The sequence below is a fragment of the Emys orbicularis genome, chromosome 9 (genome assembly GCF_028017835.1).
Source record: "Emys orbicularis isolate rEmyOrb1 chromosome 9, rEmyOrb1.hap1, whole genome shotgun sequence".
In the NCBI taxonomy this organism is placed as follows: domain Eukaryota; kingdom Metazoa; phylum Chordata; order Testudines; family Emydidae; genus Emys; species Emys orbicularis.
Window position 1 is genome coordinate 100361894 of NC_088691.1, and position 101967 is coordinate 100463860.

Consider the following 101967-nt stretch of genomic DNA (forward strand, 5'->3'; position numbering starts at 1 on the left):
TTATATAAATCCATGGTTCGCCCACATCTCGAATACTGTGTACAGATGTGGTCTCCTCACCTCAAAAAAGATATTCTAGCACTAGAAAAGGTTCAGAAAAGAGCAACTAAAATGACTAAGGGTTTAGAGAGGGTCCCATATGAGGAAAGATTAAAGAGGCTAGGACTCTTCAGTTTGGAAAAGAGAAGACTAAGGGGGGACATGATAGAGGTATATAAAATCATGAGTGATGTTGAGAAAGTGGATAAGGAAAAGTTATTTACTTATTCCCATAATACAAGAACTAGGGGTCACCAAATGAAATTAATAGGCAGCAGGTTTAAAACAAATAAAAGGAAGTTCTTCTTCACGCAGCGCACAGTCAACTTGTGGAACTCCTTACCTGAGGAGGTTGTGAAGGCTAGGACTATAACAATGTTTAAAAGGGGACTGGATAAATTCATGGTGGCTAAGTCCATAAATGGCTATTAGCCAGGATGGGTAAGAATGGTGTCCCTAGCCTCTGTTCGTCAGAGGATGGAGATGGATGGCAGGAGAGAGATCACTTGATCATTGCCTGTTAGGTTCACTCCCTCTGGGGCACCTGGCATTGGCCACTGTCGGTAGACAGATACTGGGCTAGATGGACCTTTGGTCTGACCCAGTACGGCTGTTCTTATGTTCTTATGTTCTTAGTTTAGCAGGATTAAAATAGGGACTGGACCTATAGCTAATAGAGACATCCAGGGTTAAAACAGCAAACTCTAAACAAGAGTTTGGGAAGGGGCATAAACCGTCCTGCTTCGGGGCATGAGCTAGCCTCTAACTTGGGGGTTTGGAGGACATTTCCGGGCAGGTTAACCCATGCCATCAGCAGGATTTCTTATGCCTTCCTCTGGAGCACCTGCTACTGACCACTGTCTCTGACCACTAGATGGACCATTGTTCTGATCTGATCTAGTCTGGCAATTCCTGTGTTGCTATGTGGAGGCCTGACATTGTCTCACAGTGTTTCTGACTGATCACAAGGGGCAATGATGGGTATTGAAGGAAGTTGTGATCTCCTTTGTCAAACTGTTGTGTCTGGGTCATGGGCCTGGGCGATCCTCAAGCTCCACCAGAGATATGAAAATCTTAATCCCCCTACTCCTCACGCCGCTCTTCACTATCCTGTCATCTGAGAAAACTGAAGGGACCATGATATCTCTCCATGGAGCAGCAGGTCTGGGATAAGGAGCAGCCACAGCAGGTGGCAAAGGGGTCTCCTAAGTGCTCTCACATACGTACACGAGTGGCTGGCATAACCTAGTGAAGGACCCACACTTATCCTTTGCTCGTCACCAGAGCTGGTTTGGCACCCAGTCTGACGCGAGCCCCAGGTAGGAAGCGTCCTAACCTCGGAAGGGGAGAGGGAGATGCCCAGCAAGAGGGCTTTGGCCTTATTGGAAATCCTTTGCTCTGTTGGATCCCATTGTCTCTTCGGTCACTCTGGACATCCTGTAGCCTTCTGGGCCTTTAACAGGCAGGAGGTGTTGGCACAGACCAATGTGAGGACTTCTGGGTCCTGTGCCAGCAGGTGGTTCAGGGCCTTGAGGGATATCACTGGGTCGGGACTTCGCTGGGCAAGTTCTCAATGGAATTAGCAGCATATTTTTACAGCTATGAAGCAAGTAGCAGCATTCAGTCAGGTTTTGCTTTGCTGGTGAGAGAAGCTTCATACAACAACAAGGTGCTGGAGCGTATGAGAAGCACATCAGGCTCAGAGCCCTGATGCCAGTAGCCCACGGCGGCTGATGGCCTTACCTCACCTGCATTAGCTGAAACTCCTCTGGGCTCAGATCAATACCATCTCACGGGCATTGGGAGTGAGGGCTTTGTGATGAAACCAAAGTGCTGAAGCACCCACCCCTGAAGAGTAGAGACCCAAAACATACACTTCAGCCACCACTGTTGAACAGCCATTTCTGGGGTGAAACACAGCAGCTGTTTAATAGCTCACAGTAACACTACACAACAGTTGAGGGCAAGAAGTAAAGACGAGTGTTCTATCCAGTTTGGGGCGGAAGGGATAGCTCAGTGGTTTGAGCATTGGCCTGCTAAACCCAGGGTTGTGAGTTCAATCCTTGAGGGGGCCACTTGGGGATCTGGGGCAAAATCAGTACTTGGTCCTGCTAGTGAAGGCAGGGGGCTGGACTCAATGACCTTTCAAGGTCCCTTCCAGTTCTAGGAGATGGGATATCTCCATTAGTTTTAGTTTTTTTAGTTGAATTTGCAGGAGGAATTTAGGGAAGCAGAATACAATAATCAGAGTTGAAATTTGGCCGTGACCCTGTGGTTAATATCACAACCCTTAGGAAAGTGTGATGGGAATTTTGATGGCTATGGATGGACCAGAGACTTGGGTTTATGTCCTATCTGCCAGACTCCACAGCATCACAGTATCCCCTGACACCATTGTGGAGAGCACTCCCTTCCGAGTCCTCAGCAGTACTTCCTGCAGCACTGGGCGTTCCTTGGATTTCCAGTACTGGTTAACATTTACAACTAGAGCAATAATTAGAAAGATCATTTATTTGTTGCCATCCATCTTTGTTAACCCTTTCAGGATTGCAGCCCAATGCTCCACTGTACAGCCTTGGGCAAGTTGCTTGACCTCAGGGTCTGTCTACACTGTAATTAAAAACCTACGGCTGGCCCATGCCAGGTGGCTGGTTTGCAGGGCTTGGGCTAAGAGGCTGTTTAATTGTGGTGTAGACATTCGGGCTTGGGCTGCAGCCCAAGCTTTGGGACCCTCCCACCTCGCAGGGTCCTAGAGCCCGGGCTCCAGCCTGAGCCCGAACATCTACATGGCAGTTAAACAACCCCTTAGCGTGAGCCCGAGACAGCTGGCCTGGGCTAGCCCTAGGTTTTTAATTGCAGCGTAGATATACTCTTAGTGCTTCAAGTAAGGATGCTGGCAGGTAGAAATAAAGCAGTGAGGAATGACGTAGCTGAGAAATGAACTGCTCTGGAGAAATAAATCACCCCCATCCTGCTAAAAATAGAGGGCAGGCAACACAACGTCAGCAAACAAACTCCGGATGGAACAAAGGGTCCAGGCTAATGTTAGTACCAAGGTTACAGCCTCAGGGAGTGATCTAGAAAGGAAAAGGCAGATTTATTGTGACAGCCTTAGGGCAGAGACATTTGCTTCCTTTTTGTGTGTACACTACCAAGTATACAGACAGCGGAAGAAATCAGGTCTATCCCAGCTCCCATTGATATGAGGATTGGGCCCATACAGATCCACAACCAAATCATGGCCCATTTGATTATTGATTTATTTATCATGGAACCCCAGCCACGGACCAGGACACCATGGTGTTAGGCGCTGGACAACCCTGGAACAGAGAGACTCCGCCTGCCCCAAAGAGAATTCCATCCTATTTTCCTCAAATGCAGCCAGCACCTCAGTCTCCAGGATGGCACCCTGGAAAACTGGCAAGGGCAGGAACAAGCCACTTGCGAACTAGGGGAAGTTACAAGTAACGTTTTCAGATCGGGGCAATTAACTGTAACGCAAAAACGGCTTGACACATCCTCCTCAGCCTTGGCCAAACCGTTTTCCTGAGGTGTCAGAGTAAATTTGTAGGCCACGCATATTTTCCCAAACAAAATTCTTGGGGGGAGGGGAACAGTGTTCAGAGAGTGCTTGTTAATGGAAGCTGGCTGCGGCCTTAACTATGGAGCTCCCAAAAGCTCTTCGGAATAGCAAAGGCTTAAACTGCTGTCGGGGTACAGAGTGTCAGCTGCCAGCCAGTTCTGCCCATGTATCCACTGAGTCACTTCTGCTCTTGGGTTGCCGCCCAGTGGAGGGATAACCTCTGCTCCCGCTCCTTTGTGCTGCTATGGCAGAGTACAGTGGCCACAAAAGCTGTAGGCTGTCCCATGCAGGCTCCCTCCCCCGCCCTGGCTAAGGGGGTGCGCCACAGACAGGCTGGGGGGGTGTCAGGGGCTGAAGTCCATGCTGCTGTGGGGATTCTGGGGAGCTCTAGGTTGTGGAGCTGCCCGTAGTCAGCCCTCGGTAGGCTGGTGTAACTTAGAGTTGCTCCCTGGACTACCTAAATCACACCACGGGCTATTTAGGTCCCCAGCCATCCCAGACTCTACCTTTGTACCCCACCCCTGGGTTTCACTTCATTTGGCCCCACAAAGGTGGACTGGGATCTATCCACCTTATGCATCAGCTACAGAACTGGCAGCTCCATGCGACATCCAGGATCGTGGTGGCTGGGGCTGAGGAACGTGAATCTAGCTGGATTGTCAGGTCCCAGGCTGAACCTGCCATCCTGCACCTTAGAGAAGTGCCACTCTCCTGCCTGGAAATGGGGGAGTAACATACTCTTGGGAATAATTGCCGCTGCAGAGGGGTCAGGGACCAGTGTGAAATGGACTCCCCTAAGCAGGACTAGCGAGGCACAACATTCCCTGACCAGAACTGCTGTTCTGCTCGCCGCGAGCCAGCGGAGTTTAGCGGTGCGACTCCCAATAAGGTCGGTGGGGATCACATAGTTCAAAACCCTGCTGGGCACTTTGAAATAGGGTCAAACTTTTCCCAAAGCCCTTGGGTTCCATATTTGTTGTTAGAGGCCCAGGGCTAGGTGGTTGGGGGTTTCTGGGGTGGCTGCTAGGAATGGGAGTAGTTTGTGGGAGCATGGGGGGCATTGCCCCCCAAATTACAAGCCTTGGGCAGGCATGGAATTTGTCCCCCACGCATGGCCCCATTGGCTGGCTAGAGGTGCCCCCCCCCCAAAAAATAAAATATAGAAATCAAACTACACCTATGCTGCTAGGGGGACCTGTACCAGGCTGTCCACAGGGTACCAATGGTCAATCTGGAGATGATCCTAAAGAGCAAGTAGATCCAGAAGAGCAGCATGTCCAGCACTAGGCTGATCTTAGTCCATTCAGTCTTGGCCTTCACTTGCTGCTCTGGATGATTCCCGGTGGCTGGCAGACCTCACAGAGCCCCCTCACGTGCATCTCCACAGGGCTGGCTCCTGCACCTCCGGCACAGCTGTCTGCTTTGTGCCGTCTCTTACACCTGTGTTTCCTGTACAAGAAACGGGATGAGGCAGCCACCTGTAGCTCTCCAGAGCAGAAACCGGCTGAGGGTAAACTAACCCCTGCCTGGAATTCGGGGCCTGCAGTGTGGGGAGGAGCAGAGGAAACTGCCAGCATACACCACTGCAGAGCCATGCTGACTCCTGGGACTCCCCCACCATTTAGAAATGGAGTGTTGCAGTTAACAAGCTTTCCCCAGATCTGCATGGAACAATCTCTCCTCCACCAAGCCCTCTCCCCTTCCTTCCTTCCTCAGCCCTCCCCCTGGGCGGCTCACTCTCCTCACCCCTGTTGTCTCCACACGCTGGGTGGCTGAACTCTGTCCTGTCCTGTCAGGTCTGTGTTCCTTTATGAGCTCGGCAGGGAAAGGACCTTGGGTTGGATTCTCTGGTCTAAGTCCATGTGCATAAGCAGCCCAATGTGGATTTAAAGTGGACAGAGATGGCCAGTGGCGACTTCCCCTTGTGCAGGGGAACTCTGCCAGCATAGCCACTTCCTGGACCAGACGCCCCCAGAACCTCTGGCGTAGAGGTGAAAAGCCTGTTGGGGGTATTCCAGGTGGGCGGCAAGGGTGAGGTGAAGCAGAAATCTGCTATGGCCAATCCTCCACTGGCATAAGGTCCCTGATTCTTCACCTGCTTAGCTGACAGTGTAATTGCTCAGTTCTCTACTCACTTAGCCCTTGCTCCACTTGCAGTAGCTTCCTGGCAACTCTAACTTCCAGGTCTAACTGGGACCAAGACAGGTGGGGATCAAGAAGCCGCAGCCTGCTTTCTGATAACCCCCATCTCCATTGTACCAGAGCAGAGCTCGGGCAGCAGGGTGGATCATCTGCCCCGTAAACCACCACGTGCACTTACGAGTCATGTCAATATACATCAGCTGGAGAGATGACCCCAGAAGTACTGCCTGTTGGGTGCTCTCTATTTGTATGGCAGTAGCACCTAGATGCCCCACCCAAGCTCAGGGCCTTGTTACGCTAGGTAATGTATGAACAATTGGGAGGGACAGTGTGCCCCCAAGAACTTACACTCCAAACAAGTCAAAGAATAGGCGTGGAAAGAGGCACACAAAGAAGAGGTGACTTGCCCAAGGTCACACAGCCAGTCAATAGCAGAGCCAGGACTAGAACCTAAGACTCTTGACTCCTATCCCAGTGTCCTCGCTAACTAGCCCATACCACCTAGCCACAACAAACTCTGAAATCCCCCCACCCCAACTTTACCTTGTACAGAAGGCCAACCCGGAGGCAAAGGAAAAGCTCACAGGTTTGGAATCCCCCTCCTCCCATTCTCTTATTAATCCAGCTGTTCTTCATCCTCATCCTCTCCCTTCCTTGCCGCCCTCCCCTTCTGAACCCTGGAAATCCTGGGCTAATGGTTTGCCAGCTCCTGCCAACCCCAGTGCCCTGGCTTTGATATTGAAGGTGTCAGCTGCCTTGATCTGCCTCCCTCTAGTGCAGGGAAAGTCAGCGCCCTGCGGGAGGAAATCACACATCCTGCTTGGAGCCAGATATTCTGTTGAGTCTGGCTGCCCTGCAAATCTGCCCAGGGCTCCAGCCAGGATCTGCCTGCAGACCATGGTCTCGACACCCGTGAAAGCAACTTGGTGCAATGGAAAGGGTGATTTCACTGTTACTCCCTATAGACTTTATTTCACAGCTCTGCTGATTCTTCACCTGCTTAACTGAGAGTTTATTGCTGAAGCATCATTTACTGAGACCATGTCTCCACTCAGAATGGCAGCCCTGCTTCAGCAATCAACATAGCTGCTCTTGCGTGCTGACCCACACAAGGGCAAGTGTGGTCAAGGGCACTTCCCTCTTCCATTGACCCGCTTGCTGATCCTCTCCACTATGCTCACATGGATTCAGCTACCCATCGACTCGCCTCTCCGCTCCTGACCTATGTCTCCAGACCTGCATCTCACCACAGAGCTAGCTGCCCTTGCAGCATTCCCAGGAAAAGGGAACCCAGAGTGGTGTGAAGGGCGCCCTGCCCCAGGGCCCTCTCATGCTGTGTCTGGCCTTCACAGCCTATGCACTTGGCTCTGCACTGAACCTCGGCAAACCAGGCTTCAGCCTGAGAGCCGATTTGTTTGCTTTGTTAGAACAATGCTGAATTAGCTGAAAGCCTCTGTCTGTCTCTGACCCCTGAGAATTACAGATCCTGGATGTGTCTCCCAGTCCCACGAAGAGCGAGGGGGAAAGAAGGGGGCAAACGTCCCACTATAACATCAGCTCAGCCTCCTTTGTCTTAACTAGATAGGCTCTGGGAGCATGGGCGGTGGGTATCATAGGCCAGGGCAGGCTAAGCCTCCCTTGACCCAGGCTGTGTGCCCACCTATGTTGGGTCCCGAGGCCCCGCCCTTCCTCTCTACCTGAAGCCGGCGCCACTGGGGCGGGGTGGGGGGGGGAGGAGGGGAGTTGGGCCAGCAGCTCAGCCTGGCTCTGGAGCCGGCCCGGCACTCCGGGGGTGGGGTTGGCCGGGGCTCCTCCGGCCGCGGAGTGTGGGGGCGCTTGTGGCTCGTCACCCATATCTGGGATAGATTGTGCCAGCAGGGATTCTCAGAGTGGGGAAAAGGCCTCACTGGTGTGCTTGGAAGAGTGCTCTCTAAGCAGGTGTGAAGAAAGCCCTGGGGAAGTTTGGATTTCACTAATACACAATGGAGGGGATCTGAGGTCTGGGCAAGGGGGAGAGGAGACCTCATTAGGAGAGCCTGAAAAGACGCAGCGTCTGAGATTCCAGAGGTGGGAGCAGCGGAGGACAGGGTGCTGGTGCCCACAGTTGTTACATCCTGGGAGAGGACCAGGGAGGCCAATGCTAGATGAGCTGCATGCGTTCAGCTGCCACAGGTCTGCAGAGGGTTAGAGAAACAGGGCAAGTCTGGGCTGTCTTTCCCATTCAGCGTCACCAGAGCCAGCCAAGCGGGGAGCCAGAGGAGTTGTTTGAAGACAGGCTTGTCTGGGATAATGACAGAACAGTTCCCTTGTTCCCTAGAGTCTGGGAAACAGCGGTAGCTCTCTCCCAGGAGAGCCCACTCAGTGCAGCTGCTCTCCAGCCCTAGCGCCCCTCTCGTAATCAGCTTGGACTTGGGGACTTGCCTCTTACTGCCTTTTGTCAAAACCTGACTATCCCTCATGGCACATCTTTATCTCACCCGACCGCAGCACTCACCCTTCGCCTGTCAGCCACTAGCTGGAGCTATTGTTCTGTCTCAAAGGCAGGGCTGTTTCACTTCCCCTACAGGAGGAAGCGGCCCTACTAGTTTTCTTGTTTGGGGGAGCAGAGGTCCTCCCTGGCTCTGCCTGCCCTTTAGCCCAAGGAGCGAGGCCCTGGAAACAGACCCCAGGTCTCTGAGCTGTCTCGGGGATGCTGAGGACGAGAGCAATACTTCCCCATTTACTCTGTTTTAACAGCTGCTGGCACCTGATTTGTCAGTTCAGGATGCAGGCAGCACTGCTGCTATCCTGCCGGCTTTTGTCACCTGCGGAGCAGAAACCGGGTGGCAGGGCGTGGTCAAGCCAAAGCTGTCTGTGCGTTTCTGAGCCCTGCAAAGTCCTGGATGCCGCCTCCGCTGCAGGGCACCTTGTTCAAAGGAGAGGGCGACTTGGCACCAATATCAACACACACACACACACCAGTAATCCCCAGCATTGTGCGTACAGGGCTCAGAGATCTCATTCCAAGGGGCCCAGAACTTAACTTCAGAGGACGGCCTGAAATCACATGATTTTTCAGTAGCCAGGTTGAGCAGACACTTTTATTGTTTTGGGACCCATTGAGTTGTGCCCGTTATTCGCCTGTGTAACCGCTGACCCTGTCACAGTTACCCTTGGCCTCTCTGCCACACCCCACCTATTGTTCATCACACTCACTCATGCCTCATTTCAAAAGAGATTGTTGCCCCATGGGGCAGGGACTGTGTGTTCCTGTGCGTTTGTGCAGCACCCGGGACCCGGGGAGCCTCGTCCTGAACAGGGCCTCTAGGTGCTACGGTAATACAAGTACAATAAATAATAATAACAATTAACTTTGATCCTTCAGGCTTGCAAATAGCCATGGCTGGAAACCTACCGAGCCTGAGTCTCCCTGCAGCAGGTATTGCTATTGGCACCTGCACCTGTGCACAGTGGATGTAACGACCCCCCCATCCGCAGGAGGGAGTGGGGAATTCTGAGTCGGTGGCATCTGACACCCACTTTGCACAGGTGTCAGTGACAACATGAGGTGCAAGGAAGGGCAGAATCTGGCCCACAGGATGTGTAAACAGGATGGTACCTTCACTCTGGGGTAGCTGGTGTGGCTAGGGGGTGGGTTAGAGCCAGGGTTCTGCTTGCACTCTGGTAATGCACCCATGTGGCAGCGCGTACACAGGCTAAACTATCTGCGTGCTCTGGTCCTCTCATGCCATAGCATCTTAGGTGACATCCAGAATAGAACTCAGGGCCTGCAGCTGTAAAAAAAATGCAGGCAGCTCCAGTAGCCTCCTTTGTAAAGAGAACTTCCTCCCACACAGGCATGGGCTAAATCTCCTCCATCCTGTAGGCAGAAGTGGTGCACACACAGGGTATGTCTACACTACAGGATTAATTCGAATTTATATAATTCGAATTTAGGAAACCGATTTTGTAAATTCGAATGTATTCGGCCACACTAGGCACCATTAATTCGGTGGTTTGCGTCCAAGCTACCATAGTAGCATCGATTTCCAGAGCGTTGCATTGTGGGTAGCTTTTACATAGCTATCCCATAGTTCCCGCAGTCTCCACCCCCCTTGGAATTCTGGGTTGAGACCCCAGTGCATGATGGGGCAAAAAACATTGTCGCAGGTAGTTCTGGGTACAGCCTCCCCCTCCCTCCCTGAAAGCAACGGCAGACAACCATTTCGCGCCTTTTTTCCTGAGTGAACTCTGCAGACTCCATTCTGCATCAAGCATGGATCCCGTTGTGCTCCAGAACGCAGTCTTGAACATTATAAACACCTCGCGCTTTCTCGTGGAGTTTATGCTTACACAGGACCAGAAACAAGAGGCGAGGAGGAGGAGGAGGCGGCGATTGCAGCGCAGCGACCAGCGTGATGAGGACATGGACACGGACACAGAATTCTCTGAGACCGCGGGCCCCGGTGCTTTGGAGATTATGATGTTAATGGGCCAGGTTATAGGCTTTGAACGCCGATTCTGGGCCCGGGAAACAAGCACAGACTGGTGGGACCGCATAGTGTTGCAGGTGTGGGACGATTCCCAGTGGCTGAGAAACTTTCGCATGCGTAAGGGCACTTTCATGGAACTTTGTGACTTGCTTTCCCCTGCCCTGAAGCGCCAGAATACCAAGATGAGAGCAGCCCTCACAGTTGAGAAGCGAGTGGCGATAGCCCTGTGGAAGCTTGCAACGCCAGACAGCTACCGGTCAGTCGGGAATCAATTTGGAGTGGGCAAATCTACTGTGGGGGCTGCTGTGATGCAAGTAGCCAAAGCAATCACGGAGGTGCTGCTACGAAAGGTAGTGACTCTGGGAAATGTGCAGGTCATAGTGGATGGCTTTGCTGCAATGGGATTCCCTAACTGTGGTGGGGCAATAGATGGAACCCATATTCCTATCTTGGCACCGGAGCACCAGGGTACCCAGTACATAAACCGCAAGGGGTACTTCTCAATGGTGCTGCAAGCACTTGTGGATCACAAGGGACGTTTCACCAACATCCATGTGGGCTGGCCGGGAAGGGTTCATGACGCTCGCGTCTTCAGGAACACCAATCTGTTTAAACGGCTGCAGCAAGGGACTTACTTTCCGGACCAGAAAATAACCGTGGGGGATGTTGAAATGCCAATTGTTATTCTTGGGGACCCAGCCTACCCCTTAATGCCATGGCTCATGAAGCCATACACAGGCAGCCTGGACAGGAGTCAGGAGTTGTTCAACTACAGGCTGAGCAAGTGCAGAATGGTGGTAGAATGTGCATTTGGCCGTTTAAAAGGTCGCTGGCGATCCTTATTGACTCGCTCAGACCTCAGCCAAACCAATATCCCCATTGTTATTACTGCTTGCTGTGTGCTTCACAATCTCTGTGAGAGCAAGGGGGAGACCTTTATGGCAGGGTGGGAGGCTGAGGCAAATCGCCTGGCTGCTGATTACTCGCAGCCAGACACCAGGGCGATTAGAAGAGCACACGATGAAGCGCTGCGCATTAGGGAAGCTTTGAAAACCAGTTTCATGACTGGCCAGGCTACAGTGTGAAATTTATGTTTGTTTATCCTTCCTGAAAACCCGCCCCCTTTATTGACTCATTCTCTGTAAGGAACCCACCCTCCCCCTTCCCCCAGCTTGCTTTCAAAGGAAATAAAGTCACCATTGTTTAAAAATCATTTATTCTTTATGAATTGATTATAAAAAGAGGGAGAGAACCTGAGTGGGGTTTGGGAGGAGGATCAGCGGGAAGGAAAAGCCCAGTAAAAAAAGGTTAAGAAAATGGCAGCCTTTTGCTTGGGCTGTCCACTGGGGTGGAATGGGAGGGTGTACGGAGCCTCCCCCCCCCCGTGTTCTTACACATCTGGGTGTGGAGGCTATGGAAAATGGTGAGGAGGTAGGGGGGTTATACAGGGGCTGTAGCGGCACAGAACCTGAGTGGGGTTTGGGAGGAGGATCTGCGGGAAGGAAAAGCCCAGTAAAAAAAGGTTAAAAAAATGGCAGCCTTTTGCTTGGGCTGTCCACTGGGGTGGAATGGGAGGGTGTACGGAGCCTCCCCCCCCGTGTTCTTACACGTCTGGGTGTGGAGGCTATGGAACATGGTGAGGAGGTAGGGGGGTTATACAGGGGCTGTAGCGGCACTCGGTTCTCCAGCAGCCGTTCCTGAAGCTCCACCAGACGCCGGAGCATGTCTGTTTGCTCACGCAGCAGCCCCAGCGTTGCTTCCCGACTCCTCTGATCTTCCTGCCGCCACCTCTCATCTCGAGCGTCTCTCCTCTCCTCACGTTGGTCCCTCCTGTCCTCACGTTGGTCCCTCATGTCCTCACGTTGGTCCCTCCTGTCCTCACGGTCACTGGCTTCTTTCCTATACTTGCAAACCGTCTCCTTCCACTCATTCAGATGAGCTCTTTCATTCCTGGTGGATTGCATGATTTCGGAAAACATCTCTTCTCTCGTTTTTTTTTTACGACGCCTTATCTGGGATAGCCTTCGGGAAGGAGGAGGGAGGCTTGAAACATTTGCACCTGCTGGAGGGAGTGAAAAAAGGAGAGAATTTTTTTAAAAGATACATTTTTCAGAACAATGCTTATACTCTTTCACGGTGTATACTATTCACATTACATAGCACATGTGATTTCTGTGCAAGGTCGCATTTTGCCTCTTAATATTGAGTGCCTGTGGCTTTGCTGCTAGAGATCACAGACGCAGGTCGGGGAAACAGAATTCACCTTGCATGCTGCCATGGTAAGCCACTGTCTTTAGGCTTCTGCGCCCTGCTTTCCCACATACCAAGCAAAGCCCGTTGTGCTGCAGTTTTCCTGTTAGCTTGTTTTCTGCTGCTGAAGGTTAACACCCCCCCCCCATCCAATTCTCTGGGATGAGTGCTTTATCCCTCCCCCCACCGCGTGGCTGGTATCAGGGAAGATCCCTGCAGGAACCAAACTAACACCCCCCCCCCACCCGCCATGAATTCTCTGGGATGAGTGCTTTATCCCTCCCCCCACCGCGTGGCTGGTATCAGGGAAGATCCCTGCAGGAACCAAACTAACACCCCCCCCCCACCCGCCATGAATTCTCTGGGATGAGTGCTTTATCCCTCCCCCCACCGCGTGGCTGGTATCAGGGAAGATCCCTGCAGGAACCAAACTAACACCACCACCCCACCCGCCATGAATTCTCTGGGATGAGTGCTTTATCCCTCCCCCCACCGCGTGGCTGGTATCAGGGAAGATCCCTGCAGGAACCAAACTAACACCCCCCCCCCCCACCCGCCATGAATTCTCTGGGATGAGTGCTTTATCCCTCCCCCCACCGCCTGGCTGGTATCAGGGAAGATCCCTGCTAGCAAAACGCGAAAAGCTCTGGGCCAATCCTCCCCCCCCCCTTGCACTTGGCTAAATGCAGGGAAGGATTTCTTTTCAGCCACAGGCAAACAGCCCAGTAGGAACGGCCACCTCAGTCCCCTTAATTAAATTCCCTTATTTCAACCAGGTTACCCTAAGCGATATCACTCTCCTGAGGATTACACAGCAAGATAAAGAACGGATGTTGCTTGAATGCCAGCAAACACCGGGACCATACGCTGCCAGGCTCTGTCAGGCAATGATACCAGATTACTTGCTACTAGCATGGCGTGGTCAAGTGTCCTACCATGGAGGACGGAATAAGGCTGCACTGCCCAGAAACCTTGTGGCAAGGCTTTTGGAGTACCTCCAGGAGAGCTTCATGGAGATGTCCCTGGAGGATTTCCGCTCCATCCCCAGACATGTTAACAGACTTTTCCAGTAGCTGTACTGGCTGCGAATGCATCCCAAGTGCTCAGGGCAAATTAATCATTAAAAATGCTTGCTTTTAAACCATGTTTTATATTTTAAAAGGTAAACTCACCTGAGGTCCCTTCCATGGGGTCATGGTCTTGGGTGCTGGCTTGGGAGGCTTGGGAGGGTACTTCAGTCAGGGTGAGAAACAGTTCCTGGCTGTTGGGGAGAACGGAGAGCTGGGTGCTCTCTGCCAGCTCGTCCTCCTCCTCCTCCTCCTCTTCCCCTTCCGCGGAATCATCAGGTGTCCCTGATGAGATTATCCCCAGCTCGGAATCCACAGTCAGAGGTGGGGTAGTGGTGGCGGCCCCCCCTAGAAATGCATTTAGCTCAGCGTAGAAGCGGCATGTCCGCGGCTCTGACCCGGAGCGACCGTTTGCCTCCTTTGCTTTTTGATAGGCTTGTCTGAGCTCCTTGACTTTCACGCGGCACTGATCTGTGTCCCTATTGTGGCCTCTCTCCATCATGCCCTTGGAAATTTTTTCATAAGTTTTGGCATTTCGTCTTTTCGAACGCAGTTCAGCTAGCACTGAATCCTCTCCCCATATAGAGATCAAATCCAGTACCTCCTGTACGGTCCATGCTGGTGCTCTTTTTCGATTATCAGCCTGCATGGTTACCTGTGCTGATGAGCTCTCTGTGGTCACCTGTGCTCTCCACGCTGTGCAAACAGGAAATGAAATTCAAATGTTCCCGGGGCTTTTCCTGTCCACCTGGCCAGTGCATGCGAGTTCAGATTGCTGGCCAGAGCGGTCACAATGGTGCACTGTGGGATAGCTCCTGGAGGCCAATAACATCGAATTGCGGCCACACTAACGCTAATTCGAATTGACAAATTCGATTTTGGCGCTACTCCGCTCGTCGGGGTGGAGTACAGAAATCGAATTAAAGGGCCCTTTAATTCGAATTAAATGGCTTCGTTGTGTGGACGGTTCCAGAGTTAATTCGAATTAAAGCCACTAAATCCGAATTAAAGGTGTAGTGTAGACCAGGCCACAGAGAGGCCCAGCTAGGAGGATGGTCTAATTTTTTCACCCCTGAAAGAGGCTGTGGGGGTTTTCAAAGCAGAACAGTCTGTGGCTGCAGCGATATAAAGATCACTTGACAGGCAACAGCCCAGATGAAGAACTGGATTCAAACCCAGCACTTTTTGCTGCTCTCCTAGCTCAAGTGCGGATGCCTAGTCTGTGCAAGGCTGAGTCGGTCCTTTGTCTACATGAAGAAGCCTGAGGTGCTGAGGCCCATACTGCTTGCTGTGTTGGAGGGGAGGGGGGATTTATTTGAACAGGTCCTGCAGAGATTTGGGACCCCAAGACACTTTTTGTAGAACAAGATTAGATCCCTTGCCCCTCCCATCCAAGACGTCTCCAAGCATGAATGAACTGGGCTTCTCAACCTCCCTGCATGGCAAAGCAGCATCACTATCTTTACTTTGCAGATGGGGAAACTGAGTCACGGAGAGGAGACCTGACTTGTTCATGATCAGAAAGCAAGGCAGAGCCAGAGCCAGGAACTGAATTAATCTACTGGCTCCCGGTCCTGTACTTTAACCACACAAGATTAGCCTTGTCGTGCCTTTATGATCTTGGTTTTAAAGTCCTCCCTGCCCCCAGTCCATAGGGCTATGGGTGTTGGCTGCCTCCTGCACAGTGCTATGGGGCTGGGTGTAGCTATCCTAGTAATCCTTGGGGAGGAGGTGATGCAGGAAGAGAATCAAACGTTTTGATTTTTTTAACACTATCAACACTGCAGGGGCTATCGCTTAGTTTAATCTGTCTGGATGCTTCTAGGATTCTTCCCCCCTGCTAAGGATGGGGAGCAGGCCTAATCTTTGCTGCTCCCAGTGCAATGACTCTTAGCATGTTATAAGCGAGTTGAGAGGGAGCTGGCGATGAGAACGGGTAACCAGAGAACTTTGCTACTAGCTGACCTGGCTTATCCCAGATTACACATGGGGCTTTTTGTATTAGTGGCTGAGAAATGCCCAGTGGGCTTTTTTCCTAGCAGTAGAGCATGGGACGAACATGTGACAGGACTGCTCTGCTCAGCGACATACAGATCATCCAGACCTATGTTTTTCCCATTAAACTGTTCCTGTAGACTTAACAAACAGTCTCAAGGTCTTGGCCTAATTGGTAATTTATCTTTGGGGTCTCTATTCACTGGAGAGTTACCTGGGGCTCTTATCCAGGTGTTATTCCTAACCCCCCTCCTGTCCACACACAAAACTCTCTTGTGTAAACAGGATGGTACCTTCACTCTGGGGTAGCTGGTGTGGCTAGGGGGTGGGTTAGAGCCAGGGTTCTGCTTGCACTCTGGTAATGCACCCATGTGGCAGCGCGTACACAGGCTAAACTATCTGCGTGCTCTGGTCCTCTCATGCCTTGCCACCGTTCCCTGCCTTGTGCCCAGACAAGCTCCCCTACAAGTCACTGGATGCGCTCCCTTCCCCAGCTCCTCACTAGGTGCAAGTCACTGGGAAAGGGCCATTGAGCGGCTCAGCTCACCGCAGCGTTAAGGACAATGGGTTGCGCCCTCAGAAGTCCTAGCAACACACACTAGCAAGTGCAGCAACAGTCAGGACACAGTAACTCAGGTGTAGCTTTGCAAGGGCAGCTGCTCACACCTGGGCTGAGCTGGCCAACCCTGGTCCCACCCCAGGCTATTGCTGCAGTGAAGTTATATCCTTATCCCCCCCCTCAGCCCCTTGTGAGGCCAGGAGAGCAGAGAACTGGGGACTAAAAAGCTCCCCTATCTCTGACTCAGACAGGACTTTGATCAGGTGTGGAGCTGAGAACAGGTGCTGCCAATTGGCCCTGATCCAGCACCCAGCCACACATGCTTTAAAAGGCCAGTGCACAAAGCAGTTTAGGGCTTAAGGAAAATAGGGGGGTGGCAGCTGTTACAAATCTTTACAAAACAGTATACTTGTTCTCTGGAGCCCAGCAGTTCAGAGGCCTGTAGTGGGGGAAGATAGATACTTCCCTTTGGCAGCCAAACAAAGTAAGTTTCCCACGGACGATCCTGTGATTCCTTGCTGCTCCCTTAAGTGGCTACCCTGTAACTTGTGGAGGCAGCAGGACAGCCCTGGCCACACAGCTGTGTGTGGAGAGCGTTGCATCTCTTAAAGGTCCAGGTGTGACCCCAGAGACAGAGGTGTACTTGGGTTGTACCTGTAATTACAGAAACAGGCATGGGGCTGCTCCTTTATCTCTCTTCCTGCATCCCCCAAGCTATGTGGGGCACTGTTTTCCCCAGGACTATCTTGCTGCCCTTCTGCTTTTTGTCCTGTTTCTCTTTCCCAATCTTAAATTCAAACTGCAGCTATGTCCTGGCCCGAGAGAGACCAGCTGGGACTTAATTGGACTCTTCCATCTCTTGTTCTCCTGGTCCTGTGAGTCACACAAGGCAGTCACCTTATTCTACAGCACCTTTGCTACCTGGCTTTCTGGTCCGTTTGTCTGTGCTAGTCGTACAAGAGGCCCGCATCTGGATTGGGGCGCTGTTGGGCTAGGGGCTGTACGAACTCATAGCAAGGTAGGGTCCCAGCCCCAAAGCGCTTTCAGTGTAACTAGATGGAAAATGAATAGCATTATTCCCACTGAAGGGCCTTATAATGAGAGAATAAAGAGACTTCAACTATTAAATTTATCCCAGAGATCGACTTGATCAGGCAACAAATACCTAGGTGGGGAGAAGATTTCTGATCGCAGACTGCTCTTTAACCTAGCAGAAAAAGGCATTCTGAGATCCAGTGGCTGGAAGCTGTGGCTAGGCAAAGGCTAGCACTAAGGTATGCATTTTTAACAGTGAGGGTAATTCACCGTTGGACCCACTTACCTAGGGAGGTGTTGGATTCTCCAGCATTGGCAGTATTTAAATCAAGACTGACTCTCTCTGAAAGAGATGCAGTAGCTCAGCCAGAAGCTATGGGCTGGATGCAGGCGTTCCTGATGAAACTGTCTGGCCTGTGTTATGCAGGAGGTCAAACTAGCTGATTGTAAAAGTTCTGTAAAATCCTGAATTCTTCCGATGCCCCATTCCTCAGGTGTGGCCTGGTAGGCCAGCCCTTTCCCTGGGCTGGACACTGGGAGTGGGCTCTGGTCCATGCTCAGGGGTGGGGGCTTTGGAAAAGGGAAGAGTTCCTGGCTCCAGTTCAGGAGTGGGGCAGAGCATCTTTCACTCCTGGAGGAACTGCAGTGCCTGCTGTCCATCTTACTTCAACGGCTTTGTCCTTGTTCTTCAGCTTTGGCCACTCCCACGCCAGCCGGGCTCCAGGATAATGGTACCTGCTGGTCTCCCAGGACCACTTCTCCTGTAAATTTTTTTGCTTCATGTAAAATTAATGTTGCTAATGTAGCCCTGGTTTCTCCCTGTCCCTGCCCTGAGCAGAGTTACTGTAATGCTGCTGGAGGTTAGCAGCAGTGGAGGCAGTGCTCTGGGAGCAGCTACTGTGTTGAACAAAGAAACCCACTTGCTCTCTCTGGAGGTACCTTCCAGTTGTCCAGAAGCTTCCTCTAGGGGTCCCACAGTGCCATGCTGAAGCATTATCCCTGTGTCACAGCTGGGGAAACTGCAGAAGAGGGAGACCGTGAGTTGCCCAAGGTCATGTAATCTTGGCCAAGTTGGGACTAGAACTCAGATCTCCTGATTCCCAGCCCTGTGCTCTAGCCACTAGACCATGCAGTAGCAGGATCAGACTTCTGTGCCACCTGCCAGTTTGGGTGTAGAGAGACACTGTTCCTTGCACCACGCTGGGACTACTCCATTCCAAGTCCTTGTGGCCCACCATCTGACCTGCTCCCCTTCTCAAAGAGGGTGGATGGACAGGTCCTCCAGCTGCTACATCTATTTTCCAATCTGTTGCATCCTGTAGCCGTGGTTCTATGTATATTTTCAGGTCACAGTTTCTGACCATCTCTCTGCTTTTCTGCTGCACAGAGAGGATGAGCCAATCAAGACACCCCATCCCCAGAGCCACATCGCTGCTTGCACCATCACAGCTGTTAACTTCACTGCTGTCAAGTGTACCTGCCTGGAGACAGGGTGACCTGTGGCTGGCTGCTGCACAGAGGAACGCGGCTGCCAAGCAGTTAACCAATTGCAATGGGAGGCAGGTTAATTTCCGCTCTACTGTGAGGAGGAGCCCTGTTTATTAAATGGAATGTCACCAGGCCAGAGGGGAAATGTCCCTGTCCAGCCTTGAAGAGGGCGTGCTGGTGAGTAACACACACATGCTGACTTGCTAGCGTCCCCCTGAATCCCAGATGGGTGGCTGGTCTGAAGCCTTCTGGCTGCTCTGGGTAGCTGCACGGGCCAGAGCTTTTAACACTATCCTGATCAAACACAAGGCAACTGCCTAGCTGCAGAAGCCTCTGCTGAGTTGAGTCTTGTCTGAGTCACTTACACCAGTGGTTTTCAGTCAGGGATACGCCTAGGTCTTCCAGGGGGTACGTCAGCTCAACTAAATAGTTTTATGTAGTTTTAAATAGTTTGGCTAGTTTTACAACAGGCTCCATAAAAGGCACTAGTGACGTCAGAACAAACTAAAGTTTCATACAGACAATGACTTGTTTATACTGCCCTGTATACTCTATACTGAAATGGAAGTACAATATTTATATTCCAATTGATTTATTTTATAATTGTATGGTAAAAATTATAAAGTCAGCAGGTTTTTTTTCAGTAATAGTGTGCTGTGACACTTGTATTTTTATATCTGATTTTGTAAGTAAATAGTTCTGAAATTAGGTGAAATTTGGGGGTGTGCAAGACAAATCAGGCTCCTGAAAGGGGCACAGTAGTCTGGATAGGTTGAGAGCCACAGACTTACACAGCTGACGGCTCAAGCAGTGACTTCCAGACTGTGCAGCGATTCAAAAACCCCTCCGATAGCCCCGGATGCTGCAGAACAAACCCACGTTCACCCGATCTGAGCTCTGGGTTACACCTCCCAAGCAGCCATTATTGGGGGCGGGGGAGTGAAGGTGCAAAGTGCAGGGAGCCCTAGCTGGCACATGTGATCTTTCTGTGTAACCGTCTATGAATTCATATATTTCCTCTTAGCCAACGCCACCGACTGACATGCCTGACAATGTTTGTAATCCTCCTATAGAACCCCATCAGGTTCTCCTCCCAGTTACTGGGATTGCTCCATGGGGCACTTCTGTTACACTGCACGGTATGATGGGACTCCTAAGTCTGTCTGTCATGCCAAGCGGGGCTACCTGGGATAACCTGCTCCTGCAGCTGAGTTACCAGACTGGGGAAATGGAAGCCCCTGGATCCCTAGGAGATACAAGAGCACAGTTAAGCTGCTGGGCCAGCCTGGCTCGGCTGTACTAACTTTCATCCTCCGGAGCAGTGGCATCGCTCTCAGGGCTGGTTCTAGGATTTTGAGGTGTCTTTGCAGGCACCCAGCCCGCTCCATTCTGTGATGTTTGTAGTGAGGCAGTGGTGCAAGGAGAGCCCAGACCTGCTCGGGAGTCCCAGTGAGTGGGTCAGCACAAGAGACTAGCAGAACGGGCTGTCTGGTTTCACTGTTGTCCCTGTGAACTGGCAGCCTTGGTAAATTATGAGTAGGGCCCCACCAAATTCACAGTCCATTTTGGTCAATGTCATGGTCATAGGATTTTAAAAATAGTAAATTTCATAGTTTGTGATTTAAATCTGAAATTTAACGGTGTTGTCATTGTAGGGGTCCTGACCCAAAAAGGAGGTGTGTGTGTGTGTGTGTGTGTGTGTGTGTGTGTGCAAGGTTATTGTGTGGGGGGGAGGGGTTGCGGTACTGCTACCCTTACTTCAAAACTGCTGCTGGCGGGGCGCTACCTTCAGAGCTGGGCACCCAGCCAACAGCCGCTGCTCTCTAGCTGCCCATCTCTGAAGGGCAGAGACAAGGGGTGACAATACTGTGACCCCTCCCCGTAAAATAACCTTGTGACCCCATCCATCCACCCCCAAGGCTCTGTGCAGTGGGAGGGTCCCAGAGCTCAAGCTGCAGCCTGAGCCTGAACATCTACACTGCAATTAAACAGCCCCTTAGCCGGCATCAGCTGGCATGGGCCAACTCCAGGTTTTTAATTGCAGTGTAGACATACCAGCTGAACCAGCCACTCAGGGTAACACACCAGTGCTATCTGATAGGGGTTTTGGGGCTCTGCCACTCCTCTACTCAGAACCCAGGTGCTGGTCAGGAGGCGGCCCAGAAAAATGTTCTTGTGGTCTCCAAAGTGAATCGGGCCAGTCTAAAAATCATGCTGCACTTCAGGCATAGCCAGTGAAGAGTGCCAGGCAGGTGTAGGGCTGCTCAGCCTGGGAAGGAGGCAGCTGCTGCTGCATCCTGCACTAGCTAGAGGTTTTTGCTGGTAGTTGCTGTAAAAACAGGCCTGCGTTTTCAGAAGGACTCGGCACCCACAATTGGGATTCGAGTTTCAAAAGAGCCTGTTTTTCTCTCTACCTAAAGAAGGGGCTGGATTTTTTCCTCAGACTCAGCATATTGGGTACATGTGAGGTGCCGAGCGCTCTTGACAAATCTGGCTGTAAGTGTCACAGTGGGAGCTGCCAGGTGCTAAGCACTTGCCCATGAAGCTTGGGCAGGGCTTACTTTGTGCCCGTTCAGAGCCCCGGCACCTCTGGGCTTGGCAGTTCCTAGCCCCGGCACCTCTGGGCCTGCTGCATCAGTTATGAAAGTAAAAAATGCTTGAGCCCTGGCACCTCTTTCATTACAAATGAAGCACTGGGCTCAGGGCCAGATTTTCATGAGGTATGTTGCTGTGCCGGTGAGCACGGAGGCATAAGAATTAATGCAGCAGTTCGACCGGCAGATCGAATGGGCTCACCCTATTGTGTCCACTGAATCTGCCTCCTGCAAGGCTCATAGCCCGGTCCCTGCTGAAGATGGGACAGGGCACATTTTGTGATGTGTGGGGCAGGAAGCCCCTTTCTCCTCTGCCCATGGGGTGGGCTCCGAGCAGGCACACAGTGACATCACAGCCCTGCTGCAACCAAAAGCCTTGGGGGTGGGCATGGTGGAAGGTGCCTGTGGTGAGAGCTGAGAGGAGAAGCTAGTTCGAAGGCCTTAGCCCTCAATGTGCTTCGAGGGGTTGGTGAAGTAGGGTTGCCAACTCCCCCGGATTGGCTGGGAGTCTACCGGAATCGGCATTGATCTCCCAGTGACGACTGAAAGCAATCCGGGAGATTTTAATAGGTTACTAAAAGTCTGGTCGGCAGCACAGCTGGGCTAAGGCAGGCTCCCTATCTGCCCTGGCTCCGTGTGGCTCCCGGAAGCAGCCGCATGTCCGGCTCCTAGCCGCAGGGGTGGCCAGCAGGTCTCCACACTCTGCCCCCACCCCGAGTGCTGGCTCCACAGCTCCCATTGACTGGGAACCACGGCCAGTGGGAGCTGTGGGGGTGGTGCCTGCAGGCAGGAGCAGCACACACAGCCACCTGGCTGCCCTCTGAGCTTAGAAGCCGGAGGGACATGCCAGTCGCTTCCGGGAGCCACCCAAGGTAAGTGCTGCCTGGCCAGAACCCGCAACCCAACTCCCAGCCTGGAGCCCCCTCCTGCACTCTGAACCCCTCAATCCCAGCCCAGGACCCCCTTCTGCACCCCAAACCCCTCATCCTCAGCCCCACCCCAGAGCCCACACCCCCGGACAGAGTCCTCACCCCCTCCCACACTCCAACCTCCTTCCCCAGCCCAGAGCCCACTCCCATACCCTGAACCCCTCATTTCTGGCCTACGCTGGAGTCAGCACCTCAGCCAGAGTCCTCACCCCGTCCCGCATCCCAACCACCTGCCCCAGCCGAGTGAGAGTGGGGGGGAGAGCGATGGAGGGAGGGGGATGGAGTGAGCAGGGGGTGGGGCCTTGAAGAAGGGGTGGGGCAGAGGCATGGCCTCAGGAAAGGGGTGAGACTGGGGGTGGCGCAAGAGTGTTTGGTTTTGTGCTATTAGAAAGTTGACAACCCTAAGGTGAAAAGGGGCTGGAGGGTTCATCTTCCTAGGAAAGTGACAAAGGGTTAAAACGGCGGCAAAGAGGAACAATGAAATAAACTCAGTATGCACGGAAGTATCTAGAGTAACTTTAAAAATAATGCAAAAAAATGGCTGATTTCTTACCAAATCTAGGATATGAGGTTTAGACCCTGATCCTGCAGTTGGCTAATATAGATGGGCCTGGCTTTTTCCTTGCCAACGGTCACTTTAATTCTTGCCTATTTTTATTTGTCCTTTATCTTTCTAAATTTGAAAATAACCCTGCCAGGGAGGGAGAATGGGGGAAGTCCTCTCCCTGCACACACTGTCCCATGGGCTGGTTTGGCTGAATCTGTATTTTATTAGTGTTTTTTCCAGAACATCTATCACAGCAATTCTCAAACTGGGGGTCAGGATCCCAAAGTGGGTTGGGACCCCAGGGCTTCAGCCCTGGGCGGTGGGGCTCGGGCTTTGGCTTCAGCCCTGGGTGGTGGGGCTCAGGTTACAAGCCTGGTGGGGCTCCGGCTTTGGCTTTGCCCTTGCCGCCCTCCCACCCCCACATATCTGGGGCGGCAGGGCTCGGGCGGGCTCAGGATTTGTTCCCCGCTCCTGGGGTGGTGGTGTAATTTTTGTTGTCAGAAGGGGATCGCGGTGCAATGACGTTTGAGAACCCCTGCTCTATCACATTGATGGGGCCCGGAAGTGATTCTGCTGATTTGAGGAAAGCCGCTGTTGGTTACAAAATCACATGCTGACATGACCTAGCTAAGGAAACTAGCTGCTGCTTCAATTGTCCCTGTGCGCCTCCAGAAGCATGAACACCCCTGGCTTGTCTAACCAGGGACTCTTGTCTTTTGGCCCTGCTGGAACAAGAATATGAGGAGCACCCTGGTACAGGCAGCAGGGCTGAGATTGTAGGCACCTCAGGAGTCAGTGGAGTCTTTTGTAGCATTATCTCTGGCCAAGGATTCCAACTGCTCCTCCATCTAGAGACTAGTTCTCAACTAATAGCAGCCAGGGCTTGTATTTGGCAATAGTGAGGGAGTCGCCTAGGCTGGAGTTGTGTTTTGAGCCCTGTCTGGTTCCAGTGCAAATACAACCTGCCAGAATACAGAGTTGAAAACAAATCCAGGTACGTGGTCTCTTGGGACCTGTCCCTTTACATGACCTTTGTCCTTGCAATGTAAATTTGCCAAGTGGAAAAAAAACATAGGCAGATCTGGGGGGGAGGTGCGCCCTATGTTTTCTGAGTGCTAGATATGTGTCCCGAACCAAAACTCCCACTCCGCATCCCAGAACCATGGGGTGTGGGGGGGAAGAAGGGGGTAGGGTTTGAATCTGAAGCGTCCAATCCAATTTCAAGACAAGCATATCTGTCCCTTTTTGCTTTAGCCTTGTTAGGCTGTAATTCTGTCCATTTACTAACCAACAGCTAGAGGTGGCTAAGCCTTAAATCTTGTCTATTCCTTGCCTGCAAGAACGTGCAGACATCAAACTCTAGCTGTGGAACAGACTTCTAATTTAGCAGTCACCCTGGATCTGGCATGAGCAGTATTAAATACAGGGTCAGTTATTGTTAAGAGGCTGTTCCACTGCTGTTGTTTAACATATGTTTTGTCCTTGAAGTTATCAGGTTTTCTAAAGAGATCAAACAGTCCCACACTTCGTACAGATTAACTGCTCTGGGCTTGTTCCATATATTTAATTTTACTCTTGACTTTGCAATCGTTGACCTTCTGATTCCATTAAATCTGATCCCAGTCAAAAATAGTTTCAAACTCGTGGCTGCTGGATTTAACCAGTGCATTATCTCTTCCACAATAAGGAAAGGGCTCTTGAGGCAAGGTAAAGTTGGATGGAATGCTCTGCCGTGTTCCTTACTGCCTGACCTAAATAATAGAACAGGGTGAACTGTAGTAGTGAGGTTCCCTTTCTTTACATATTCACTTTAAACTGGAAATCTCACAATACCAAAGCTTTCTAACACAGACCTGATTGATACAGTGAGAATAGTCTCTTGCAAGACTTCTGCGCTTGGCTAAAACCAAAAGGCACAGAGAAATGAATAAGCACAGAGAAATATCCCAGTAATATGAGGTAAGCAGAGCCTTGTGCGTAATGTGATTGTGACTTACATTGCTGCAAAATTGTGGATTATTTTTAAATTGCCACATAACTGTGCTTCAGATGCTTAGCTTTCATTTAAGCAAAAGTAGTAATCCTTGGCCTTTATGGTTGGGAAGATACTAAACCAATGCTGTGATGTTTGCCTGAGTCTGCAGCTCTGAAGAAGTGTGAGCTGCCCAGTTCATTCCAGTGGGGGTTTAATTCTGAAACATGATGCCAGTTTGAGTGCTAGCATGAACTATTTCACATGGCTGATCACTGTTGCATAAACATCCAGCTACTGTACGTGCGTGTCAATTTTGCATATAGGGGCAGATGTCAGGGGAGGTACGCAGTGAAGCAGCAAGTTGCTGGGGTGGGGAACAAGCAATTCAAACTCCCTCCTTCCAGTTTTAGTTCCTCTGCTGGCTACTGCTTGAAAGAGAGAGAGAAAGAGGGGATCGATCCCATCCCCAGCTCCAAAACCATCAGATCCCTCTTGGACACCAAAATCCGCTTCCATATCTTCAGGAGTGTCAAAAACCCCAACTGCTCCATGTCCAAACAGTTCTTGCTTCCCCCCCCTCCCCACCTTATACAGCATAGATACATTGATCTGCAGCATAAGGAATGTTGAACATCGGGAGAAGCATACAAAAAAATTAATATTGGGATACACCAGTTACACACAGAGCCCTGATTGGATTAGATGGGGGGGGGGGGTGAAGGAGAAAGGGCTTGGTGCACTATTTGGGGTCCCTACTGCATAATTTAGATCTCATGTGTCCTCATAGTACCTAGGGCCTTGGAAATTAATGGAATTACCCCCACATTTTATTTGTTTAAAGAGTTCTGGGTTGGTTTTCAGTTGTGAGCTGAGGGGCAGATTGCTTTGATCTGATCCCATCCCCTTACCTCCTCATGACACTTGGCTTAACAAGGGCTTGGGGCAAATCCCAATTAGTGTAGCCCACCAGCTTGCAAGGTGGCTAACATAGTAGTCGTTAATACTTCCCATCTAAGGGGTGCAAGTTGCAGGGACCATCAGGTCCCTCATGAACAAGCTGAGCTCCTGAAAGATCTTAACCCTAGCATGAAATTGGAAACTAGCTTGCTGTGAAAATTCCACTGTTTGATGGTGTGTGTGTAACTGTTTTTCTGCCTGCCCCACTGGGACTTTGTATCTGTCCTGCACTCATCTCCTTAGTACTGGAGTGGCTTATGTGAAAGTTGATTGTTGTCCCTGCTGGGAAGAGTGGTGCATAATCATGTTTTATGTTTACATATTCTTACTGTGAGAAAGTTATGGGGAAGGGCAGTCTTGCACTCTGTTCTGAAAGCAATGAGATCCATGGTCATTCTAATCTCTTACAGAAGATTTTCTGCATCCGATGGACCCTCTGCAGAGAGAGCTCAGATCCCAGTTTTGAGCCTCTGAGATGGCCAGTGTAGCAGAATCTGGATTTGCAAGAATTTGAAACGGTTAATTAAATGTTAATAGCATAAAACACCTGTAAAGTGTGTTGGTAACTCTTCTCATTTCCCATTGCAAATGTCTCAGTAGTACAGTATGTGCCACAGTTTCTCTTAAATTAAAATTGTGACTTTCCCATTTCTTACCATGACAAAACTGCTACCTTTGTAATGACTTCTTATCACAAGGTTATCCCTAGCTGTTAAACTCCCCGGCTTGTAGGAAAGCAGAAGTGACCTTTCTGTCACTTGACAAATCCAATCCAGCCTACACAGCACACACAGATCCTTTCCAGTGCTGCACTTCAAATACAGGACCCGTTGATATCTGTGTAAATTAGGCTGGTGTTCTGGCATTGGCACATTGGACATGGGTGAGTCCAAAAGAACATCAAGTCCCTAGCGTGCTGTTACAACTTACTGAGTGGTGTTCCTGAAATGAGTTGCATAATAGCTAGGACTGGTTCTTGGGGGCTGAGAGATTGGTCGGACACCCCTCTATCAGTGAGCAGAATCTAACTCATAGCAGAAGCTCTGAGGAATCTTCTGTGGAATCAGACAGGTCAGAAACTGAACATTCAGTTCTAATAAAATATCAGGCACCATAAAGCGGATTTAAAAAAACCGGGAACAAGCTGATGATTGCAGTCCCTTCGGCTCTCCCCAGGGCTTGTGCTTTTTATTGGAGCTGGTGGGAACTAGGGTGCCTCAGGCCAGACAGATGGTCATAGGTCTCCTGGTTGACTCAAGGAAAAGGAAATGAATTTCTCAATCCTGTCATTTGTGTTGTGGCTGAACACACCACATAGTGAGGAAGTGAAAGAACAAGCCGTGTTACCGGAATTGAACCGGGGGCCTCCAGAACTGTACACATGAGCCTCTGCAGCTTGAACTGAATTCCCTATCTGGGAGCTGCTGTGGCAGAGTAATATCCCCGTGAGCACAGTCCACAGGGGGGACGAGTAACTCACTGAACAGTGAGTTGCACAAGAACAAAACTAAGCAGAGTGCAGGTGGCCTCCAGCTTTTAAAGTTGTCAAGCAAGATGCGTTCTCATGCATCGTCCTACCTGAATGAAATATTGGGATTGCACTCTGTTCTGAAGTCTTGCAGGATGTGGAGAGATGGGGTGAGGCTGAGACTGGTGGCAACCCTTATAGACTAGGTAAGCACTAAAAGTGCTTCATTATGCATCTCTACTATCCTGCAGCATCTCCTACTATTCCAAAACTAGATCTGTTGATAGACCCTGTCAATCAGCCCACACTGAGTTAAATTACATTTTCTCCTTTGTGGACAAATTTCCTTGGACTAGGAGCACGGCCTCCAACTCAAGTCCACTTAGGGCCTTACGCAGAATTTGCAGCTAGTCGTGCAGCAGAGGGAAATTATTGAACTAACCCACTGTCCCATCTCCTCCTCTTTGTGTAGCTGATATTGCTTGGCTTTGTCCAGGCTCTGGACAACATTAAAGCTGCAGCCCAATTTTATTTTTGTGCAGTTGTGTTACAAGGCTTTCCACTGATGGTCTGTGGTGCGCTTCTAAAAGGAGATATTGTACTGGTGATCCAAGCCACGTTTGCAGTAATGCTTAAACTAGCATATGAGTTTTAATTGGGAAGAACTGCTGAAGCACTAAGCGATGTCTGCTTGTTTCTACCCAAGAGACTGAAGTTCTGGTAAGTTCAGGTAATGTAACTAAGTAATTCTCTGAAACATGTGCTCTGAGTGCTTCAGTGGGTGGATGCAAGTGCTCAGATATTATAGTGATGGAGATGGTGTAAACAGCTGGATAAAGGCCATCACTTCCATACACTGAATTTGGATATTCTGGTTAACCTGGTGACACTCCATTTATCAAATCCAAATGGCTTAGATCAGACGGTAACTTGGTTTGTTTTAAGCTTCATCTCCCTCCCTTCTGCAGCTCTCCATCTCTGGCACACTTCTGCTCCTGATTTTTTCTGCATCTTTGGAGGCCAGCTGTTCCGAGCTGACTTTGCTCCCTCCTTGCACAAGTTCTCAGCTTTCAGCTTGCTTACAGGGTTGGTTTCTTGTTAGTAGTTCTCAAGACACTAAAATAGTGTTTACATTCAAGTGGCCAAAACAAAACAAAAAAACAGGTTGGTAATCAGAATGAGGTAATTGCTGAGGTTCAGTATCCTCTCATCTGCCAGGGCTAGAAGCAGATACTTTATATGCTCTGAATCCCAGCTCTTAGATGGTATCCCACTTGTCAGATATCAAACATTTTCTAGGGTTGGTGATTCGCCAGACACTAGTCTCAAAAGCTCTCACTGGTCCCTTGGTTTGGCTATGTCACTTTTTAAAATCCCTGGTCTGGGACTGAAAATAGCAAATCCCAGGTCCTGAATCAGTGACACTTTTAATTCCCTACAGGCCTTGTCTAGGTAAAGTCTGCTATCATTGGTCATTATGGGGGAATGAACCCAGCACTAAAAGCATGGGGCATCTATAGTTGTAGGAATGCAAGTGTGAATAGGCCGCCTGTGCTTCAACCACTACGTTGCCTAGACCTGACCTGAGCAAAGTTAGGTGATACTGATTAAAATGTCAGCACCCGTTCTCCTAGTGCTCCTACTATTCCTCCCACCAGGGGAGCTGCCCCTGTGCTAGTGGAAAGGTGACGGACATAAAGGAAAATGCCAGTGTAGTCACAGCCACAGCGCACTCTACCTCTGCTTCATTTATTGGGATGACTTCCTCTCCTCCACTTGTCTTGTCACGATCTCATTTTCAATGGTTTTGGTGTTTTTGCTGAATGTTCAGTCCTTCCCCATGTCTCCAACCAGATGCCACAGAACCTTTGAGCTCTCTCATTTCTTCAACTAAAAAAAAAAAAAAAAATTAAATTTCTTTCCTGTTTCTTCCACAATTCAGGCTCCAAAGACTCACTTGAAAGCTACTCTGTGCCCTTCTGGGGTCAGGAAGGCTGAGAACTACCTGCTGGACCCCACTGGTAACAAGACTGCAGCATGCAGGTTTGTTTAAAAAAGCACAATGCAAGCATTTCGGGATCAAGGGCTACTTCCCCATTATTGTGCCAGAGGACAAAGTACACGTGTTCCTGGCTTTTAGAATTACAACCTTGGAATGAGACTCAAGGCAAACTCCTCATTGGGAAGCCTGTGTAAGGCCCACATTTGGTACAGGATGCCCAGAACTCATGGCTGTTTTAAAATATTTGGCAGATATTTGATTCTGGTCAAGATGACACATGTCAACACACTAAAATAAGTGATTTATATTGGATTTAAATCATGCTAAGTTCTTGGATTCTCTCTCACCATCAGGGTACTGGACTAGATGACCTTTCGAGGTCCCTTCAGGTTCTATGATTCTTCACACCCTGTACCTTGTTGGTTGTGCTGTTTAATTGCAGCTGTGTGTATTTTTACACCAGAACTCCTGTGTGTTGTAAATAGGAGTCCAGTTTTATAACTCCATTCAAAAGCGTTTTAGGTTCTCTTTATCCTTCTGGCTCCTGTCCAAATATCCGCCCTTGCTTATAAAATATGGAGTGCACAGTATCACTTGACATGAAATAATCCCCAAACACAGTAAAATTCCAACCAAACCAGTTTGAAATTGCATAGCTGAGTTCAGTGGAGTATTTTGAGGGAAGACGCATGATTACCCAACGTATTAGCCCTGTGCTTTCATGGCTGCCCTGCCATGCTATTCTTCTGCTTTTGGTTAGTAACTGGCTTGCTGTCCCAATATATTAGTGTATCCTCCATGGAGATGATTCTCAATTTTGCCAGAAATAGTACAGGCTCAGAGTGATATATCTGTGCTCATGAATGCTCCTGGAGTTATGTATAGGCTGACCCTGAAACATCTGTCAGTGGTGTCATTATATATAGGCTTGGAAGGATTAGATCTTTATCAGTCGATGTTGGTAAAGGTCAATTTCATACACACAACCAATGAAAAAAATATTGCCACTGATAGACTGAAATGTACAAAAAGGCAAAGAGAAATGGCATTTGAGAACTTAGTCTGATCTAAGGATATTTGTTTTTTTGACATGTGATGTTGACTACTTGTATTTAACCTTTTGAATTTCAACATGTCATTAAATTCTGATCCCTCACATATTCTCACACAACTGAACATTTAAACAGATATCCATTCATTAATCATTTTATCTAAAGAATTTGTTACAAAATATTGAATTCTGCCAAGCCTACTTATCTATTTGTGCTCTTATCCCCTGGACCCGAAACAAACATTCAGGGTCCAGTTTACTTGTTGGTTTCCCATATGCCAGTTTTACAATGATTCTGTTTCAGCATCCTGAAAAATAGCAACTTTGATGAAGAAAGTTACTGACAGGAGAACAATTATTGGTATAGCAATGGGCACCTGTTTATATAAATTGCTTACTCAAGACATCAGCCAAGATTAACTTCTGATAGAATTGCTGGGTTGGGGTAAGGCTTTTTTAAAACAGAGAGAAACTCTAGTCCCCTCGTTTTTAAGGGTCTTTGCTAGTGAAAAGCTGCCATCTGTTTCTTAGTGGATGAAGTGTGTTTAGGGATACAGCTGTTTCCCTATCTCTCAATCTGTTAATATTTATGAAGGATGTGAGGGAACAGAATGGGGTCTAGTTGTTAGGGAGGATGTGGGAGCCTGAACTTCTGGCTGTGGTAATTGTACCTGCCCCTTATTTATAGCCACATGCAGAAGAAACAGACCCTATGTATTTTGCTATCCTAGGTTGCACTCAGCCCTGGACCAATGATGCCCCACATGAACAAGATGAGAATGCAGATTCTCCTAATACTTTTTCTGGTTGGCCTGCAACAGGGTCTTTTCCCCATGAGACACAACCTCTAACAGAAGCTGTCTTTACATTGGGGGGGAGGTGTGTGATTTTTTTTGGGGGGGTCCCTCTAAGCTGCCCCCCTGCAGGCAGGCCTAATGCAATGTAAATGAGCTGGAGTGGGTGAAAGAACAAGGCAGGGGGAAGCAGGGGCCTCGCTCCAGCTGTGTCTGCCAGCAGTGAAGCAGAGAGAGACCCCCCCGCCCCGCCCTGGGCCTGGCGTTAGTCCCTTTCTGCAGTGGCGCGCACCGCCCCTCTGCAAAGGGCTGGGGTGCTGCCCCACCCTCGCATGCTGCTGCCACCTGCCCCCCCGCCCTGCAGGGGGCCGCCCCCCGCCGCGTTCCCCCCACGTCCTGCAGCGGGGTCGGGTCGGCCCCGACCCTCCCCCTTCAGATCGTGCGGGGCCACAGGACCGCGGAGAACGTTCCAGACCCGGCGAGCGCTGCGGCACCGGCAGGGAGAGTACAGTAGCCGGCCGGCGCGGGGGCTGCCGGGAAGTGTCGTTCCTGCCCCCTAGGCTCGGCTCCGCAGCCTTAGCCGGGGGGACTACGAGTCCCGTCGTTCCTCGCGCGAGACTCGGCACCGCGCAGGCGCAGTGGGGACACCGGCGCCGCTATAAGGTTGTGGTTTGGCTGCGGGGGCCGCTGAGTGCAGAAGCCGCAGCAGCGGGGCAGTAGCCGGGCGAGGTAACGGGCGGGGCGAGGTTATGGCTGGGCGGGGGCGGGCTCCCCCCACCACTGTGCACCAGGGACCGGTGAGGCGGGGCCGCCCCCAGGGTGGCAGAGGGAGGCCGGTGCCCCGGGCACCCAGGAGGAGCTCGTGTAGACCAGGCTGGGAGGGGGCATTGCCCCCCCCCCCCCCGTGAGCCCTTGTTACGCGCGAGACATCTCTCTCTCTCCCCCCCCCGTGATCCATGGGACGGGGGGGCGCACACACCACCGCCCCCCCCCCCGTGATCCATGGGACGGGGGGGCGCACACACCACCGCCCCCCCGTCCCATGCCGGGGGGTAGCGCTTGTGGCTCCGGGGGGCGGGATTGCAGTGCGGGGCTGGGGGTGCAGAGGGCAGTCAGGGCCGAGGACCCCTCCCTTGTTTATGCTGCGTGCAGGCGCTGCTGTTTGTACCGGGGAGGAGGGGGGCTACAAACGCCCAGGGTTAGGAAGGGGTGTGGGGGGTGCACGGTGGCTTGGGGGGGGGCAGGTGGCTGCTCCCGTCTGCAGATCTGCAGGCGGGGTTGCTGGTGTCTGTGCGTTAGTGGCGCTGGCACTGTAGCCATTGGGTGCCGGGTGCGGCTGGCCCCACAGCGGGTGCTGCAGCAGAGATGATGGAGCATCCAGCAAGGTACCGCGAACGCTCTGGATGCAAACCGAGGCCTGGCGGCAGCGAGATGAAGAATCATTCTCGCCCGGCCGGCGCAGACAAATAAATCCCGAGGCAGGCAGGGGTGGGGGCAAGGAGGAGGAGGCCCATGTGTTTTTTTTCCCCGTGGATTCCTGCTTCCATGAGTGGATCTCTCTGGAGGGGCATAGTGGGAAACATTCTGGTTCTCTGTAAGTAAATAGGTTGTGTGGTAGCCGTGGGGGGTCCCGGGATATTAGAGAGGCAAGGTGGGTGAGGTAATATCTTGTACTAGGCCAATTTCTGTCTCTCTCACCAACTAAAGTTGGTCCAATAAAAGCTATTACTTGACCCACCTTGTAAATCAATAGGGCTAGTTGTAAATATGAGGCAAAGGGCATGTTACAGAAATAGCCTGGATAATGATCTTTAAGCAATTAATATGAGAGGGTGGTGGATGTTACTGCATATGATAGGGTTATGGTCCATTGCACCAGTACATTTTTCTGGCTGCAGTATGATTTAAACTGACCTCTTCATAGTGACTTGTTTTTTAAATCAACAACTATGGAGATCTAAAATGTAATGCCATGGGACAAGGTGACTTCAATGCAAGCAGTTTTATGGATGAATTTGCTATTATAACCTGAAAGAGTTAACAGTCTGAAATGCACAGCAGCACAAAGCATTTCTTTATAAATAAATGTATAGGCAGGCATGTAATCTAATGTAAATACGTTTTAATGCTTGTGCACATTTGTAATGAAGATGAATAGTACTTGTGTGGGAGAGAAAATTATCTTTAAGAATAGGCTTTTTTCATAGTGTCTGTGGGTGCTGTAGAGAAGACTGACAATATCTTGTGCTAGATTTGTAGAGATGCATGCTGTATGTCCTATGGGTTTTGAAACTAGCATACTAATATGTAAAATTGTGCAATCAAGAAAATAGAGCTCTAGGTGTTTGATATTGAAACATTTTTGGAAAAACTTTTAATTTGCTAGAATCAAATGACTGATGTCTAGCAATTAAGATTACATAGGATAGAAATACTTGAAAATTATAAGTGAGGGAGATGTTATAGTGGCCCTTCTGCAATGAGTCACTTTAGTCTCATGGATACTTTAGGATATCCTTTAACTAGCTCAGCAAGGGGTTCATGTGCTCTTGGATCAGTTCCCCACAAGGCACTGTGGAGTAGTTTGGTCACATGTTATAATAAGATTTCAAAATTGCTACCCAAGACCTTGGTTAAAAAGCTTCCTATAAATCATGTAGGGTTGTTTAGGGCGTAGGATATATGTTTTAAAGTGGGATTTTAATTCTCTTTAGATTTTTCTGAGGTGAAAATACAACTGTAAACCCTGGCGTTTACGGAAGGAGAGGATGAAAGACATCGACCTAGGAAAAGAGTATGTTATACCCAGTCCTGGGTATAGAAATGTGAGGGAGAGAGCCGGCTCGGAGCAGGAAGGTTTGAAATTCCAGCAAGCTAAATATAAGGTCAGTTTCTCTTTTCCACTCTCCATGTCTGTGTGTGGCTGCTTAATAAATTACATATAGCAACCCCTATTTTGCCATGCCAGCTTTGTCCAGGTTTGTTACCTTGAAGGTCAATGATGGGCATTCTGCCTCTTGCATGGGAGAGGTCATTGGATGGCATACTGTACATATATTAACCTCTAGTGCAAAATTGCACTAGTGGGGGAGACTAGTGCTTAACAGATGCTCAAAACTGAAATAGATGTTTTCAAGAGTATTAAATAAACTAAACTGAATTATGCCAACTAGTCTGACAAAGACAACATTTTCTGATGCACATTTATGGGGCTATCTATATAATTGTGGTGATATAAAGCCAAGAGAAATCTGTAAGCACAGGTCCGATTTAACCATTGGGATGATGCTTCTGAACACAGAAGCAACAGAAATGGCATGAAAACATAAAGAGCTCTTTGCTAATCATGCCCCAGTCAGAGCTAGCAGCTTAAAGACATTCTTAATCATGCATTGCGTTTTTCAGGATTATTTTCCTGAAGCAGATGTTTAACTTGCCTTAGGAGTAGGAATTGTTTGTACTTAGCGGGATGAATTAGAATCTTATTATATCCGTATACCACTATATATATCTAGTTCTTTACTCTTTAGTGCTGATTGTGTTTCCTGTGCTGGACACAGAAGTAGTTAATTGTCCCTGCCAGTTAAGAACCAAACTCTGACATTGGCACTGCCATTCAGTTGCTGTGCTAGTCTTCTCCAATTTTATCAGGACTAGTGAGTTTATGATGGGTTAATAAGAATGGAGTTATGCATATGTATAGCTAGCTGGTAATCGTAACAGGAACATAAATGCTGCAAGACAAATCGGTGTACAGAAAAAAACTACTCAATAAATCTTGACAATCATGATCCACTTTTGTGAAAGGTGTAGCTCAGAACCAGTTATTTATGCCAATTCAAGTTAGATTAGGGATGTTTACTATGACTACTGACACTTGAAATCTATTGGGGCATATCTTTTTCACAGGAACTTTTTAATCTAAATGCTAAGGAAATAAATACTAGTTTAAACAACGAATAAAATAAGTGATTAATACTGCAAACATGTCTTGCTTATATTTGGATTCTCTATTATTTGTATATGCACACAATATGAAACTCTAGTAAACATGCTAATTTGTCAGAATTCATAGTAAACACTCTACAAAGATCACCTGTCTGAAATCCCCAGTATGAAAAATAGGTTCGTCACTTTTATAGACTTTTCTCGTGCCAAAAAAAAATAAAAAAAAAATTGTTTTTTAAAGCAAGTACTGTATTGAGAATGTTGTTGTAAAGGCTAATATTAAATGTCAGATAATCGTACTTTACATGTAAAAACACAGTTCAGATCAATGACAATAAAGTTCCTTTTTTGGCAGTTGGTTTTAATCCTGGCTAAAGCATTGCACTACTAGAGGCTGAAATGTTATCGAATGGTCTGTTCTGCAGTGGGGCAGAATGCTGAGTGCTGTGTATACTTAGTTTCTGCACAGTCTCTGTGACTCAGCATAATATCGATAACAGACATTGTTCAGGGCAAGTCAGAACATCTGACTTCTGCTTTAATGCGGGCAGTGATACTGAAGCAGGGCTCCTCTGAAGTCATGGTGCAGCTTCTTAGCAGCATTGATTACGTTATTATGATTGGCTTACAACCAATATACATTATCCAGTAGCAACTCTTCACTGTTGAATTGGTGGTGACAACAGTGTTACCATTGGTGGGCAGCCTTGTTTCTTTCCTAGCCAATGGGTTTTTAGTCCAGCTGTAGCCATATTAGGATGGTTCTTCTGATTGGCCTGCATCCTAAGAACAGCCTATTAAAGCTGCTGGGAATGAGCTGCTGTTTACCTCCAAGTGAGCTGCAGTTAGCCCAGTACACCTTGTACTGATTGTGGTGTTGTGCTTCAAATTATTCTCTTGGAACCCCTGAGAAGAAATAAGCTTCATGGTCATTTGCTTTGAAATTCACTTTGAGCTACAGTTCAGGATCTTTGGAGATGCACCTCTCTACCTGGTCCCACTGAGGAGTTCCCTGCTGTGGATGGTCAGGAAAGGCCATGCACCCTCTGAGTGTTTGGAACTTGAGGGGTGCCTGCTGTGTGGAACACTCTGTACCTTTGTCAGCCATAAGTGTGGAATTCTGAGAACAAAGATGGGATGAATAGTCCAGGGCTCCAGGCTGGACAGGGAGCGGTAGGACTGGGTTATGTATTTATATATATATATTTAAAAAAAAAAAAAAAGTCAAATGGTTAACAGAGAAGGACAAAACAGGAAGGGCTAGGATTATTAAAAAAAAAATAAAAAATCAGAAAACAGGTAAGTCTCAAAGAGGGGACAATAAGATTTAGAAAGGGCTGGTGTAGAACAATAGTGTGTATGTAAATAAAAATAAAAAATAAATTAAAAAACCCTCAAATCAGGTTTATTTTTTAATATCAAGTGGTTGCTTGTCTGTCATTGTTACTCTTTTTTAGAGTGAGAGTGCATGCGCGCACACGGATTGCCTAGCACAGTGGAGCCTGGTCAATAGTGCCCAGAAGACCCAATCAGATAGTACAAATAAATAATGTGAGGGTCCTGGCAGAGAGCACTCAAACAATCTTGGTCAGTGTTATTAAATGTAGAACAAACAACATGTACAGAACACTTTTTTTTTTAACTAAGCAATGTCAATTTATTTGACTACATTGCTAAATGTAGCTAATGCTAGCTGGATTGCTAAATGTTTGTAGTTTTGTTGTTCCTAATTACAACATAGCTGTAAACGTATGTTGTGTGAAACTAGAGTTTCTGTTCAACGAAGTTGCCGCTACAAAGGTCTGAAATGAAAATGCTGAAATGTGGTGGTTCAGAGCTGTACTGCATTGAAACCGAGCCTCTCATGTACCACAATACACATGTTGCAAAGTCTGCTGCCAGAGAAGTGTTTGCACAGCTTTTATTCTGAGAAGAAGTTGGGGGTGTTCATTTCCTCCTGTCCAGGCAGAGGGTATTGAACGCATGTGCCTCCTCTCATCCTGAGGGGGTGTCATCTTCATTGGCTCTCATAAGTAGTGGGGACCTGCAAAGTAAGTGGAATGCTGAGTAATGACACTGGCCTCCTTTTGTAAAGTGCTTTGAGATCCATAGATGAAAAATGCGATGTAAGAACTAGATGGTGGCATGAATGTATGTATTTATTTTTTTATTAGTCACTGGGTTCTCATGCTTCCAGGCAAGGCTGCAGCTGCACCAGACCAGATTTGCCTCTGAGTGTGTCTTTCAAGTCCTGGCTTCTGTATTTCTCCATGTGCTAAAAACTGCTTTTAAGAAGCAGTAGTTGTGCACATCCTACTTAGTAAATTGAGATCAGCAAAAGTTCACTTGTCTCCTAAATAAGACCTTTCATGGGCGAAAGGATGGTGTATGAGCCATTGCACAGCCAAGACCCAGGGGCTACTGGTGGGTGTCATGTCAATCCCGGGTCGCTCTCCAATCCTGAGTGTGTGTGAAGATTCTGTGTCATTTTGTCCTAGGGAGTTCCCATTCGGATGCTCTTATTCCATCTCCTCCCAGGGCCTGGCACTGTGGCCACCAATCTTCTATCAAAAGAAGGCTAAAAGGGCTAATCTTAAATCTATAGGGATGGCTGGTAGGGGGTAAGTATAGTATTTGCTGAGTGAGTTGCTCCTTTCACAAAAGCGAAGGGTATCATGCTCACAGCACTGCCAGATCTTGGCTGTGTGGACAAAAAGAGATTGTCTTTTTAAGAACAACATGGTATTTATCTCAAACAGGATTCCTGAAGTATTAACGCCCAGTGCCCTGTCATACAGGTAAGACTAATCCCCAAGGTTTCCTGCTACCTGATGGAGGCATTGTCATAGAAACTTGGACCTGTGAAAAGTGTTTTGGGAACCTAAAAATTAAAAGAAATATGAATAAGAAATGAAAGTCTTATTGAAGCAAGGTGGATAAGTGTTTGTAATAACGAATTATACATGTGCTTTTGCCACACTGGATTTTTAAAAGCCATGTTGTAGAAGAGACTGTAATATTCTATTTTGTAAGATGCATTAAACACTTCACTTTGCTCCTGTATAAGGAGATGCTGTGCTAATTAGCACCATGATGCTTCACAATGTTTAATTTCCAGATGAAGGATGCTGCTTTCTGGCGCTAACAAATATAAAGGTAGTTGGAGGGTTCCACAAACAATCATTTTACTGATGCTAAAAAGCCAACATGTCTTACCAGATATAATATATCCTGGATGTTTTAAAACATCCCATTAATATCTCACTAGAATTTTAATACATGAGTTAGTATCCTTTGTTCTCAAACTTCTTAACCATGTACTTTAAAGTATATCAGAGACTGCATTGCTTATCTTTCCTTAGCTGGGACCTTATTGGGAATTGTGTCCATAAAATCCACTGCAAAAAGAGACATGTTATAAGGAATGGAAATAATTTTACATTTCAGAAAAGCTTTAAGGGCTATGGTAGGAAGCAATTTATCAGGAAGGCCTAAAAACCAAAAGCATTTTGGAATAGTGATATGTAATACTCCCGGAAATTCCTGAGTTTGAGTTGTCATTAATTAATTTTGAAGCAGTAATGTGTGTGTGTGTGTGTGTGTAATCTCTTAAAATGTATCTCTCCCCCTCCCCAACACACTCTTCTCAGGCGTAGGGTACACAACAAATGGGAATGTGCTTCCCAGTGTGGCTAGACGGACACTAAGCTCTGCTTCAGTTAGCATGGTAAAAATAGGGTGACCAGATATCCTGATATTAGGGACTTTGTCTTATATAGGCAACCTATTTATCCTCCCACCCTGGTCCCATTCTGATTGGTCACCCTAGTTTAAAAATAGCAGCATGGTAGTGACTCGGGCTTGTCACCGTAGTACATACCCAGAGAGTGGCTAGCCTGAGCCACTGCTGCCACGGTCACTCTGCGACCTGCAGTATGCTCACTCAAGTAGAGCTAGTGTGTCTCTGTTGACCTGTGCTGGGAGGCATGCTCCCAGCTGCCACGCAGACATATCCTTAAGCTCTTTGCCACGGGACCTGGATGTGACCGCCTCTCAAACATGGCACAAACACTGGTGGTTAGTGCTGTACCCACATTGATTGATTTTTGATCAGAGTGACTCATCAATAGAACCTGCTAAAAATATGCAGGTAAAATCCATGTTGCCGAGTTGGAGTGGGTGGAGCCCTAGAAATTCTCTCTTCAACCTTTTCCCATTCTCCCTATTCCTACCCAGGATTCCTTCCTGAATGCTCTGTTGGGTGAAAGCAGTTTGGCTAGGTAGACAAGTTTGCAGGCCTTGCAGGGACAGCACTGAACATCTGTAAGGCTTAAAGGTCTCGAGGGCTGGGATTCAGCACCACATTTTTAGGTCCTGAAACAGACAAAGATCCTGCCTACCCTAGGGAAACTCCTAAAATTTCTCATTGTTGCTGACACCATTCACCTCCACCATGGGGCTGGTCAGTAGTATTGGGAGCCTGAGTGTAGACTGGCCACTGGCTGTTGCCAGCCAAAGTGTTATCTCAGACCTACTCTGAGCATAAAGCTGATCAGCAATCGGCACAATTGCTATTAGACATTAGCAAGACTCCTATTGCATACTAGGAGCCCTACAAATGAATCTCACTGAGATTCAGGTGCTGGGGGGGAAAAAACGACCAAAATCTGTGGAAAATACTGATACACACATTTTCCAGATAATCTTTGAAATACTCAAGCACTTTAAAACAGTCTCTGTTCCCATGTAGTCAGTGGACTCAAATGGGCTTTAGAATTTGTTCTGAGCTGGCATTTTTTATATCTGAAGATGTTCCTATGTGGCTTTATGTGTAGGTGATGTTTGAAGCTAATCCTGGTGGATTAGCTGTAGAAATAGGGTGAAATGCCATTGGTGCCATTTATCAAGTATGACATACTTGGCACAAAGTTCTGAATTTGTTTGCTTAATTGCTGCCCAAGTGAGCAGATCCATCAACATTTGGCTGCAGTGGAGGCGATATACCGGGGCACAGTAAACGTGGCTGTGTTTACATGTATGCTTTTTGAAAACTTGTTGATAACCGTCTGTTCTGCTACTCTTACAACTGTGCTCACCAGCTTGAGGCCTTTGTTTGCACATGTAAAATCTCTCACCACATTGGAGGGTATCTTTGCATTAACTTGATGCATTTAGCAAGTTCAGATCTAAACTGTTCTAGTATTTGGCAGTTTTACCTTCTCTTTATCTGCTACAACTTAAGTAGAGTAGAAGTCTGATTCTGGTCACTGTCTCATAGTTCAGTTTACTACAGCTAACATAGAAGAAAAACTGCATACAAGGTACACAGTCTCCAAATCCTGCAGCCAGAAATCTTAGACTTCACATCTCATACTGTAGTAATTAAATTTCTGGGTGCTGGAAATTAATGAATGAATTTGTTTTCATTCTGCACTTGGAGATTCCGCGACTGCAAGGAACCATTCGTTTTATCAAAGCATGCGGTAGGATACTGGGAGATCTAAGGGTATGTCTATCGGCAGTTAAACACCCAAGGCTGGCCCATGTCAGCTGGCTCAGGCTGTGGGGCTGTAAAATTGCGGCATAGACATTTTGGGCTTGGACTGGAGGGTCGCAGGTTCCCAGGGCTCGGGCTCCAGCCTGAACCCAAATATCTACACTGCAGTTTTACAGCCCAAGACCTGCAAGCCCTGGTCAGCTGCGGGTGTTTAATTGCAGTGTATACATACCCTAAGAGTTTATCAGAGTGTTAATTTTCATCCATGAGTGGAAAAACACTCATTCTTAAAAAACTCATCTTTGCTTCTGCCAAGCACTTAGCCTACACCTCATGTATTGGAGGAGAAATTCCACTTTTGTGCTGTTTCTGGTCTGCTAATGCCGAGAGTAAATTGCTGTAGTAGAGGAGTGCTGGTCCAGCAATTCCTTCTGCTGGACTCCCATTGCTCCATGAAACTGTGCCCATGTCCTGTAGACTGAGGGAGCAGCGTATTGACCGGAGGGAGTAGATTGGTTCTGCCATTATGGTAGTTGCATATGTTGTGCTGTCTTGCTGTAGGAGGCAGGGGAGAAGAGAGAGCAGAGAGGGAACAGTTAGTCAGTGAAAGTGAGGTACAGAGACAAGGCAAGAGGTAAGATGACAGACAATGGGAAGTATTTTGGGTTGTAGCTGACAGTGGGAGACCAAGAAGATGAACTCTGAAGGAATAACTTGGAGGGGATAGTGGTTCTAAAAATCCAGTTTGACTGCCCTGTAGTGGAGCTTCTGCACTACTGTCGGGAACTGGATTATAGTTCATTTATTAGAACGTCAGTTCTTACTAGAACAATCATGCACAGGGGAAGCCTGTCACTGACAGTGCGTGTGTCGTGGGTAGAGAAAGCGGTTTCTGCGGTCAAGAGGAGGGAAATAGGAGATAATAACAATACCATCTGTTTTCTTCAGCTTTTTTTTCTTAAAGCTCTGAGCGTTCCTCTCCCCTCTGAGAGAACTATCCTACCAGCCTCTGAGCAGTTACACTAACCTAGGAGGACCTATGGTGTGGATCTCTAAGGCAGGGGTGGCCAACCTGAGCCTGAGAAGGACCCAGAATTTACCAACGTACATTGCCAAAGAGCCAAAGTAATATGTCAGCAGCCCCCCATCCGCTCCCCAGCGCCTCCCACCTGCCGGCAGCCCCCACCAATCAGCGCCTACTCCCCCCCCCCACCCACCGCAATCAGCTGTTTGACGTGCGCAGGAGGTTGTGGGTGGGAGGGGGGAGGAGCGAGGGCATGGCAGGCTCAGGGGAAGGGGCAGGGGCCTTGGGGGAAGGGGTGGAGTGGGGACAGGGCTTGGAGCAGAGCAGGGGGTTGAGCAATGAGCACCCCCCAGCACATTGGAAAGATAGCATCTCTAGCTCCAGCCCCATAATCAGTGCCTAGGTAAGGAGCTGCATATTAACCTCTGAAGAGCCACATGCGGCTCAGGAGCAACAGGTTGGCCACCTCTGCTCTAAGGTAGAGGCAAGTGGGGAATGAGGGCAAGATTATTCAGTTTAGATATTTGTATTGGCTCAACAAAAACATGCAACAGACTAAGACACAAACCCTCCCCCCCACACACACACCTTTCTGGATACTCTCTCATGCACTCACCTGTCATATGATACATGGACACAACAGGCTTTAAGAACATGAAGTAGAATTTTTTTAAAATTCTTTTTTTTTTTCCCCTTAAAATTCCCAAGGCTATCAATGCTGCCTTTGCTGGAGGACTGCCTGGATGTCTTGAGTGTGTTTTCTGGGAGTGCTCTCGTCTTTGATTGCAGCATTCTAACTCCTTCATATTCATTAGAGATGTTCTCTCTCAAAAGTGTTCGCTACTCATTAAGTTTAAATAGATCTTAACAAAAACAAATTGCCTAAAGCCCATCCCCTGAAGTGCTCAACATTGACTCTTGACTTGTTTGTGACTGCAGAACTAATGAACTGATGACACCAGCTTCTAGTGTAGATTAAAAAAAGAAATCAAAGATGAGAAACTCTCAGGCCTTCTAAACTCTTCATAAAGATTCAAAAATGCGTTCATAATAGGTCACTGTTAAACTCTTTTTAGAGACATACTATGGACTTAAGCCTATTATGATTTTTTTTTTTTTTTTTTTTGGGAAGCAGATCAATAATTACCCCTTACTTCCCCACATGCCATAGAGCTTCAGCTGGGAAGGGAATGGATCCAACGCACACAGCTGTAGGCAAAAATTCCCCCACAGTCCCACTCAAGCAAAGAAGACATTGCATCTGTCTCTTCCCGAGGTAGATAGCTGAGTGTAGGCGCAAATGAGGTTATTCACAAAGTAACAAGAGAATTTGTTATAATGGGGGAAGAAATTGATTCTGTAACAGTCTAGACAGCCAGTTTACCCAGATTATCCATGGCCTGGAATAGGTCTGCTGTTTGGGTCTTTACAGCTGCTGTTCTGCAGATAAAGAAACTCCTTTCCCTTCATCTGAACCACAGCATAAGACACTGATGCATGTGGTCAGATTTGCCCCTAGTCTTCTGCCTAGCAGTGCTCTGTGCCCCCTCCCCCCAAATTTATAATTTACTTTTTAAAAGCTTATTAGCTGTTCCTACTGTGCCAAGTCTTCCCACATGGCCTCTGGTTCTAACACAGAGCTGGAGTGTGTGCCCTACATATAATGAAGAATCCTATCCAAGCAGTGCCTCCAGCGTTTTTGCAACTGTCGGCCACATTAGCCTGAACTACAGACACAATTGGACAAGGCAGAAACTTTAATACTTGAACTGCAGGAATGTTGTAGGTACCTTAGGTAAGTGCTGTTGTGAAAGTTCCTGGCCATCTGTGTTAGATGATGTGATCCACTTTATTCTGGTGCAGTGGTTCTCAAACTTTTTTTTTTTTTTTTTTTTCCATGGACCACTTGAAAATTGCTGAGGGTCTCAGCGGACCACTTAATGATCTTTCCAAATGTTGTTTGTACCATTAGCTAAGTATTGTAAAGCACTTTGGATAAAAGCGCTATATTAAAAAAAACTGCACGGCCCCACTAATTAGGTGGGTGGCCCTTCGTTCTCTTGTGCGTGCCTGGGCAGCCGCACACCTTAGAGGGAACTCCGCGGACCACAGTTTGAGAATCTCTGTTCTGGAGTGTTTACTTCTATGAGACTATTTCCAGGCTCCTGCAGTGAAGAGCTGGTCCATCTTTCTCATGTTCCAGTGAGAAAAGCTGCATTAATAGTGTCACGCTGTCTAGTAGCTCACAACTGAGAGTGCCAGTCTCAGATCTCACTATCAGAAAACAGGGCAGACAGTCCAAACTGGAGCTATATTCTATAATTAGGTTTCACCAAGGCAATAACAAATGTGTACTCCTGGATTACTATATTAGTTTTACCATGGAGTCACAAACAGTTCTTGTAGGGTCTCCAGCACATCTTGCTGCCCAGACAAGCTACGCTTCATGATGAAAGGTTATTAAAACCAAAAATCACCTTACATTATGTAGCCTATAGAATTAACCTCCTTGCATGCGCATATATATATAATTTTTTTTCCATATAGTTTAAGTATTTGGTTTATTGTAATAGGTTTATAGATTTATATTAAAATAAGTTTGGATGTAATGCAAGGGACCTACAGGCCATATCCTGTATGTTGAGCCAAGGCAAAGTTAGCATATCTATGACAGGGACCTTTCACCCAGATAGCAAAGTTGGCTTGCATATGTATGGCACCTTTCACCCAGATAGCAAGTCAACACCCACACATGTATAAGACCGTTCACCTAGATAGATAATGGTAGAATGGCATAGAGGGTTTCCAAGTCTGTACCCTCAGACTTAACAGGTAAACCACAAGGAAAGAACCAAAACAATCAGGAGAACAAAAATAACGTGTGTGTATGATCTAATGTCATTAATATGTATGTACATGTCATCAATACGTACAAACATACTAGCCTATGGAGTAAGTGTACCCTAACATTTTTGTGGGTGCGGAATGAAGTTTGGGCATAGGAGGAAGGATTTCAGGCACCTGTGCCCTATAAAAGAGGTGACCCACCTTGCTAGAGTAGACTAGGAGGCTGTACTTGTTTTTCTTAAACTTTCTAAGTTCCAAGGGGACTAGGCGAAGCTTGGTTTCCCTAAGCTTTTGTTCTTAGTTGTGTTTATTAGGTTTTAATTTTAAGTTTGTTAGTTAAGTAAACTCTTAAGTTAGCTTCGATAGCTCTTAGCTCTAGCTTCTAAGTGTTGCATCTCTCACTCAAGAATTGAGGAACCTGAACCGCCAGAGGCGAGGCTGCACCTGATGGTGAGCGACACAGGACATCAAGGAAGGGTGTGAGTATATTAACCAAAGCTTTGTAGCGTATAATACCATATGTATCTTTTGAATAGCAGTAATACAATTGTAACTTTGTAACTCTGATTATTTTACCATTTAATTACTACTTCATTTATCTTAATAAAAAGTCTTTAAGGCTATATCTGTCTCCGTGTGAGCTTCCTGTCATACCCCTGAGGGTCCTTTGTAAATTCTGTGGAGTCTGATTCGGGACAAGAACCTTCTTATCTTCTGATCAAACAGATTGGCGAGCCTAAAACCCATACTATCCAAATTAATATTAACCTCCTAAATCAGGCAACAATTAGGTTACTCCCAATCCCAAAGGATCGGCCACTTACCCCAGGTCAATGGATACTCTCAATCTTGCACCAAAAACAAAGCTGGTAGCCAATTTCTCTAATAAACTAACTTAAAGGTCCATTCTATGCATCTGATGAAGTGAGCTGTAGCCCACAAAAGTTTATGCTCAAATAAATTTGTTAGTCTCTAAGGTGCCACAGGTACTCCTGTTCTTTTTGCGGATACAGACTAACACGGCTGCTACTCTGAAGAAAAAATGAGTTAGTGAGAGGTTAAAGCAGGTAAAATACATTAAAAGGTGAGTCCAAGGTTGTAAATCCAAAGTGATAGCAGAGATGTAGTGATCTGCTAGTTTTCCCTAAGAGTCTGAGTTACCCAAAATAACCTTTGGGGATCTCTGTCTTGCATCTGGAATGCTCTCTGAAAGTGTCCAAACAGCTCAGAGAGGCCGGATCATTCCCTGGATCCATTCTTACAGCTGTTTACCCTGGAAAGCAATCTGGCAAGTGTGTTCATCACAGCATGGGCTTTTCCTTTGACTAAACGCACACTGGGTCTGTATGGATTTCGCATTGTCATACCCAATGACTCATGCTTTTGAAGTTAGCATGCATCTTCATTTACAATTCCAAACCCAAACCCAGTGATGGGCAATCCAATTACAGAGATCTACACAATGTTTTTAGTACAGCAATCCAAAGAATCTTTCATTAGTTTTCATGAAGCTTACACATAAAGTAAATTCTTACCTTAACACTAACCTATACTTTTGATCTAGGTTTAATAAAGTATGGGATATATGTGATGTGATAATAAACAGATTATAGGCAAGTGAAGACAAGAACATTAACATTTATTTGATATTCACACGCAAGTGAATTGGCCTATGGATTTGATTTGAGCTGGCCTGTTGGCATCACAAATAGGACTGTCAGATTGCATGGTGAAGCACTCCATTTTGAAAATGCAGGTTGTTCTATGTACAAACTTAACTCTTCCTCTTTGCACATATGTATTATTGCCACATTCTTTAGTTACACAATCACACGCTACTACTCAAATACAATGCATCAGCCCTTACACAACTGCCAAGGTTTTTGCTGGTTTGCAGCTAAACATTCACACACAATACAACCTTCCTTAGTTGCATCTCTCAAGTTTAGCAAAAAATCTAATCTGTATGTCCAGCTTGGTGACTTCCTTTTCTTCTGGAAGCTAATAACTTAGTCAAATCAAACCACTTTCCTACACAAGAAGGCAGGAGTACTGCTGCTCAGTGAGAGATGTTACCCATACCAAATTGAAATGTTCGACCCACAGCGATTTCGACGATAGTGGTACAAAAGAGTTGCTAGCATTCTTGTATAACAGGATAAACTTCCTTACTCGCTCTGTGCCAAAAAATGGCTGAACTGATTTTGCTCAAACTTGCAAGGGTAGTGAAACCAGCCAGATACGTCATGAAATTTCAGCCTGGAAACTGAAAGTTGGTTGATGGAAAATGGGTTACAATGGAAACAGTTATGCAATCTTAACTATAGTTGCTGCTCTCCTACTATGATATGCCCTAGTGGTTACGTTTAAATATTAAAACTTGATTTATGCAAATTATTGGAGGGGACATAGAATGGAAATCTAAATGTTCGGTTTCAGAGCTAAGATGTAGCTTCAAATGCTGTTTTGGGGGTTGTTCCATAAAATAAAATGCTTCCCACCAGTAATCTTTGATTGGGGAAAAGAGCTGGTCCACATCTTCCTCTCTTTCCCCCGTCCATTTTTTTTTTTAAGACCTGGAACTTTAAAAATATTACTCATCTGTGAGGTCTGTGTATTTTTTCTTTGTATCCATGTAGCATAAATTAGTGATATAGTGAATAGTTTTGTTATGGATAAGTCCGGTGTCAAAATATTTATTTAAAAAAAAATTCCACCTGTCTCTGATTATGTATGTAGTGGCCAGGGCCTAGGTATGTATTTATACTTGTGGTTTAAACACCCCATAGAAAGCAGTTAATATTTAAAGGCCATTTCTGAACACACTCCACTCACGATAAAAACTGGTCAGACATATTACAGCTTTAACTCACTCCTAGATTCCTAGCTAGTATGATGTGAAAAATCATTTGTAGACTCCTGCAGTACCTATGTATAGAGTGTTATGTACCTATGTATAGGGTGTGTTAACCTTAACCTGCATTTATATGTTCTTAGTTTAACACTGGGTGTGTGTGGTTTTGTAGTGTAAGCTTCCACTTAGCCTGGCTCAGAAAATGAGCACCCACATGTAGGAAGAGGCTTTGTGTAGTGATGGTGATCCCCAAATCGCATGTACTGGCAGTGTGTGGGATTATAGAGGGTGATTGGATTTTCAATAGCTGTGTCTCGGGGGAGCTTCAAGGCAAATCGGAGCACGTTTCTCAAAAGTTAATCAGTTCTAAAGTCACTCACTTGGGGCTTGGGTAGAAAAGTCCTATTTGTCTCTGAATTGAGATGGGTGGTGATGCAGGGAGGAGCTGTTTTTCATTTCTCCTGCGATGGAGCAGCTCAAACTAGGAGGGACCCTGAAAATTTCATGCACTCTTCTATTACATGTCACTAGCAAGGAAGTGAAGTGAAAACCTGTGTAACCAAAGCTGCACCTGTCAGAGGAATTGCAGGTTCTATGACTGCGATGATGCCTAGGACAAAACAAATCAAGGAATGAAAGTCTGTCTCCTCCCTTTTCATACATACGCATTAGATGAATGTGTTTCTGTGAACTACCAAAAACATGCAAACATTAACCTCACACCCATTGTGTCGCAGCACCTTGCTGTGAATGAATTGTGGGTTGATGGGGGAGTATATGTACTTGAGTGGCTAAATCGTATGAGGGAAGGAGGAAGAAGAGGGAAGAAATTGGAAACAGAATTATTTTAAAAGTGCCTCTCCTTTTTCCCACTGGGGCACTTGGAAGTGGGCTATACAGCACATTGATGTTTTTACAAATATATAATTAAATACAAAGTATGCAATGAGCCTGTTGAAACCATCCTGTTTTTATAGCTATAGCATAGATAGAAGAAAATTGGCAGGGAGGTGTGAGGACAGACTGGTGCAGATGAAAGCTTGCACAGTCTGGACAAAGAAGGAAATCCAGGCAGGGGAAAAAGTGCAGCATTAATCATCCTAGAAAAATTTAATTGAAACACTTCCCTGTCTTCAGGCAAAACAAACTAATGTTGGTTTTTAAGTCATAGCCAAGTAAGGAAGTGGGCAGTAGGAGCTTCTGTTAGTATCCCAGAGTTCTGCTAGTACCCAGAGTGCATTTAGAGTGCAAACAGGGCTGATGACCCTGATGTAGTACTGGCAGATGAACCATCCCATTCTGTTCCTCGCAGTATATACTGCCCTGCCTGTGCACTTTAATCCTGAGCCACAGTCCTGCTGTTAGTCCTTGTTTGACCCCTCTTATGTGGACTCCTGAGGCAGGAATGAGCACATCTAGATGTCTGCTTTTGTGTGAGAACTGGTTCAGGGGAATGCTACTCTTATCAGTTTTCATTTCTCATTAAAAACGCTGCTTGATATACCCTTGGTCCTGAAAAAATAAGGGAATTGCATTCAGCAGAATATCTGCTTCTTCCTGTTACCCTGGAGCTGTCCTGGGGACAAATGAAATTAAGTAACTGACTATACCTGTAAACTATTCAGATAAAACCTCACCCATTCCAATCTCTTAACTGCAAAGATCCCAGAAGAATTCTATACACAGACTAGTTCTCCATTTTGGCCAAGCAATTTCCCCCTCACCCCTTTCTTCCTCCCCCCCAACTTCTTTCTAACTTTTGGGGTAGCATGTATATTTGGGTTTTTATATACATTTAATCACATCAAACTTTCTTCTCAAGCAATTTATATATCAGGGGTTCTGAAACTTCTTACTGAGGCAACCCACCAACTGCCTTTTTTGTCTTCTTTTGGTGACCCGCCGCTACATCTATGAACCGTCCGCCCCGGCACTGCAACCCCAATCCAAGCCTGGTGTGCAGGGAAGGCCCAGGATGGGTTTTGGAGAGCAAGCCTCCCCATCACACCCTCCAGCAGTGGCTCCTGTTCCAGCCCCTTCTGAGGGTTGTGACTTGGTGCCCGGCTGTCCCAAACCTGAGTGGTGCTGTGACTCCATCCACTAGGTTGGGAGTGGGGAGAAGATTTCTGGGCAGGGCTTCCCCAGCACATAGGGGGAATGGGCCAGTGGGGCTATCCTGGGGAGCCACATGGGGCAGGAGCTCTCTCAAATCTAGAGGTGAAGAGATCAGGCTGGTTTTCCCAAATCCACCACCTGAACCCAGTGGTTCATCCCCTCTGAATCCCTCACCCCCTTTCTGGGAGAACAGCCTTCTCCTGCTGCCAACTTAATGTAATTAGTCCTGTAGTTCACGTGGTAGCAGTCTGTGCTGCAGTGTTGAAGGTCCAGGTTTCCAAACTTGATGATTCATTTTGATGGGTGATGACTTATTACAGTTGCATGTAATATAATTAAAAAACAAAACATCCCCTTCCCTGGGAAATTACATAAAAGTTATCTTAAATATTTTTTGGCTGCAAAGTCAAATATCTGAAAATTGGGGAATGCTAGTAGAAAGGGTGCCTGTACAACCTTAATTTGTCTCCCTTGTGCATATAGATTATGATACATTCCTTAATTATGTGATGACGTATTATCACAGGTCCCACCTTACTCAAGTCACAGGATGGATGTGCAAAGGGCAGCTATAAACCTGCCGTTTCCTACCTTTTGAGTGCTTGACTTTGCAATCTAGATGTGCTTTTAATGTATTTGTATTTTAATATTCTATAACCCCCGATGCTGCGTTAGCAAGATAGTGAATTAGAAAAAGTGTGGCAGGAATTGCCCCATTTATTGGCATGCATGCCCACAATTTGGATGTCACTGAATCCAGTAGATATGAGTTGAAGCCTGTTGTTTACCGTATTTGCTGATGTACATGCTAGTTTACTTACCAAGTAAAATAAAAGAAACCTGTGCCACAAGGGGAGTTCAGCACGTAGTCAGTGCTGAACAAATGATCATATAAACTAAGAGTTCAGAAGCCCAGGACAACTGAATTTGATATTAACTAAAAACAGTGCTAAGTCTGTTGCTGTGCATTGATGGTACAATCAGTATATGTGTGTTGTAGAAGCTTCATTTCACCGTGGCTGTGTCTACACTGGCAGGGTTACAGCGCTGGCAGTTACAGCGCCGCTCAGAGAGCGCTGAAGGGAAACCGCTGTTGTGTGTTTACACTGTCAGCTGCCTGCGCAATAGCGTGTTCACACTTGTGGCACTTGCAGTGGCATTCGGAGCGGTGCCCTCTGGGCAGCTATCCCACAGAGCATCTCTTCCTCTTCTGTCACTAAGTGTTGTGGGAAGACGGAGGGTGTGGCGGGCCATCCTGGGTCTTGCCTAATGCCCCGGGATGCATTGCTTCGCATCCCAGCAACCCCTGTGCTTCCGTCCGCATTTGGCGCCATCTTTCAAAGGTTTGTGTACTGCACACTCTGTATCTTCGGTCTGCAGGAATGGATCCCACACTGTTAACCAATATGCTGCTCGCTCTGACTAACATGTCATGAGTGGCAGTGGAGTTATTCCTTAAACTACAAAGGCAAGAGGAGTGCGACATTGATCTCACCCTGCGTAGTAGCAACAACATGAGATTGCTTGTGGCATTCACGGAGGTGCTGAGCCCAGTTGAATGCTGCTTTTGGGCTCAGGAAACAAGCACGAAGTGGTGGGATCACATCGTCATGCACGTGTGGGATGATGAGCAGTGGCTGCAGAACTTTCGGATGAGGAAAACCACATTCATGGGACTGTTTGATGAGCTCGCCCCAGCCCTGTAGAGCAAGGACATGCGAATGAGAGCTGCCTTGCCGTTGGAGAAGCGCATGGCCATTGCACTGTGGAAGCTGGCTACTCCAGACTGCTACCGATTGGTCACTAACCAGTTCAGAGTGAGAAAGTCAGGGCCGGATTAACTTTTTGTGGGCCCGGCGCCAAACATATTTGTGGGCTCCCCTGGGGAATGATTGTAAAAGGGGCTGGGGGTAAAAGCACAGTGGGGCAGGAGCTAGGGTTGGTCTCTGGAGCAAGGGAGGAGTCAGGGGTAAACTGCAAGCGCAGCAGGGCTGGGGAGGGGGTAAACAGGATCCCCTCCACCTCTGCAGGGGTCAGGATGGGGCTGGATGTGTATGAAGGGGTGCAGGGGGCTGGATGTATGTGTGGGGGTGCATGAGTCAGGGCAGGGGGCTTGGGGTATGTGAGGGGGGTGCAGGGGTGGGCAGAGGGCTGTGGGTGTGGGCTGGGGTCGTGGGGGTGCTCACACAGGGGCCTGGAGGGGGTATGCCCCAATTCCAGCCCCTTCCCCAAGGCCTCCCCCCCGCCTCTTCTCCTCCTCCCCCCCCCTTGTCGGAGAAAAAGGGAAACTCGTAAATTGTTTGCCCTCTATAACACTGATAGAGAGAGATGCACAGCTGTTTGCCCACCCAGGTATTAATACATACTCTGGGTTAATTAATAAGTAAAAAGTGATTTTATTAAATACAGAAAGTAGGATTTAAGTGGTTCCAAGTAATAGCAGACAGAACAAAGTGAATTTCCAAGCAAAATAAAATAAAACACGCAAGTCTATGTCTAAGAAAACGGAATACAGATTAAAAACCTCACCCAGTAAACTTCCTTTTATAGACAAGTCTCCTTCTAGTCTGGGTCCAGCACTCACTCACATCCCCTGTCCGTAAGTATCATAATTCCTATGGCTGGAGCGCAGCTGGGACTGGACAGCCTCCTCTCCCCAAATGCTGATGAGGTCTAGCAGCTCGGCATTGCTCCAAGCGGGGGATCGCCTGGTGCGTGGAGCAGGCATGGTCACTTGGAAAGATGCACTGAGACCACTGGAAGCGTCACCGAGCATACAGGAAGGGGACTTTCAAAATTCCCAAGGAATTTAAGGGGTGGGGCTCATGGTTGGTCGCCGGAGGACAGAGCAGTAGAGTTCAAACCGATGACCAGAGAAGTGAGAACAGGCATTGTGGGACACCTCCCGGAGGCCAATCACAGCGCTGTAATCCAAGTTTCTGCATGCAAAGTGGCTTGGCAGCGTGTATGCCTCGGGAGTTACAGCGTAGGAAGCTGCTTTACTGCGCAGAAACTTGCCAGTATGGATCAGACCTAAGGCTTTATCTAAACTTCAGCGGCTAGAGTGGCACAGCTGCAACACTATAGCGCTTCAATGTAGCCACTGAGTACAGCCACGGGAGGGGTTCCCATTGCGGTAGTTCATCCACTTCCCTGAGAGGTGGTGACTAGGCCAACGGAAGAATTCTTCTGCCGACCTAGTGCTGTCTACATCAGGGACAAGGTCAGCTTAACTACGTCTCTCAGGGGTGTGAATTTTTCACATCCCCTGAGCAGTGTCGCTGGGTCATCTTAACAACATTTTAGTGTGGACTTGGCTTAAAACTGCATGCCTTTATTGGCTTTTTTTAATACGACACAAAGAGCTGCAGGGTCTTCTCAAAGACATCATTATTAAACAGCAGTGTGGTGCACTGCTTTCCGGTGACTCAAATCTGGCATTTACAGCAACTCTTCAAGCTTCTGTCTGCTGTGCCAACACCATGAGATGCATTCTCCTCTTGCTGCCCAGGGGTTTACACACACCTATTGCCTTGTGTATTGAGAAGAATATAGACTCCTTTCAAAAGCAGTTTCCTATTCATGTACCATTCAGTCGCTTCTAGGCATGCTGAGAGAAATTCTGTTGAGTGGCAGCTCAGGGTAACCAAATTATTTACATAGCGTGTGCTTAAAAAAATCTTTGGATTGTCTAGACCAGTGGTTCCCAAACTGGGGTTCGTGAACCCCTGGCGGTTCGCGAAATGTTACAGGGGGTTCTCGGGAAAAAATTCCCTAATGGCGGACAGAGCTATCCCTAGGGACCTCAGGCACCATGGGGCCAGCAGCCCGGAGCCCCTGGACTTCCAAGAGCTAAGCAGATCAAAGCAAGCATATCTATCACACTGAAGAGATTTAAACTTCAAGACTCCTTATAAGAAATGGAAAGGGAGGTAGATATTTTTTGCTGTTTTTAAAATTAAATAGGCAGCTAGTATTGTTTTTAAAATTATTATGAAGAACAAGTTTAAGCTTTGTTGTAACGTGTGTTGTTTGCCTGGATTGCTCAAGACCTGAATGCTTGTGTAGGAGGAACTCTGTAAGTTGGCTTCTTAAATACCTTCATGCTTGTTTCACATCTGATACTCCTTGATGAAACATAGGAGCCTTGTCTTATAACAGGCTTATTCAAAGTGATACAAGCTACGAAAGTGAGATCTTGGAAGAGTGTTGCCATTTTCATAATGTAATAAGAATACTGTAATGATAAATAATAATTAATAAATAGTGTGTAATAAGCATGTCATAAAACAAATTTTATATTTCCAAGATCACTGCTTTTATAATTTATACTCAGGTAAAGTTGAAAATCCCTGGAAATATTCATTTTTAGGAGGGGGTTCGCAAGACTTGACATTTTAGTGAAAGGGGTTCACAGGTTGTTAAAGTTTGGGAACCATTGGTCTAGAAGTTGAGAGACTGGGGGGGAGGGGGCGGAGTTAATTTGGACCAACTTCTCTTGGTGAAAGAGACAAGCTATTCAGCTTACATAGGCTCTTCTTCAGGTCTGGGAAAGTGTCACAGCTAAATACAACTTGGAACAGAGTGTTAAACATAAGAAGTTAACACATGTTGCAAGAGGTCGTTCCGTTCGAGGTGACGTGGGCAGTTACCACTTCAGCAGTCACAGGACAAAGGAGGGTTAGTGAGTTAGATTGTTGTAATGAGCCATAAATACAGTGTCTTTTCTGAGTCCGTGATTTTTAGTGTCTGGCTAAGTTCTGAATTTAAGCTCCCAGACTCATCTTTTGAAGGAGGTGTGCAGGTTTCCTTTGGGACAAAGACTGGGAGATCAAATAGGGAGTGATTGTTTTGCGAAAAGTGTTTACCCGTGGTGGATGTGGCGTGTTTTTGTCATTTATCTGTGTGAGTTCATTCGTAAGCATAAGCTTTTATCTGCCAAATACAGTTTCTTTGGTTTTATTCAGATTGTTGAATTTTAAGTGATGGTTATTAATATTTGCTGGTTGCAAGACTATCCAGCTTCCAGGTATATATCGCAACTGTGGGCAGTACATTCTAAGCTCTCCTCTCCTTGCCAGACCTGCTATTGGGGCAGTAGACAGTGCAATCTCTGCAGCATTGGCTTTTACCTTGGAGACAGCAGCTAACTCTACAGTGAGAAGCACTGGTCCAGGGCTGGTCCAGACCATTTGATCAGTGTTGAGGTGCTCAGACAGATCTGTCTGTGTCTTGGCAAACAGAGGCAGCAGGGCATCATTGGCTAGGGATTGCACTGCAGGATCCAGTTGGGGAATCTGTGCCAAGATGGTTCCTATTGAGCTCTAGGAGCTACCGACTCAAGTCAAATCTTCTTCAGTGTCGTGAGCTGCTTGCTTCTGTAGGAAAGCGTCTGTGCCCCGTGCGTTACACTGGCTAGGTTTGTGTCCTCTTCATGTCACGTGGGCCACAGAGGAGCCCAACTATCAGGTCTGTGCTGATAAACTTGGGGAAGATAACTGCAGGATGCAGCGGTAAGGTGGATCCAATAGATCTACTTGCTTGGTTGTTACTTTTTAAGTGAATGGTAAATGTTGATTTGGGTAGGCTTAGTAGGAAGGCGTTGCCCACAAGAAGTGAGTCAGTTACATTATATTAAATAAAATCTTAATTCAGTCTTCAGGGTGTACATATGTCTGAGTCACCACACATTTGTTTAGATTTAGATGGTAAGCTCTTTGGGAGTGGGACTGTGTATTTTTTGGGTTTCTGCAGGGTGCCTGGCCTACTTTGGGGTGCTATTTAAATAACTGAAGGGTGAATTTATGCCCCTCTGAATTTATTGTCCTTGTCTCTTGTACACATTGGGGTATATGGAGGCCTAATAATACCATAAAGCTTGCATATTGATGGACTGTGAGCCTGAATCCCAGACAAATATCAATACTTCTAACAAAGTCATATAACCAGAGAGAATGGGAATCAAATACTTGGTATTGATAGCCTTTTAGGACATTTAACCCAGAGGGTATCATGCTTCAGGAGACTACTAGCTAGCTACAGCTGATATTTTCAAGAAGTAGAATAATCACACCATTGATAAGGCAGTTAATGGGGAAACGTGCGTGTTGTTTCCGTGTGAAAAGTGGCAAAGATTTTAAATTCAGGATGCTGTACAAAGCATACTGGTCTCTAAGAACTAGAATACTCAGTATCACTTTTTTTCATGTAAACGGGCCTAATCCTGCTCCCATTTAAGTTAGTGGGGACAGTACTGAGCACTGGGCTAGTGTACACTTTGGTACTAAGTCGCCTGGTACCCTTGCTGTGTCTGGCCCCTGAATAAAGGAAGTTCCATGAGGCTCTCTGACACATTGTATGTCCAGAGTGGTACGTTCTCCTCCCTTCTTTGGAACTCAACTCCATCCTTTCAGACAGCTGTGAAAATATCTCTTGGCCAAGATGAGGGTAGCGTATTTGCTTCCTCGGGAGGGGCCATGAAGCAGTGAGAAAAGGAGTCTCTGCTCTCAGGAAGCTCCTCTATGAACAAGTGTAATTGCCTTTCATTGGCTATCCCTGGTCTGTATTATGAGAAAGTAAATAGCAACGGTTGTGAATATCAGAGGAAATACTTTTTCACACAATGCATATTTAACCCATTGAACTATTGCAGGGTATTTTTGAGGCATAGAGCTTAATATGGACATAAGCCAATAACCAACTGCCTGAATTTCGGAAGAATCCTCTCCATTGGGCATGGTATTGCATAATTGTCCATCATGAGTGTTCTACATCTTTCTCTGAGCATTTGGTACTGGGCCAGAGACCAGTCACAGGGCAGGATGGACCATTGTTCTGATCTAGTCTGGCAAGTGTATGTACTTAATCCTCTGTAACCCAAAACATATGGATACCATGCTACTATTTGAGCTCCACCATTCTAGAAATCCAGAGAGCTAAAGCAGAGCTAGACTATATGGGACCTCCCATGTTGGTTTGCTGCCCCCAAGCTATCCATTTGTCCCCAGAGATCTTTAGTTACAGTGATTGCTCTACATTATCACAGTGAGCCACAGCAATAACAGGTGTGAAGTTGCTGGAGACAGAAATGATTGATTTTAAGACTATCGTGGAACTCTTGAATTTCTGACTCCATTGTCTTGTTTGTAAAAGCAGGTGGAATGTCAAGATGCCTTGGAAACAGCAGCGCGGGCAGAAGGCCTTCCGCTGGACATTTCCATGCATTCCCAGCTGAGAATCTTGGATGAGCAGCATCACAAGGGCAAATATCACCATGGCTTCAACGTGCTAAAACCCATACGGACTACTTCCAAGTAAGACTTTCTGCTAAAAAAGAACTGATCTGGCAACCTCAGCCTTCTTGAAAATAGACTGAGTGTGATTGCAGCTCTTAAATTCATTGGTTGATGCTGAAATGTCATCTTTGAAAATGTATTTAGCAAGTATTACTTTGTGTAGACCTTGCAGAATTCTCAGATGATACTTGTAATGGGAGTGGATTTTGTTTTTCTTGAAGGATGCTGCAGTTTTTTCTCTCTTTCATTTCATTGTAATTTCTCCTTCTTTTAGACACCAGCACCCAGTAGACAATGCTGGACTTTTTTCCTGCATGACCTTTTCATGGCTCACTCCTCTGGCCCACACAGCATACAAGAAAGGGGAGCTGTTTATGGACGATGTTTGGCCTTTGTCAAAGCATGAGTCTTCAGAGGTTAACTGTAGAAGGTAGGGATCCGCTGGTCCATATTATTTCCCCTGTACTCTAGCCCTTTGCAGCCTGGTGTATACTCTAGCCTGGTATTTTTGAAGATATTTGCATGTGCTAACATTGAAAAAGCAGCTCTTAAATCCTTTCTATCAGAGGAGGGGATCTTAATCTTATTTATCCTTGGGCCAGTTCCTTCTGAAATACACTGGTGTTTCAACCTCACTGACTTCAGTGGGGTCACACTGCTGTAACCGAGCAGATTTTATCCCCGTGGGTGTTTCATAACTGCTTTTCCGCTTTTGCTCCTTATCAGAACTATTTTTGTTTTTTTTTTAAACAAGGGCGGTGGCTCTCAGCCCACATTCTGAACACGCAGTGCTGAATTAATGACCAGATAACAATGATAGTAACTGTATATGGTCTGATTACAGGCCAAATCCTGCAGTCAGGCTAAACTGTTGTGGTCAGTGGGATATTTGCTCAGGGCAAGAGCTATAAGATTTGGCCCCAGGGTTTTACTGCAGGATAGATCAGAAAAGGGGAGGAGGTGGTGAGATTCATGTTCCTAATAGGACTCTGAGTAAAGTAAAAAGCATTCTAACTTTTTCAGATCTGCTCAGTGTAGAAGCCTCTTTGCACAGAGATTCAGGTTAGAACTATTTCCCCTGGCTGGATAGAAGATGCTATCCATGTTATGAAGCTTGATGGTTTGTGTTGCTCACAGTCGTGTGTCTGAGAAGTTTACCAGAGAATAACCTTTGAGATATAGCATCTGTTGTCCTGTAGAAAGATTCGTAATGCATGGTTTGTGCTCCTTTTAGGTTAGAGAGACTATGGCAGGAAGAACTGAAAGAAACAGGACCTGAGGATGCTTCTCTCCGGAGGGTTGTATGGATCTTCTGTCGCACCAGACTCATAATTTCCATAGTGTGTCTGATGATCACGCAGCTTGCTGGCTTCAGTGGACCAGTAAGTAATATCCATCCTTTTTTTAACAACCACAGATGGCTCCATCCCATGGCCAGCCCTAACATGTTAAGGTTTCATTGCAGGGTCACTGACACAGTATGATTAGTTAGAAATATTGGTCCTTACAGTTTGCTGAGAGAAGATGATGTTTCCAGAACGAAGCAGCAATCCAAGATAGCTTTCATACAGCTGGTGGATCATTTGCTGAATGGTGGGGCCAGGTTTCTGGAGAGGTAGTGGGTTTAGGTGTCCTGAAAGAAAAACACACTTGGCTTTTCTCTCTGGTTTTGAGTGTAGCTTAAAGTTCCTCCTTAACTGGTGTGATCGTATTGCACTAAATTCTTGCCTAAAGTTTTTTGCTTTTAGATAGGTAATCATTTTGGAAGTAAAATTCAAACTGGCAAGATATCACTTTGTAGACCATTGGCATTAATAGTGCAGTCTGCAAGAAATGAAACTGAGTGGTGGTGTTAGATCATTATTTAAAAACCAAAGGAAATGGGGCTAAGGAGAAGTCTGCAAACTTAGTTATCGATGCTACAAGGATTGATCAGGTGGGTTACGTTTAGAAGCATTAGACTATGGAATTGCCACTAGGAACTGTTGCTGCTTGAACTAGTTAGTAATGAAGAGTCAACATATGGGACTTGACATTCACACCATTTTCTTGTCACCTGTTTGTTGCACATGTTGTGCAGATTTACAGTTACGATCTTGACTAAATTTATTCTCTACAAATTTCCCTTGAGGAGTAGGAGCAGTATTACTGCTTGTAGTACATGTTTCAGTGTGCTGTTAAGATGGAGATTCATTACTTGGGTAAGTACAACAGGGGTGTGTTAGGTTAAAAAGTCTTCTAGAAATGTTTTTCTTGCTTTTTGAACCTTTTAAAAGTTTGCCTTGTTTCTTGTAATAAGAATAACAATAATTGTTTTCTTGGTATTGTTTCACAGTAATAATTAATTAATGATAATAGCTTGTGGTAATTATGAAACACTTGGACAACCTGTTGGGTGCACTGTTAATTACCAAAATGTTGAAGTATAAAGGTTTTAACAGAACCAGGTTCCCCCAAGAAGAGCTTCTGTCATTGTTTCACTACAGGGCCCAGTAGCTGCTCTTGTCTTTAGCAGAGAACTTACAGCAGGGTTGTCCCTAATTTCTTTAGAATAATTGTATCTATTTGTGAGAGCCAAACTGCTGAATGGGAAGAAACTTCAATAGTTTGGGTTTTTAGGTTCCAATTCATGCTCAATTTGGATGCTTTAAAGTTATTCTTCGAACATTTGCCTATATCTAGTCAAAATTGGACTGCTCTCTGAATGAGGAAAGTGCCCTTTTGGGGTCCATCACTTGGAATGAAAGATGAGTCTTTACCCCCCTCCCCATAGTGATACACCTATGCTGTCTCCTCTGAAGTATCGGTGCTTTCTTGTACTGATACACCTTTTCAGTCACATTGAAATGAGAAGGGAGATCTGGAAAAGCACTTACCTTGTCCACATGTATTGGTGAAAATTACCAAAATGGAGTTAAACATTTCCCCAAACTTTAAAATTCTGAATTGAACTTCCATGACATTGGAATGCTAGTGGAAATGGCGTAGTGGTGGTCTCACTAATAAGCATTGTGATGGTTATAACTGAGAGGGGTGCTTATTGGATTTCATATCTGGGCTTTTTGATATCCTTGAGGAGTCCTGCACATCTGGCACAATTTCTAACCTTGTAGCCTGTTCAGAGACAGCTTATTTTCCTGTGTCAGAATACCTTCTAATAACCATCAGAATGCACTAGTGCAGGTGAGATACTTCTCATCTCCTCTCCAGTTGATACAGTTGCTGCCATTTAACCAGCTGCTAAACCTTTTATGTTCAGATGGAGGGGAGGGCAAAGAATATTTCTAATTTACTAAACAAAATCAGTTTAACTCCAGGCCTGAACAACTTGTATGTTTGCTCAGAACTAGCCTTCCTGTTTGGGAGATGGGGAAACTTGCTATCTTAGTGGAGTACAGCTTGACCGTTCAGACAGTTATTGGAGGGGGGAGTGGTAAGCCGTTTGAGGTAAGTTTCCCACTCTTCTAGTTCCGCTCCAGTCACAGCTTGCTTTGTGCTGTCAGATACTGGATGTGGGTGGGGAATCTTTCTCTGTAGTGGAACCAATGACAGAAGCTGTTCTTTAGAATTTTCAGGATGGCTGTATTCTGCGATCAGAATGAGACAGTCAAGCTGGTCAGAATCCAACGCCAAGAGTAAAGGTAAGGTAATGTTTATTCAATGGGAATGCTTAAGACAGCCGAGCAGCTAATACCAATTACTATGGTAACAGTCGCAGGAGTCCCTGTCCCCATTTAGTTTAAATTAAAATTTTAAAGCTTTAACTCCAGTTTTGTAAAGAACTTTGCTGGATTTTTTTTTTCATTAAACTTCTTCAAATGGAATGTTTTGAAATGTAAATGCTAAATATTGTGACTTCTTTTTCCTCTTTCAAATTCTTTAATCTGCTGTTTCCTCTCTTTTTCTTTTGAAATGTTTTTTTTTTTTTTTTTTGTTTGGTATAATGTAAGCATTGTCTTTTATCTCATCACGGGAGATGCTGATTCTATAGAACAGTGCTGAAAAATTGCACTTAAAAGGTTTTGGGAGGAAAGAGACCCCAGGAAACATCTGCTATCTTTACACACCTTCCCTTGGAGACTTTCAGCAGTGCTGTGGGGTGTGAGAAAATGCGTGCTGTGCTGCGATCATGCTGAGTTACAGCTCGTGAGGAAAAGGGGGGCTTTTGACTCCCACTACTCAGTGACTCAGTTGTGTATGTTGGATTGAAAACAGGAAAAGAAGCCAATCTTCTCATTAGTAACTGCAAACCAACTGTATGCAGTTGTGGCCAAAACAGTTGATGTAAAGCTAAATGTAAGTGAGGAAAAAGCTGGAATATAGTAGTTCTGTGAATGTGAGCTCCTCACATTTGATCAGGGACTAGTGTGTAAATTTCTCGGTGGGCCATTCCAGAACCTGATGGACATCTGGCTTTAATTCGCACTTCGAAAGTGAATAAGCAAAACTATATACAGCATGTTTCCTTGGTTCTGGGATACAGAATCAGCCACTTCAGGACAAATGCATTCAGCCTCCATTTTTATCTGTTGTTCGGTGCTGGGCTGTAGCTGCTGTTACCTTTGCTGAAGTAGTGCCTTTTTGTTTTTCTTCCCTGCTCACGCTATGCAGAACTCTTATTTGCAAAACCTGTTTTAGCCAAGAGGACTTCAACAGACTGAAAGGCTTTCCAAATCATTTCTTTGATCTCACATTTTTGGCATTTTGTTGTGTTGTGGGCAAAGGTAATTCTCAGCTCTGTATTAAAGTACCAACGTCTAACCATATAAACACCAACGTCTTTAAGCATCTTTGTTGAAAAGCCTTCTTTAGGGAATCTCCATTTGTTAGCTGTGAGGCCTTACTGTAGCATACCTCTTAAACCAAATTTCAGAATCCATGCACCCTCAGGAGCCTGCCTGACTAGCACTGCAAGTTTCACTCCCTCTCGGACTTTGTGAACATATATCGGGTTCTGTTTTTGTATCTTTAATTTTGTGTGTGTAGTTTTAACTTAGTTTGTGTCAGAGGCTAGACTGTTTGTTAGATACTAGCCTTTTATAATTCTCTTGTATGTTCAGATTGTATGTTTATGCGATGCTCTTCCTGTTGTACAGTGTTTGTGAGATGTTACCCATTTTAACATGGCACTTTATTGTTTTTAAATAAAAGACTGTTATTTCGCAGTTGATAGTATTTAATATTGCTGATGAATGTGATTTATATGATATTCTACTATGCCGTTGACTAACACACAACTGGAGGTGGGAATCGGTGGTTCTTGGGGCTGTCCTGTCTTTCGGCAGGTGATGTTTGAAATATGATTCCTGAGGTAAAATATTTTTGTTTTTGGAGGGGGGAGGTGGGTGGTGGGGCAAAGCATTTTTTTTAATAGTCTGGTATCACTTACCTGTGTTTTCTGCATGTTCTTTTCTTTACTATTAAACTGCTGATGTTTATTTTCAGGAATGTTTTGCAAATGTCCTTCTCACTCTTCCCCAGTACAACTGTAGGTACATTGTTCCTTTTTATCAAATAAGCACGTTTGACGCAAACAAAAAAGGTCTTAATGTCACATAAAGGAATGTCTCTTAATGTGTTCAAATGTATAAATACAGACTATTTTTAAAAACTTTTTCTGTATGATAAAGCATTGTATTCAACTAACTGACAGATTTATGTTAAGTTAGAAGACATAATGAATAAGAAGTTTTTGTTGCAAGGAATGAGGTTCCAAATTTAAATCCCCCATACCTGCTAAATTTGACTCTCTGCTTTGCTCTCAGCAGGGCTTTGTGTAACAGTACTGTGAGTTTTGACCATTTTTATTTCTAGAAAGAAGATTCCATGTAATACAAATCGCTCATTGAAAACCAAAGTAGCCCACTCATTTCTAACTTAACATAAGTTGTTGCATGGTGCCTCTGGTACATTGGGGTGTTCATGCGAGTTTGCATTTCTTCCTCTAGGCGTTCGTTGTGAAACACCTTTTGGAATACACGCAGCAAAGTGAGTCCAACCTGCAGTACAGCTTGTTGTTAGTTTTTGGCATCCTAATGACAGAAATCGTGCGCTCTTGGTCCCTGGCTCTAACCTGGGCTTTAAATTACCGCACTGGGGTCAGACTGCGGGGAGCTATCCTGACAATGGCGTTCAAGAAAATTCTCAAGCTGAAAAATATCAAGGACAAGTCTCTGGGGGAGGTGAGCTACAGTACCCTGTTGGAAATTACCATATAAAAAAGGATACTTGTTGATTACCTCCTTCTGAGGATAACACTTATGTTGTTTGTTTTTTTCAGCTCATAAACATATGTTCCACTGATGGGCAGAGAATGTTTGAGGCTGCAGCAGTTGGCAGTTTGTTGGCCGGGGGCCCAATTGTTGCCATCCTAGGCATGGTTTATAATGTAATTATTCTAGGACCAACCGGCTTCTTGGGATCTGCTGTCTTTATCCTCTTCTACCCAGCGATGGTGAGTAAGCGGCATTCAAACTCTTGTTCAAAATAGGCTTGAAGTATTCTTCAAATGTGCTTCACACTTCACTCCAAGAATACAAGTGTCTGTGTATTGAACAGAAGATGTTGACAGATACTGGGTTAAGTCCCTTTAGGGTCTTGCATGTAATCTAAAAGACATTGAAAAGTAAAAGTTAAGAGGCAAGAAACTTGGATGATAAAGGGAATTAGAAATAACAATAGAAGTGACTGGTGGAAATAAAAAAATTGCGGAGTGATACACTTCCGGGCTGGATTATTGTAATTCACTGGATTTGGTATTGAAGGTGAAAAATGCAGGGCGTCCAGCTTGTTCAGAACATGGTGGCTTACCTCAGCAGCAGGCTGGGAAGCCAAGAGCACATCACTCCTGTGCTCCACATCCTCTGTTGGCTTCCAGATCACTTCTGATTAAACTTCAAGCCTATGGTTCTGATCTTTAAATACATGAGCAGATCAAGACCCAGTTACATCAGAGACAGTCTCTCCATCCATGAACCACAAAGGCAGTTCCATTCCTCTGTGACAATAGAGCCGACATAATTAGGACAAACTGTGCTGCACCTGGAGAAAGAAGTGTTACTGGCCAAGTGGGACTGTTTGTGGAAAGAGCCACCAGGAAACTAGTCTGAGCCAAAATCTGTTTGCCTGTAGACCACACTGCAAGACTGCTGTAATTTTTCCATTATAATCAAAATGTATTTTTTTGAAAAAGCTACTATGAGTGAAGAGTAGAATCCTGCGAGGTCTCCGATGGTCTGATTTATCTACTCAACCATAAGGCGAGAGTGATGAGTGCAATAGGCAAAAAATTGGATTGTGACAGAAGGGGGGAATTTAATAGCCTTGACCAACTATTTTCACTATTAGCCTCTCTCCTCCCTACTGCTTTCTGTAGCCGAGCAGGATTAAAAAAGGAGTAAGGATGCTTAAGATGGGGCAAACAGTTGAAAACTGTTTAGTGAGCTGTGTTTTCTTCTGGGTTTTAGGAAAGAAGGGATAAATGTCACTGACAGAATGAGAAATGTCTATGAGGACATGGATACCATCTTGTCTTAGACCTGATTAGTAAAGGTGCTAATATATTGTTTTACCACCCTTACACAGTAGTTTTGCTGTAAGATTTGGTGCACTAAAGAAATTGTTCTTGCGTGTTCAAGGCCCATCTCTTTCTTGGGCCTTAGGGGAATGAGTTGAAGGATATGGGATGTGGATATGTTGGGTACCTTGTATTCTTCTGGTGTGAGGGTTAGTTTTAGTTGAGGTTAGTCTGTATTTTTACTTGAGGGATTTTAAAGAAATCTAGTTCTGTTAAAATATTAGTAAAAGCACTAAGAGTCTTTTGGAAATCTGAATAAAACTAACCCAGTTGAGAATAAAACTATAGCGAGCCCAGTGTTCAGTGCATTTATGCTTGCTGAATGGAGTGTGATGCTCTGAAGGGGCATTTCCAGCTCATCACTTTGGCCAGGGAGGGTATCAGGTTGTCCTGTCGTTGACGTCCCTTTATCGGTCTACTTGCTTTCTTCTATAGTTAGTGGAATTGGATGCATTTCTGAGTTGATGCTACGATGTATGGTGCCTCTTCTTGTTTCAGATGTTTGTATCACGGCTCACAGCTTATTTCAGAAGAAAATGTGTGGCGGCGACCGATGAGCGTGTGCAGAAGATGAATGAAGTTCTTAACTATATTAAATACATTAAAATGTATGCCTGGGTCAAAGCATTCTCTCAGAATGTTCAAAGTGAGTGCAGACACTCTGTAAATGCATCTCCCTTTAGAAAACACACCACCCAGCCACATCCTGCTGGATCCTCCTAGCTCAATTCGGTAGATGCTCCTGCATGTGTGGTATGCTAGATCATCCATCCATCCATCCGTCCCTCGGACATCCTGCTATTCTTATTTACAATGGCTGGCATGGCAATCTCTGTTCCAAAGTCTCACCTTTTAGCACAGTGCTGTTTATGGCTTCCCTCTAACTTTTGGGTGTAATGAGCTTTATTAACGTTGGGCTGGCTTCTACTATGAGTACTAATCTTGACTGACCTAGTACAAATTGGTCAGTTTTTAAATGTAATAAGAGTGATCAGAATGCCAGCCTGACTGAGTTATACATACACTTTTATGGTTCTACCCTCTGTAAAGGTAGCTCTTTCTAGAACATGAGAAATGCTGAAGCAGAAGAGGGTAGTTCTCTCTTACTCATAGTGTTCCCAGTGCATTAGTTGTGCCTGCTGCGTTTGTATCTGTCTGAATTGCACCTCAGATGTGGTGGTGGCTTTTGTATTTGTAGAAATCCGAGAGGAAGAACGTAAAATCTTAGAGCGTGCAGGCTACTTCCAGAGCATCACTGTGGGAGTGGCTCCAATTGTTGTGGTTATTGCCAGTGTGGTGACGTTCTCTGTCCATATGATCCTTGGCTATGATCTCACAGCAGCTCAGGTAATTGACTTGCTCATCACAGAGTTGGGAATGTTACTTTATAATATCACTCCTGCAATAGCTTTTCTTGGTTAAACTGTTGTAATCCTAAGTGGGTGCAGTTCAAAATACTCCAGATCTGTGTGAGTCTTCTTTATTTTGAGGCTTGGCTCACACAAGTGGGTATTTGATGGCACAAAGTAGAGGCAGGTGTTATGCAACCTTCCCCTGCACAGGTTGGCCAATACTATTAAATCCTGGCCTCCTAAGAGCAGGGGCTCAGGGCCAAATTTTCATCTGGGAAGAAGACCCAGTATCCTTGTTTGCGGGCATGATTTGCACCTGCGTTCTCTGGGTGGAAACAGGCTTCTGCAAAAAGGAGACTGGGACACTAGAGGTTTTTGCTGAAGTTGTGCAGCTGGACCAATTTATCTTCCCTTGTGACCTAAGGTAGAATTTGAACCCAGGTCTCTAGAAGTGAAAGGCTAAAGCCATAACCTGCAGCACCCTCTACGTCTTCTGTTTATGCCATTTCCAATGGAACTATGAACACCTGGGATATATCTCTCTGTTAGTCTATTCTAAAACTCTGTTATGGGGAGGACCCTGCCTTTTCCTGTATCAGGTTAGAGTATGTTGTATTTAAATGGCTCTTCTTGAATTGCAGACCTTTCCTTCTCAAGTGGAATGGTCTTAAATTGCCGCTGCTTATGGAACTTAATCCTTGGTGGTTTGGAATTGTTAATGGGTACTGCCGCCAAAAGCTTTTTGTTTTGTTTGTCTGTCCCGTGTTTAGGCTTTCACAGTGGTCACAGTCTTCAATTCAATGACTTTTGCTCTGAAAGTAACACCTTTCTCCGTGAAGTCTCTATCTGAGGCATCAGTGTCTGTTGACCGATATAAGGTGAGTGGTCTTTTGGCCATATAATTTTATCCTTAAGTGTGGAGCATCTCTTACAATACATGAATGCACTTGACTATGCTAAGGAACCATTTTAATGCCAAGGCTATTTTGGAGCAGGCTGGAAGTTGTTCTCTGGTTCTATGTTCAGTTCTTATTCCCTGCAGAAAGGATATAAAACCTCATACTCAGGGCTTAAGCCAATCTCAAACTATTAAGGGTTAAGATGACATCTTCCAGGGGAGCAGGCTGTCTCACATCTGATGACTGCAGGATTTCTTGCACCTTCCTGTGAAGCACTGGTGCTAGACACCGTTGGAGACAGGATATTGGTCTAGACGGACCACATGTCTTATCTAGTACAGCAATTCCTATACTGTCTTTTAAGAGCAGCCTCATAGAGGAGAATGCACTGTATCTAGAACTCAGTGGTATATTTCCTCATTGAAACCCAGCATGTGTTACATTTGTACTTGTGCAGACTGCTCTTCCAAGAACTGGGGATACATTTTTATTTGTAACCAAAAAAGGTTTGTGGTATTGGAATTCTATTCCATTAAAGCATCTGAAGAGTAATCTGCGTCCAAGGTGTAAGTCTTAGTGAGCATATGAGTCTTTGTCACTATGATCATTTTTGGATTTTACTTTCTTGGTTTTTAAATGATTTAAAGTCCTTGGATCACTTCTACCTCTGCTCCTTGAATACCAGAGATTGGGCCCAAGCTAAAATATCTGGCCCTATATACCTGAAGTTCAGGTGTCCTGATCTGGAATGCTGATTTTGATCCATCTGAACATTAACATAAATTTAGATGGCAGAGAAATGAGAGAATTCCTAACCTATGGGTATATAATAGACCTTTTCTAATCTCCAGTCTGAATCAGGCTAATGGTCTGTCCGATCAGCTATCCTGTTACCAACAATAGCCAGTATAGCAAGTGCTTCAGAGAAAAGTGCGAGAAAGCCCATAATGGAGAATAAAGGGACGTTTCATCCTAACCTCTGGCAGTTAATTGGTGGCCCTATCGCCCTCCGGTCCCATGATATATGTAGCCCAAAATTGCACTGTTTTTTTCAGCCATGCGGCACCACCAATACATGTCTAATTTTCTTAGGTGGTTGTTCTAAACCTGTGTTAGTGGAGGTTTGCAGCTGCAGAGCATGTCATGGATGCTAGAAATGTGTGTGGAGGGGGAATAGAATAGGAGAGAGCAGTGACTTTCACTTTCCTCACATAAAGTACATGTACAGTAACTCCTCACTTAACATTGTAGTTATGTTCCTGAAAAATGCGACTTTAAGTGAAATGATGTTAAGCGAATCCAATTTCCCCATAAGAATTAATGTAAATGAGGGGGTTATGTTCCAGGGAAATTTTTTTCACCAGACAAAAGACTATATTGTTTATATTTACACACACTCACTCACTCACTCTCTGTCTCTCTCTCTCTCTCTCTCTCTCCAATTTAATACTGGTACACAGTGATGATGATTGTGAAGCTTGGTTGAGGTGGAGGAGTCAGAGGGTGGGATATTTCCCTTACTGCTAAATGATGAACTAGCAATTGGCTGAGCCCTCAAGGGTTAACTCTCTCACTCTGCAAGGCAGGAGGAATGGAGGGAGAGATGCGCAATTCTCTTAAGTACACTGCCTTGTTAATTAGATCAGCTTGCTGAGACTGCAGCTGCTACAAGCTCCCTCTGTCCTGAGCCCTGCTCTATGGAAGATGGGGTAAGTGGGGTGCAGGAGCAGGGGGGAGGGGGACACCCTGACATTAGCCCCCCTCTTCCTTCCCTCCCCCCTGGCACAGCAAGCAGGAGTCTCGGGGAGCAGCTCCAAGGCAGAGGGCAGGAGCAGCACATGGCAGTGGGGGGAGGGACACAGCTGAACTGCAGGCAGCTGCTGCACAGGGAACTTAAGGGAGCGGGGAGCTGATAGGGGGCTGCTGGTCCACCCTGGTTCCAAGCCCCCACCAGCTAGCTGCAACAGGGGCTGCTTTTCCTGCAAGCAGTAGACAAAGCAGGCGGCTGCCAAACAACCTTAGAAGGGAGCATTACACAACTTTAAACGAGCATGTTAAGTTGCTGATCAATTAGGGAACAACGAAACAATGTTAACCGGGACAACTTTAAGTGAGGAGTTACTGTAGTTATCAGTGACAAAGCCTCAGGCTCTCAACTCTTGCTTTAACACTAACTGCCAGCAAGAAAATGCCTAACCCAAGGTGGTGGTTGCTTAGATAGATGTATATTCGTGTGGCACGAAGAATTTTGGGGATAAAATGTAACATTGCAGTCTGTCTAAACTAAATCTAAGGCAGCAAACTTACAGTTCAGATCACAGAAACACTCCTCAATCCCTGGAGCAGACATGCTTGTGTGTGCTCTCTCCCAGTGTAAACTCCCTGGACAAGCCAGTGATCTGTTTTATCTCTTAGATAGTTGTATAGTTCTAGGCTTTTAACATCTCGCTGACGTTTCCAAACATGACCGTGTATCCCAAAGTCTGCATACAGATAATGTCCGTTAGATGGACTTCGTGTAATAAATGGCATGAAAGAAACCTAAGTACAATCAGACAGTGCAATCTACAGTGGAATACTTGGGAAATCCAAAGGCTCATGAGGCACCTTCTTCATTTGATCCTCATTTTGAATCGCCCTAAAATCAGACTTTCTTAAATTCAAAAACACTGAAGGCAGTGTCTTTGTGATGAGGGGAAGGAATGAGGTCATATCACTCAAGTTCTTTGAGGCTCCTGCTGTCACCTGTGCAGAGGGTAATGGGCTGGCTGTGGTGGCCGGTAATACTACAAATAGAAATGTAGCTGACTGCTTGGCTCTCTAATATGTCTGAGGCTTCCTTGCAGGTGCATGATTCAGAGGGGTGACTCACGAGTACTAGAGTGATTCATGTTGGTAGTTTAAAATGTTCGTAATTGAAAAGAGCCTGTTCAGTTCAAAATGCAGGTTGTCTAATTGAAAGCTGTTTTATCATGTGGGTTTGGTAACTGAACTGTGGGAAAATCTCTACAGAATCTATAACTGTGGTCTTAAGTAGTGATGGATGTGGTGGAAAACTATACAGTGGACTTAATGTGTTAATTGTTACTGCTGCCCATTCCCAGGATTTCACAAATGGGCTAACTTTGTCTCAGATGACTTTTTCCAGCAGAAATTATACCTCTTCTGCACGTGGGAGCAACAAGGCACCCCATCCCTTCTAGTTATGGGAAAAGTCTGTAAGGAGTTGGTGTGCTAGGTATGTGAGCACCTCTCCTTCATTTTCATGCCCTCTGCTATTATGCCTTCTATTTGGAAATATAAGGCAAGCAACTGCAAACATCTTTAAAAGCGCTAACTTCCCCTCCCACTGCACCCCAAAGCATACGTATCGATGTCCAAAATATAATAATTCTGTGACAGTCTTACTGTATCTAAGCGCTTCCACCGCATTCAGGAATGCCCAGGCCCCTTAGCAGGCCTGGAGTTAATTTACACTAATGAGCTACCTTTTGCTCTTCAGCTTCCTCCCACTGTATAGCCTGATGTGTTTTGCTGCGTGAGTGTGCCATAGGCTTGTCCCCCAGTCTTGACCAGGTGTCTCATCTTTACACCTCTCTCACAACTCCTATCAGAGTTTGTTTCTAATGGAAGAGGTTCATATGGTAAAGAAAAAACCATCCAGTCCTCACATCGCGATAGAAGTGAAAAATGCTACCTTGGCGTGGGAGAACTCCCACGCCAGTGTCCAGAGCTCACCAAAGCTGACCCCTAAAATGAAAAGAGACAAGAAGGTCACCAAGGGCAAGAAGGAGAAAATGAAGCTACAGCATGAGGGACCGCAAGCGGTGCTGGCTGAGCAGAAGGGCCATCTTCTAGTGGACAGTGATGACCATCCTAGCCCTGGGGAAGAGAACAAAAACATCCATCTAGTTAACTTTCGGCTTCAGAGGACTCTCTACAATATCGACCTGGAGATTGAAAAGGTGAGGAGGAAAAACTATAGCATATCCCAAGAGCCCTCCTGGCCTGGCATTCCTGTGGAAAGGGCAGTCTTAATTCGTATTAAATGGAGCAGATCGCTGCTGCCATGCACGTGCAGCCCATGATGACTGTAAATACCAGTATGTAATGCCCCATCTTGATCCAAGCAGCTGTGCCACTTTTATCAACCTGGATCATTGCAAACTGGTACCATTAGTTGCAGAACTCTGGGCTCTATCACCCCTGCCATGAGCTCAGTGAAGGTTGTTTGTTTTCAGCATGGTATCTGTCATGAGCAAGCCATTAAGTATGCAGAGATCTTAACATGGCAGCAAGGGTCTTCAGCACAGAACTTATTTCTACAGCTGTTTGTAACTTTGCAGATATTCACTTAAACTGAGGACTTTGTGCAGGTGCATTTGAAATGATTGAGTGCTCTGGTTTAGCATAGCAGAGGTGTTTCACTGAAGAATGTTTAGTCCTCTATTGTACTTCTGTAGAAGGATACAGAGGGACTTACAGATGTTACAAGCACCTGTAGTTTCCGCTTCAAGATGGATAAAAGTACGATAAATGTTGAACAAAAACATAAAGTTTAATCCAGAGCATATTTAATAAAAATGTTTTTGTACATCTGACTACCATGTTACTTGTAGAAAAACTCAGAAAATCTTTTGTGTAGTCAGATGGTGGTGTATTTTAAACCCTATGACTTAAACAATGTGACCACATAATCTTAGGAGTTTTCAGGAACCTTGAAAGAAGACTAAATTGGTGTTTGATAGTATAAAGCAACATTACTGTAAGCGCAGGAAAAACTTATGTACAAGAGTCCAGCAGTGTTCTTATCCAGTACCAGCAGCTGACAACTTTTTTTTTAACTGATGCTCACTTTATTTTTTTGGTTCTTCTGTAGTCAGAATAATTCTGATAAATTAATTGGCATTTAATGTGGTGTCAGAAGGACTTTCCCTGTTAAGTACCATTCAGCACTATTGTTAAACTGTTGACTAGTACTCATAGGCTTGGTCTACACTAACCCCCCAAGTCGAACTAAGGTACGCAAATTCAGCTACGTTAATAACGTAGCTGAATTCGACATACCTTAGTTCGAACTTACCGCGGTTCAGACGCGGTCCACACGCGGCAGGCAGGCTCCCCGTCGACTCCGCGGTACTCCTCTCGCTGAGCTGGAGTACCGCAGTCGACGGCGAGCACTTCCTGGTTCGACTTATCGTGTCCAGACCAGACGCGATAAGTCGAACCCAGAACTTCGATCCCCAGCCGCCGAACTAGCGGCTGGGTGTAGACCAGCCCATAGACTACAAGAAGTTTAGAGATTGCGATTAGAGGTGGAAAAGACTTCTTGGATCCCATCCCTTCTGTCTAATTGGGAGCGAAGGCAAGATTGCTCCCTACTGCCTATTTCCGAGTGTGTTGTCCATTCTGTTAAAAGTTCCAAGTGATACGCTTCCAGCTCTTCCCAGAGAGGCTGTTCCTAAACCAGATCCATCTCACAATCAGGAAGGTATCTACCTGATAGCCTAAATCTCTCTCCTGTTTCCATTATCTGATTATATCCTTATGTATCGCACCAAACAGCTATCTTCACTCTTTAGTGTTAAACCCTTAACATGTCTTAGGCTGTTACCTTTCCTCTCCTCCCCCTTAGCTGTCTCCTAGCCAAACTATACAAAGTTAAGCTTTCCTCATAAGTCAGTCCCTTCACTCCTTTGGTCATTTTGGGGCTGATCCAAAGCCCATTGAAGTTAATGGAAAGACTCCCTTTGGCTCAGGTAGCACTTCATTGTTCTGTCCAGTCAGGCAATATCTTTCTGGTATTGGGATGCCCAGAGCTGAATTCAGCATTTAAAGTTTGGTTGCATCAGAGCCGTATGGAAAGGAATTGGTCACCTGTCTTTACACAGAGGAAAGCTTAGTGGCTCAGCGGGTTAGTGAATCTGCCTTTCACCTGTCATGTTCACTCAGTTTTGGTTGCCAATTGTTTTCTTAGGCCAGACTTGGTCAATCTCTCATTCTTTCTCCCATTTGATATACCCCATTTCCATTAGCTTTAGTGTTAAATCACTTTTCTCTGTTTGAGATACTGCAGGTAGTCTAGGGGGGATGGATTAATGTTACCATAACTTACATTTTTTTTCTGTTTTAGGGGAAACTTGTTGGGATTTGTGGCACTGTGGGGAGTGGAAAAACTTCACTTATTTCAGCCATTTTAGGACAGGTGAGAATTTATATTTTTATGGGTTCTCCCTTTTTCTCTTCTCTGCCAGCAGCTGCATTTGTTTAATTGGTCTCACTCCACATGATGATTAATCTGACCTATAATTCAGATCATACACTGATGAAATAGATCACATTTAGGTTACAAACAGTCTTAAAATGGCAATAATCCATTAGATGAATGCTTTCTGGACTGTGGAACAGATTTTCATAAGAGCTCTGTATCCAGCAGCTTCTTCTGCTTTCCTTGGGAATTGTTAGTGCTGAGCAGTTCTGAAGATCTAGCTGCTTCATTTAGGTGCCTAGCTGGGGCCTGAGCTCTTGTGACAATCTATCCATGTATGCCCAGTATTTGAAATTCAAGCTTTTTGAGAAGTTCAGAATAAACACACAGTATTTTATGTGGGACCTTCTAAAAAACAAACACACGCACACCCTGGATCTTTGAGTTCCATTCTGTGCTGGTTCTGCTTCCTATGGAGATTGCCAGTGGGGTCTTTCTTGTTTTTATATAGGGGGATTCCACACCCTCCCCTGAAATAGCATAATTTCAAGACCTTCTGTCTTGTCTTCTAGATGACCCTGCTGGAGGGTAGCATTACAGTGAATGGAAATTTTGCCTATGCGGCCCAGCAGGCCTGGATTCTCAATGCTACGCTTAGAGACAACATCCTTTTTGGAAAGGAGTTTGATGAAGAAAGGTTTGTCAAATAGAACACTTTGCTGAGCCTGAAAGCTTAGGGATTCTCGCGCCAGCATCAAGAAAGCTCATGCTGGATAGACTTACACCTCCCTGCCTAAGTCACCTGCACCAGAAGGGAAGTTCCATGTGGCAGATGGTAGTTGGTGTTTCTGCACCCATCCTCTCTAGGATGGCAGCTTTAACTCTCACTAGAACACTGAGGTCTGCTGGTAGCTGCCGCTGTGGTGAGGCGCAGGCTTGGTGCACTCTGTGGCTTCCTTAGCCATGCCCTCCTCCTACCCAGCGCAACATCTGTTCATGCTGCCCTGGTCTCTTATGTGGCCCTCCCCACATGCAAACTTTCCACCCCAGGGATCTCTACCAGAGTCTATGCTGGCATAGCTTCTCAAGTGAATTTGGCTTCTCTTCACTGTGCTTCTCATAGCGCTTCTGAAATTGGTCCCAAAGTTTTATCTGCAATTTACTGATGAGGCAGATCAGTAGTTAATTGCACAAAGCTACAAGATTGTCTGGTGTTCGTGTGGGAATAAAAATACTGCTCCATTAGAGGGGTACCCTCATAAGTGCTAGTGCTCACTGCTTGTCTTATCCATATTCTTCAGATACAACACTGTGCTGAATGGCTGCTGTCTGAGACCTGACCTAGCCATCCTACCTAATGGGGACCTGACGGAGGTAAAAATCCTGGTTCTGATAAAACAGAGAGTGGGATGGGTGGAGTGAAGTGTAAGCCTGACATGCTGTGGTGGGGTAGGGAGGCCATCAGTCTGGTGTGCTTATAAACTGATGGGCAAAATCCTCTTCTTGTAGATCCTGGACTGTATGGAGACTGATTACTCTATGATTTTTAACTCTGTAATGTGGGAATTTTTCATTGCACTGGGAATTAGTTTCCTCAGAGAGAGACCTTTTAAAACTTAGATTAAAAATAATTAATAAAAAGCATAGTATCCTCTGGCTATTTAATAGGAACGTTTCAAGCATGTTAGCATTATGGGTATTCACTATAAGTTTCCTTTTACAATGAATAAGTCGCCCACATTTTAATGTGGCCCATTCTAATTCTCGCTGTTACTCCATTAACTGCATTAGTTACACCAGGGATGAATGTGGCCTCAGGTCTTGTGTTAAGTGTTGCAAAAAGAAACTGAATAATTTTACGTATATTATACAGATTGGTGAGCGAGGTGCTAACCTGAGTGGAGGCCAACGTCAGAGGATCAGTCTTGCCCGAGCCCTGTACAGTGACAAGAGTATTTACATCCTTGATGATCCTCTTAGTGCCTTAGATGCACATGTAGGAAACCATATTTTTAACAGTGCAATAAGGAAGCATCTGAAGTCAAAAACTGTCCTGTTCATCACCCATCAGCTTCAGGTACAGTCTCCCTTACGCGGCCTTTCTTGGATCTTTTCTAATTGTTCAGCTAGACTGCTTTTTCGTTAGTCACTTTTGCCTCTTACTGTAGAGTCTCCTGCTCTGGTCTGTTACAACATAATACCGTCTCCCTCCGGCTGTATAGTTTAAGGGCTTGTTTACACTGGCACTTTACAGCGCTGCAACTTTCTTGCTCAGGGGTGTGAAAAGTTTCAGGGCTGTAAACTGCCAGTGTAGACAGGTGAATCCCCTTGCGGGGGTTGCTGGGAGAGCTCTACACAAGCAATGTGAAAGCGCTGCTGCGGCAGCGCTTTATTGTTGCCAGTGAAGACATGCCCTAAGTTTTATTCATTTGTGTGTTGTACACAGAGCATGGGCAGTGATGTAAATAGCCGATGCCAAGGCTGTCTAGTAGGTGGCTAATAGGAGCTGGGAATGCTTGGCTGAAGGTGGGTCTGCTGGAGGGATGACCCAGTCGAAAGCAGTTTTTCTACTAGCCTGAATACTGAAGTGCATAAAGCCTGTTTATCATTTTAGAATACATGGGATTTGATGTCAGTGAATCCAGCCTAGTGTTGTAAATAAATGTATTCTGAGACTGGGGTCTTGTCACCTGTTCTGTTCAGAAAACTCATTGTAACTGGTATGTCAGAATTTGTAGTGTTCAAAGCCACCTGAATGCATCTCCCCAACATTCTGCAGAAAGTCTCTGTTCAGTACGTAAGCTGTTTTGTATGTACTGTAGAAGTAATCACAGTGCTCTAATCAGTGCCGGGTTCTTAACCAATCAGGTGTGCACTGAGGAGGAGTACTGACTTTTACGGCCCGATGGCTGTTTACTGAGAAGATTCATGTGTGTCATCTGAGATAATGAAGCCATGTTCTCTCTCTCATTGTCTCCAGTACCTTGTTGACTGTGATGAAGTAATCGTTATGAAAGAGGGCTGTATCACCGAAAGAGGAACCCATGAGGGACTGATGAACTTAAATGGCGACTATGCCGTGATTTTTAATAGCCTGCAGCTGGGAGAGGCACCACACATTGAGGTACTCCACTCCATTTTTAAAAATATTATGACAGATGCCTGTACTTGGAATTCAGATGAACCAAGTTACTTAGTCACTTGAAAGAAGTCTGGAAAATGACTTGGTATGTTGATTTGGCAATTTGAATCTCCTGCAGGCTATTTTCTATTGGATTGGCACTTTGTAATAATTAGTGTCATGGTCCCTGTTTCAGAGATGACATCTCTAATGCAGTCCTGCCCCTGAGCTAGTCTATCTAATATGGAGGAAAGGTATCCGTTTACGCTGTGGTGCTCAGAGGAGAATGCATATCCCTTTCTTTAATGTGCACCTCATTTTTAGATGGTATCTTCCCAAGTTAGCTCAGTTCAATCTAGCTCTTGGTTTTATATATTTCTTCCTGGCTTCTTACCCATTTTTCTAGCGTGAGATGACTTAGGCCTGGTCTACACTAGGCGTTTATGTCGAATTTAGCGCCGTTACATCGAATTAACCCTGCACCCGTCCACACCACGAGGCTATTTAGTTTGACATAGTGGTCTCTTAAATTCGACTTCTGTACTCCTCCCCAACGAGGGGAGTAGCGCTAAATTCGACATGGCCATATCGAATTAGGCTTGGTGTGGATGGAAATCGACGCTAATAGCTCCGGGAGCTATCCCACAGTGCACCACTCTGTTGACGCTCTGGACAGCAGTCCGAGATCGGATGCTCTGACCAGCCACACAGGAAAAGCCCCGGGAAAATTTGAATTCCTTTTCCTGTCTGGGCAGTTTGAATCTCATTTCCTGTTTGGACAGCGTGGCGAGCTCAGCAGCACTGGCAACGATGCAGAGCTCTCCAGCAGAGATGGCCGTGCAATCCCAGAATAGAAAGAGGGCCCCAGCATGGACTGATCGGGAAGTCTTGGATCTCATCGCTGTGTGGGGCGATGAGTCCGTGCTTTCCGAGCTGCGCTCCAAAAGACGGAACGCAAAGATCTATGAGAAGATCGCTAAAGCCATGGCAGAGAGAGGATACAGCCGGGATGCAACGCAGTGCTGCGTGAAAATCAAGGAGCTGAGACAAGGCTACCAGAAGACCAAAGAGGCAAACGGACGCTCCGGATCCCAGCCCCACACATCCCGTTTCTACGAGGCACTGCATTCCATCCTTGGTGCGGCCGCCACCACTACCCCACCACTGACCGTGGGCTCTGAGGATGGGATATTGTCCACGGCCGGTTCCTCGGACATGTTAGCGGACGGGGAAGATGAGGAAGGAGATGAGGAGGACGAGGCAGTCGACAGCGCTTCCCAAGCTGATTTCCCCGACAGCCAGGAGCTCTTCATCACCCTTACAGAGATCCCCTACCAACCCTCCCCAGCATGTAACCCGGACACAGATTCAGGGGAAGGATCAAGCGGTAAGTGCTTTAAACATCTAAACATTTATTTTTTACAAAACTGGAATATTAAGAATAAGAACAATATGTGCTTCATGATTTCTTTACCCTGGGCGCTTAAGTAATCAGTTCCAACTATTTAAAAAAAATCAAACAGTGTCCGGTTGTGCATGATTCTGCTGCCCAAGCTGCTCCACTCTATAGTCCCTGCAACTGCAGCTATATGAAAATCCGGTCTATATGTCCGGGGATAGAGCAATAATCCTCCACTGACATCTCAACGAAGCTCTCCTGCAGGTAATGGGAAAGCCTGTTCATCAGGTTCCTGGGGAGAGCGGCCTTACTGGGTCCTCCGAAGTAGGAGACATTCCCGCGCCAGGAGACGAGCAAGTACTCCGGTATCATTGCCTTGCATAGCATGGCGGCATAGGGCCCTGGTCTTTGCAGGCTTTCTCGAAACATCCTTTCCTTCTCGGTGTCCGAGATCCTCAGGATAGTGATGTTGCTCATGATGACCTGCTTTGAATTAGGTAGGGGACTGTTAGTATTGGGACTGCTTGCAAGTTCCTTTACAGAACTGTAACCGCTGGTTTGCAGCCACGCGGTGGATGCGGGAGAGGGGCAGCATACAGGGATCTTTCCCTGGGACATCCGCGAGGGGGTGGGACAGGGCCAGAGTTCATGCTTGGCCGATTGCTGGCAGCAGAGACTGGCATTGCTTTCAATGTGAAAGGAGGCCAGTGGTACTACTAAAGTTTTAAGCAGCCACAAGTCTACGGCTTACCATCTTTGCCTGCTACAGAGATTACGGTGTCCTGCCACGCTTCCCAGATCTGCAGTGCAAAACCCCAGGCACTGAAGGCGAGGTCCGAAAATTCAACCTTGTCCTGAGTGCGCATGTGAAAGGTGCGGTGCATGGTCTTGTTCACAGAGAAAGACTATGTTCTTTGTTCACAACTACATTTATGTTTCGGAGGAATTCACTACCTTTTCCTCATTCCCACAGCCACATCTGCGACTGTCTCCCAACCCAGCCTGGCATCACACTCCCAGAGGCTAGCGCACATTAGGCGGAGGAAGAAGAAGACGCGAGAGGACATGTTCTCAGAACTAATGGGTTGCTCCCGAGCCCAGGCAGCACAGCAGAACCATTGGAGGGAGAATTTGTCCCAAATGCACCGGACACACATGGAACGTGAGGAGAGGTGGCGGCAGGAAGACCAGCAGGCGACTCAAACGCTGCTTGGACTTCTGAGGGAGCAAACGGACACGCTCCGGCACCTTGTTGATGTTCTGCAGGAACGGAGGCAGGAGGACAGAGCCCCGCTGCAGTCTATCAGTAACCGCACTCCCCCGCCACCAAGTCCCATACCCCCCTCGCCCAAAGTCCAAAGAAGGAGGGGCGGCAGAGTCCGTGAAAACTCTCACTCCACCCCTGCAGACTGCTCAAGCACCAGAAGGCTGTCATTCCCCAAAATTTGAAAAGTCCTTTCCTGCCCGCCTCACCCAAGCCCCCGTCCAAGTTTCACCACCCAGTTTCATGTGTGGTTGTTAATAAAAAATACGTTTCTGTTCATTACAGTTTCAGTCATGTTCTTTTGAGGGAGAGTCTGTCTGAAGGGGAGGAAGGGGCTTGGGAATTGGACAGGACAGTCACCTTTAGCAGGGGACAGAGGCGGGGGCAGGTCCAGCAGCAGGGCACATACACAGTGCAGTGACTAGTTACCCTGGTCAGTCTGGGAGGTGGTTTTCATGTTCTGTGCGGGGGGGGGTTGCTCTGTGACTTTGTGGCGGGGGAGGGCAGTTACAGATCTTATGCAGCGGTCCTTGTCCTGGATCACAGAGCCACGCAGCAGGGGATCTGTAACCCTCCTCCCCCTGCCATAAACTCACATAGCCCCCACATACACGCAGTTCCGCTCAGGAGGGCTGGCAGGCTCCGTTGAAACAACCAGTCCGCCACTGCGAATCCTGTCATTCCTGGAGTTTAGAAGGATCATTTGCATCAGTACACTACACCCGCTCCCCACCACAGTCTGCGTCCCAGGTTTCAAACATTCCCGCGAAAACAGTACTAAAGACAACGGTGTTCATTAACAAAATAAAACTGATTTTATTTTTTTGGAAGGGGGTGGAGGGGGTCTGTAACTGGAGAGGATAGTCAACATTAACTGGGTAAAGAAACGGTCGCAGGTTCAGCTTCTCTGTACAGAAACTTAAAAGTCACTGGTTACCCTGCTCACTGTGGAACCTAGCTTTCAAAGCCTCCCGGATGCACAGCGCGTCCCGCTGGGCTCTTCTAATCGCCCGGCTGTCTGGCTGGGCGTAATCAGATGCCAGGCTATTTGCCTCAACCTCCCACCCCGCCATAAAGGTCTCCCCCTTGCTCTCACAGAGATTGTGGAGCACACAGCAAGCTGCTATAACAATGGGGATATTGGTTTCGCTGAGATCACAGCGAGTCAGTAAGCTTCTCCATCTCCCCTTGAGACGGCCAAAAGCACACTCCACCACCATTCTGCACTTGCTCAGCCGCTAGTTGAACAGTTCTTTTTCAGTGTCTATGGCTCCAGTGTAGGGCTTCATGAGCCAGGGCATTAGCGGGTAGGCTGGGTCCCCAAGGATCACTGTAGGCATCTCCACATCCCCAAGAGTTATTTTGTGGTCCGGGAAGTAAATACCTTCCTGCAGCCGTCTAAACAGACCAGAGTTCCTGAAGACGCGAGCGTCATGAACCTTGCCCGGCCATCCGACGTTGATGTTTGTAAAACGTCCCCGATGGTCCACCAGTGCTTGCAGCACCATTGAAAAGTATCCCTTTCTGTTAATGTACTGGCTGGCCTGGTGGTCCGGTCCCAGGATAGGGATGTGAGTTCCATCTATAGCCCCACCGCAGTTTGGGAATCCCATCGCGGCGAAGCCATCTATGATGACCTCCACGTTTCCCAGGGTCACTACCTTTGAGAGCAGTACCTTAACGATTGCGTTGGCTACTTGCATCACAACAACCCCCACGGTAGATTTGCCCACGCCAAACTGGTTCGCGACAGACCGGTAGCTGTCCGGCGTTGCAAGCTTCCAGAGGGCTATGGCCACTCGCTTCTGGACAGTCAGGGCTGCTCGCATCCGGGTGTCATTGCGCTTCAGGGCAGGGGACAGCAACTCACAAAGTTCCAGGAAAGTCCCCTTCCGCATGCGAAAGTTTCGCAGCCACTGGGATTCATCCCAGACCTGCAGCACTATGCGGTCCCACCAGTCCGTGCTTGTTTCCCGTGCCCAGAATCGCCGTTCCACAACATCCACATGACCCATTGTCACCGTGATGTCCTCGGCGCTGGGTCCCGTGCTTTGTGACAGGTCTGTGCCACTCTGAGTTCAGGCCCTCACCGCGGTGCCGTTGCCTCCTCGCCTGGTTTAGCTGCATCTGCCTCTGGGAAAGGTGGATGATAAGCTGCGAGGCGTTGACAACGGCCACAACTGCAGCGATGGTCGCAGCGGGATCCATGCTCGCAGTGCTGTGGCGTCCGCGCTGTCACTGACCGGAAAAGTGCGCGAACTGATTTCCCGCCGGCGCTTTCAGGGAGGGAGGGAGGGCGGTATTGACGGACGGATGACGACAATTACCCAAAAGCACCCTCTACCCTTTTTTTTTTTACCCAGAAGGCATTGGCGGCTCGACCCAGAATTCCAATGGGCAGCGGGGACTGCGGGAACTGTGGGATAGCTGCCCACAGTACACCGCTTCCGATGTCGACGCTTTCCCCGTTAGTGTGGACTCACAAAGTCGAATTACTGTCCTTAGTGTGGACACAAACGTTCGACTTTGCAATATCGATTCCACAGATTCGATTTAAGAGAAATCGAACTACCCTCGTAGTGTAGACATACCCTTAGACACAACAGAAGTAACATTACTTGTCCAAAAGTCCTACTCAGCAGAATGCTGGAATTTAACTCCAGACTTGTCGTCTTCTGATTGAAACTGGCCAAAAAAAAAAAAAAAAAAAAATGCTACTGGTGCTTGCTGAGGAGAAATTGCCATAAATGCAACTGGGATTTGTGTGCTGCACTTCAGTCAGATGGTCATCCTTTAATGCAATTACAGAAAAGGCTTCAAGCAGGAACCTTTCAGTGGGAGATTTTGTCTCTACAGGGTTAAAACAGTTTCAGCCATTTAACTTTCTCACCCTCCTCCCCACAGTATTTTCCTCAACAGCCATGTCTGGGAGGTAGCCGTGTTCTTGCTTTTTATTGAAAAGAGTTTTCAGAATTTTGTTCTGAATGTTTAACAGAAATCAGTGCCCTTATCTTAATTGAATTAGATTAGGAAAATAACCTGGTGTGTTTATCAAGAGATAAGAGGCCGATGGCTTCATGGATTTGAATACATGCTCCACCCAAGACATTCTGGTGAGATGGAATTGTGATGTGGCTGGAGATGGGTTTAGTGATAGGAGGTGCTTGATTGGATTTTCTGCTTGACAGTGCTGATGGAAGAGGCAGAGGAATGTAATCCGTTACCTCGCATGGCCTTTCTCAGTGCTGTGAAGATTGTGGTGCTGTCATTTTTAAATTAAAGCAATCCTGGTTAATATGAGATTCTCCAACCTGCTTACTTGGCTGGCCTCCATTTCCTCTCCATAAGCACTAGCGCATGGAATGGGCAGTGGATTTGTAGTCCGTATGGAATTGGAAGAAAGGGCTCAGTGGAGATAGATATTCTCTCTGGTTTGACATGTGAGAGAGCTCTTTTTAGCATAAAGCCTGGGAAGATGGTCCTGAAGACGTATAAGGGTTTCGGTGGGGTTAACCTGAAAATTGAAATGTGCAATCTGGGAACAGAATGCAACGTCCTTATTTGGGAGAGTGACCCAGGTTTAGAACAGTAACTCTGTGTATGCTCCTCAGAGGTTGTGCATTCAATGTCTGGGGATGTAAGGCTCTCACTTTGCTCTGTAGTGACTGCTTAGGCTGTCTTGGGAGCAACACTGTATCTGGAAGAGACTATCAGCTCCTATGTACCTTCTCGAAGGGAGCTTGGGGAGGTTTCTGAGAGCGATGTCTTGATTAGACTGTAGACTCTCTTTTGAAGCAGGGATCACATCCTCCCACGTGCATGGGCAGCACGTAGCACAGTGAGACCCTCATCCTGATTGGGGGCCTTTGGATGTTACCACAGTACAAACAGATACCAGCACAGGGCAATAGGAGAGGAGAACTTATTCTGTCGGTAGTTGGCAGTCAGTCATAGATGAAATCATGTATAAAGGTCATGGATAAGCGTTCTTTCCAGTGAGTGTCCTGTCTGGGTATGTACGCTAAGCTACTGGAAGCCCTTGTCTTCCTTAGAATGCACTTTTTAAAAAGAATTGTGAGTATTTGTGGTACTGAACTCAATATTGGTCTGAAAAAATAGATGACTCTAGTACCGTGGTTCTCAACCCACAGCCTACGGGCTGCTTGTGGCCCAATCAGGACACAGCTGCAGCCCATGTGACATCCTCAGGGCCATATAGGTAGTATATGTATTGTGTGGATGCGCCCAACGTAACACAGCGAGAGCTGCAGATACAGCCCACAATGGTAAATAGGTTGAAAACAACTGCTTTAGTAAGAAGAACAGGAGTACTTGTGGCACCTTAGAGACTAACAAATTTATTTGAGCATAAGCTTTCGTGGGCTACAGCCCACTTCTTCGGATGCATAGAATGGAACATATATATATATATATATATATATATATATATATATATATATATATATATATATATATATATATATATATATATATATACACACACCTACAGAGAGCATGAAAAGGTGGGAGTTGTCTTACCAACTGTAGCTTGTTTTCTACAGATTAATGTAAAGAAGAGCACAAGCAGTTCATTAAAAAAGCCCCAGGATAAAAGCATCAAAGCAGGGTCTGTGAAGAAGGAGAAAGTGGTGAAGAAGGAGGAAGGTAACTGTGGAATCAAATTTCTGACTTTAATCATGGCATACGTTGATGACCCTGAAATGTTCACTTTCTGAAGCTCAAAAGTTCTGAAAGTTGCCCTGCATCTTGGCCACTCGGCTTGCTGCTAGCACGTAGTACAAGTGCATTGGGCGAACAGTGACCATCCATTAGAAATACCAGATGGTCTCTTCAGCACTATTCCAGTTGAAATAAGTTGGCCCAGTAAGATGTAATCAGCACGTGACATGTTGCTGGCTTCAGCTATCAGCATCCCTAGCTCCAACACTTCTCTTCCCTGCTATTGCAAGAGGGGCATTTGTATTTACCTAATGGCATGCTGAATTCTGGGGAGGAAGCAGCATCTGTGTATAAAGAATGGAAAGGTCTGATCTTCCTCATCAGCGTCTTTTTTTTGTTAACAATAAACTAGTGGGGATCAAAAGATGCTGATTTTGGCACCAGTCTCGTGTTGTTTGAGCCCTCGCATACTTTCCAGGCTGTTCATGACTCTGCCATTGAAATGTCTTCTGTGGCTTTCTTTTGTTGCTTGAATCTTTGAGTTCTGTGTGCAAAGTAACAACTGGGCTCTTGGAACTACTCTGTACAGCAGTGGTCCCCAAACTTTTTCTGTTGTGCCCCCCTTACCCGTAATGGAATCTGTCCGCACCCCTCCAGAAGCTGGGGCCGGGAGCAGCAGCCAGGGCTGGGAGCTGAGGCTGAGTCCGTTGCCAGGAGCGGAGCTGTGGCTGGGAGGCAGGGCTGGAGCGGAGCCACAGCTGGGGGCTGGGGTGGAGCTGGGGGCAGAGCAGGACTGGGTGGTGCTTCCTCCCTGCCCCGCATGGGACTGGCCCAGGCCCCGCTGTACCTCCCCCCAAACGTTCCTCTGCACCCCTCTAGGAGGGTACGCACCATAATTTGGGGACCACTGCGGTACAGTGAGTGTTCCTCCTATGGGGCTATGGTGATACTAGCCCCTTGTATGTTAAGTAAACAACTTTTTAAAGTTTTATGAAGCAACTCTTCTCCCCTCACCCTTTTTCCACCCCATTGTATTTCCTAGGCCAGCTGATGCAGCTGGAAGAGAAGGGCAAAGGCTCTGTCCCCTGGTCTGTTTATGGCACCTATATCCAGGCAGCTGGAGGCCCCTTTGCATTCCTGATCATCATGGCACTCTTTGTGCTGAATGTGGGCAGCATGGCATTCAGCAACTGGTGGCTGAGTTACTGGATCAAGCAAGGCAGCGGGGTAAGAGGAATTGGAACTTCTAACTTTCTATTAGGTGGGGGAGGGGAGGGAGGGATTGCCTTCCCTTCATAGGATTGCTTGGGGTAGTCTAGGACAAACCTAACTGTACTTCATAAAGGAAGATAGTTAGGAGGGCTCTCCAGGAGATGATCTCATCTGAAAGAAGCTAGTCCCCAAGCCTGACAGAATTCTACAGGGGGAAAAAAAGAGGCAACAGCTCCATGCAGTCTGATGTTGGCCTCTTCTTCCTTGGGTCTGTCAGTGTAAGAAAAGGAAGCAAAGCAGTGCAGCGGGGGCTACTTTAGAGTATTCAAGCAACAAGTGCAATAGCTAATTTTGTAGATCACTTTGCTGTCACTGTGACTTGGACATCTAGGGGTGGCTGAGGCAAATTTTGGGGTGTCTATGGCCCCCACAAGCACCCCCGCAGCACTGCCCCTTATAGAGTGACAGGAATACTTTGCTACTGAGGGACAATAACTTTGTATTTGAGGAGAGTATTAACAGCCCACTCCTGATGCATGTTCCTGTGTAGTAATGACTAAAAATAGGAGCCTGAAATTATTGAGCAAGTATCTGGCAAAGATGAAGGTCAGTAAAGCATCAAGTACCATATGTGAACGAGATGAGATTAGGGCTCATATAATCAAACCATTGACAATTATTTTTAGGGAGTCTGATACTACAGAAGTACCCGGGAGCTGGAAAACAGCAACTGTTGTCCCAATTTGATTAGTTTGCTAAATGAAATGTGGATCTAAAGTAAAATTCAGAGTGGTTGGGGGTTTATATGTGTAACGAGTATTCAGCATTATAACAGTTAATACAAACAAGGAGTTTTGGAAGGACTAAAATCCTCATGCTTCAGGGTTTAAGACAGTCTCTTAACTACTAGGGATTAGGGTCAGACCTTCAAGGGGTGGGTGTGGGGCATAGATTATTCCACATTTCCCTACTGTAGGGTTCTTGCTCCTTTTTTGGAATAATCTGTTTGCTGTTCAATGTTGAAGACGGGATACTGGACTATATGAACTAAGTATCTCTGGATTTTTCAGAAAGTACCTAGACAAAATTTCACATGAAACCTTAAAATACCCCAAATACAGCTAGAGAGATTTAATTCAAGAGACTAAAGAAATAATGCAGAAGAGGGTTGGAATTAGTGTGTGTATTTCATGGAAGTTTGAAGAGTGGTCTTTATTTTAATCAGTAGGCTCTAGTATTGTATTAATGACTGAGATAAGGCTATAACATGTCAAGTTGCTTCATTTACTGAAGATAATAAAATGGGGGGATGGAGCTACAAATTGAAATGCCATGTGCCTAAACATACACTGGTGCACTTGGGTAGAAATAACTCCCAAGAAACCTATAGTTAAGTGCCACTGAATTAGTTAAGAGTAGAGAGAAAGATCTGGGTGTATTGATAGACCCAATTTGTAGATTAAATACTCAGTCCAGAGTGCAGCTGCAGTAATCATTAAAGGGACATTGGCTTAAATCAAGAGGGGTGGATCATCTTGTGTTCATAGAGTGCCTTGCATAATGGAGCACTGATCCTGACTGGTGCTCGGCTGGAATGGGTTTGTAGCTGAGGTGGGTACATAGGCAGACGGTGGCTATGTAACTGAGTCAGTTAAAAGGATCTTGGCTTTCTACTTGAGCTTCCCTTTTGGGGTGGGTGTGAGAGGATTTGGATTTCTCTGCCACTCCAGATTGGCCAGGGTTTTTTCCATGCAAATTTAAAAAAAAAAAAAAAAAAAAAAAAAAAAAAAGCTTTTAAAATACCTACTCAAGAGATAGGAGATGCTCACTGTGCCTGGGGCAATTTGATGACTCTCTGGCTTGTTCTTGTCTTATACAACCATGTAACTGGGATCTTGGCTTTCACACAGAACACCACCGTGATGTTGGGAAATGAAACTGTTGTGAGCATCAGTATGAAAGATAACCCTCACATGCGCTACTATGCCGGCATCTATGCGCTCTCTATGGGAGTCATGTTGATTCTGAAAGCTGTTCGTGGGGTTGTCTTTGTCAAGGTACGCACCAAGGCCAATTGTGTTGTTCCCCCCCCCCCCCCCCTCTCTGCATGGCTGGGGCCTCTGGCATTCTGATTCTCTCCTCTTGGTATTCTTGTGAGGAGGCTGTCTTCAGCTCCCAAGAAAGACTTCCTGAATTTGGGCCAGCCCAAGCACAAGTTGGGTTGACTGCAACCTTCCATCACCTTCTTCACTGTTAAAACCTCTTTTGGCTCATTATCTTCCTTCCACCGCATAGCAGCACAGACTCTGTAGCTGCCTTCAAGACTGCAAGAGCAGAGATTTGCTTTTGGGTCGTGACTGATGCGAGGTTCGGCCCCTTGGTCACAGTAAGCCAGTTCAGTTGTTTGGCGGTGGGCGTGATGTGAATGACAGCATAGCCAGACATCCCTACACAACCCCAGTAACCTTTGCTGTGTTACCAGGGGACACTTAGAGCCTCCTCCAGGCTCCATGATGAGCTCTTCCGACGGATTCTTCGCAGCCCCATGAAGTTCTTTGACACTACACCCACTGGGCGGATTCTCAACAGGTTCTCCAAAGATATGGATGAAGGTATGTCCCTCTCTGTCTGCCGTAACACAGCACCGTCTGCATTCAGACCTTCCAGTTAACTCACCTGTGCATGCCAATTGCTGGATGCAGAGATGAAGATAACCTGAAAGTGTGTCTGTAGACATTACAAGCCTTTGGTGCACATATTTGAAATAGACAAATCAGTAATTGGGCCATGCCAGGGTTAGGCTATAGGCTGTCTCCTATGAATGGAAAGCCCCAAATCAGACCAGTTCAAAAAGAAATAGAGCAAACCAATTTCTTACCTAAATCTGATGCATATGGGCTCCCACCAGTCAGTGCTGGGGTACTGCTGGTAACTAGCTCACAGGATTATTAGGATGAGATTGATTTTATTGCATGGTTTTCTGGGTATGTGTTCATCCCCAAAATAAAACTAATATTCACTTCTCTGTGCACTAAAGCTCTTAAATTGTTTTGGAAGGAAGGAGGCTGGCAGGATTTGAAGGCTCAGCCATGCCTTATGCAGTAAGGTTGGTCCTGGGGACTCCAGTCCAGTCCTGATGCTTGTGGTTGCTACCAGACCTGCCACCTTATTGTTCCCATCCAAACCTTCTTGATGCCTTTTTTTATGGCAAGTTAAGAGGAAAGAGCTTAATGGCCAGTGCTGCAGCAGTGACCTTACTGGTGGGGTGGGAGAGGGAGGCGCAATCACAAACATTGTAGAAGACAAAAACACTCATTAAAGAGCAACGCTTTATACCTAAATAAGTTGTGGAAACCAGTATCCCTGGAACTGGTGTGACGTTGTAGAAGCTGGACTAAATTGCTTTATTTAGGTTATTTGGCTCCCTGTTCCCAAGACCTCCCTCTTTCTCTCTCCATCTTTTCCAGTTGATGTCCGTTTGCCATTTCAAGCTGAAATGTTCATTCAGAATGTCATCCTGGTGTTCTTCTGTGCCGGGGTGATCGCTGGGGTCTTCCCATGGTTTCTGGTGGCAGTGGGGCCCCTCACCGTCCTCTTCACAATCCTACATATTGTGTCTAGGTAAGCTCACCAGTCGCTTTAATGGATCAGAGCCTCTCTCTCTTAAATTAATTGGGCAATGTGTTCTTCAGGCTGGTGTAGTGCAGTATGGATGGTTATGTGCATCCCTCAAAGCTTCTCCTTCCTCTCTTCCAGAGTCTTTATTCGTGAGCTGAAGCGCCAGGACAACATCACGCAGTCTCCGTTTCTGTCTCATATTACGTCAAGTATACAGGGTCTCTCCACAATCCATGCCTACAACAAAAGGCAGGAATTCCTGCACAGGTCAGTACAGCACTCAGCCTGGAGTTCGTTAACATGGGATAGAACTGGCACGAACCAGTGTTTCAGGATCTGAAAAACGGGCAGCTGATCTTGTGAGCCTTTCAAAACCATCTTCTGTTAATTGTATGTCCTTGGCTACACAGAGCTGGAACTACAAATCAGATGCTAATATCTGTTTTAATCAACTAGTCTTATTAAATCCTATCAACGTGCTGTAATAGCTCTTGAAATAATACTTATACGCTCAGTGTTCTGTGGCACTGTAGGTTTTATGGGGTTAGTAGCTTGTAGCTATTGGGTTTCTCCTGGAAGATGCTGCTCAGTTTATGTGGGGAAAGGAGTTGCTATAATGTTAGTGGATGCAGAGGCATCCCTTGTGGTTTGTTGTTGTTCATGTTAGCTTGTTCTTGGCTTGAGAACCACAAAGATGAGCAGATCTCCCATGTGATTTAGGGGCCAGAGGATAAAAGGTGTGTATTTGCGAATCCTCTACCCCCAGGCCTGGTTTGGAGAGAGTTCTGCATGAGAGGCAAGAACCAGGATTAGTCCATCCAGATGAGTTCTGATATTAGTCTCGTGCAGCAGTATTAGAAGTGTCGTCATTAAATACAAAGCTTCAAAGAGGTGCAACTGCCCCTCTCCAAATCTCTCCCTTACCTGCTTCCAGGTACCAAGAGCTGCTGGATGACAATCAAGCACCATTTTACTTGTTCAGCTGTGCAATGCGCTGGCTGGCCATACGACTAGATGTTATCAGCATCGCCCTCATCACAACCACCGGCCTGATGATTGTCTTAATGCATGGCCAGATTGCTCCTGCATATGCTGGGCTCGCCATCTCTTATGCTGTGCAGGTGAGGTGCTGTCCACTTCTGTACTCTAGAATCTGTCTGAATCTCTAACCATGGTGCATCTTGGTTTAGGTAACGATAATGTCTTACTGAAAAGTTTTTGCTTAATGCAGTGTTGTGGAGAGGGCAGAGAGACTGATGCTTCTGTTGATAATGGAGCAATAGTAATCAAGGATTAGGGCCTTTCCTAGGGGTTAGGGACAGGCTGGAGGAGTCATGTTTGAGATTGTTGCTATTGGTAGCTGAATTTCTCTCTTAATGTTCGAGTGGAAGCTGTTTTGGGCACTCAATAGAATATTGCACATTTTTCTTTCCTGGATATTTCTAAAGAATTTAACATGCACGTTAGCCAATCTGATGGCTTGATGAGGTGTGTTACTGTGATCTTTAGTTTATACTAGTAGTGCTTAGAATACATACAGGTTAGTTCCATTGTTGGGCTTTTTATGCCCCCTTCTTGTAATAAGGTGAAACTACAAAATGAAGAGCTTAATAGTATGCAATGTTGTAGCCATGTTAGTGCCAGGATATTAGAGAGACAAGGTAGGTGAGGTAATATCTTTTGCTAGACCAACTTCTGTCTGTGTGAGACACAAGCTTTTGAGCTTACAGAGCTCTGTGTAAGCTCAAAAGCTTCTCTCTCTCACTGATAGAAGTTGGTCCGATAAGAGAATAGTATTAATATTTTAAGTGCCTTGCCATCAGAAACTTACTCAGTCACCTTGCTGACTTTTCAGGTGATCCACAGACAATAAAGAATTACTGATGGGAATTGTAAGCCTTCTAAAATTAACTATTAAACTACCACAAGTAAGATTATTTTGCATCAAGGCATCCAAGTTCCATAGGGTATTGATTATGAAAAGCTCTTAGCTATGTTAAGAATAAACAAATCCAGTAGAATTCTGTGAAATGAATGGTTCAATTATTGTCTCTTCCCCCTCCCAGTTAACAGGGTTATTCCAGTTTACAGTCAGACTGGCCTCAGAAACAGAGGCTCGCTTCACCTCAGTGGAGAGGATTGATCACTACATCAAGGTAAGGCATCAGTTCACCTTCTCACTCCTTCTTGTGCAATTCTTTGTTGCTGTTCGTGCTCTTGACGTGAGAGGAAGGAGAGCTGGCCTGTATCTGCATTGGAACCTGCTTTAGAATAGGAAATAAGGCCCTGCTCCTGCAAACATGCATGTGTTTAAAATTGACTTCACTAGGGCTAGTGGTGCGCTTAGTGTTTTCAGGACTGGGGCCTAAGGATTCATTAGCTTGGTACATAAACTGTCAGGGCTTCTGCCCAGTGGCAGTGAAGCCTAATACACTCTGAATGTTTGCAAGGGGTCCTGCAGCAAGAAGGAAGGAAATGGGGGGGTGAGAAGGGTTCACTGTAGGAAATCCTTTCCATATTTTAGGGCAGCTGCATAATACCCACGCTCTGGCATGTTTGAGTCACTTCAGGCCTGAAAGGTTTACTTTAAGACTTGACTCTGCTTGCTCAGCGTTTAAAGTCACTGTGTCCCCATTGAGTCACTCTTGTTTTCCACACAGCTGTCTGCTGTAAAATATATTTTTAAAGTTATGGAATCCTTTCCAGAATTGAAGTTGGCAGCTGAGAACCTTAAGACAGCTAAGAGGGGGAGGTGGACCGGGACGAGTCAGGACAGCCACTAATCAACTTGCTGTCCTTGTACAGATGTGCAACTTGCCATGCTATATGTATAACAAGTTACTGTTGCTCAAGGTAGCAGCAAATCCTGCGCCACACCTTTTTCTACACTACAGTGGGCTCTGTGTATTGATACTGTGGGAAGAGAGGGGGCCCGGAGAAGCTTGTACAGTGGGTCTGATATGTGGGTTTGCAGACTAGCCTCTTTTCCAGGTCAACAGACACAGGAGTCGCAGAGCGCGGTTCTCCTTGTGCCGTTTGAGGAGTTGACCCTGAGTGAGTAGGTCAGCAATCTCAGACGATCACCATAGAGGCGCATCTCTCTGGAAACTCCAGGCCTTTAAGCAGCTCATATATGGGATAGTTTATCCCATTCTACTCTAGAGACTGCATGTACAGGGGAAAGAAACATTAGTTTAATTTTGTAGCTACACGAAGAAACAAAAGGAAACTAGCAATCTTGTGCAGCCTTCTGAGGTGAAGTTTTCTAACTGCGGAAGCTGAGGTAACCATCCCAGGAATTCCTGCACCTTCCCACCCTGTGAAAGGCCCAGTCTAGCTCTCACTGAGCAGTGCAGTGTTTGTCATGGCCATGTCTTCAGGGACAAAACCCAGGCCTTTCATAGGGTTTTGTAAAGTCACTGACTGTGTCACCCTGGACGGCTTGCTATTGAACAAGACGACTCCATGATTTCCTACCCTGTTGGCCGTCTAAATGGTCATTGTATCATGAACTTGTTTAAAACTGTTTTGATTGTAATATAAAGCACATTTGACTTTTGTCATCCTTTCCCATCACAGTTTTTGCTGTGTGCCAGCCATGGCATTCTGTATCTTTGGCCATAGCAAACAGAGTCTCGGTTCTCCGTCTTGGGGATGGCATGAGTGTCTGTGTGCTAGAAAATAAGCTGCCAGCAGTTTCTGTGCCCCATGAAGCCCTGGGTTTGGCATCTTTTCAGTGTGGCTGTTCAGATTTCTTTTCCTAGCACCTAGTTCAAGGAAATACAGTACTACGATCATTGAGCAGCATCCCTTTTGAACATCAGTAGATCTACTGTGTCCACTAGCCAAATCTCTGCTTTCTAGCAAGAAGCTGATCTTGGCAGAAATTGAGGAAAGTGGCAATTACTCACGTTCTGAAACGTACCAAAGAGAAATGTGCGATCACCTGGATTGCATCTGAGTCTCAATTTTTGTTTTCTACGGAATGTGATGTTTATAACCACTTAGCAAGGGCTCTGATGGGTGCCAAGTGTAGCAACAAAAGCAAAGGGCAAGGAGCCAACCTGGCCGGGTTGGTAGATGAAGTTTGGGGGGCACCACTCATTGAATTTCACGTTTTATCCACTTTATAAATGCAGATCACACTTGATCCATGAGCAGAACTAATACGTGACCCTCGCACAGCAAATGTGGGTGAATCAGCATTTCTATGGCACTGTGTAGCATTGCAGTCAAATTGTGATTTGAAGATAGTTGCTGTGTCCCACAGCCATAAAATCTCTCTGCAGGCTCCCAAGAACTTAGGATATTTCCATTAATTTATTATTTATTATCTCCTAGAACTGGAAGGGACCTTGAAAGGTCATTGAGTCCAGCCCCCTGCCTTCAGTAGCAGGACCAAGTACTGATTTTGCCCCAGATCCCTAAGTGGATCCCTCACCTGATGATTACCTGTTCTGTTCGTTCCCTCTGAAGCACCTGGCACCCGGAAGACAGGATACTGGGCTAGACGGATCTTTGGTCTGACCCAGTATGACCGTTCTTGTGTTCTAACCAGGAACTGAACTCGGGTCTCCTGACTCCGAATCTGGTGCCTTTGCCACTAGGCAACATTGCCTTCCTTAAATGCTCATTAAGGTGGCATTTAAAGCAGCATGTGGGGCTGACCCTGTAGTGGGGAAATGCAGAGCACCATTCAAGGGATCTGGGATCAATTTTGGGGGCACAGCTTCCCTCCTCAGCTTAGCAGTGAGAAAAGAAAGGGGAAAATCTATCATCCAAAGAAACCAACTCCTGTTCAGAACTGCAGTAAACAATTTGGTATGTTGATGCTTTTTGCTGACTGGAAACTAGACTTTTCGGTCTTGTTTTTGTTTTTAAAGACCCTTTCTCTGGAGGCTCCAGCTCGAATTAAGAATAAAGCTCCCCCTCTGGACTGGCCCCATGAAGGCGAAGTTGTCTTTGAAAATGCAGAGATGCGGTACCGAGAGAACCTCCCGCTGGTGCTTAAGAAAGTGTCTTTTACCATCAAACCCAAGGAAAAGATTGGCATCGTGGGGCGGACGGGGTCAGGTGAGGAGGAGCTTTGGGTGGAGTTAAATAACTTTGCTGGCAGAGTTGAGGCTATAACTGGTTAGCTCTGATTAACGTGAAAGCCTCTGCACCACTGTGAAGATGCTTCCTTCAGGATCTGAACTGAAGGCATTTGAATGGGAGCTGGACAAGAACGATTTACTTACCTTATGTAACTGGTTCTTCAGAATTGTTTGTGCAGATCCCACTCAAGGTGTGCCATGAGCCTTGTGTGTGTGAACATGCTCATAAAGCACTTGCACGCCTTGAGTGGGATCCACACAGATGAAGACTCTAACAAAAAAATAATCCCTCTTGAAGAGGGAAAGCCCAGCTATACTCCAGACAACACAGTACTAAGTAACACCTCTTCTGTCATCTACGGCTGTTGCCCAGTATCAAGTAGCTACTTTGTTTGTCTACTCAGCCAATGTATGGCTATCCAACTCTTTCTTTTAATGGCCAAATTCTTCCCCAAAAATATGCTTGTTGCGGTTTTGCTGGGAGTTGTTTGCATGGATGTGGCAGCCAAATTTGGCCCTAAATCATCTTAAGAGGCCTGTAATGTGAAAGATGCTGTTCGTTTAAAACCACAGTTGAGTAGGATGATATCAGGTGAATAGCTAAGTTTCAGTATTCTTGTTTCTAAATGGGAATCGGTGTTGCTTAGGATTTTAAAGATGATGAAGCCCAGCCTAGATTAGACCCACCCAGAACTGTTTGGAGGCCCCTTTGTATCAATATTTTGAAACACTTCTATTCTTTTAAACTGTCTCTGTGTCTCTACAATACCAGCTATACTGAGTTGCTGCTCCCAAAAACCACTGGCTGACTTACTTTTTTCCTGTCCATCCATGCAGGGAAGTCCTCACTTGGAATGGCACTCTTTCGTCTCGTTGAATTGTCTGGAGGCTGCATTAAAATCGATGGAGTGAAAATCAATGACATTGGTTTAGCAGATCTCCGCAGCAAACTCTCAATAATCCCTCAGGAGCCTGTGTTATTCAGTGGAACTGTGAGGTTAGTAAGACCATAGACAATGGAGATAGAAAAGGGCCATTAGATTGACATGAACCTTGAAAGATTATTTCTGTGGTGTATTGTTCAGTCTAATTTTAAATGTCCCAAGCAGTGGGTTTCTCCCCAGGGCATTAACTAGAGTGACTCAATAGTGTAGCATTCAGCAGTTCATCTTGACTGATTCTTCTGTGGCATATACATCCCTCCTCCTGTGTTCATTTTCTCATTACATTTTGCACCATGTGTGGATAGCAGCAAAGGGAAACTGACTAGAATCCTGATCCTAGGAAACAACAGCAGCAGCTTCAGAAATCTGGGTGCCACGGAATTGCCATTTGCTGTTGTGTGTGATACCTGGTGCGATATGGTGGTTTGGGAGCAGAAGCTGGGCCTTCTGGCACTGGCCTGCTCCTGCCTTTGGAGTTTGTAGTGCAAGAGCCTGGGAGCGGTGGTCTAGTTAGAACGCTTCTAACCTTTCATTTTAGCATAACCGTTCTAACAGGCTTTTAAAACTATAACAAGCTTGTGACACACAAGCAAGTGAAATCTGAGGTCAGGCTGGGTATTGGTAGAGAATCTGAGTTGGGCATGATCATTGCTTTGTGTCGTCTTACATGTAGCCTCCCACTTTAAATCTCCATTAGATTCTTGCTTCTTTGTGGGTTTTTTTCCACCTTTTTGTTTTTTTGGCCATTTTAACCCTTGTGTGCCAGGAGTGTCTGACTTCCGTGGTGTGACTTTTGTTGCTGCATTGGGTGAATATGAGCTGTCCATGCTGGGGGGTTAGAACTCCACAGTTTTGTCATTCAGTGTTGATCTGGTGAAAGGTTTCAGAGTAGCAGCCGTGTTAGTCTGTATCCGCAAAAAGAACAGGAGTACTTGTGGCACCTTAGAGACTAACAACTTTATTAGAGCATAAGCTTTCGTGGGCTACAGCCCACTTCTTCGGATGCATATAGAGTGGAACATAGATTGAGGAGATATATATATACACACATACAGAGAGCATGAACAGGTGGGAGTTGTCTTACCAACTCTGAGAGGCCAATTAAGTAAGAGAAAAAAACTTTTGAAGTGATAATCAAGATATCAAACTGTCTGTACTGAGCTAAGCAGTGTGAGAATACTTACAAGGGGAGATAGATTCAATAAGATTCCTTTTCATTTTCTCCCTCCTCCTCTAGATCAAACTTGGATCCTTTCAACCAGTACAGTGAGGAGCAAATCTGGGATGCCTTGGAAAGGACTCACATGAAGGAGTGTGTAAGTATGATGCATGGTGGGAGGGGGAGGAGAGGAGAAGGGTATGGTTATGTTAGAGAGAGAGAAAGCGACAAAGATCTTACCTGCATATCCCACTAGTAGCCACTGCTGTTTTAAAGACTTGCAGGTAAAGTTCAATCTTGCAGTCTCTTCTGCTTATGGGAAAGGCTTGTGTCACTTTTCTGGTCATGAGGTGAGGGTGTGGGTGCGTATAGTGAACATTAAAAATCGGCTTGCATGCTGTCTTTGGCACGCGTGCCATAGGTTGCCAACCCCTGCTCTAGCATGTAGGAGCTTGCACAGCACAGGGCCAGGTTCACGGTTTGCTCTTGATGGGGGAGGATGTCAGGAGACAGGGTATTCATACTGATGTGACTTCTGAATAAGCTGTAGGCTTTTATGAATGAGACTTGTTCACCTATTTTAAGCTAATGTCACTGCAAGGTTACCTCTCTTCTAGTCCAGCCCTACATGTCCAGAATTCTAGTGTAAATTCACAGTAATGTTATCAAATACATGAGGCATTTCAGCCAGACTTACTAGACGTTCAAGCTATCAGACCTGCTTAGTTTAAACGGGTTCTAGTTCTGTGTGTTCTTTAGTATGATCTATTTCTTCTGGAAGATGGAGGGGGTGAGAAGCACTTGGACAGCATGGTGAGGGGCACAGGATGGATGGAACTTTTCTTAGCCCTGTGGTGGGATTGAATTTGCAGAGAAGCAGCAGTGCCACTTGTCTTGTTCATGTGTTGGTGGTGCAACATCCCAGAACAGTGGCTTCAATCTCTCCTCTTCTTTCCTTCCAGATTGCTCAGCTGCCCATGAAACTGGAATCGGAAGTGATGGAAAATGGGGAAAACTTCTCTGTGGGGGAGAGACAGTTACTGTGCATAGCCAGAGCTTTGCTGCGTCGCTGTAAGGCGAGTGTCTGCGGGAGGGGAAAGAGCTGCAGAGGTCACAGTCACTGCAGCATGAGAAGACTGCTCTCAAGGGCCAAATTCATCCCTGTTATAATTCCATTGATGTCAAGGGAGTGACACCAACAATTAATGTGACCCACAGAGTAGGTGGGGTCAGGAGAGTGGGGACGGCATTCCTTAGGCAGATGTCAGTTCTTCAGGACTTCCTACGATCCATACGTCTCCCAAGTACTGTATCCAGAGATTTGTTACTTGTTAACAGCTAGAGTCTTAGGCTGTCCTTGTGGCTTAGCCCTGTGCATGAGAGCACTAGGTTCCGTCTCCCTCCCTTTGCTAGAGCTCGCCAAGATTGTTGCAGAGCTGATACTTTACATTGCTCTATTCATCCTGACGGTATCGAAGTCTTTTGCTTGTGGTGTAAGGATCACTTCCCCTTCCACTTAAATGTAACCCCTAGAAGTGGAACATGGGACCTGTGCTGCCAAAATTATCAAGGTTTTTGTTCCTTTAGGAGGGGAAACTGAATAATAATTTCAGTGAAGAAAGGATTTTAGGTAGCTCAGAACAGACGGACCCAAGTGGAACTTGACCAGGACTCAGGGCTAAACTGCCTTTTTCTTTTTAAAAAGTGGCTCTTGTTGAGTTTTCACATCCTCAGTTTTTATATCTCATCAAAAAATGGCACCTCCATCAGCACAGTGCTCCCCACCCCCTTCCCACCTTTATCCCACCACTCAGGCCCTCAGATTCAGTGCAAGCTTGGAAGGACCTGTGGTCTCCGCTAAGATCCCCACACCTCTCTCTGCAGTACCCTGGGTTTCTCTTGTAACACATGAAATACCAATGATGCCCACCTAGCTTAGCCAATGAGATTTGATGAGCTGTCATTCCAGTAGTGTGGTTGTCTGGATCTGAAGAGAAAGAGGATGTCCTTGTTTAACAACGATCCCCTTTAGGCTACTAAAGAGCAATATTGACTAACTCCAGATGGGAGTAGCAACATGGAACCTTGAGAGAGGGAGGTATCCTCCAAAGGGGAATAGTGTCTCTGAATTGTAGGACTGTGTATGAAAACTTCGAAGCAGAGACTAAAGGGAACAATAAATACTATGTGAGTTGCCGTGTTCGAGCTATTACCATAGATAGGTGACAATGAGGGCATGGGCTTGAGCTAAGCGAGGGCTGGATGGTGGGAAAAGGGAAGGAATCTCTTCCTTTCTCAGGCTAGCTAGTGAGAGCTGCTACAAGGTAGGCACCAGCATTAATGGCGTGAGCAGTCCCACAGCACAGTGCTTTTTAGTCCCAGACAGCTGATTGATGATGCAGACTTCCTAGCCTCCATTCATCTCGTCCTCTCTCCAAAAGCCTTCTCCTGAGAGTGCTGGAGGTGCTGGTTCCATCAGGAATAGTTCACTGGTTAAAGCTCAAATCTGAGATTCAGATGTGGAATATAAAACTGAACGAGATTGATGTCTGAGCCCTATGCCACGGCCCCTCCGGTTATAGGGCTGTGGGACAGGCGATCGTAAAATGCTCCCAGCAAACAAGGCCCAGGGAGTGATTGCGTCCAAGGCAGTTACACAAGATGCCCTTCTCAAGTGCAAGAGGCATTGTTAGGATTATCAGTCACCCTTGTTGTCATGGCAATCAGCAGGATTGTCTTTGGACCGCACTGTGTACTGGGGGGAGTGGGTTAGCTATAATGTAACACCCTGCATTATGTGCCATTTGCAGGTTTTGATACTAGATGAAGCAACAGCTGCTATGGACACAGAGACCGATGTACTGATTCAGGAGACTGTCCGGGAGGCGTTTGCAGACTGCACTATGCTAACAATTGCTCACCGCCTGCACACTGTGCTGGGCTCCGATCGGATCATGGTGCTAACACAAGGACAGGTAATTAGTCGCACTTTGCCTTTGGGGCTGGCATTGTAGATTGCTTTGGCTCTAGGTATAGCCTGCTTGCTGGTGCTGGTTACATAGCCAGGCTGAGCTTGTCTCTCCACAGTGTGGAAAGCCATGGTACATGTGGCTGTATGTTCTTTCACCCCTTTGGCAGTAGTTCTCTGTGTTGGAATAAGGGACTGCTCCTCATGACAAGATCAAAGGGAATGAATTTTCCTTCTCCCACTTTTCCTCAAAACACACTAAACCCATTTAGAAGCAGGTATGTAGGAGCAATCTCATCACTTGGAAACTCCACAGGCAGATTAATTCCAGCAGGTATAAGAGCTGCCTGCATCTCCGTAGGGTTCAGTGCCATTTGCCCTAGCGCTGTCGTGCAGCCCTACAGTAATAACTGGCTGTGAGAGACACGCGTCAGATTTTCATATGGGGGCTCTATACAGTAAACTCCAAATGTGAAGAATATGGTGAGGTCCTAGAAGTCAGAGAAGGAAAGACCCGTTGGGTCCCACCAAGTCTGTCTGTCTGAGCCAATGCAGGGTTGCTCACTATTGTACATTCCTAGTGTTTTGTCCAGTCTCAGTTGAAATGTTCCAAGAGACAGGACATCTGCACCCCTGACCCCCAGGAGCCTAGTCCTCAGCTGGATCAGTCTCCTCTTAGGAAACTTTTTTTCCCCCTGAAGTTTAGCCTACATTTTCTTAATTTCCCCCCATTCCTCCAAGTTACACCCCTGCCTAAGTAATTCCTATCCCTGCTTGACGTTTACACCCTTCAAATATGTATAGACTGTTACCATGCCACCTATCATTGCCCTGCTGCTGGGGGTCAGAGTTTGCTCTTGCACTCTGGGCTGGTAGGGAGCTGGGAGTACTGTTTCTCATTAAAACTCTAGCTGGCACGTGGAGCAGGAGCCACGTCTAGGCTTTTAAGGCTAATTTGGTGAAGGCACCAAGAGGCATCCGTGCCCTCTGAGTAATCATGTGCTCTTATTGTTGCCTTCATCCATTGCTGAGTGCTCTTCATTCCTCCTTCTTTGTCCTGTGCCACTCATTTATGTCAGAACAATGCTCCTAGGGTAGGGACTCTTTCTTCCTGTGGGGCTGGGTGCTTGGAAAAAAATAATAATGGAAACTCTTGATGGTGGTAAGAAAATGAGAGGGAAGCTAATGGAACACAATTTAAAGTCTTAAAGCAGATGCCATTAGTAGGCTAAAGCCAGATCTGCAAAAGGAGACCTGGATAATGAACCAGGAGGCTGTCAGCTGTTGCAGTCTTTCTAGCATGTGGGCATCCATGGAATGATTTGGAAAAAAAGATGCTGAGCCAATAAGGGGTGCCCCAAACTTGGCATTATGCAGTCTGTCTGTGTGGCGTCAGGAGATGATGTGGGCAGGGAGTCAGATTGGGACCTGGAATATAGCTGCCCTGGGCACAGTCCCTTGCATTGAGTCCCCTGGTTCATCACTGTGATGTTAGCATACCCTCTGTTCTGGCAACCTGTTTTATGCTGAATTTCATTAATGAAAACTCCCCACCTTGTTTGTTTTAGGTAGTGGAATTCGACACTCCGTCTGCCCTTCTGTCCAATGAGAACTCGCGCTTCTATGCCATGTTTGCTGCTGCAGACAACAAGGTTGCTGTCAAGGGCTAAAATTCAGGATAAAGTCACTTTAATTTGGAGGGTTCCCTGCCTGTGGCAGACCAGCTCCTCCTCCTCCTCCTCATTCTCAAAGCAGATTATTGCCTTTTCATCTTTTTAATTTTTAGCACAATGTGTCAAACCTGGAGACTTTTTAAGACCCTGTAAGAATTCTTCCTGTTTTTAATGTATTTATTCCATATTCATATTACTAAATTTTTTTGTTACTAAATGCACTCTACAAATGGCTCAGGGAGCCATAGTTATAAATGTATCAGAGGCCTATAATGAAGCTTTATACATGTAGCTATATCTATACATAATTCTGTACATAGCCTATATTTACAGTGGAAATGTAAGCTGTTTATTTTATATTAAAATGAGCACTGTATTAATAACAGTGCATATTCTTTTCTATAATTTTTGTACAGTTTACGGTACTAGAGAGCTGGCTTTATCAGACTGTATCAGACACCATTTAGTCTCTTACAGCTGGTCTTTTCATAGTGCCGGATTTTCTGCGTGTCTGAATGGAAGTGAAGCTTTGCAGTAGTGTCCTTCAATGTCCCATCGTTATCGTCCTGCACAGGGGGGAAGGGCTCTGTGGTGTAACTCTATTGCATCGTAACTATTGTCAAAGCTGTTTGGAGCATCACTATTGTTCATGGTGGCAGCTGCTGCTGCTGCTTCCCATGATGCTTTCCCAGGGTAGCTTTTTTTATGATCCCCTGAGTGGTTCAGGGAGAAGACCACTTCTGGGTCACAGGAAAGTTCCACGATCACTCCGTGTCCTGGTGCAGTGATGGGAATGTAGCAGCTCTTTCTCGTGCAGTGTCCTGGGGCAATGATGGGAATGCAGCACCATTCCCTAATGTATCAATGGAGTTTGGGTTTTGTTTCTATTAAAATAATCAAACTCCTGCTTCGCTGATCTAACTCGTGACCAGAATCTAAATGTTCATAGAACAACCTGCAGTAAAACAATCGCTCTCTGAAGTTCAAATCCAAACCCTGGGTTGCTGGCAGTAAAGTCTTTTCTTTCCTGAGCTGCTCCAGCTGAATCCTTTATCTTGAGGCTGCTAATGCTCTTTACAGGTTGAGGTTGGTTCTTATTGGCATACATAACACTCACCCTTCGTGCTGTTCACTTACACTAAGCTTAAAATACATCAGCATTTCCTGTTTTGGTCTTGCTCACTTATTACCTTAACAACACCCTGAAGTCTTCTGCAGCTTTGAACAGGTTCCTGCTGATCAGGGTGTGACACTGGAAGGAAGTTATTTTCTTACTGTAAAGAGACCTACCTCAGGTTGCTGAGTCCTCTGTGGTACGTTACCATGATTACTGTACACCATCCCTGTTCTGTGGGGCCCGGGGCCCAGGTGGGCGCGGTCACTCCAGTTATAGCTGTGACTTATTGAATGGTCAGCATTGCATGTCTTTGTCAACTTGGACATTTTGTAGCCTTAGCATGTTTGCAAAATGTCTCATCGAGGCAAAAATCTGAAAAAGTGAATAAAACTATTTTGGGTTTTGTAAACTCTTGTTGCGTGAAGCTGTTTCTTTGAGGCACATAAATCGCTGCTGAGCAGCAGGCCTGTTGCGGCCGTTGGCGGAGCTCCACTGCTGAATAGTTCTCACAATCGGGGGTTTCTCTTGATGCATCAATCTGGAGCTGACTTTCCCTTTAGGGCAGATCAGTTTCTTTAAGAGTACAGTGGATTATTTCCACATTGCCCAGTACGGAGGTGCTACAAGTTTAAGTGCTGAGCTGGACAGGGAGCATAGGGGACCCCAGTCTGGCATTAATGAGATTCTGCCCTGTAGTAAGAGTGAGGCCTGAGAAGGGAGTGTAGAGCTTACTTAACCACCCTGATAGCCTAGACTGGATCCTGTTTATGCCCATGTCTCCTCAAACACCCGTTCTCTACCCACACCAACTCTTGTATTTCCGGTTGTGTCACATACAGATTTGAAGGATCTAGGCCTGAGTATAATAGCAAAGAAACGGGGGCTCACAGCTCAGCCATCACTACCACAGGGAAACCACAAAAGTAGAAAAGCTTTCTGGGTGTTGGCATGCAGATGAGCAGCACAGAAAGCATCGTTCGCTTCTAGTTGTTCGCTTCATGTTTGTTTGTATTTAATGATCTACTGAGACCACAAGTCACAGATTCGTTAATGAAGAGTGGATTGGAGCCTTTCACCCAAATCCGTAGTTTGGACAGTTCTTGAAAAATCTGCTGTTTTGTCCCACCCTCAGCCTCAATGCAATTGCCAAGTTC

At 46.2% G+C, this 101967-nt stretch overlaps 1 protein-coding gene across 1 annotated transcript; it reads left to right on the plus strand.

Annotated features, from left to right (window-relative positions):
• The first annotated feature begins 31636 nt into the window (after positions 1-31636).
• On the plus strand, positions 31637-101205 carry ABCC5 (ATP binding cassette subfamily C member 5). The gene is made up of 30 exons (XM_065411200.1): positions 31637-31676; positions 33662-33832; positions 56388-56545; positions 56802-56957; positions 57762-57909; positions 62476-62709; positions 62808-62981; positions 64602-64749; positions 65302-65450; positions 66226-66333; positions 69969-70319; positions 72488-72559; positions 73135-73259; positions 73864-73936; positions 74436-74639; positions 75543-75686; positions 82909-83011; positions 84069-84253; positions 86149-86295; positions 86721-86850; positions 87706-87859; positions 87995-88123; positions 88791-88977; positions 89923-90012; positions 92740-92929; positions 93790-93949; positions 95134-95212; positions 96018-96131; positions 97866-98030; positions 99592-101205. Exons 2-30 carry the CDS (start codon positions 33716-33718, stop codon positions 99691-99693), a joined length of 4296 nt encoding a protein of 1431 aa, XP_065267272.1. The 5' UTR covers positions 31637-31676; positions 33662-33715; the 3' UTR covers positions 99694-101205.
• The last annotated feature ends 762 nt before the right edge of the window (positions 101206-101967 follow it).

Excerpts from the sequence above, each read along its gene's own strand:
- ABCC5 (XM_065411200.1), top strand. The coding sequence starts at position 33,716 with ATGAAAGACATCGACCTAGGAAAAGAGTATGTTATACCCAGTCCTGGG. Across the intron at positions 86,851-87,705 it reads CTCCAAAGATATGGATGAAG|TTGATGTCCGTTTGCCATTT; the intron begins GTATGTCCCTCT and ends CATCTTTTCCAG. Across the intron at positions 93,950-95,133 it reads TTATTCAGTGGAACTGTGAG|ATCAAACTTGGATCCTTTCA; the intron begins GTTAGTAAGACC and ends CTCCTCCTCTAG.